Source organism: Chanodichthys erythropterus, chromosome 21, assembly GCF_024489055.1.
Source record: "Chanodichthys erythropterus isolate Z2021 chromosome 21, ASM2448905v1, whole genome shotgun sequence".
Classification (NCBI taxonomy): domain Eukaryota; kingdom Metazoa; phylum Chordata; class Actinopteri; order Cypriniformes; family Xenocyprididae; genus Chanodichthys; species Chanodichthys erythropterus.
The window spans coordinates 13875435-13991569 of NC_090241.1; the positions used below are offsets into that span (position 1 = coordinate 13875435).

At 37.5% G+C, this 116135-nt stretch overlaps 3 protein-coding genes, 5 long non-coding RNA genes and 1 pseudogene across 16 annotated transcripts; 5 read left to right on the plus strand and 4 right to left on the minus strand.

The window, feature by feature from the left end:
• The first annotated feature begins 31260 nt into the window (after positions 1-31260).
• On the plus strand, positions 31261-32527 carry LOC137011484 (putative nuclease HARBI1; annotated as a pseudogene).
• Positions 32528-35412: 2885 nt separating this feature from the next.
• On the minus strand, positions 35413-36275 carry LOC137011109 (uncharacterized). Its single transcript, XM_067373709.1, has 5 exons — positions 36150-36275; positions 35914-35972; positions 35758-35829; positions 35622-35684; positions 35413-35539 (listed from the first exon to the last, which is right to left on the minus strand). The coding sequence occupies exons 1-5, from the start codon at positions 36157-36159 to the stop codon at positions 35480-35482; spliced, it is 264 nt and encodes an 87-aa protein (XP_067229810.1). The 5' UTR covers positions 36160-36275; the 3' UTR covers positions 35413-35479.
• A 6824-nt stretch (positions 36276-43099) lies between these two features.
• Positions 43100-45787, minus strand: LOC137011195 (uncharacterized). 3 transcript variants are annotated; one of them, XR_010893452.1, is made up of 3 exons: positions 45314-45787; positions 44439-45058; positions 43100-43799 (listed from the first exon to the last, which is right to left on the minus strand). It is a non-coding gene; the product is annotated as an uncharacterized lncRNA (long non-coding RNA). The 3 variants fall into 3 exon arrangements; XR_010893451.1 differs by having other exon boundaries at positions 43100-44283; XR_010893450.1 differs by having other exon boundaries at positions 44189-45058.
• Positions 45788-46092: 305 nt separating this feature from the next.
• Positions 46093-47326, plus strand: LOC137010802 (uncharacterized). Its single transcript, XR_010893404.1, has 3 exons — positions 46093-46249; positions 46581-46696; positions 47196-47326. It is a non-coding gene; the product is annotated as an uncharacterized lncRNA (long non-coding RNA).
• Positions 47327-47509: 183 nt separating this feature from the next.
• LOC137010803 (uncharacterized) lies at positions 47510-48969 on the plus strand. The gene is made up of 3 exons (XR_010893405.1): positions 47510-47575; positions 47800-47872; positions 48895-48969. It is a non-coding gene; the product is annotated as an uncharacterized lncRNA (long non-coding RNA).
• anapc11 (APC11 anaphase promoting complex subunit 11 homolog (yeast)) lies at positions 47871-51081 on the minus strand. 5 transcript variants are annotated; one of them, XM_067373141.1, is made up of 5 exons: positions 50947-51081; positions 50513-50558; positions 50304-50417; positions 49957-50098; positions 47871-49832 (listed from the first exon to the last, which is right to left on the minus strand). In XM_067373141.1, the coding sequence occupies exons 3-5, from the start codon at positions 50410-50412 to the stop codon at positions 49817-49819; spliced, it is 267 nt and encodes an 88-aa protein (XP_067229242.1). In that variant the 5' UTR covers positions 50413-50417; positions 50513-50558; positions 50947-51081; the 3' UTR covers positions 47871-49816. The 5 variants fall into 5 exon arrangements, with proteins under 5 accessions (XP_067229242.1, XP_067229244.1, XP_067229240.1 ...); XM_067373143.1 differs by having other exon boundaries at positions 50962-51054; XM_067373139.1 differs by lacking the exon at positions 50513-50558 and having other exon boundaries at positions 50947-51073.
• Positions 51082-51369: 288 nt separating this feature from the next.
• On the plus strand, positions 51370-75244 carry ccdc40 (coiled-coil domain 40 molecular ruler complex subunit). Its single transcript, XM_067372746.1, has 19 exons — positions 51370-51504; positions 52300-52384; positions 54591-54715; positions 54813-54896; positions 55080-55299; positions 55802-55959; positions 56173-56295; positions 57783-57904; positions 57985-58228; positions 58340-58522; positions 59050-59295; positions 59681-59894; positions 62074-62243; positions 63020-63111; positions 64112-64232; positions 64335-64523; positions 68199-68357; positions 68791-68928; positions 72584-75244. Exons 2-19 carry the CDS (start codon positions 52309-52311, stop codon positions 72698-72700), a joined length of 2781 nt encoding a protein of 926 aa, XP_067228847.1. The 5' UTR covers positions 51370-51504; positions 52300-52308; the 3' UTR covers positions 72701-75244.
• Positions 68461-100902, minus strand: LOC137010615 (uncharacterized). 2 transcript variants are annotated; one of them, XR_010893387.1, is made up of 3 exons: positions 100815-100902; positions 75525-75663; positions 68461-68896 (listed from the first exon to the last, which is right to left on the minus strand). It is a non-coding gene; the product is annotated as an uncharacterized lncRNA (long non-coding RNA). The 2 variants fall into 2 exon arrangements; XR_010893388.1 differs by lacking the exon at positions 100815-100902 and adding an exon at positions 75803-76453.
• A 4677-nt stretch (positions 100903-105579) lies between these two features.
• LOC137011294 (uncharacterized) lies at positions 105580-108371 on the plus strand. Of its 2 annotated transcripts, none has more exons than XR_010893468.1 (3): positions 105580-105673; positions 106338-107223; positions 107339-108371. It is a non-coding gene; the product is annotated as an uncharacterized lncRNA (long non-coding RNA). The 2 variants fall into 2 exon arrangements; XR_010893469.1 differs by having other exon boundaries at positions 105584-105673; positions 106352-107223.
• The last annotated feature ends 7764 nt before the right edge of the window (positions 108372-116135 follow it).

Here is a 116135-nt window from a genome sequence, read left to right on the forward strand (position 1 = left end):
TTTGAGATCACCCTCTTATTTTTACCTGATTTGCTTCAAACTTCATCAGTGTAATGTCAATACACAGCAGATGTAGACCTATGACAGGATTTTTGATATTTGAAATATTGTTGCCATGGCAACAGGTCAAACTGTAATAATATTCTTGAGTGTTTTAGAGGCTCTTAACATGCTTCAAATTGCATGAAACTCGACACACACATCAATATTGTCAACCAGTAGACATGGACAAAGCCATAGAAATGGGCGTGGTGAAGGGGCTCAGTAGCGCAACCTTTTTTTCAAAAGTGGGGGGGTTAGTTTTTCCTAAAGTCACCAAACTCGGTACACATATTGTTCTCATCAAACCGGACAATTTTCTAATTTACATTCATTAGCTCCGACCAACAGGAAGTCGGCTATTTTTGTTTGAATGTTAATTTTTTGAAAAAACAGGCTATGAATTTTATACTACTACTCCTACAGGGTTTATCCAATTTACACCAAGCTTTTTTTTAACTTGTTACTTACACATTGAAGTTGTTTAATTGCAAACGGACTTTGGATATCTCAAACGGTTTGGCCGTGGCGAGGCAACGAATTTATGGCAAGAAAAGGAAACAAAGTGTTATAACTTCTATATACATTAATTGATTTTGATGAAACTTCGGCTTAGTCTTCGTTGTATAAGGCTGATCACATGGATGTGACTATTGTGATTCAAAGTCATAGCACCACCAACTGGAAGCAGAAAATGTCACTTTCAGCATACATTGAGATCACCCTCTTATTTTTACCTGATTTGCTTCAAAATTCATCAGAATAATGTTAACTTGGCACATTTAATCATTTAAAAATGGGCAGGGAGGAGGGGCTCTATAGTGGCACCTTGTAGTGCAGTAAATGTGGAGTGAATTTGACATAGCCCTTTGATGTTTAAACATTTTAAATGCCTATTGCCCGCTGTGCGCAGTTGCCCTGAAGCCACCGGGGTGGCGGTGCCACCGGGCTTGGGCCCGCCATCGCTGCTCGCAGCTATATTTATTATTATTATTATTTTTTTTTTTTTTTTCGTCTTCCGGGGCTTTTTGGGGGCCTTAACATGCTCAAAAACTCTTGAAAATTGGCACACACATTGGAATCCGCGGCCATTAGGACGCCGGAGAGGCTGGTACCTGGGCGTGGCAGGGGGGCTCGACAGCGCCCCCTTGAAAAAAGTCTGAAAATTTGGTCCATATATTAAACATGCTTGCACGTATTAGTATGAAACTCGGTACACATATAGACCTCATCGGGCCGAACAACTTTCGCGCTCTAAGTTAATCGCCACGCCAACAGGAAGTCAGCTATTAAGGGTTGTTTGAAAAACGCATGCTCTGGAATTTGATATACTCCTCCTAGACGATTAATCCGATCGCCACCAAACTCGGTCAGCATGAAGTCAAGACACTGATGATTAAAAATTGCCAGGGGATTTTTGATATCTCGAACGGTTTGGCCGTGGCGAGGCAACGAATTTATGGCGAGAAAAAGGAAACAGGAAATGTGTTATAACGTCTTAATACATATATTGATCTTTATGAAACTTCACGAGTGTGTTCGTTATAGGAGTCTGATCACATGGATGTGACTATTGTGAGTCAAAGTTATAGCGCCACCAACTGGCAGCAGGAAGTGTATCACTTTTTGAAATGTTTTGAGATCACCCTCTTATTTTTACCTGATTTGCTTCAAACTTCATCAGTGTAATGTCAATACACAGCAGATGTAGACCTATGACAGGATTTTTGATATTTGAAATATTGTTGCCATGGCAACAGGTCAAACTGTAATAATATTCTTGAGTGTTTTTGAGGCTCTTAACATGCTTCAAATTGCATGAAACTCGACACACACATCAATATTGTCAACCAGTAGACATGGACAAAGCCATAGAAATGGGCGTGGTGGAGGGGCTCAGTCGGGCCACCTGTTGACCCAAGTGGGGGTTAGTTTTTCCTACAGTCACCAAACTCGGTACACATATTATTCTCATCAAGCCGGACAATTTTCTAATTTACATTCATTAGCTCCGACCAACAGGAAGTCAGCTATTTTGGTTTGAATGTTAATTTTTTGAAAAAACAGGCTATGAATTTTATACTACTACTCCTACAGGGTTTATCCAATTTACACCAAGCTTTTTTTAACTTGTTGCGAACACATTGAAGTTGTTTAATTGCAAACGGATTTTGGATATCTCAAACGGTTTGGCCGTGGCGAGGCAACGAATTTATGGCGAGAAAAGGGAAACAGGAAATGTGTTATAACTTCTGCATACATTGATTGATGTTTATGAAACTGCAGGAGTGTGTTGGTTGTAGTAGTCTGATCACATGGATGTAACTATTGTGAGTCAAAGTTATAGCGCCACCGAATGGCAGCAAGAAGTGTATCACTTTTAAAATGCTTTGAGATCACCCTCTTATTTTTACCTGATTTGCTTCAAACTTCATCAGTGTAATGTCAATACACAGCAGATGTAGACCTATGACAGGATTTTTGATATTTGAAATATTGTTGCCATGGCAACAGGTCAAACTGTAATAATATTCTTGAGTGTTTTTGAGGCTCTTAACATGCTTCAAATTGCATGAAACTCGACACACACATCAATATTGTCAACCAGTAGACATGGACAAAGCCATAGAAATGGGCGTGGTGGAGGGGCTTAGTAGCGCCACCTTTTGACAAAAGTGGGGGGGTTCGTTTTTCCTACAGTCACCAAACTCGGTACACATATTATTCTCATCAAGCCGGACAATTTTCTAATTTACATTCATTAGCTCCGACCAACAGGAAGTCAGCTATTTTGGTTTGAATGTTAATTTTTTGAAAAAACAGGCTATGAATTTTATACTACTACTCCTACAGGGTTTATCCAATTTACACCAAGCTTTTTTTAACTTGTTGCTAACACATTGAAGTTGTTTAATTGCAAACGGATTTTGGATATCTCAAACGGTTTGGCCGTGGCGAGGCAACGAATTTATGGCAAGAAAAGGGAAACAAAGTGTTATAACTTCTGCATACATTAATTGATTTTGATTAAACTTTGGCTTAGTCTTCGTTGTACAAGGCTGATCACATGGATTTGACTATTGTGATTCAAAGTCATAGCGCCACCAACTGGAAGCAGAAAATGTGTCACTTTCAGCATACATTGAGATCACCCTCTTATTTTTACCTGCTTTGCTTCAAAATTCATCAGAATAATGTTAAAACTTGGCACATGTAATCCTTTGAAAATGGGCAGGGAGGAGGGGCTCTATAGCGGCACCTTGTAGTGCAGTAAATGTGGAGTGAATTTGACATAGTCCTTTGATGTTTAACCGTTTTAAGTGCCTATTGCCCGCTGTGCACAGTTGCCCTGAAGCCACCGGGGTGGCGGTGCCACCGGGCTTGGGCCCGCCATCGCTGCTCGCAGCTATATTTATTATTATTATTTTATTTATTTATTTTTTTTCCGTCTTCCGGGGCTTTTTGGGGGCCTTAACATGCTCAAAAACTCTTGAAAATTGGCACACACATTGGAATCCGCGGCCATTAGGACGCCCCAGAGGCTGGTATCCGGGCGTGGCAGGGGGGCTCGACAGCGCCCCCTTGAAAAAAGTCTGAAAATTTGGTCCATATATTAAACACGCTTGCACGTATTAGTATGAAACTCGGTACACATATAGAGCTCATCGGGCCGAACAACTTTCGTACTCTACGTTAAACGCCACGCCAACAGGAAGTCAGCTATTAAGGGTTGTTTGAAAAACGCATGCTCTGGAATTTGATATACTCCTCCTAGACGATTAATCCGATCGCCACCAAACTCGGTCAGCATGAAGTCAAGACACTGATGATTAAAAATTGCCAGGGGATTTTTGATATCTCGAACGGTTTGGCCGTGGCGAGGCAACGAATTTATGGCGAGAAAAAGGAAACAGGAAATGTGTTATAACGTCTGCATACATATATTGATCTTTATGAAACTTCACGAGTGTGTTCGTTATAGGAGTCTGATCACATGGATGTGACTATTGTGAGTCAAAGTTATAGCGCCACCAACTGGCAGCAGGAAGTGTATCACTTTTTGAAATGCTTTGAGATCACCCTCTTATTTTTACCTGATTTGCTTCAAACTTCATCAATGTAATGGCAATACACAGCAGATGTAGACCTATGACAGGATTTTTGATATTTGAAATATTGTTGCCATGGCAACAGGTCAAACTGTAATAATATTCTTGAGTGTTTTTGAGGCTCTTAACATGCTTCAAATTGCATGAAACTCGACAAACACATCAATATTGTCAACCAGTAGACATGGACAAAGCCATAGAAATGGGCGTGGTGGAGGGGCTCAGTAGCGCCACCTTTTGACAAAAGTGGGGGGGTTAGTTTTTCCTACAGTCACCAAACTCGGTACACATATTGTTCTCATCAAGCCGGACAATTTTCTAATTTACATTCATTAGCTCCGACCAACAGGAAGTCGGCTATTTTTGTTTGAATGTTAATTTTTTGAAAAAACAGGCTATGAATTTTATACCACTACTCCTACAGGGTTTATCCAATTTACACCAAGCTTTTTTTAACTTGTTGCTAACACATGGAAATTGTTTAATTGCAAACGGATTTTGGATACCTCAAACGGTTTGGCCGTGGCGAGGCAACAAATTTATGGCGAGAAAAAGGAAACAGGAAATGTGTTATAACGTCTGCATACATATATTGATCTTTATGAAACTTCACGAGTGTGTTGGTTGTAGTAGTCTGATCACATGGATGTGACTATTGTGAGTCAAAGTTATAGCACCACCAACTGGCAGCAGGAAGTGTATCACTTTTTGAAATGCTTTGAGATCACCCTCTTATTTTTACCTGATTTGCTTCAAACTTCATCAGTGTAATGTCAATACACAGCAGATGTAGACCTATGACAGGATTTTTGATATTTGAAATATTGTTGCCATGGCAACAGGTCAAACTGTAATAATATTCTTGAGTGTTTTTGAGGCTCTTAACATGCTTCAAATTGCATGAAACTCGACACACACATCAATATTGTCAACCAGTAGACATGGACAAAGCCATAGAAATGGGCGTGGTGAAGGGGCTCAGTAGCGCCACCTTTTGTCAAAAGTGGGGGGGTTAGTTTTTCCTACAGTCACCAAACTCGGTACACATATTGTTCTCATCAAGCTGGACAATTTTCTAATTTACATTCATTAGCTCCGACCAACAGGAAGTCGGCTATTTTTGTTTGAATGTAAATTTTTTGAAAAAACAGGCTATGAATTTTATACTACTACTCCTACAGGGTTTATCCAATTTACACCAAGCTTTTTTTAACTTGTTGCTAACACATTGAAGTTGTTTAATTGCAAACGGATTTTGGATATCTCAAGCGGTTTGGCCGTGGCGAGGCAACAAATTTATGGCAAGAAAAGGGAAACAAAGTGTTATAACTTCTGCATACATTAATTGATTTTGATGAAACTTTGGCTTAGTCTTCGTTGTACAAGGCTGATCACATGGATTTGACTATTGTGATTCAAAGTCATAGCGCCACCAACTGGAAGCAGAAAATGTGTCACTTTCAGCATACATTGAGATCACCCTCTTATTTTTACCTGATTTGCTTCAAAATTCATCAGAATAATGTTAAAACTTGGCACATGTAATCCTTTGAAAATGGGCAGGGAAGAGGGGCTCTATAGCGGCACCTTGTAGTGCAGTAAATGTGGAGTGAATTTGACATAGTCCTTTGATGTTTAACCGTTTTAAGTGCCTATTGCCCGCTGTGCACAGTTGCCCTGAAGCCACCGGGGTGGCGGTGCCACCGGGCTTGGGCCCGCCATCGCTGCTCGCAGCTATATTTATTATTTATTTATTTTTTTTTTTTTTATTTTTTTTTTTCCGTCTTCCGGGGCTTTTTGGGGGCCTTAACATGCTCAAAAACTCTTGAAAATTGGCACACACATTGGAATCCGCGGCCATTAGGACGCCGGAGAGGCTGGTACCCGGGCGTGGCAGGGGGGCTCGACAGCGCCCCCTTGAAAAAAGTCTGAAAATTTGGTCCATATATTAAACATGCTTGCACGTATTAGTATGAAACTCGGTACACATATAGACCTCATCGGGCCGAACAACTTTCGCGCTCTAAGTTAATCGCCACGCCAACAGGAAGTCAGCTATTAAGGGTTGTTTGAAAAACGCATGCTCTGGAATTTGATATACTCCTCCTAGACGATTAATCCGATCGCCACCAAACTCGGTCAGCATGAAGTCAAGACACTGATGATTAAAAATTGCCAGGGGATTTTTGATATCTCGAACGGTTTGGCCGTGGCGAGGCAACGAATTTATGGCGAGAAAAAGGAAACAGGAAATGTGTTATAACGTCTTAATACATATATTGATCTTTATGAAACTTCACGAGTGTGTTCGTTATAGGAGTCTGATCACATGGATGTGACTATTGTGAGTCAAAGTTATAGCGCCACCAACTGGCAGCAGGAAGTGTATCACTTTTTGAAATGTTTTGAGATCACCCTCTTATTTTTACCTGATTTGCTTCAAACTTCATCAGTGTAATGTCAATACACAGCAGATGTAGACCTATGACAGGATTTTTGATATTTGAAATATTGTTGCCATGGCAACAGGTCAAACTGTAATAATATTCTTGAGTGTTTTTGAGGCTCTTAACATGCTTCAAATTGCATGAAACTCGACACACACATCAATATTGTCAACCAGTAGACATGGACAAAGCCATAGAAATGGGCGTGGTGGAGGGGCTCAGTAGCGCCACCTTTTGACAAAAGTGGGGGTTAGTTTTTCCTACAGTCACCAAACTCGGTACACATATTATTCTCATCAAGCCGGACAATTTTCTAATTTACATTCATTAGCTCCGACCAACAGGAAGTCAGCTATTTTGGTTTGAATGTTAATTTTTTGAAAAAACAGGCTATGAATTTTATACTACTACTCCTACAGGGTTTATCCAATTTACACCAAGCTTTTTTTAACTTGTTGCGAACACATTGAAGTTGTTTAATTGCAAACGGATTTTGGATATCTCAAACGGTTTGGCCGTGGCGAGGCAACGAATTTATGGCGAGAAAAGGGAAACAGGAAATGTGTTATAACTTCTGCATACATTGATTGATGTTTATGAAACTTCAGGAGTGTGTTGGTTGTAGTAGTCTGATCACATGGATGTAACTATTGTGAGTCAAAGTTATAGCGCCACCAAATGGCAGCAAGAAGTGTATCACTTTTAAAATGCTTTGAGATCACCCTCTTATTTTTACCTGATTTGCTTCAAACTTCATCAGTGTAATGTCAATACACAGCAGATGTAGACCTATGACAGGATTTTTGATATTTGAAATATTGTTGCCATGGCAACAGGTCAAACTGTAATAATATTCTTGAGTGTTTTTGAGGCTCTTAACATGCTTCAAATTGCATGAAACTCGACACACACATCAATATTGTCAACCAGTAGACATGGACAAAGCCATAGAAATGGGCGTGGTGGAGGGGCTCAGTAGCGCCACCTTTTGACAAAAGTGGGGGTTAGTTTTTCCTACAGTCACCAAACTCGGTACACATATTATTCTCATCAAGCCGGACAATTTTCTAATTTACATTCATTAGCTCCGACCAACAGGAAGTCAGCTATTTTGGTTTGAATGTTAATTTTTTGAAAAAACAGGCTATGAATTTTATACTACTACTCCTACAGGGTTTATCCAATTTACACCAAGCTTTTTTTAACTTGTTGCTAACACATTGAAGTTGTTTAATTGCAAACGGATTTTGGATATCTCAAACGGTTTGGCCGTGGCGAGGCAACGAATTTATGGCAAGAAAAGGGAAACAAAGTGTTATAACTTCTGCATACATTAATTGATTTTGATGAAACTTTGGCTTAGTCTTCGTTGTACAAGGCTGATCACATGGATTTGACTATTGTGATTCAAAGTCATAGCGCCACCAACTGGAAGCAGAAAATGTGTCACTTTCAGCATACATTGAGATCACCCTCTTATTTTTACCTGATTTGCTTCAAAATTCATCAGAATAATGTTAAAACTTGGCACATGTAATCCTTTGAAAATGGGCAGGGAGGAGGGGCTCTATAGCGGCACCTTGTAGTGCAGTAAATGTGGAGTGAATTTGACATAGTCCTTTGATGTTTAACCGTTTTAAGTGCCTATTGCCCGCTGTGCACAGTTGCCCTGAAGCCACCGGGGTGGCGGTGCCACCGGGCTTGGGCCCGCCATCGCTGCTCGCAGCTATATTTATTATTATTTTTTTTTTTTTTTTTTTTTTTTTTTTCGTCTTCCGGGGCTTTTTGGGGGCCTTAACATGCTCAAAAACTCTTGAAAATTGGCACACACATTGGAATCCGCGGCCATTAGGACGCCGGAGAGGCTGGTACCCGGGCGTGGCAGGGGGGCTCGACAGCGCCCCCTTGAAAAAAGTCTGAAAATTTGGTCCATATATTAAACATGCTTGCACGTATTAGTATGAAACTCGGTACACATATAGACCTCATCGGGCCGAACAACTTTCGCGCTCTAAGTTAATCGCCACGCCAACAGGAAGTCAGCTATTAAGGGTTGTTTGAAAAACGCATGCTCTGGAATTTGATATACTCCTCCTAGACGATTAATCCGATCGCCACCAAACTCGGTCAGCATGAAGTCAAGACACTGATGATTAAAAATTGCCAGGGGATTTTTGATATCTCGAACGGTTTGGCCGTGGCGAGGCAACGAATTTATGGCGAGAAAAAGGAAACAGGAAATGTGTTACAACGTCTTAATACATATATTGATCTTTATGTAACTTCACGAGTGTGTTCGTTATAGGAGTCTGATCACATGGATGTGACTATTGTGAGTCAAAGTTATAGCGACACCAACTGGCAGCAGGAAGTGTATCACTTTTTGAAATGTTTTGAGATCACCCTCTTATTTTTTCCTGATTTGCTTCAAACTTCATCAGTGTAATGTCAATACACAGCAGATGTAGACCTATGACAGGATTTTTGATATTTGAAATATTGTTGCCATGGCAACAGGTCAAACTGTAATAATATTCTTGAGTGTTTTTGAGGCTCTTAACATGCTTCAAATTGCATGAAACTCGACACACACATCAATATTGTCAACCAGTAGACATGGACAAAGCCATAGAAATGGGCGTGGTGGAGGGGCTCAGTAGCGCCACCTTTTGACAAAAGTGGGGGGGTTAGTTTTTCCTACAGTCACCAAACTCGGTACACATATTATTCTCATCAAGCCGGACAATTTTCTAATTTACATTCATTAGCTCCGACCAACAGGAAGTCAGCTATTTTGGTTTGAATGTTAATTTTTTGAAAAAACAGGCTATGAATTTTATACTACTACTCCTACAGGGTTTATCCAATTTACACCAAGCTTTTTTAACTTGTTGCGAACACATTGAAGTTGTTTAATTGCAAACGGATTTTGGATATCTCAAACGGTTTGGCCGTGGCGAGGCAACGAATTTATGGCGAGAAAAGGGAAACAGGAAATGTGTTATAACTTCTGCATACATTGATTGATGTTTATGAAACTTCAGGAGTGTGTTGGTTGTAGTAGTCTGATCACATGGATGTAACTATTGTGAGTCAAAGTTATAGCGCCACCAAATGGCAGCAAGAAGTGTATCACTTTTAAAATGCTTTGAGATCACCCTCTTATTTTTACCTGATTTGCTTCAAACTTCATCAGTGTAATGTCAATACACAGCAGATGTAGACCTATGACAGGATTTTTGATATTTGAAATATTGTTGCCATGGCAACAGGTCAAACTGTAATAATATTCTTGAGTGTTTTTGAGGCTCTTAACATGCTTCAAATTGCATGAAACTCGACACACACATCAATATTGTCAACCAGTAGACATGGACAAAGCCATAGAAATGGGCGTGGTGGAGGGGCTCAGTAGCGCCACCTTTTGACAAAAGTGGGGGGGTTAGTTTTTCCTACAGTCACCAAACTCGGTACACATATTATTCTCATCAAGCCGGACAATTTTCTAATTTACATTCATTAGCTCCGACCAACAGGAAGTCAGCTATTTTGGTTTGAATGTTAATTTTTTGAAAAAACAGGCTATGAATTTTATACTACTATACTCCTACAGGGTTTATCCAATTTACACCAAGCTTTTTTTAACTTGTTGCTAACACATTGAAGTTGTTTAATTGCAAACGGATTTTGGATATCTCAAACGGTTTGGCCGTGGCGAGGCAACGAATTTATGGCAAGAAAAGGGAAACAAAGTGTTATAACTTCTGCATACATTAACTGATTTTGATGAACTTTGGCTTAGTCTTCGTTGTACAAGGCTGATCACATGGATTTGACTATTGTGATTCAAAGTCATAGCGCCACCAACTGGAAGCAGAAAATGTGTCACTTTCAGCATACATTGAGATCACCCTCTTATTTTTACCTGATTTGCTTCAAAATTCATCAGAATAATGTTAAAACTTGGCACATGTAATCCTTTGAAAATGGGCAGGGAGGAGGGGCTCTATAACGGCACCTTGTAGTGCAGTAAATGTGGAGTGAATTTGACATAGTCCTTTGATGTTTAACCATTTTAAGTGCCTATTGCCCGCTGTGCACAGTTGCCCTGAAGCCACCGGGGTGGCGGTGCCACCGGGCTTGGGCCCTCCATCGCTGCTCGCAGCTATATTTAGGGCCCAAGCGAAAATTCGCGCAGGGCCCTCTTGTTCTTCTAAGGATTATTAGGGCCCAAGCGAAAATTCGCGCAGGGCCCTCTTGTTCTTCTAAGGATTATTAGGGCCCAAGCGAAAATTCGCGCAGGGCCCTCTTGTTCTTCTAAGGATTATTAGGGCCCAAGCGAAAATTCGCGCAGGGCCCTCTTGTTCTTCTAAGGATTATTATTATTATTATTTTTTTTTTTTTTTTTTTTTTTTTCCGTCTTCCGGGGCTTTTTGGGGGCCTTAACATGCTCAAAAACTCTTGAAAATTGGCACACACATTGGAATCCGCGGCCATTAGGACGCCCCAGAGGCTGGTATCCGGGCGTGGCAGGGGGGCTCGACAGCGCCCCCTTGAAAAAAGTCTGAAAATTTGGTCCATATATTAAACACGCTTGCACGTATTAGTATGAAACTCGGTACACATATAGAGCTCATCGGGCCGAACAACTTTCGTACTCTAAGTTAAACGCCACGCCAACAGGAAGTCAGCTATTAAGGGTTGTTTGAAAAACGCATGCTCTGGAATTTGATATACTCCTCCTAGACGATTAATCCGATCGCCACCAAACTCGGTCAGCATGAAGTCAAGACACTGATGATTAAAAATTGCCAGGGGATTTTTGATATCTCGAACGGTTTGGCCGTGGCGAGGCAACGAATTTATGGCGAGAAAAAGGAAACAGGAAATGTGTTATAACGTCTGCATACATATATTGATCTTTATGAAACTTCACGAGTGTGTTCGTTATAGGAGTCTGATCACATGGATGTGACTATTGTGAGTCAAAGTTATAGCGCCACCAACTGGCAGCAGGAAGTGTATCACTTTTTGAAATGCTTTGAGATCACCCTCTTATTTTTACCTGATTTGCTTCAAACTTCATCAATGTAATGGCAATACACAGCAGATGTAGACCTATGACAGGATTTTTGATATTTGAAATATTGTTGCCATGGCAACAGGTCAAACTGTAATAATATTCTTGAGTGTTTTTGAGGCTCTTAACATGCTTCAAATTGCATGAAACTCGACAAACACATCAATATTGTCAACCAGTAGACATGGACAAAGCCATAGAAATGGGCGTGGTGGAGGGGCTCAGTAGCGCCACCTTTTGACAAAAGTGGGGGGGTTAGTTTTTCCTACAGTCACCAAACTCGGTACACATATTGTTCTCATCAAGCCGGACAATTTTCTAATTTACATTCATTAGCTCCGACCAACAGGAAGTCGGCTATTTTTGTTTGAATGTAAATTTTTTGAAAAAACAGGCTATGAATTTTATACTACTACTCCTACAGGGTTTATCCAATTTACACCAAGCTTTTTTTAACTTGTTGCTAACACATTGAAGTTGTTTAATTGCAAACGGATTTTGGATATCTCAAGCGGTTTGGCCGTGGCGAGGCAACGAATTTATGGCGAGAAAAGGGAAACAGGAAATGTGTTATAACTTCTGCATACATTGATTGATGTTTATGAAACTTCAGGAGTGTGTTGGTTGTAGTAGTCTGATCACATGGATGTAACTATTGTGAGTCAAAGTTATAGCGCCACCAAATGGCAGCAAGAAGTGTATCACTTTTAAAATGCTTTGAGATCACCCTCTTATTTTTACCTGATTTGCTTCAAACTTCATCAGTGTAATGTCAATACACAGCAGATGTAGACCTATGACAGGATTTTTGATATTTGAAATATTGTTGCCATGGCAACAGGTCAAACTCTAATAATATTCTTGAGTGTTTTTGAGGCTCTTAACATGCTTCAAATAGCATGAAACTCGACACACACATCAATATTGTCAACCAGTAGACATGGACAAAGCCATAGAAATGGGCGTGGTGGAGGGGCTCAGTAGCGCCACCTTTTGACAAAAGTGTGGGTTTAGTTTTTCCTACAGTCACCAAACTCGGTACACATATTATTCTCATCAAGCCGGACAATTTTCTAATTTACATTCATTAGCTCCGACCAACAGGAAGTCAGCTATTTTGGTTTGAATGTTAATTTTTTGAAAAAACAGGCTATGAATTTTATACTACTACTCCTACAGGGTTTATCCAATTTACACCAAGCTTTTTTTAACTTGTTGCTAACACATTGAAGTTGTTTAATTGCAAACGGATTTTGGATATCTCAAACGGTTTGGCCGTGGCGAGGCAACGAATTTATGGCAAGAAAAGGGAAACAAAGTGTTATAACTTCTGCATACATTAATTGATTTTGATGAAACTTTGGCTTAGTCTTCGTTGTACAAGGCTGATCACATGGATTTGACTATTGTGATTCAAAGTCATAGCGCCACCAACTGGAAGCAGAAAATGTGTCACTTTCAGCATACATTGAGATCACCCTCTTATTTTTACCTGATTTGCTTCAAAATTCATCAGAATAATGTTAAAACTTGGCACATGTAATCCTTTGAAAATGGGCAGGGAGGAGGGGCTCTATAGCGGCACCTTGTAGTGCAGTAAATGTGGAGTGAATTTGACATAGTCCTTTGATGTTTAACCGTTTTAAGTGCCTATTGCCCGCTGTGCACAGTTGCCCTGAAGCCACCGGGGTGGCGGTGCCACCGGGCTTGGGCCCGCCATCGCTGCTCGCAGCTATATTTATTATTATTTTTTTTTTTTTATTTTTTTTTTTTCGTCTTCCGGGGCTTTTTGGGGGCCTTAACATGCTCAAAAACTCTTGAAAATTGGCACACACATTGGAATCCGCGGCCATTAGGACGCCGGAGAGGCTGGTACCCGGGCGTGGCAGGGGGGCTCGACAGCGCCCCCTTGAAAAAAGTCTGAAAATTTGGTCCATATATTAAACATGCTTGCACGTATTAGTATGAAACTCGGTACACATATAGACCTCATCGGGCCGAACAACTTTCGCGCTCTAAGTTAATCGCCACGCCAACAGGAAGTCAGCTATTAAGGGTTGTTTGAAAAACGCATGCTCTGGAATTTGATATACTCCTCCTAGACGATTAATCCGATCGCCACCAAACTCGGTCAGCATGAAGTCAAGACACTGATGATTAAAAATTGCCAGGGGATTTTTGATATCTCGAACGGTTTGGCCGTGGCGAGGCAACGAATTTATGGCGAGAAAAAGGAAACAGGAAATGTGTTACAACGTCTTAATACATATATTGATCTTTATGTAACTTCACGAGTGTGTTCGTTATAGGAGTCTGATCACATGGATGTGACTATTGTGAGTCAAAGTTATAGCGACACCAACTGGCAGCAGGAAGTGTATCACTTTTTGAAATGTTTTGAGATCACCCTCTTATTTTTTCCTGATTTGCTTCAAACTTCATCAGTGTAATGTCAATACACAGCAGATGTAGACCTATGACAGGATTTTTGATATTTGAAATATTGTTGCCATGGCAACAGGTCAAACTGTAATAATATTCTTGAGTGTTTTTGAGGCTCTTAACATGCTTCAAATTGCATGAAACTCGACACACACATCAATATTGTCAACCAGTAGACATGGACAAAGCCATAGAAATGGGCGTGGTGGAGGGGCTCAGTAGCGCCACCTTTTGACAAAAGTGGGGGTTAGTTTTTCCTACAGTCACCAAACTCGGTACACATATTATTCTCATCAAGCCGGACAATTTTCTAATTTACATTCATTAGCTCCGACCAACAGGAAGTCAGCTATTTTGGTTTGAATGTTAATTTTTTGAAAAAACAGGCTATGAATTTTATACTACTACTCCTACAGGGTTTATCCAATTTACACCAAGCTTTTTTAACTTGTTGCGAACACATTGAAGTTGTTTAATTGCAAACGGATTTTGGATATCTCAAACGGTTTGGCCGTGGCGAGGCAACGAATTTATGGCGAGAAAAGGGAAACAGGAAATGTGTTATAACTTCTGCATACATTGATTGATGTTTATGAAACTTCAGGAGTGTGTTGGTTGTAGTAGTCTGATCACATGGATGTAACTATTGTGAGTCAAAGTTATAGCGCCACCAAATGGCAGCAAGAAGTGTATCACTTTTAAAATGCTTTGAGATCACCCTCTTATTTTTACCTGATTTGCTTCAAACTTCATCAGTGTAATGTCAATACACAGCAGATGTAGACCTATGACAGGATTTTTGATATTTGAAATATTGTTGCCATGGCAACAGGTCAAACTGTAATAATATTCTTGAGTGTTTTTGAGGCTCTTAACATGCTTCAAATTGCATGAAACTCGACACACACATCAATATTGTCAACCAGTAGACATGGACAAAGCCATAGAAATGGGCGTGGTGGAGGGGCTCAGTAGCGCCACCTTTTGACAAAAGTGGGGGGGTTAGTTTTTCCTACAGTCACCAAACTCGGTACACATATTATTCTCATCAAGCCGGACAATTTTCTAATTTACATTCATTAGCTCCGACCAACAGGAAGTCAGCTATTTTGGTTCGAATGTTAATTTTTTGAAAAAACAGGCTATGAATTTTATACTACTACTCCTACAGGGTTTATCCAATTTACACCAAGCTTTTTTTAACTTGTTGCTAACACATTGAAGTTGTTTAATTGCAAACGGATTTTGGATATCTCAAACGGTTTGGCCGTGGCGAGGCAACGAATTTATGGCAAGAAAAGGGAAACAAAGTGTTATAACTTCTGCATACATTAATTGATTTTGATGAAACTTTGGCTTAGTCTTCGTTGTACAAGGCTGATCACATGGATTTGACTATTGTGATTCAAAGTCATAGCGCCACCAACTGGAAGCAGAAAATGTGTCACTTTCAGCATACATTGAGATCACCCTCTTATTTTTACCTGATTTGCTTCAAAATTCATCAGAATAATGTTAAAACTTGGCACATGTAATCCTTTGAAAATGGGCAGGGAGGAGGGGCTCTATAGCGGCACCTTGTAGTGCAGTAAATGTGGAGTGAATTTGACATAGTCCTTTGATGTTTAACCGTTTTAAGTGCCTATTGCCCGCTGTGCACAGTTGCCCTGAAGCCACCGGGGTGGCGGTGCCACCGGGCTTGGGCCCGCCATCGCTGCTCGCAGCTATATTTAGGGCCCAAGCGAAAATTCGCGCAGGGCCCTCTTGTTCTTCTAAGGATTATTATTATTTTTTTTTTTTTTTTTTTTTTTTTTTTTTTCCGTCTTCCGGGGCTTTTTGGGGGCCTTAACATGCTCAAAAACTCTTGAAAAATTGCACACACATTGGAATCCGCGGCCATTAGGACGCCGGAGAGGCTGGTACCCGGGCGTGGCAGGGGGGCTCGACAGCGCCCCCTTGAAAAAAGTCTGAAAATTTGGTCCATATATTAAACATGCTTGCACGCATTAGTATGAAACTCGGTACACATATAGACCTCATCGGGCCGAACAACTTTCGCGCTCTAAGTTAATCGCCACGCCAACAGGAAGTCAGCTATTAAGGGTTGTTTGAAAAACGCATGCTCTGGAATTTGATATACTCCTCCTAGACGATTAATCCGATCGCCACCAAACTCGGTCAGCATGAAGTCAAGACACTGATGATTAAAAATTGCCAGGGGATTTTTGATATCTCGAACGGTTTGGCCGTGGCGAGGCAACGAATTTATGGCGAGAAAAAGGAAACAGGAAATGTGTTATAACGTCTTAATACATATATTGATCTTTATGAAACTTCACGAGTGTGTTCGTTATAGGAGTCTGATCACATGGATGTGACTATTGTGAGTCAAAGTTATAGCGCCACCAACTGGCAGCAGGAAGTGTATCACTTTTTGAAATGTTTTGAGATCACCCTCTTATTTTTACCTGATTTGCTTCAAACTTCATCAGTGTAATGTCAATACACAGCAGATGTAGACCTATGACAGGATTTTTGATATTTGAAATATTGTTGCCATGGCAACAGGTCAAACTGTAATAATATTCTTGAGTGTTTTTGAGGCTCTTAACATGCTTCAAATTGCATGAAACTCGACACACACATCAATATTGTCAACCAGTAGACATGGACAAAGCCATAGAAATGGGCGTGGTGGAGGGGCTCAGTAGCGCCACCTTTTGACAAAAGTGGGGGTTAGTTTTTCCTACAGTCACCAAACTCGGTACACATATTATTCTCATCAAGCCGGACAATTTTCTAATTTACATTCATTAGCTCCGACCAACAGGAAGTCAGCTATTTTGGTTTGAATGTTAATTTTTTGAAAAAACAGGCTATGAATTTTATACTACTACTCCTACAGGGTTTATCCAATTTACACCAAGCTTTTTTAACTTGTTGCGAACACATTGAAGTTGTTTAATTGCAAACGGATTTTGGATATCTCAAACGGTTTGGCCGTGGCGAGGCAACGAATTTATGGCGAGAAAAGGGAAACAGGAAATGTGTTATAACTTCTGCATACATTGATTGATGTTTATGAAACTTCAGGAGTGTGTTGGTTGTAGTAGTCTGATCACATGGATGTAACTATTGTGAGTCAAAGTTATAGCGCCACCAAATGGCAGCAAGAAGTGTATCACTTTTAAAATGCTTTGAGATCACCCTCTTATTTTTACCTGATTTGCTTCAAACTTCATCAGTGTAATGTCAATACACAGCAGATGTAGACCTATGACAGGATTTTTGATATTTGAAATATTGTTGCCATGGCAACAGGTCAAACTGTAATAATATTCTTGAGTGTTTTTGAGGCTCTTAACATGCTTCAAATTGCATGAAACTCGACACACACATCAATATTGTCAACCAGTAGACATGGACAAAGCCATAGAAATGGGCGTGGTGGAGGGGCTCAGTAGCGCCACCTTTTGACAAAAGTGGGGGGGTTAGTTTTTCCTACAGTCACCAAACTCGGTACACATATTATTCTCATCAAGCCGGACAATTTTCTAATTTACATTCATTAGCTCCGACCAACAGGAAGTTTGGTTTGAATGTTAATTTTTTGAAAAAACAGGCTATGAATTTTATACTACTACTCCTACAGGGTTTATCCAATTTACACCAAGCTTTTTTAAACTTGTTGGTAACACATTGAAGTTGTTTAATTGCAAACGGATTTTGGATATCTCAAACGGTTTGGCCGTGGCGAGGCAACGAATTTATGGCAAGAAAAGGGAAACAAAGTGTTATAACTTCTGCATACTTTAATTGATTTTGATGAAACTTTGGCTTAGTCTTCGTTGTACAAGGCTGATCACATGGATTTGACTATTGTGATTCAAAGTCATAGCGCCACCAACTGGAAGCAGAAAATGTGTCACTTTCAGCATACATTGAGATCACCCTCTTATTTTTACCTGATTTGCTTCAAAATTCATCAGAATAATGTTAAAACTTGGCACATGTAATCCTTTGAAAATGGGCAGGGAGGAGGGGCTCTATAGCGGCACCTTGTAGTGCAGTAAATGTGGAGTGAATTTGACATAGTCCTTTGATGTTTAACCATTTAAGTGCCTATTGCTCGCTGTGCACAGTTGCCCTGAAGCCACCGGGGTGGCGGTGCCACCGGGCTTGGGCCCGCCATCGCTGCTCGCAGCTATATTTATTATTATTTTTTTTTATTTATTTTTTTTTTCCGTCTTCCGGGGCTTTTTGGGGGCCTTAACATGCTCAAAAACTCTTGAAAATTGGCACACACATTGGAATCCGCGGCCATTAGGACGCCGGAGAGGCTGGTACCTGGGCGTGGCAGGGGGGCTCGACAGCGCCCCCTTGAAAAAAGTCTGAAAATTTGGTCCATATATTAAACATGCTTGCACGTATTAGTATGAAACTCGGTACACATATAGACCTCATCGGGCCGAACAACTTTCGCGCTCTAAGTTAATCGCCACGCCAACAGGAAGTCAGCTATTAAGGGTTGTTTGAAAAACGCATGCTCTGGAATTTGATATACTCCTCCTAGACGATTAATCCGATCGCCACCAAACTCGGTCAGCATGAAGTCAAGACAGTGATGATTAAAAATTGCTAGGGGATTTTTGATATCTCGAACGGTTTGGCCGTGGCGAGGCAACGAATTTATGGCGAGAAAAAGGAAACAGGAAATGTGTTATAACGTCTGCATACATATATTGATCTTTATGAAACTTCACGAGTGTGTTCGTTATAGGAGTCTGATCACATGGATGTGACTATTGTGAGTCAAAGTTATAGCGCCACCAACTGGCAGCAGGAAGTGTTTCACTTTTTGAAATGTTTTGAGATCACCCTCTTATTTTTACCTGATTTGCTTCAAACTTCATCAGTGTAATGTCAATACACAGCAGATGTAGACCTATGACAGGATTTTTGATATTTGAAATATTGTTGCCATGGCAACAGGTCAAACTGTAATAATATTCTTGAGTGTTTTTGAGGCTCTTAACATGCTTCAAATTGCATGAAACTCGACACACACATCAATATTGTCAACCAGTAGACATGGACAAAGCCATAGAAATGGGCGTGGTGGAGGGGCTCAGTAGCGCCACCTTTTGACAAAAGTGGGGGTTAGTTTTTCCTACAGTCACCAAACTCAGTACACATATTATTCTCATCAAGCCGGACAATTTTCTAATTTACATTCATTAGCTCCGACCAACAGGAAGTCAGCTATTTTGGTTTGAATGTTAATTTTTTGAAAAAACAGGCTATGAATTTTATACTACTACTCCTACAGGGTTTATCCAATTTACACCAAGCTTTTTTAACTTGTTGCTAACACATTGAAGTTGTTTAATTGCAAACGGATTTTGGATATCTCAAACGGTTTGGCCGTGGCGAGGCAACGAATTTATGGCAAGAAAAGGGAAACAAAGTGTTATAACTTCTGCATACATTAACTGATTTTGATGAAACTTTGGCTTAGTCTTCGTTGTACAAGGCTGATCACATGGATTTGACTATTGTGATTCAAAGTCATAGCGCCACCAACTGGAAGCAGAAAATGTGTCACTTTCAGCATACATTGAGATCACCCTCTTATTTTTACCTGATTTGCTTCAAAATTCATCAGAATAATGTTAAAACTTGGCACATGTAATCCTTTGAAAATGGGCAGGGAGGAGGGGCTCTATAACGGCACCTTGTAGTGCAGTAAATGTGGAGTGAATTTGACATAGTCCTTTGATGTTTAACCATTTTAAGTGCCTATTGCCCGCTGTGCACAGTTGCCCTGAAGCCACCGGGGTGGCGGTGCCACCGGGCTTGGGCCCTCCATCGCTGCTCGCAGCTATATTTAGGGCCCAAGCGAAAATTCGCGCAGGGCCCTCTTGTTCTTCTAAGGATTATTATTATTATTATTTTTTTTTTTCCGTCTTCCGGGGCTTTTTGGGGGCCTTAACATGCTCAAAAACTCTTGAAAATTGGCACACACATTGGAATCCGCGGCCATTAGGACGCCGGAGAGGCTGGTACCCGGGCGTGGCAGGGGGGCTCGACAGCGCCCCCTTGAAAAAAGTCTGAAAATTTGGTCCATATATTAAACATGCTTGCACGTATTAGTATGAAACTCGGTACACATATAGACCTCATCGGGCCGAACAACTTTCGCGCTCTAAGTTAATCGCCACGCCAACAGGAAGTCAGCTATTAAGGGTTGTTTGAAAAACGCATGCTCTGGAATTTGATATACTCCTCCTAGACGATTAATCCGATCGCCACCAAACTCGGTCAGCATGAAGTCAAGACACTGATGATTAAAAATTGCCAGGGGATTTTTGATATCTCGAACGGTTTGGCCGTGGCGAGGCAACGAATTTATGGCGAGAAAAAGGAAACAGGAAATGTGTTATAACGTCTTAATACATATATTGATCTTTATGAAACTTCACGAGTGTGTTCGTTATAGGAGTCTGATCACATGGATGTGACTATTGTGAGTCAAAGTTATAGCGCCACCAACTGGCAGCAGGAAGTGTATCACTTTTTGAAATGTTTTGAGATCACCCTCTTATTTTTACCTGATTTGCTTCAAACTTCATCAGTGTAATGTCAATACACAGCAGATGTAGACCTATGACAGGATTTTTGATATTTGAAATATTGTTGCCATGGCAATAGGCTGTAGTACTTTAGTTTTTATTACAGTAAACTGCGTGTATTGTATAGTTTAAAGAAAACTTAGTAAAGTATTGGGTAACGTAATTTGTTAATATTACTATTGTTATATTACCACAGCAATAGCCTATAGAATTACCACAACGAATGAATTCAAGTATGGTTCAAAAACACTATAGTATTTACTATAAATTGGTATTTTTTCACCTTTTCACCTTTTTTCACGTCAAATAGTTTCTTAAGGCTAGATCGCCTTCTTGTGCTACAAGTCTTTCGGACAGTTCGATTCAATAAACCGGATGAAAAAAACGGTTCTTTTACGCTCCGACGTAATGACGTCATCCGCGATGACGTGGCCGGGTTGAAAAAACAAGTGATTCAAATATATAAGTAAGTAATCATAACATCAGTCAACTAAAACATTATAATCTGAAGCATTTCTTACAATTTAGTTTTGCATCTAAAGCATCCAAACACATATACAGGCAGTGATGTGCAAACAAAGTTTTACAGTTATAAAGTGAATAAAGTAGTCTTCATCAGCGCAGAAACCATCCTCTTACATTATGATTAAATAAACTTACGTTTCGCCAGATTGGCCCCTCATTCAAGTCCTCTCATAGCATCAGTTGTCCTAGTTAGCCGGTGCATACTGTTCGGTAGCTTCAGATCACACGCTGAATCACGCATGCGCAGTATCATCAGCTCATTGGTTCTCAAATCGGACACGTCCGAAAGAAGCGGTTCTTCGGTTGTGTACTGATGATCCGAAAACCGTTGCAACCGATTCTACTCGAGAACGAAAGGGAGGGCCAAGATGGCGACTGAGTAACATGCATGTGCTGAAGCTCTGCATTCAACTTTAGTTAACAGAAGATTTAATATCTAAAAGGACACAAAATAACTTCTTTATTGGTTTGAGCAAGTCGTTTTTCATTCTTTCGTTTTTCTATCTTTTCAACGAGCGAGATGGATGTAGATAAACTCGTGGTGCAATGCACTCGTACGCCAAGAAATCTTTGGATGCTGCGTTCAAAGTCAACGACGCTTCAAATGCCTCGGGGCTTAAAGTTCCCTTGCCTGAAACTCCTAAACCGCCTCCCAAAAAATCAAAAATGAGTGACAGAGCGGCATCGGATAATCAGACGGTTTCCAATTCGCATTTGATGGAAGTTTTGCAGAGAGTTGAAAATATGCAAACGGAAACTCTGAATCGTATGCAAACTCTGGAAGCAACGGTTAAAGACAATACAAGTTCGCTAAACAGCGTGACTGAGGCGCTTGAGTTTATGAGCAATCAAGTTGAAGAGGTATCAAGCAAGGTGAATGCATTACAGAACAGGGTGGAAACACTAGAAAAGGAGAATTGTGTGCTGCGTGACAAAAGCGAGGAACTACCCAGCTAACACAGTTACGTTGTGACGACGTAACTGGACCGGACCATATTCGTTGTAGCGACGTACCAAATAACGTTCTAGGGACGTAACTTTGTGATTCCCATATTCGCCGTGGGGACGTTATAGTGGTACGTCTCTGTAACGTGAGGAATAAGTCTCAACGACCAAACTGGCACGTTGTGAAAACGTAACTGGATCGGCTCATATTAGTTGCAATGACGTCCCGAATAACGTTCCAGCGACGTAAATTTGTGATTCCCATATTCGTCGTGGCGACGTTATAGTGGTACGTTGCTGGAACGTGACAGGTACGTCCTAAAGACCAAAATACCACCTCGACCTTTATCTTAAAATCTGCTTCTCACCTTTACTCCGGGAAATGGAGATGTGCACCGTCCATAACCTTGAAATCCATGCAGAACTGATAAACACTTCATTCTCTGCTATAAAACCTAATAAATTCTAATTGTTATAGGGAATTGTGTTGCTTTGGTTAATACATTTGCAGATCAAAATATGTAGTGGAAACCAATATAAACCCTCATTAAATTCTGATAGAAAATGGCTAGAAACACACTGCATCCATGAAATCATCAGCATTGTTACTTTGTACAATTACTAAGCCAATACATTTGAACATTACCATGTAACCATGTTTTAACCATGTAAAGTGTTAACACATGAATTCATAAATTGAACACATTCATAGATCAAACAATACAATCAATAAATAAATGTAACCAGTAATTAATGTTTTATTCTTTTAATTGACAAAGTGTTTTATCATTATATAGGTATAGTTAAAGGAACACTCCACTTTTTTTGAAAATAGGCTCATTGTCCAACTCCCCTAGAGTTAAACAGTTGAGTTTTACCGTTTTCGAATCCATTCAGCTGATCTCCGGTTCTGGCGGTACCACTTTTAGCATAGCTTAGCATAGTTCATTGAATCTGATTAGACCGTTAGCATCGCGCTTAAAAATGACCAAAGAGTTTTGATATTTTTCCTATTTAAAACTTGACTCTTCTGTAGTTAAATCGTGTACTAAGACCGACAGAAAATGAAAAGTTGCGATTTTCTAGGCTGATATGGCTAGGAACTATACTCTCATTCAGGCGTAATAATCAAGGAACTTTGCTGCTGTATCATGGCTGCAGCAGGCGCAATGATATTACGCAGCACCCGTGAGCCCCTGCTTGCACAGGGAACGTGCCTTGCAACCATGGAGACGTTTGTGAGTGACGCTGCGTAATATCATTGCACTGCTGCAGCCATGATACGGCAGCAAAGTTCCTTGATTATTACGCCTGAATGAGAGTATAGTTCCTAGCCATATCAGCCTAGAAAAATCACAACATTTTCCGTTGGTCTTAGCACACGATTTATACAGAAGAGTCAAGTTTTAAATAGGAAAAATATCAAAACTCTTTGGTCATTTTTAAGCGCGATGCTAACGGTCTAATCAGATTCAATGAACTATGCTAAGCTATGCTAAAAGTGGTACCGCCAGACCCGGAGATCGGCTGAATGGATTCGGAAACGGTAAAACTCAACTGTTTAACTCTAGGGGAGTTGGAAAATGAGCCTATTTTCAAAAAAAGTGGAGTGTTCCTTTAAATAATGATTTTATCAATTATATTTATAGATACTCTTATGATTACTACTATCCATAATTTGGCACAAAAATGACAAAGATATGAAAAAGATTCAGCAGATATTTTATTGCTTTATTTGCAAAAAATATATTTTAAACCATTTCCTAAGTGTCCTGTATGAGGCAGCTGCTACAAATATACTGAGGTAATTTGCTTTAATACTGCTTTACTGCCAGACAATATCACAATTACCAAAGATATCCACAAGTTTCCTACGCCCCATGAGGCCTTGCGTCAAACGTGGGAGCGTCTTCCGGTTCGAAGTAAACAAGCGGGACGTGACACTCATTCATTCAACAGTTGACAGTCATTCAAGATTTAACGATCCAAACTTGCGAACGTTTGTTTTTGTACTTAAAGATTTAAGACTCCGGTATCAATATTTGAACAATGTTTTACAATAAAAAAGTTACAGTAATAGTAATGTATTAATTTATGTCAGGAGTGCACATCAATCATGCTAAATCTAACTGATATTTATATTGACATAAAAAGAAAACACAGACCTATTCAGTTGCGCATGCTTCCATTTATTTGCGATCACAAGAATGCAAAAAACAACTCCACTAAGGCTTTTAAATCCAAAGGCTTACAAATTTAGAAATATATTGATAACATGCCCTATGTTTACGTCACTTTTCTGAGCATTTCTATTTATTTTCCTCTAAATTATGCGATGATTGCTATCCGAGGATGTTTGCGGGATCTCTCTATCTATCTATCCTGATCCTTTCAGCCAGAGCAACAGAGGGAGCTCATGAGAAGACACAGGAGTTATGAGTTATACGAGTTAACCGGAGTGTGTGAATCTGTGAAAGATATGCATTTGTCAGGAATCAACAGGCACAGAGACAGATAAAACATTAAACCCAATAAATACACGATTATAATCATAAGAATTGTCTTCATTCCTCTGATATTTTCCATAAACGTGCATATTTATTACCGCAGTGGTTAACATAAGTAGCCTTTAGCATCGCATATATGACAGTGGAAACGCGACTGGCTCTGGCACGCACGATACGGAGTAAAATATCACTTCACTTTGGTGCATCAGTGACAGGTGAAGTACAGACAGCGGGTTGTTCATGTATTGCAGCAGCACTTTTGTGGAAGGTCGGTAAAGTAAAGAGCAATTAAGGACACGAAAACTGTTTATTGTATTGTGATATTATGTAGTAAACTGAGATGTTGTCCCTGAACACCGTAACGACATCTCTCATAAAGATTTGCAACTTTACAAAGTAAACAATGATCCAAAAAACACTTAGCCTCTATGGCCTCTTCGCTAATTAGCACACAAAATACCATTGGTATGCTACTTCCGCCGCCTTACCGGAAGTTGTACCCACGTTCTCTTTTACAGTAGCGCCCCGCGGAAACAGGTGGATACAGTCCTTGAGCTTCTCAAAAGCTAAAAAAATCCAGAAGATGACATTCATAAAGAGTAAAAGATATGTATAAAGAACAATATAGAGATTTTTAGCATTCCTTCAAATAATAGTTTGGCCCACCCAAAAATACATGTACAGTTTTTGTTCAAGAAAATGAACATGTGGACTTTCTCAGGAAGAATTTGAGATCTCTCATTACCATGTCCTCAGCTGTGTAGAACACTCTTGCCAACAGTGTTGCAGAGGTAGATGGAGAGCTGTGAGAGAAGAGGAAGAGTGTCTTTCTCAGGTTCTTCTGAGGCAAGGATATGAGGATGGTCTCTATATATTCACTTTGGATTTTGGCAAACTGGAAGCTAAAAAAAAAAAAATTGTAGTAGTTATTGTAGTAAGGTTTATTGTTTGTTAGAAGGGTATGAGGAAAGCATGTTTAACTTACATGTTCCTCCTCTTCTTCATCCTGAGCTGCACTGTCACCTCGGTCACCACTGCCATCATCACCCTCCTCTGGCAGCTGAAAAGTTGAATTACATTGTTAGAAGTTGCATTTTTACTTTTGAAAGCAGTCTCTTCTACTTACCAAGGCAGTAAAATAATAATACTGTGAAGTAGTTTTACTTTAATATTCTAAAATAGTTTTACTATTAACTGTTTTCTATTTTAATCTATTTTTAAAAGTAAGTTATTCCTGTGATCAAAGCTGAATTTTCAGCATCATTAACTCAGTCTTCAGTCAGTGTCACATGATCCTTCAGAAATCATTCTAATATGCTGATTTGATGCTCAAGAACACAAAAAAAAATGAAGCAGCACATTTCAAAAGAAATGTCCAAGCATCAATTCAGCATATTAGAATGATGAAAGATCAAGTGGCACTGAAGACTAGAAAAAATATGCCGAAAATTTTCCGTCAATGGAATAAATTAAATTTTGCAACATCTTCCAAATCTCAATATCTTTGACTGGCAGTGTACTGGCAGTTATTACATTTAGATAATAAACAGTGCACAAATTCTCAGAGAACTTACATTTTAACGATTACTTCCCTCACTGCTGACTCCTTCAAGCTGGGGACACACTGAACGACTAGAAAAAAACATTCTAAGACTGAAATCAACACACTTAAAAACTGTTTCCTTCGACTGAAGTGGATTTAAATACTTACAGATTATAAACAGACTGAACACAACTGGCTCTGACTCCACGTGTTTGGGCAAGATCAGTTGAAAGTATCAAATTACATTTATAATCGGCCTTACAGTCATTAAGTGTGCCCTGGCTTTAATCGTTGTTGTAGCCTCCTCAAAAATACATCTTTCTGTACACGAAAGCAAGAAAAAAATATTTTAAGAAAAAATACAGTAAGGGCATATTTCATGTAGCCTAAATGAATTGTGATTATGATGTTTTTTTTTTTTTTGTTTTTTTTTTGATATTTCATATTTTGAAATCATTAAAATATCATGTATATATTGTAAGTTACAACATTATTTGTTTTTATCATGACATGAATTAATGTCGTTCCAAACCTGTTAAGACTTTCGTTCATCTTCAAAACACAAACAAAGATAATTTAATGAAATCTGAGAGCTTTCTGTTCCTCCATTGACAGTCTACACAACTGGCACTTTGATGTTTAAAACAAAAGTTCATACAGACCGTTAATCTAATCTAATGAATATTGAGGGGTTTAGTCCAAATTTTCTGAATAAACTTGATCACTTTATATAATGAACAAATTTAATACACAAGTGCATATACAAACAAGTACAGTTGAGCTTCCATTTATGTTCGCTAATTAATGTTTATATGTGAATAAAAGTCTAAACTCATACTGTATATTGCATTAAGCGAACAAGTCTCTTTGATGTTCAAGTTTGGACTAAACTGCTCCATTCATATGGATCACTTTTACAATGTCTTTATGAACTTTTTGAAGTGTCAAAGTGTTAGTTGCATGGTCAGTAAATTGAGGGAGATAACTCTCAGATTTCATAAAAAAATATCTTCTTATGTTTCGAAGATGAACAACACATTCTTGCATGTTCGGAATGACATGAGGGCGAGTCTTTTTTTTTTTTTTTTTCATTTTTGTGTGAACTAACCCTTTAGGCAGGCGTACACTTTGTAAGTTCGAACACTCAGTAGTTTGTGAGCCTTTGCATACAAGTTAGTTAACCCGATAAGTTGGTACATTGCACGACTGCACTACACAGCTTTTCTTTGTTTTAAAAACAGACTTAACATTTATCTATTATGGGTCCTAATTAGGAGACGATGAGCACATTAAGCTTTGTGCCATGCGGTTTATATTTATCAAGCAGTAAAAATGCTACTTTCAACGCCCAAAACAAGAAGCTTGTGGATGAGATGATGAGAGGAAGAAGATTTTGGATTGTATAAGATAGTTGAATTGATTCAAACAGTTTTAATCGAACAGATTTTAAAAAAGCTTTAATCATGCCCTTTGAATCCAAACGAAATGCCAATCGGCCAATTCATTTCAACTAATGTGGTTACATGTGACTTTTTATTCCATCTGTGCTACTAGTCTGATTAAAGTCTGATTATTAGAGCCCATGTAAAGACAGCTAATGTTGCTGCTATAGATTCAGATTTTAAAAAGTTATAGGGTTGCCAAGCAGCCTATGTAATGTGATTGTGTATAATTTGGGACTATACAATAGCTGCATTTACATGGACCCGAATAATTAATTTGTAATTGGACTAGTTGCACAGTCGAATTAAAGGGATAGTTCACCAAAAAAATGAAAATTCTATCATCATTTACTCAACCTCAGCTTGTTCCAAAGCTATATAAAATATTTTAAAGAAAGTTTGTTACCAGGCTGCTTTGGGCCAACATTGACTTCCATAGTAGAAAAAAACCCCAAAAAAACTAGGGAAGTCAATGGTGGTTTTTAACAGAAGAAATGTATACAGCTTTGGAACAAGCTGGAAAGTCTGTAATTCTGGACAGACAGTGCATTTTAAAATATCAAATCCGATTTCTAAATAAATGTACACATCAACTATATTCAGATTCATCAATCACAATGATTTCATTCTGAATTAAATGAAAAGTGTAAATGTATCAAATAGTAAAATTGCTGACCCCTCAAATTCAGAATTATGAACATCTCCTTGTCTCTGTGAGTAATTGACTTGTGAAATTCAACCCTGTGAATTACCTGTTTGTCCTCCTGAGCCTTTTAACAAGAAGGCTGCTTTTATGGCTGGATGCTGATTGGCACATATTTTGACCATATTCTCACATCCAGGACAACAAAAGGATCAAGCAGACCTGAAACAAATGACCCATGATTGAAATCACTTTAAATCCATTTAGTCTTACCTAAGTGATATTGGAAAAATGAGGCATAGTTGTTACCCAGTATACGCTGCTTCTCCTGGAACATGGTCTGCATGATGAATGATCTCTTGATCCTGGATCCATGCAGTCCACCTGGAGATTATCTGAATGATATGTGGTTGTATATAAAGGGTAATTAATGAGTGAACGTTACATACATACCGATAGCAGCAATATTAGTCCAGGACCTTATAGTACTGAATAAGTCAGAAATTAATTTAATACCCAGCATGTTCATTGTTGTGTTGTTGTTGCTGCAAAGGCTGTCTCTCCTCCAGCTGCTGAAAATAAAAAGTATGTTAGATTTATTAGAATGAATAGACCCACACATAACGTTATCGTTGAACCAGTAAGTGGCGACAAACGAGAATATTTTGTTATAAACAACTCTAAATCATTGATTTGTCTGGTTCATTGTCATTACAAAGAATTTAAGTAAACAAATCGTGAAGTATTTAACCGTGTCTGATTAATCGTTTTATACAGATTTTATTGGATTTTCAATATGGTTCATATGAGCTTCAGGGAGGCCAGGCAGGGTCTAAAATTAACAAACACTCTACTACAGATGCCGTTTAACGAATATAAGTGATTACTCTTCCGTTTATAGCATTAAATAGTGAACTTTACACTTAAAATAACTAAATATATATATATATAAAACTGCGTCTCAGATTTTAACGTTACCTCAGACCGCCTCACGGGGACAGCGCTCGTGCGCACATTAACCAAACGTAATTTATTTATGAAATACATTTAGAAAACCAAAAACACTGCACTAACATTACTCATCACAAGTGATATTTAGTGTCACATGGGCAAAAACGATGAATAAAAGTACATTTGTAGGGCTTACCTTTTACTCCGTGTCCGTCTGCTGGAAGTCGACCGTTACAAAAGTCCGTTTGACTTGCTCGTTTAAAATTTCGAATTTGTCTCGCGCGTGCCCCATCCAATAAATCTCCTACATTCACAAACACAACGTATAATATAAACATGTCCATAACTTGTGGCGCTCTAACGGTTACACAGAACGGCATGCATCTTGAAGAACATAGTAGCCGGAGCTTCTCTCTCTGTTTATGTCGATGACGAGTCACGCAGGTATTTGTGCTACTCCGCAGCGGTTCATACCAGACTGGTCTAAAATAGTCCGAATATAAACACTATCTAGGTGTACCATAATGATTCAGGGTCCAACAAAAATACGGTTTAGAAAATGTATTCATGTTGTACATTCCCATTGTATAACTTTTGTAAATTTTGAACACAAAAATTTACATATCTGGAAAGTTATCAGGAGACCAATGGACCACGTCGCTACAACGTTCTCCGTGGGATTAACCAGCGACGTCTTTTGAGAACGTGCCCGCGACGTTTCTGGAACGTTAGCCAAGATTCTTAAAAAAAAAAAAAAAAAAAAAGGAACTTTACCACGACGTCCTCACAACGTTGTCATTCAGTAAACCTCTTGTTCACAAACATATGAATAATCACAATTTATTAAGTAAAATGTTAGGTAGTTTTGCTGGCAAATGAATATGTAGGTATATCTTAAATATAAATAAAACTATGTCGATTCATTTAAAAAGCTTGAATCAATTAAATTTACTCATAATATCCAAATGCCATATTAACAAACATAATGTTGGCTTAATGCAATATCTGGAAAGTTATCAGGAGACCTATGGACCACGTCGCTACAACGTTCTCCGTGGTATTAACCAGCGACGTCTTTTGAGGACGTGCCCGCGACGTTTCTGGAACGTTAGCCAAGATTCTAAAAAATGGAACACTACCACGACGTCCTCACAACGTTGTCATAAAGTAATGTCACGCTGACCAAATGACGACTAACTGACGACGTCGTCACAACGTAGGCTACTGTGTTTGCTGGGTAGACGCTTACAAAAGGAGGTGGAATCTGCGAGTTGCCGGTATTGCGGAGCAGAGAGGAGAAGATGTCCGGAAAATCCTACTCGACTTATTCGGCAAAGTGTCTCCAGAGATTACAGACCAGCTTGTTTACACTCTTGATGTCATCCACAGACTGGGCCCACGTTCTGAAGGAGCGCACTCGAGCCGTCGCATCATCGTTCAGTTTCTGTCACGCAACGTCCGAGATAAAATCTGGAGGGATGCCAGAACCGCGGCCATTCTCAAAGAAAGGAAGATACGAGTTTTTGAAGACTTAACCCAAAGCACCAAAGACGCCAGGAACAAACTTTGGACACTTGTCGAACGCGCACGAAAGGAAGGGAAGAGAGCAGGCTTCAGGGGCCCCTTCGCATATATCGACGGTAAAAGGATCTCTGCAAGTGATCAGAAAGGCTGATTAAAGCTGTGGCATCTTCATTGAGATATCGTCGCACCAGTTGACTTTTGGCACTCACGGGTAGGCACGAACTGCTCCAGGGGGGTATTCCAAAAAGCAGGTTATGTGACATACCTGGGTATGTTTAAGGGTAAGTTCGTGGATAACCTCAACGTTCGGTTCCAAAAACAGAGGTAACTTTCTGGGTATGTATGTAACCATAGCAACTGACTCTCTGAAGATAACCTGCTCGAGAGCAGGTTATGTTTCAGTGCAACTTCGTTTCAGAAGGTTGGTGAGCATGGCGTGCCCTTTTGACGAGGATCCTGTGGACGTAGAAGCACAAATTATACGAGGTTTTTTTTCGTCGGGAGAGGGTTATAAGACCGCGTATTGATGTGTTTGCATACCCTAATGAATATTTAAAAGAGCGTTATCGTTTTTCAAAAGATTCATTAACACGTCTTTTAAAACCGCATATCGCAAATGTGACAAACCGCGGCTCTGCGCTTAGCACAGAAAACATTCTGTGCATAGCACTTAGGTTTTTTTTGTCTGGCCATTTTTTGTACAGTGTGGGCGATTCAGAGCATGTGGGAAAGGCAACCGTGTGTAGAGCCGTTCGTACAGTGTGTCTGGCACTTAAACAGTTGTTACCCACGTTTGTACAGTTCCCTGGCCATAAACCTCTGCTTGTTATTAAAGACGAATTCCACAGAGTGGCAGGTTTGTCCTTTGTAGTAAAATATATGACGCATATTTAATATTTAGTCATATTATTAATATCTATACATGTATTCATTATGCACACACTTCATACTTCCATAACTTTCTGTTTCAGGGTTTCCAAATGTAATTGGGTGCATTGATGGCACTCACATTCCTATTAAAGCTCCATCAATAAATGAGGGAGACTATGTTAATAGGAAATCTATTCATAGTATCAGTGTGCAGGTAACAACTTAATTTTTTCCCCTTCTTAAAATCATCAAAGTCATTACTTTTTCCACTAACTATAGGTAATATGTGAGGCAACCCAAATCATCACCAATGTCGAGGCAAAATAGCCAGGATCTGTGCATGATGCCAGAATTTTCCGCGAGTCATCATTCAGCAGGGTATGATTTGCTTTATACAATTTTTGTTTTTTCGTTTTTACTATATTTGTGTTGTACACTTCAATCATTACAGGACAATACAATGGTTACTTGCTGGGGGACAGAGGATACCCTTGTCTGCCCTATTTAATGACACCCTACCCTGAACCTGAGCCTGGACCACAGACACGGTTTAACCTGGCTCACAGCAGAACACGGGCCAAGGTGGAGATGACTATAGGGATCCTCAAATCTCGGTTTCAGTGTCTGCGTGGGCTCTGGGTTAGTCCAGAGAGGGCATGCGACATTATTGTGGCTTGTGTTGTGCTTCACAATATTGCCACTATAAGAGGAGAGAGCCACCCTCCTTGTATTGAGGAAGATGGCCCAGAGGAACACCGACAGATTTTAGAGGCCAACAGAGACGGAAGAGTTTGGAGAGACAGGATTTGTCAAAATTACTTTTATTAGTTTTTTTTTGCACTGGTCTGCCAGGCAGTTTATTTCTTCATTTCCTGAAAAACAATAAAAGTAAAATTCATTAAAATGTTTTTTTTTTTTTTTTATATTGCTTTACACATACATACATACATACATACAGATAGATAGATAGATAGATAGATAGATAGAGATAGACACAGACAGACAGACAGACAGACCACTTTTAACATGCAACAGATTAATATTCAGACAAGTTCTCACCTTAAGGCGATTCTCAAGTAATTCTATTTCAAGTGCTGCTTTTTTAATGAGGAGCCTTTTCTCTTCCATTTGAAGCTGTATAAGGTCCATCTCCATGACACTTTTTCTTATTTGTTTTTGAAGATGGACCTGTCACGACCACCAGTTGGAGTGCCCTGTCTAGCCACCAGAGGGCACTCCACCCCGGACCTTGTTTCACTGTTTCAGACTACATTTCCCATAACTCACTCCTGGACTCGTTATCCCTGTCATTACACTCAGCTGTTTTGAGTTCTGTAATCAGTGTCTGTCTATTTAGTCTGTGTTTGTTCTGTTCTTGTCATGGTGGTTTAATTTACGGTCATAGGTTTCTGTTTGTGTTTTCCTGTTTTTGTTATGGACTGTTGGATGGAGTTTGATCTTTGCTTGGACGACTATGTTTTGGATTAGCCTCATTAAAAAGCTGCACTTGGATCTACTTGCCTGTTTCTGTGATTTCCCGTGACATAAACCACCATCATGAACAGATCCAGCAGCAGGAGGGATCGGCCAGTCTCTAGTGGCTGGGGAGGTCGAGGCAGTCTCCAGGATCTAGCGGAGCTTCGGCAGAGGGGTATGGAGGTGCGGAAATTCACCCAACGGTTTTGGTCGCGGGCGGAGAGATTTAATCTCCCTGATTTGGTCCTTAGGGACATGTTTAATCAGTGTCTTGATGAACCCCTGCCGCAATGGGAGATGGAGTTTGTGGGAAATTTAAGTTTCTGGAATTTCTCCAACTACCTGTATCTGCGTGGGAATGGGCAGATACGGATACCTCCAGCACCCGCTCCAGTCCATCAATCCGCTCAAGTATGGGAATCCTCTCCAGCCCGTGAGCTCGCTCCAGCCAGCAAGTCCGCTCCAAAGCCAGCTCCAGTCCGTGAGTCCGCTCCAGAGGCCTCAGAGGAGGTGGGCACTGAGTCTCCACTTCCCACATCTAAAAGGAGGAAGAGGAGGAGGAAGGCTTCCATCCCTCAAGACCCGGAGGCCTCCCCAGAGCCCGCTCCAGCCAGTGAGTCCACTCCAGAGCCCGCTCCAGCCAGTGAGTCCACTCCAGAGCCCGCTCCAGCCAGTGAGTCCACTCCAGAGCCCGCTCCAGCCAGTGAGTCCACTCCAGAGCCCGCTCCAGCCAGTGAGTCCACTCCAGAGCCCGCTCCAGCCAGTGAGTCCACTCCAGAGCCCGCTCCAGCCAGTGAGTCCACTCCAGAGCCCGCTCCAGCCAGTGAGTCCACTCCAGAGCCCGCTCCAGCCAGTGAGTCCACTCCAGAGCCCGCTCCAGCCAGTGAGTCCACTCCAGAGCCCGCTCCAGCCAGTGAGTCCACTCCAGAGCCCGCTCCAGCCAGTGAGTCCACTCCAGAGCCCGCTCCAGCCAGTGAGTCCACTCCAGAGCCCGCTCCAGCCAGTGAGTCCACTCCAGAGCCCGCTCCAGCCAGTGAGTCCACTCCAGAGCCCGCTCCAGCCAGTGAGTCCACTCCAGAGCCCGCTCCAGCCAGTGAGTCCACTCCAGAGCCCGCTCCAGCCAGTGAGTCCACTCCAGAGCCCGCTCCAGCCAGTGAGTCCACTCCAGAGCCCGCTCCAGCCAGTGAGTCCACTCCAGAGCCCGCTCCAGCCAGTGAGTCCACTCCAGAGCAGCCTGTTGTCCTGGTTAGTCCTGTCTTGGCCCAGAGGGCTGTGTTCACCTTTTATGTTTTGGCTGTTCTGCGCGCGTGGAGGATGAATTCAAGCTCTATGGACTTTGGAGCTGTCTGCCAGCCCAAGGCCGCTGTCGTCCCAGAGCAGCCCGAACTCGCTGTCGTCCCAGAGCAGCCCGAACTCGCTGTCGTCCCAGAGCAGCCCGAACTCGCTGTCGTCCCAGAGCAGCCTGAGCAGCCTGAGTCTGCTGCCATCACCAAGCTGCCCGCTCTTCCTGATACGACCACAGAGCACCCTTGGCCAGCCCTGCCGCCAGCCCCGCCGCCGCCCAGGCCGCCAGCCCTGCCGCCGCCGCCCAGGTCGTCTGCCCTGCCAACATCAACCAAGCCTTCTGTCCTGCCACCGTCGTCCAGGCTTCCTGCCCTGCTGCCACTGCCCCGGCCGTTGGAACCGCTGGAACCTGCCTGGTCAGTTCCTCCAGCGCCGCCCTGGCAACCAGCCAGGACTCTAGACCTGCGGGAACCTGCCTGGTCAATTCCCCCAGCGCCGCCCTGGCATTTAGCCTGGACCCCGAATTTCATGGAACCCCGATGGTCTGTTCCTCCGGCTCCCCCCTGGCCCTCAGCCGGGGACTCTGGTCTGGGCCCACCATCCCGCCCCCTGGTCCTCCTCCGGTCCACCTCCCTCCTGAGTTTTTGTTTTTTATTGGGTCTTGTTGGAGCGTCTGGGATCCGCTCCGTAGGGAGGGGGTACTGTCACGACCACCAGTTGGAGTGCCCTGTCTAGCCACCAGAGGGCACTCCACCCCGGACCTTGTTTCACTGTTTCAGACTACATTTCCCATAACTCACTCCTGGACTCGTTATCCCTGTCATTACACTCAGCTGTTTTGAGTTCTGTAATCAGTGTCTGTCTATTTAGTCTGTGTTTGTTCTGTTCTTGTCATGGTGGTTTAATTTACGGTCACAGGTTTCTGTTTTCCTGTTTTTGTTATGGACTGTTGGATGGAGTTTGATCTTTGCTTGGACGACTATGTTTTGGATTAGCCTCATTAAAAAGCTGCACTTGGATCTACTTGCCTGTTTCTGTGATTTCCCGTGACAGGACCTTATACAGCTCCTTTGCTGGCAACTAAGGTGGAAAAATGTAATAAATGAGATTGTTTGGTCAGACAATAAAATTAAAATATGGACACATGGACACAAATTCTTACCCTGCTTAGATTGTGTGCTGAGGCTGAAGGACCCTCATCTGTGGGCAAATCCCTAGGTATGTACTATGAAAGGACAATGACAGTTTGTTACTCTAATGCAAAAAGGGGCCATACATCATAATGGTATGCATCATACCTCAGTGGATCTACCAGCATTGTCCACTTCTGTCACAGATGTGGTCTCTTCATCGTCATCATCATCTTCATCCTACAAGACAAATATTCAAGTATACATTATTTGGCAAAAAAAAAAAAAAAAAACCCTAAAAGTACCTGACAACAAATCACTTACAACTGTGACAGATTGTGTTCTTTCTGGAGAGTCCAATAATACAATCCGTCCATCAGTATCTATAAGAACACACAACCCGTTAAATTCTCAATATTATCAAAGAAAATAATACATCATATGCAGTTAAATAAAATAAGCCTACATAAAAAATTAATCTTGTTCAAAAAGCCTTTAAGTGACAGAGATAGTAATTTATCAGGACAAAAAATGAAAACAAATCATAGAGGTAAACTTACATTTCACCATCACTTGTGGTGCATAGTATGTGTGATGAACTGCCCCCTGGAATGCCAGCAACCACTGGTCGCCCTTTATTAAGGGACAGAGCCAGCTCCTCAGATGGGGTGAGGGGAGGTGGTGGTGGCCCCCCGCCAGTTAGACGGGCTTCAGTCTTCTTTCTGTTAGCTGCATGACAGAATGAATATACTAAATCCTGTTATAATAATAGTTCAGTAATTGTGTAATCAAATATTACCTTTTTGCTGAATGTTTTTGTGTTTCATTTTGACTTGGCTTAAAGTTCTTGTGGCTCCAGAAAGATTACACCTTATTAAATAAGAAATATACATTATTATTTCAAGCTAAAGAAATAAATGGCAGGAAAAGTAAATGCTTTCATAGTGATTTAACAGATTCAAAAGTATATATAAGTCATACTTCATTATTTTGCATTTCAATAAAACGGGAGCCAATACCAAATTTGTAATTTAATACACTCACGCATTTACTCTGTCCGTTATTTTTTGCCAAGCCAACTCTCTTGCTTTAGCCGATGCAGCTGTATTGCTTCTTTTTAATATTATTGGCTTAAACTCCTCATAAGCATGCATTAAAACTTCCAACTCCGCCTCTGTGAAATATGCCGCTCTCTTTTTTTCGCTTTGAGTTTCCATGGTGACTCGTGAAATCGGCGATCCATTGAAAATGTCTTTATACATGCACCGTGCACGTGCATTAACTCTGGGTAACCAGTCAGAGGTTGATTAAACTAATGCTGCGTCCCAATTCGCCTACTTATACTACGTCCTAAAAGTATGTACTGTTTTTGTAAAGAAAAAGTACATACTTTTGAGTGTGTAGTAGAAGAGTATGCAAGTTTTGGGACATACTACCTCGTCATAACTGCGTCTTTAACGGACGTTCTGTTGCTTAGTTACTCAACCTGTAACTGTTTAAACTACCCTGTCAATCATCTTGTCACAGTTAAAATCCTCCACATTGAATTACATTTATTTTCCTACCGTTTCGGAGAGAAATGTAGTCGCACGTTGATCTGCCACTCATGGGTCTTTCATGCAGAGAACTCTCCTCATCTTTGCATAATGATGCATTTAAAAGTTAATGACCAAACACATCGTTATAAAAGTCACAATGCTGTTGCAGATGAAATATAATGTGGATAACATTTAATAAATATCTTTTTGTCAGGTTAGACACTGCTATCATGCAAGCCCCTTTATCTTAACCGTCGTACCTCGCACGTCCGTCATGTTTGTAGTTTTTAAACACTTTTTATTCGTATTTGTAGTTTTAATCGAATCCTCGTCTATGATCCTCGTCCACAGCGCAATGTTTTATGGGCAATATTAGCCGTTAGAAGTGTGCACGGATCTGCACTTCGAATTCTAACCGGAAAAAGTACACCATCCGGGTATCTTTGGAATACTCATTTCAACATACTACGATTTGGGACATACTAATTCTTTTTTCGAATACTATTTAGGACGCATAGTATGCGAATTGGGACGCAGCATAACTCTTCTCAGGTGTTTTGGAACCGACATACTCATGGTATGCCTGTTTGGGGTAAATCAACCCAGAGGTTATAGTTTATCAAATGGTAAGTTAACCAAGCTTTCTGGAATACCCCCCAGGTTTTTTTTGTTGTTGTTGTTGTTGTTGTTGTTGTTGTTGTTGTTGTTGTTGTTGTTTTGTTTTGTTTTGTTTTTCTCAGACATGATGGATAGACTTTGATCTAGCATCATTGTTCTTTTTTACATGATGGATCTTATAATTTTATTTTTATTTTGGGACCAATGCATTAATGACAACGATCATAATGGAATATTTCCATTTGAAGTTACGTTTTCAGCCGACCATATACTCGTTCTGAAGAAGAATCCACAAACTGAATGTCTGATAGAGGAACGAAAGTGTAAATAAACAAACAAAATATAAATGAGGGATAAGGGAGAAAGACTTGTGCATGACTTACTATTGTTTTTTGTATTGCAGAGTCAGGCGATCTGTTGCTTTTTTTTTTCGTATTATTCTAGAGAAGTTTCTTCTGTTCTAATTGATATCCTGTTCTGTACCTTGTTCGTTAGGTATCAGATACTGTTGTTTTCTTTTTTATGTCTTTGTCTCTATTTTCTTTAAATGCCAGGGGTTTGAAAAACAACGTCAAAAGGAAGGCTTTATTTCTGTTTTCTAAGAGGCACAAAGTAGACTTCTGTTTTTTTCAGGAAAGTCACTCTACATCTAAAGATACCAAATTTTGGAGGTCACAGTGGGGCAATGAAATTTGGCTATCACATGGGTCAGAACATTCTGCCGGAGTAGGGATAATGAGGTATAATTTTAATGGTAATATTCTGGAAACCAGTATTGATCCTTCATGACACTTCAATGATAATTGTCATCAATCAGTTTATTTTAATTATTGTCAACATCTATGGATACAATTCTGTTGCAGAAAACTGATTTCTTTAACACGCTCAAAAACTCTCATATGCATTAGGTAAATATCCTACTGCCTTTCTGATTTTAGGAGGTGATTTTAACATAACAATGAATAACATGCTAGATAGGTACCCTCCAAGGAAAGCAGTTTCTCCAAATTCAAATCTTGTAGCATTTATGGATAAATTTGACTTGGTTGACATCTGGAGAGAAATGTATCCGGATGTAATGCAGTATACCTGGAGTAACAAAGACCGTTCAAGGCGATCAAGAATTGATTATTGGTTGATTTCGAAAACATTAAGTATTAATAATATCTCTATTAATATTAGCAACAGCCCACTGACTGATCACAATGCTATTTATAATTTATCGCAAAAAACAATTCCTACCTCCAAACCGTTGCTCTGGAAATTAAATAACTCCCTTCTTAAATACGAAAAGGTCAAGCAACAGATTACTGAACTAATCCAAATTTACTGGGAAAGGGCTAAATCACAAAATAATTATGGACGTAATTGGGAGCTTTTAAAATATGAATTGGGTAAATTCTTAAGACTGACACTGACAGACGTTCAAAGTGTTGAATATTCCAATCTACAAAATAAATTAGACATAGATCCAAAGCTAAAGGAGCCTATGTTAGATCAAGGAAAAAATGGCTGGAAGAAGGAGAGCAGAATTCAGCCTATTTTTTTAGGTTGGAAAGATCCAATGCTGTGAACGCTTCTATTGATCGTCTCCGTACAAATGACAAAGTTCTCGATAATCCTAAGGACATAGCTTCTTTTTGCTCTAAATTCTATAGTAATTTATGTACATCAAGATATTGTGAAAATTCAGCCAAATCCTTTTTTGAATCTATTAATCAAAATAAAGTTATTTCTCTAGAGGACAAAGAAGCTTGTGATTACAATATATCCCTATCAGAAATTATGCAGGCTATTAAGAGTCTAAAAAATAATAAAAGTCCCGGCTGTGATGGTTTAACCTCTTAATTATATAAGATGTTTGCTGATAACTTATCTCCTTTTTTACTAAAAGTATTTGAAGAAAGTTTTGATTTAGAATTACTTCCACCTACAATGACTCAAGGAGTTATCACCTTAATACCCAAACCCAATAAAGATAAAGAATATCTAGAAAATTGGAGACCAATTACCCTCTTAAATAATGATTACAAAATTTTAGCCCTGATTTTAGCAAAAAGAATTAAAGACGTCCTTAACTGTATTATCGATGAATATAGGAATTTAGGTCAGGTTTTATGGAAAAACGTCACATTACAAATAATATTAGATTAGTCCTAGATATCTTGGATTATGAAGATCTTATCCTTAATGACAGTTACATGCTTTTCTTAGACTTCTACAAAGCCTTTGATTCACTCGAGCACAACTTCATATTTCAAGCTCTTACCAAATTTGGGTTTGGAGATTCATTTTGTAAAGCCATCAGGACATTGTATAGAAATAATAATAGTGTTATTAAATTAAAATTCGGAACCTCACCTAGATTCAATCTGTCACGCGGCGTAAGACAAGGCTGTCCTATATCTCCATATTTATTCTTGCTTGCCTCTCAATTCTTAGCTCTGCATATTTCTAGTAGTAATTTACAAGGTATTACAATTGACGATAGACAAATTATTATTAGCCAGCTGGCTGATGACACCACTTTGTTTTTGAATGATGCCTCTCAAATTCCTTTAGCTTTAAGATTGATTGATTTCTTTTCCAGAGCTTCAGGTCTCTATTTAAATATTAACAAATGTGAGTTGATGTCTGTTAAAGGCTGTAATGCTCCCTACATATGTAATATTCCTGTGAAAGACCAAGTTACATACTTAGGAATTGTAATTAATAAAGACCAAAAAATAAGATGTAAACTCAATTTCAATCCTCTAGTAATGAAAACCCAAAAGAAACTAAATTCTTGGTTGCAGAGAGACTTGTCGATAAGAGGAAGAATTTACTCTCTAAAGCCGAAGGATTGTCGAGACTAACGTATGCAGCTCTTTCCTTGGAGGTGAATAATAGAACATTAAAAAAGGTTGATAGCATGTTAAATAATTTTGTTTGGCAAAATAAAACCCATTTTATTAGAAAATCTGTACTGATGAATCCATTAAAACAAGGGGGGTTGGATGTTTTAGATTTTACTACTTTAAATAACACTTTTAAGATTAATTGGCTTAAAAAGTTCCTTAATAATTCGTCCTCTCTTTGGAGTATTATCCCTAACTATATTTTTTCTAAAGTTGGTGGCCTGAATTTTCTCCTACTCTGTAACTATAATATTACAAAGATCCCTGTCAAACTTTCTAATTTCCATAAGCAGATGCTCTTGGCTTGGTCCCTGATATACAAACACAACTTCTCTCCGCACAGATATTACTTATGGAACAATAAGGATATTCTCTACAAAAATAAGTCACTTTTCTTTGACAACTGGTTCAAAAATGACCTTCTGTTAGTTGGACAGCTTTTTAATTAACAGGGCAGACTTTATAATTATTCAGATTTTTTACAGAAATATAAAATTCCTGTAACTCCTAGTGAATACGCTATTGTTTTCAATGCTATTCCTTCTGGTGTGTCTTTTCTGTTGCAAGGTTCTACATTTCCATGGCCATGTACTCACTCTTTGAACCTAACTGACACAATGATTGGAAATGTGTGCTTTTCTGTAGAGCAACATAAAAATAATTCTAAAATCAGAGCCCTCTTCCAGAGAGAGTTGATGACTATTCCTTATATAACACCATATTGGAATAATATTGTAGAGAATTTACCGTGGGAGAAAGTGTGGTCCTTGCCGCATAAGTATCTGCTTACTAATAAAGTTAAAGAAATAACATTTAAATTAATTCACAAATGTTACCCGACCAAAGCCTTTCTTAAGAAATATAAGTCAGATATTGAAGTGAATTGTTCTTTCTGTCACTCTGCTGAGGAAGATTTCATTCACTTGTTTTGGCAATGTACCCACACAGAGAAATTTTGGTCAGATGTTTTATTGTTTATTCAGTCATATTTTATAAGTGACTTTTCCTTTTGCTTTAAATATGTTTTCTTTGGATTATTTGACTACTCTAAAAAGAACATGGGGAAATATTACATAATTAATTTGTGTTTCCTACTGGCTAAGTTTCACATACATAAACAAAAAGTTACTGGCTCTAAGCCTCTCTTTTCTCTATTCAGAGATGATCTTGACAGGTATATTGAAACTATCCAATGCTCTATTAATCCCAAAGCTATGAAAACTGTTTCTCTTTATTCATACTTTTTGTCCTCTTAAGGTTTACATAGCCTATATTGCATTGTTGTTGCTTTATTACCCTGGCAACTTATCTGTGTCTGTGTTTTTTTCTTTTTTGTGTTTTACATGTATTAGTATTGATTTTATGCTCTGATCTTGTATATTGTTTAATAAAAAAATAAAAATAAAAAAAAACTCGAGAACGAGATTGAGATTCGAGAACCGCGAGAGCGATTCAAAAGGAGTCGCCTTTGCTCTCGCTGTAGTTTGATTGCGTCATTTTTTTATCTTTATATCACCTTGTTTAGAAATTAAAGCTGTCCATGGATTATTTATGAAACAAATAAATGTTTAGTTTGATAAATCTAATTGTTTTCAATCTTAAAAAAAAAATAACTTGAAAGCACAACTGCACAACTTTTACTATATTGCTTTTTAAATAATATTAATATAGAAAAATGAATTTGTAGAACTATTTCTGAACATTAGTTTGATCTGTGTACAAAATATTATGTTCATGTTGGCATGTAGTTATGTACAGTATTTTATGCTATTAATCTGCTATGGTGTATTTGGAAAAGCACAATAAACTTTTTGTATTTTGAATTAAGTCACAAACATATTTTCAGTATGTTATATTATCACACTGTCCGATGTTCAACAAAACTTGACTAACGTACTTTTCGTTCACTTGAAAAGTTAAACGCATGCGCAATATCATCAGCTCACCAGTTTTCAAATCGGACATGTCCGAAAGAAGCGGTTCTCGGTTGTGTACTGATGATCTGAAAACCGCTGCAAACGGTTCTTGACTCGAGAACGAGAACCGTGACAGGCCGTGTTCGTTCGCATGCGCACTCATATCAGCTGCTCTGCAGCTCGTGCCCATCATCATCAGTTCTCTCTTTACAGCAGGTTAAGTCACTGTACTGTTGGAGTAACTGAATAACTCCGGGATGTTGGTTTATTTCGAGAGGTAGTGTCAGGTACGTCAAAAAGTGAGTAACTTTAGTAATTTGTGGATTCATGTTTGCTTACTGAAGATGCAAACTGTTTGGATCAATTCAGACCGATTTGGTGAACTGGTTCAACCGGTTCACTGAAAAGAACCGGTTAAAAAGAACGATTCGTTCGCGAACCGGACATCACTACCCAGAATGCAACGCGCAGTGACGTAATTTGCCAAGCTCTATCGGTCTTTGTCAGACACGTGATTTTGTTGTGTGTGACGTAACCGCGGCGCCATATTTGTGGTATCCCTGCTGACTGTGAGAATGAAAGAGATTACACGAGTTGAGATAACAAGCAAATAACTCGCAAATATGAAGAAGCACAAGAACAAAGTTAAAATTTCATATCGCGATAAACTCACCAAAGATGCCAGGGACCGTTATTTGGAGAAATTTTCATCCATTCATAACATAGATCTGTACGAACTGACTGCAGTAAGTTGGAGTGCTACTGACCCCGCATTGCTACCTAAATCATCATACTTAAATATTGTTAACTGTCTTGTTTATGGCATAAACGCATAGTGAACAATTTAAAAACTATAAATCCCTCGAAGCTCACAGATATTTCACTAATGGGTGCAGGATTTATTTATGTTCTGAAGGAAGGACTGCGATAACACAGTATAGTAACGATAATGATGTCGTGTTAACTATTTAACAAGTGCATGATTAAGGATGGTTTAGTATTATCAGGAAGAATTTTGAACTAATACTACCCTTTTTTTCATTATTGCATTAAGTACATAAACCAATGTATAACACAATAAACATTGTTCCAATAAACAAGGCATCATCAGAGATGTATGTAGAATTTAATAGTGTATTTTATTACAGTACATTCTGATATAGTATACCTTTTAGACCTACCTCTGTGTTGTCTGGGTCAATGACATTATGAGTCTTTTTTTGTCTTTTTTGTCCAAAGGCCTTAATAATAATAAAAACAAAGATATGTCATGCAAGTTAAATATCTGATTTACAGATTGTGTATATTATTAATTATCCTGTTAATACTATAAGTGCATATAACATAAATCTACAAATCACCCTGAAAAATTTAATTATACATGCTTTATTGTTCATGCAAGACTGGATAAAGCATCAGCACATTTTTACACTACAATTCTACAAAAGATTCAAACATGCGCTGATTGGATGGTTTCTCTGTGAAAATCTCAAAACAGTCAATAATCTCTGCTACTCTGTATTTAAACAAAGGAGACATATTTCTGTGCAAATCATCTCTGTCTGCCCATACAGCTGAAAGCTTCAGGTTTGCATAGATATGACACAGTTTCATTGAATGTTCTGTATACCGTCTCAGGGGAAACATTAGAAGTGTTGTGCAGGCAGATCAAATCTGAGGTATATTAAGGTTCACAGAAGCATTTGAAATTTGTATTTGTTGCGTCTGGAATCAGAGGCACAAAAAAAAAATAAATAAATAAATAAAAAAAAATTTGTAATAACGCCATAAAGGTTCCCAGGTTTGGCAGACCCATATAGTACATTAACATCATCTCCAAAACAAACATCAGACATCCTGTACATATCAAGTCGGTTTACTTCTGCACATGCAGATCACCATCTCCTCCAGCCTCCTGCATCTTCTCAGTGTGAAGATGATCACTCTCTCCAGCCTGATGGACCATAGTGTTAGCTGACTGACTTGGGTAAAGTTGGTTTTATATTCGCACATCCGTATTCAATAGCCTTGTTAATCACACTACATTGGACATTCAGTGGACATTCACAAGTAAATATGCCATTAAACAATACTTGCCTATTTTGATCGACTGTGAAAAATGTTATAAGTTGACAATCGTTGGTCGTCAATATCATGTCGCTGCTTAAAATTCGCAAACATTAATTTATTGCATATTTATTGGAAAGTCTGAATTTATCAGAAGTCTGAATGTGCAAATATAAAACCAACTTTACCTTAGTAGCTGACTGGATTGTTTTTCCTTACTTAGTGTCTGTGTGTGCATCTCAATCAGCTCTGAGCTCTTGAATCAGTATATTGTGTATACAAATTTTGTGACTGAGACCGTCCTGATCAGTGCCCTAACTAATGAACTAGGGAGCTGATTGAGACAGCCTGTGTTTAATGCTGATGTGGCCTTAATGTAGGGAGGGATGGTGTCCAGTTGGGGTCAGTCTCCATAATCTTTAAGCAGGCTGATCTGCAATGAAATGAAAAGGTCCACAGACCACAGCTGTAAAAAGTAGTCAGAAAATTAGAATCAGTATATGGATACAGAGCAAAAATGTCGCACCTTAAGTATAAAAATGCTGTAGCAAAATTAAGAAAAATAAAATGTAGACATATTCAAGTAAAGGGATTCAGTTTAAATTGACTTGTTTCATAGCACATACAATCCAAAACAATGCGTTGCTATAACGTTTTCTACTTTAGAAAACAGAAACCTCTAACTTACCTTTGTGAAATGTAGAAAGCAAACATACTTGAATGGAGATATCTTGACGAAAGTGATGTTTTGCGTCTCACCGCGGCAACCCGTGCGATCCGGCGCCTCTGTTATTGCCTCTAACGTTACATACTCTCCGTACAGCCTTTTTTCAAGTAGGAAACCGACTAAATCTAATCTCGTAGTAAAGTTTTTGACATTTTCTATCGTGGGAAATATTATTGCAGCTTTTCACACAACAAAAGTGTGCCATTTTTACAATGAAAAGTAGCCAAAGAAGAAACAACTCTGCACTGATACAGAGATTGTTTGGATACCTCAGAAATGGCGACGACACCCATAATGCACTTCGGTTTTCACGAGTGTGACGTCACCTGACAAAGACCGATTGGGATTTTGTCAAGGGAATCAGTGTGATGCTAACTGCCGGTTAGCCTATAAAGTGACGTCATACCTGCACCACTCTATGGCCCTCCAGGATCAACGTTCCCCCTGCCCTAAAGCATCAAAATCTGAAGTTGATCGTAGAAACATTGCCACCAATGGAACTACGAATTTAGGCTTATGATGCTTTTGGGAAACTAGCCTGGGTAGCATTTCCCAAAAGCATCCTAAGCCTAAATTGATCATAGCTCCATTGCTTTCAATGGAGCTACGATCAACTTAAGCTTACGATGCTTTTGGGAAACGCAGCCCTGGTCGTTGTTAACAGCCGCTTGCACCCCCTGCTGGTGAGGAAGACTATAAGCAGATGGAGATCATGCATTGGCAATCTACTGCTATGCGGTTCCCAGATGTGCAATGTTGAATTTTCTGTCGAATTTGAACCACTGAATTTGTAGAAGCGAATTTGTAAAGCAAAATAAAATGGACTGAAATTGCCTGTAGAATATTATAGGATGTATTTTTAAGCAGACCGCATATTTCAGAAGCGAAATCTAAAAGGTGAATATGAATCACTGAATTTTTAATAATGAAAATGTGTGAAATGTTTTGAACTGAAATATTCACATCTTAAATATACGACCATGCTGAATTTCAGCCCTTTGAAATGCAATCCTTAAAAATGCAATGCATTAATTTTTAATTAGTGCAATTCAACTAGCTTTTTTATTTCAAAAACATTTGTCATTATTTTACATCCATAGAATTTACTTTTCAACCCATTGGTAAAATCTCGGTTCTCGGCTCATTACAGACATGGCTGAAAGAGACGGTTCCTAATCCCGATTAAATGTAGTGCTGATGTCAGACCAATTTCTGTTTCATTCAAAAGGTCCGATTCAACAGACAGATTCGTCCTCCAATCTGACTGATTGTTGTGCTGTACTCCCCTCAACGCAGCAGTATACGTATCGTTTTGGCTGGGACAAAGGATTTAAACGCAACTTTGTAAGTTCCAAATGCTCGTAAGCTTTAATAGCATTAATTGTAATATTTTAGTTACGTTGAATCGATCTCTGATTTAAACGTCGAGTTCAGTTGTGGGTTTTATGGAGGGTTTCTGCTATTGATGTTAGCTGCTAAGCTAGCCGGATGTCATTTGCGAACATATTACATCCTGTTATAGCACAATAAACATGTTTGCAATTTCAATTACATGCAACGGCAAATAGTGTTTGTTTGTGAGACTAACCTCAAAATAACTGCACGTAATAAACTTTAAGAACAGACCACAGCTCGAAAAGCTATTGCTACATTTCCAGGTTTAACTGCCTGCTTTTGTGCTTTGACACTTCCTGGAGAGCAGTTCCCTGTAATAATAATAATAATAATCATCATCATATAATTAACTCTGTGAAATCGCGCCTTTCACAATGGGTCTGTCACTTAAGTGTCATAAGTTTGATTTAATAAGAGTTAAAATACTGTTGCATGGGGATTTTGGCAGTGTTGTGGGCAGCTCTCCATCCCCAAACATGGTTCAGAATTACAAGCAGATGTCCGGAGACTGTTCCCCAACCAACACCGAGGAACTACTCACACCAGCACACGAGGAAAATGTGCGATTCATTCATTACAGTAAGTTGCTTTATAAAAAATATAGGACATCTTTTAAAATGCAGAGGGGAAAAAAAAGTGGCCCATCAAAAATATGCTGTTTGTAAGTGATTTTATGTTGTTTGGGAATTAGTGTTTAGATAACATCAACACTTCCTCCAACAGCTTGGCAGCGAGTAATGAGAGAAATGCAGACTTGCCAGGGAAGTGAAAACAATAACCAGGGGCCTCAGAAGTATGTGGAAAGGATGCCAAACCCTGCACTAAGCTGTAGGTTCAACTGGGTGATTTTTGTCCTGGGGATTGTATTTTGTTGATAAATGAACATGTTAGAGGGCTAAATAATTAATATTGTTTGAAATATTTGGCAGATCTAACAGCTGTTCCCTTTCTTTGCTAGTTATGTTTCTTAAAAACTGCATTTTCTTAAGACTTGCCTGAAACATTGTTGAAAATGCATGTATGCTCTCTAACTATTTGTTTCTACTCTTCAGCTTTTACACCAGTCGACTTGAATGATGTGAAAAGGAAAAACACACAAGAGTCCAAGAAGTCTTTATGAAATTTGTATGTTAACTTCTTGCCTGATGCACTGATTATTATTATTCAGACCATTTATCTGCTGATCCCTGATCCATACCTTTATTCAAATGATAAGCGTTGTTCATTGATGCCTACTCCGTCCTATGTTTAAGGACAAATGATGCTCCTTGAAATAATGTTTTTATAATTTCCATTCCTTTTCATAGAGTGCTGCAGATATTTTCATGTAGCACTTTTTCTTCCAAGAATGAATATTTTTGTAGGCCAAACCAGAAGTTAGCATCACCCTGGTTTCCTCAACAAAAACCCATTAGGATTTTTTCATTGGCTTTTGGATTATTGCAGAAATAAACTGTGACCATCAAAAGGTTATGATTCTTATGTTTTGTTCTTTGTAATAATCAGAAATGAACACAACTTTAATGAATTTTTAAAATACAATTGGTAAAAGTAATAAGCTAATCGTAAACAAACTACACTACGATCTCATGTTCGCTGTCACCACCATTAAGCGTCCAACAACTTTTTTTTTTTTTCCCCTAAAAGTTTAAAATATTTTTTCAGGAGTGTGATTATAAACACATCAAGGCTGTAAAAGTGGAAGATATACAGTAGATGATCTTACCTGTTTGGTGTGATCACATTTAATGTCCCCAACAACCTCTGTAATCACATTTAGCCACTTGTTAGCACCTACCTTTTTTCAAGACAAGTATTACATTTTTAAAAAATCACAAGGGGTAATACTTATGTATTTTATATTTAAAATAAAACGTGAAAATATCCCGAGCTTGTGTTACCTTACTTCAGGCATTTAACCAAAAAACCCATTTAAAAAAAAGACTTTAGGATGATTGAATCGGAAGTGCTAAAATGCTTACTCGTTTCTGGGTTTTGACCTACAAAAATGTATCATCCCTGCAGCACTGTATTTATGCTCATGTAAACCAGCATATAGGGCAAAAAGTATGACTTTTTGATCTATGATGATCACCCATCAAACCAAAATGAACAAATTTATAATAAAAAAATATTGTATTTTTCAGTATAATTATTCCATAGCCACATTATTTTTCTTCAGATGTTGCAAGGAAACAGAAAAGATTGGATAATGTGCTCATAGGTAAGCTAATAAACCTGTTATCTAAAGAACTGTGCAATTATTAAAACATTCTAAATACCTTCTTGGTTTACAGATGTCTATAAGAAGAATACAGTACAAAGATTTGGAATAAATGAATGCATGTGTACTGTTACACTTAGAAGCAGTAACTTGTTCAAGTTAGCCAGGATGGCTCAACTTACCCTGGGCAAGCATGTGCCAGTGCCACTCTTTTGAAAGTCATATTTCTTATTTCAGTTCCTCACATCCCTCCTTGCTGTATAGTTTATTTCAATACCTTTGTCTCAGTTGTACAAGTTGTATGTTGTTGGCAGTTTCCATATTATTAGAGTCAGTTATTCGACATGTAAGAATATCCTTCTTTTTTTTTTTTTTATAATAAAAACAAATATTTAGTATACATTCAGTAATGACGTTCAGAGTGGGGCCTCTGTTATGAATTATTTTTAGGAAATGATTATAAATCAAGGCATATAAAATCTACATAAATCTGGACAAATATGCATGTTAAAATTAACTCCATTAAAAATATGCTAACTAAGAATGACAACTTTACTTTCTCAAAATAACTCATGAAGGTATGAGAATGTTATCAGTTTTAAATGGTGGGACTTTCATGTCAGTTATTTGGGATATGCACAAATGCATACCACTGTCAGTATCCTGTGACATTCTGTCCCCTGTGACTGTCCGTTGGACTGCCAATCGCAGTCAGCCGTTTTGTACAAAACCATACCATATTGATTTTAAATTTGAATGTCATTTTGTGGGATAATTAGCCATAAAAACATTTATTATAATAAACAAACAAAAGCAACAATTTGTGGTGCACTTATTTAATCTCCTCAGGAAGTGTCTCCCCTGAATAAAAAAAAAGAACATTCATTATTGTGATAGAAGTCAACCAAAGATAATTTTTAAGAATGAATACAGAATTCACAATGAAAATAGATGTGTCATGCTGTTGCCTGACAGGTAAACTCACTCTTTAAACTTCCATTCCTGACGGCACATTGGGCACTGCTGCTGTACTTGCTGAGAGTTCAGCCACTTCAGGATGCAGTGCATGTGGAAACAATGCGAGCACTGACCCCAAACCAATGGGCAGTCATCTCCTGGAACCTTACCTGATAAAACCATTGAGTACATTTAATTTTCTTACACTGAATATATATGGCTCAACTACACAAAAAAGTTTCACAAGTAGGTCTGTGTTTAAACTTAAAACAGTAGGATTTCATTGGGATTAAAACAGAAGATTTCCTGAGAAAACTGCAAAGGGACAGGTGGCAGTGTAGTCTGTCCATGATAAAGCGAAATCAGGTTACCCACAGTCTGGGCAGCAGCCGTTGAAAGGTGCTCGACAGATGCCACAGTTCTCATCATTAGCCACCCACAACCAGGAGGCCACACCATTCCACTGCTTTATTTTAACCTTCATCACTTCTGGAATTCACATAAACATAGGACAGATTTTTTTATTAATTATTTCCCATTCAAACAGATAATATTATAACGATAAGCCTGCAGAGTTACCACACCTTTTTACCAACGACTTTCCTGGACCTTTCCAATCCTTTTTAAATACTGGAAAAAGATTTGTAAAAATATTTTGTGGAGACTGCACTCACGAATAATAATTTTACGTCCTTGGATATAACCTTACCATGGTACTGAATACCATGAATACCACGTTCATGTACCCAGATATTTACATTATATAAATAATTCAAAAATACCACGGAATAGAAAACGCTTCTCACAATCAAAATACTACGACAAAGCATTGTACTGTTATGATATTATTCTTTTTAGCAGTTTTTCTTTTTGCTAATGTATAATGACATCCACCTATGTCAGCTCAGCTATGAGTGAACACAATGAACATGAATTACATGAACATAATACGAATCTAAAACATGTGGCGTTTTCGTTGATAGAGAGCAAATGATTAAAATGTTTTAATAATACTGACCCACAAATGTATTACCATTGATCAATCTCACTACGGCGATGATTTCACGTCAATAACATCTCATCTCATAAGATGCGAGCAATACAGTTTGCTTGAGCTCAACTTTCTTCGCGCTTTCTGAAGCCAGCTGAAAGCACAACACCTCCACCTACTGTATGGGAGGCATACCTAGCCTTAAAGCTTCTTTTATCTTTAATAAAGAAAGTAAACAAACAGGTTAATAATAAACAATGAAATAAAAAAATACTTTAAGAAATATGCTTTTTATGCTTTTTATATCTTGTTATTTGAGTTTTTTTTTACACAGATACATAGCCTATCTATGTTTTACAGCTCGATTTGTCATCCTTTAGAAAGAGGAGCGAATCCGGAAATGTGGCGTCTCCTAGCAACGGAGATGCAACATAAACACTGCAGGTCTAGCGCTGCTAAATGACCACAACACAGAAATAACATAATAAAATATTTACCCAGAATAAAGGGATTTGATTACTTAAGCTGGAGAATTGTGGATGTCACGGCTCTCTGCAACTTAGAAACAAGATACAACGGAAACAGGTGACAATTTAAAATGAAATTACTTTAAAATGAAATTAATTTAAAATGTCATATCCCCTATAAATAACACACACACACATGTGTATATATATATATATATATATATATATATATATATATATATATATATATATATATATATATATATATATATATATATATATATATATATATATATATGCGTTTTTGTGCGTTTTTGTGACTTATGAGAAATGGGTAACGTTATTACACTGATATGATATTACGACGTAAACAGTCCTCATTTTTAAAATAGCTTTAAAAACATACTAAAAGATGTTTTATTAAAAATGTAAAATTGCAGAATGTTTTATGTGATTGGTAGGTTTAGGAGTAACTTATGGGTAGTTAGGTAGGGGGCTAGTAGAATGTACTGTTTGTACAGTATAAAAACCATTACGCATATGGAAAAAACTGTGTGTGTGTGTGTGTGTGTGTGTGTGTATCTATATGTCTGTGTTGTATTACTTTATTTATGACTATGAAGAAATGGAAAGTGGTGGGTGTGATGGAGTTCTACCAGAGGATCATACGAATAGGCAGGAATAGGGTCCGAATGAATTCACTGAACCTAAAGAGGTCTGAAGTCTTACACGAACCTTTTATTTTTATTAGTTTAACACTATATACTAAAAACATTCATCATACAGGTGGTATCAGAGTAGATTAGTTTTTCAATTTTCCAATCAATCAGGGCAAATAATGTTTTTCAATTGTTTTTTGTTGTTGTTTTAGATTTTTATGTAGAGTGATGTTTGTTAATGATTTTAATTATAGGGGGAATCGATGGAGCTTTCAGACAATTATGACAGAGACATCGATCATGCTGGGACCAGTGGATCGATTAATTTGGACAATTCTGGTATGTTTCATGTGACAAGAAGTGTTAATTTTGACAGCATTTTGATTTAGTTTTAATCATTGTCTTTTGACTAAAATGCCTTTTAGTTTAGTCATATTTTAGTCATCTGAATTGTTTTAGTTTTAGTCTAGTGTTCCCCGGGGTGGAACACGAGGCGGGCCGGGCGGACGGGACCTAGGCAAAGGGACAGGTCGGGAGAGAGAGAGAGAAGGAAGAGAGGGAGAGAGAGAGACAGATGGCAGGGGTTCGCCGACCCCTGGGCACGCCACCAAGTGGTCTTCCGCCAATTGGATGGCCGAATCCAGCGACGTGGGCCGGTGGCACTGGACCCACTCGGCGGTCTTCTTCGGGAGCCGAGTGGTGAACTGTTCCAGCACCACGCGATCGATCATCTGCTCCACGTCGCCTCCGTCGGCCATCAGCCATTTGCGGCACGAGTCCCGGAGCTGTTGGGCCAACACGAAGGGCCGGCCCGCCTCCCCCAGCTCCAAAGACCGAAACCGTTGACGATGCTGCTCAGGGGAGCGGCCGACCCGCTGTAGGATGGCCCTCTTGAGGTCGTTGAAGACCAGGAGGTTCTGGATGGGCAGCTGCTGTGCTGCCACCTGCGACTCGCCCGAAAGCAGCGGGACGAGCCGCATGGGCCACTGGTCCCGGGGCCAACCTGACACCTCGGCAGACTTCTCAAACAGGTCCAGGAAGGCCTCCGGGTCGTCTTGCGGGCCCATCTTCTGTAGTGGCAGCTGGAAGGGGGCAGCAGCTGCCACGCTGGTCTCCGCGGGAACCTCCCGGTCTATCCAGCTCCGGAACCTCTCGCGGTCCTCCTGCTGGCCCTGGATAATCGCCTCGAAGCGGCGCTCCTGGTCGTTACGGAGATCCAGCAGGGCCCGATGTTGTTCTTGGTGAAGGACCGCGAGTGATGCGATGATGTCCGCAAACGGCTTTCCAGCGGCGGGGGATGCCTGCATGGCGGCGGCTTCCGTCTTCCCTCCCGGGTTTCGGCACCAGTGTGGTAAGGTTCTTGTGTAGAGGGAAGGAAGAGGACAGGGATCGGCTTTGGCTGCTGACAGTCTTTTTATTCTCACCAGAGAAAATATCAAACAAAACAAACAAAAGGACGGTGCAACGCACACTCAATAACTCCACATCCGAGGACGGGCTTCACTCCAGGCAACGAGCAGGGCTCACACACTGACTGTCAGCAGACTCTATCTCTCTCCTCCGCTCCTGCTTCTCCTGGCGTTTTATCCTGTCTCCACGGCAATTACTGGAACGAGAAACAGGTGTTCGTGATTTGCATTCAACCCGTTCAATCACCGCGCTTCCCCAGACGCTCCCTCCTGTTGCAGAACCCGCTAAACCACGCCCCCCTCGCCACAATGGTCTTCTTTTTAATTGATGATATAGGCCTATATATCCATTCTTTATAACAACTTGAATACAACATTCTTCATTCTTTCAAGCAGACATATTTATTTGTATAATTAAATATAGATTAATCATTAATAAAGCTATTAAAATGATTCAGTCAAGAATATTGAGGGATTTTCTCTTGTTGCTGTTGTTGTTGTTGTTTGATTAACATTAATGATGGACAGCAGCAGGTTTATTAGGCTGCTGTCACTTTAAGGCTGAATGCACGGATCCAATTCACTGATTCACATTCATTATCCTCCCAACTGTTTACGTTCACTTAACATAACTGACTGTTTACGTGATTACTCGCCAGAACTGACTTTCTGAAATAATTTTGTGTATTTTTCTGTTCAAGCGCAGAAAAACACGAAAGAGAGGTCAGTTCAGTACTCGTTCACTATACCGGACACTATACTGACTCTATTTTGCATCGTCAAGCTCTTTCAGATTTATCCTTTGGTCTGCTCTACTCTTTCTTTAAGATGTTTACATTTTTGTACATTTTATCAGACATGCAGCAAGTATATGCCAACTTATGTCGTTACAATTCAAATGTGCACATCTACCACGCAGGACATCAGTTCTTCTGACTGGATCTTTTTCCAAATCGTCTATCCCTAACATTTTTGTCTCGCTTTTATTTGTTGGTGAAAATATCAATAGATTTTCGTCATAGTTTTTGTCAAAACTGGTTTTTATATACGTAGTTAAAATCTCATTTTTGTCAGTTAAAAAATGTTGACGAACATTATTCGTCAATGAAATAACCTTTTGTTTTGTTTATGAGCAGAAATAAACAACAGGTGGACACCTGTTATACCACAACACACTCTCCAGCTGGAGTTCAGTGGCACTGAGGCAGAAGGTGGAGTCAGAGAGGAAGATGAGGAAGTTGTGGTGCTGGATCCTGAGCATGTGTGTAAACCTGATGTTTTTTTCCAAATCAATAAAATATTCTTTTTATCAGTTTTCTAATGCCCCATGTTCTTTTTTAACATTTTGTACCATTTAGCCTCTAATGAAGAGATTCCAGTCTGCATTGAAAAAAACCCTCAGCAATCAAGTGGAGAGATTAAACCTTGAGCTCCGTGAGAAAGTAAGAAATCTGTCAAAAAAATTCTTGGTAGTTTCTTCAACAATTGATTGATACAAGTATGTCTTTGTATAGCTACACATGCAAATTGGGTAGAAATTACTGATTCTGTTCTTCGGGAAATATAAGCAAACACTTGCATACAAACAGAGGCCAAGGAAACTGATAATTACTGCTCTGTTGCAGATAGTAGCGGAGAAGGCAGAGGCTCAGAGGCGCCATGAACTTGCTGAAGAGGTATACATGGTCCACAAGATGTTGGCCAGACTTCAGGCCTCTCTGGAGGCAAGTCATGAGGCCAGTGCCCAGGCTGTTGCTCAGCGTAGACAGGCCCAAGACCATCTGGATGGGGTAAAAAATCAGTACCAAGATATTGCCAGTCGGACCAAAAAACAACATATGCAAGGTGAGAAGGTTGATAAATCTGTGTTATTTTAGTATAATGTATATACTATTAAAGTTTGTATTAATTCATTTTTAGCTCAGTTTTAGTTTTAGTTCAGTTCAAGTTTTTATTTATTTCCAATTAGTAATTCTGATCTCTCATATAAATGAGTCTGTGAACAAATGAGATACACAAAACTTCTTAATAAAACTTCTTCAGAAGTTAGTTGATTTACCCCAAAAAGTGTAAAAACTGTGATTCCCAACCAGCCCAACATAGTAACAATAGCTCAACCAATCTCTTCGGTTTTTGGGGGGACTTCCTGTTCAACAAAGTTGAATAATGCCAGATGGGATGAAAATAATTAGAAAATCATTATTTTACAATTATGTTTGGTGCAGAATGGTGCAGTGGTGCAGACTTTAAATAATGCCTTAAATAAACACGTCTTTAAATAGTGAAAAATTGAAAGTGATGAGAAAATTTTGTCTTGTCTTGTCTTGATCATGTGCTCTCTTCATAGTCTCGGAATTACAGTCTAAAGTGGACAACCTGGCTCTGAAGTTGCTCTACATGCAGGAGGCCAATAGTGACCTGCGTTTGGACATCAAAGCAATAATAAATGCTTCACACAAAGTTCAGAAAGAGAGAACTCAGGCAGAGGAGCAAAAATATCAGCAGGTGGAGTTCTAAAGCACATGATTTTGGTCAAATGTGGCCATTTCCTGTGTTTTGCTATTTTCACACATATGAATCATATAAATAAATTAACCAGAAAGTTCTTTTGCTTTAATGTTATAAAAGTAAAAACAAATGATAAAATGCAATCCCCCCATTTCATTGAAGCTCTAGCAAATGTTTGTTTATACACCTCTATCTCTTTTTCTCTGTCAGGACCTTTATGTTGAGCGTTTGACCAAGCATGTGGAAAAGCTCTCAGAGCAGATCTCTCTGTATGAGGTTCAGATCATTGCTCAGACTGAACAGACAAAGGCTGCAAAGGATGCTCTTTCTGAGGTTAGAAACCTCTGCAACAAATCATGTGAAGCATACACTCCCAAATTTAATGAATTTCATTATGAATTTTAAGCGCTATGAATGCATTTCACTGGATACTGTAGGTAACTTTAAAATTAGAATATTACTGGGATCAACAACACTGACTTTTTGAGTGAATTTCCATACTGTTCCATTAGTACAATTTGTTCCATTTGTACCATTAATTCTGGATTTAAGGGGAGATAAGAGTTCATCATTGATGTAATGGTAACATTTTACAATAAGGTCTCATTTGTTTACATTATAGTTAATGTATTAACTAACATAAACTAACAATGAGCAATACATTTGTTACAGTATTTATTAATCTTTGTCAATGTTGGTTAATGAAATCCAGCTCTTCATTGTTTGTTCATGTTAGTTCACAGTGCATTAACTAATACAACTTTTGATTCGAAAAAAATTAGTAACATTGGTGTTAATTTAGAAAATATTGAAATTAACATTAACTAAGATTAATAAATGCTGTAGAAGTATTGTTAATTTTTAGTTCATGTTAACTGAAGTTGTTAACTAATGTTAACAAATTAAACCTTAATGTAAAGTGTTACCAATGTAATAACATTCATCAATAATGACATTTTTTCTTTTAAATAGATAGTATAATTCAATAAAGAAGTGTACATTGCCATTAAAAAAGTCTCTTATGCTCATGTGTTTATTTGATAGTAAAATACAGTAAAAATAGTAATATTGTGATATATTATTACAATTTAAAATAACTGTTTTCTATTTTAACACATTTTAAAATGCAATTTATTCCTGTGATGGCTGAATTTTCAGCATCATTCTAATATGCTGATTTAGTGCTCAAGAAACATTTCTTATTATTGTCAGTTGAAAAAAATTGTGCTGCTTAATATTTTTATGGAAACCTTGATATATTTATATTTAGGATTTTTCAAATAGAAATGAATAGAAAGTTCAAAAGAACTAAATAGAAATCTTTTGTAGCACTATACATTTCTTTACTGTCAATTTGAACCAATAATATATACTTGCTTAATAAAAGTATTAATTTCTTTCAAATAAAAAAACCTTACCGATTCAAACTTTTGAATGGTTGTGTACAATTTTCTATAGGAACCATTTCAAATAAATATATTCGCTGTATATAAGGCCTATAAAACACTTTCACCATTTCTTTAAAACTTCAAGTCATCATTCAGAATTTGTCTTGGCAAAAAATTATTTTAGTGTATTAAATTACACTTAGTTTCAGTTCCTTTTAATTTTACACCCTTAAATTCAGTTAAATTAGATTCAATTCTGCAATTCTGTTTGCTGCCTCCATTCAAAATTTATTTTTAGATTAAGAACTGAATTGTAATTTAAAAAAATCCTTCTCAATTTAGTTTTGAATTGCGCATAAACCCTGCCTCGCACATATTACATAAATTAACATTTGCATATGGCACCTATGGACCTGTGTGTGTGTGCTATAGGCGCAGCTGGAACTGGACTCAGTGACTGTCGAGCGTAGGCAGTTACTCCAGCAATGGAACAGCAGCCTGTTAATGATGAGGAGGAGGGATGAGGCTTACACTGCCATGAATGAAGAACTGAGGTGAACATAATGCTCATGATGTGTGTGTGTTTGTAAGACCCAGACAACAGTATTGATGTGTATTGACATCCTTCCTTCAGGCTGGCCAATGATCAGGTGCGCTCTCTGGACACAGAGATTGAGGGCTATAAAAAGTCCATCACACAGGAAGAAGAGCAGAATGAGCTTCTCACTCTGCGTCTGAACCGAGCCCGGAATGACTGCACCACCTCACGTAAACTCATCACACACTCCCAGAACAATCAGGAAGTCCTACAGGCCCAGTACATCACATATACACGAATGCTGCAGGAGACAGAGAAGACCCTCAGCACATTGCGTGGAGTACTTCATTCATATCAGTCTACAACACAAATATTTCATTAGCTTGATGTGTTCAGGTTAATGAGAACAAGTCTGAAGGTTATATATGGGACCTATTGCTTTCTTTTTCAGGACCACGAGGTGCGTCAGTCTGAGCTCAAGGCTCTCAGGAAGCAGATGGAGACAGAGTCTGCAGTGCGTTTGGACCTGGAGGACCAGATCATGAACAGACTGCAAGAGCAGCTTACTCACAGTAATGCAGCAAAGTACTCACGCCGACTGACTGATAAAACTGCAGCACACAGGAGAGAGAAGGTAGAATGCTGTTAGTAAAATGTAAAATGTTTGTTTTTGTGAATTGAGGGGACTTTCCATAGGCCGCAATGCATTTTATACTGTACAAACCGTACTTTCTATCCCCCTACCCCTAACCCTAAACCTAACCATCACAGGAAACTGTGCACACCTTTATTTTCTCACAAAAACATAATTTTGTATTTTTATTAATTAATTTACATTGTGGGGACCGGTGGCTGGTCCCCACGATGTAGGTGAACTCAGGTTTATATTACATCGTGGGGACATATAATATAAACAAAAGCACACACACACACACACACTCACAGGACAAAACGAGGAATTAAACTAAAAACTGAAGAACGTAATCAGTAACTATGAAAACCAAAAGAGTAACTATGGAGATAAATATCATGGTGACTTGTTTCAGGCAATATAATATAAGGGGGTTAATATGACCTTGATTTTGAGGTGTAATATGACCTGAATATGTTTTTGACAGGTTTCATAAAATTTAAACTTGTGCATTATATGTGATTTCTTAGGAAGCTCAGTTAAGCAAATTGGACAATGACATAAATGCAGTTACGCTGGAGGGGCAAGAGGTGGTGACACATCTGGATTCTCTGGTTGCATTTCAAGCTGAACTTGAGCAAGAAATGAGCCAGCGACACTTGCTGCTGTCTTCTCGCGAGGCAGAGATTGCTAAACAAGTCACAGATATTGAGCGAAAACAGGCCACGATCAGCATCTACAACAAGAAGATCAAGGATATTGTGTCCAGTACTGGGGTTAGACCTCACATTTTCATGCTCATTTCATGTTCTAATGTATAAATGTTTTGAAAAAGACATGGACCTCCCTCTTTCTCTGATGATGACAATAAGTCATAGCATCCATCTAGACCAGGGTTCCTCAAATCCAGTCCTGGAGGGCCACTGCCCTGTAGAGTTTAGCTCAAACCCTGATCAAACTCACCTACCTGTGCTTTTCTAGTGATCCTGAAGACATTGATTAGTTTGCTCAGGTGTGTTTGATCAGGGTTGGAGCTAACTCTGTAGGGCAGTGACCCTCCAGGGCAAGATTTGAGGAACCCTGATACAGATTATTGCATTTCATATTCTGGTTACTGTAGATACTGCATATTTAAACTGTCAAATGTTTGTGTGAGAGTAGCATGAAGACCTAGGTCCTCTGGAGATCCATGCAGCCACCCTGTCTAAGGAGCTGGAGGAAGTTGGTGCTGAGATTAAAGAGCAGCAGCAGTTGTGGCTTTGGCAGCAGGGGGAGCTAGTGAGATTCACTCAGGAAAAACAGGCCCACAGCTCCTCTGTACAGATCCTACAAACACATCTCACAATACTGCAACAGAGCAAGATCAGGAAAGAGAGTAGGTACCACTTTTCACTTACACACTATTCTCAAAGACTCTGTATGCTTTTTTTTGCATCACTAGTGATAATAATAATAATGACTATAAGTTTATGGTAGTAGACAGGTAGTAGATACATTTTGTATTGTATTCCAAAAAACAAACAAACAAACAAACAAAAAAACAGCATAAATCATAATTAAAGGGATAGTGTTGAAAAAATTCACATTCATATTATTCCAAACCTTTATTACTTTCTTCTGCATAACAGAAAATAATATATTTCAAGTAATTTTTTTTTCTATACAGTTAAAATTGTATATATATAGTTAATATTTTACAGTTAAAATATGTATACTGTATACCATATGATATTTGATATCATATATATAAAAAAAGTCTCTTATGCTCAACGAATGAATAGAAAGTTCAAAAGAACAGCATTTATTAGAAATATACTCTTTTGTAGCATTATAAATGTCTTCGCTGTCACTTTTGATCGATTTTATGGATCCTTGCTGAAAAAAGTATTAATTTCTTAACATTTAAAAAAAAAACTTACTGACCCCAAACTTTTGAACGGTAGTGTATAATGTTACAAAACATTTCTATTTTAAATGCTGTTCTTTTGATCTTTTTATTCATCAAAGAATCCTGAAAAAAATGGTTTTCAACATTGATAGTATTAATACATTTCTTGAGGAGCAAATCAGCATATTAGAATTATTTCCGAAGGATCATGTGACACTGAAGGCTGGAGTAATGGTGCTGAAAATTCAGCTTTGCATAACAGGAATAAATAACATAAAAAAATATTCAAATAAAAATTGTTATTTTAAATTGTAATAAAATTTCACAATATTACTGTTTTTTTAATCAAATAAATGCAGCCTTGGTGAGCAGAAGAGACTTCTTTTCTTCCTGATTATTTTCTATTCCACTGTAACAATAGGAAAAAAGACAACATATACTGCGCACTTGTGGTCTGCTCTCCGAATTGAATTTATCGCTAGAATAATTCACTGGAATTATTTTTAATGTGTTAGCAACCAAAAGGGGTATGTGTGCCATCACAAATTGACCAATACAATTTCATATAATTGTAAACTAGCATGAGAGAAAATGCCACAAACCATTATAAAGTAACAATTCTAAAATGCATTATGAATTTTTTTTTTATTTCTTATTACATAATTCCATAAAATTATTTATGAAATATTAAAGGTATAGATGAGAACCACTAACCACATATTATATTATTTAAATTATATATAAATTATATCTATATTTCTTTAGATCAATATCAGACTCTTGTTTTTGCTACCATCTAACTCACAATCAAATATCAAATACACCACCCGTGGATCTTCCTCAACTGTTGTAAGTTTTAGTTTATCTTAGCCAATGTTATACTTACTTATACTGACACCTACCGGCATGCATGCAGCATCATGCAAAAATAAAGGTTTACGGACTCGACTTCTAATGCAGTATTCGTAGTGACCCATGATAGATTTATTCTGTTTCTTAGAATGGGCAGTTTGCTTGTTAATATATTTGAAAATGTAAGTTTACGTACAGTACATACACATACATATTTAAAAAATATTACCAATTTGTAAATATGTTTAATTGATATTTATTTTTAAAATCACTAAATAAGGGTATTTATTTAGGATTTTGTGTCACAATTACATCAGTATAGCTGCTTAACTCATCTGTCAGTCACTACTGGAGATGTCACAACATACATGACAACATTGTCTGTGGCACCTGTCACAAGATTTATTTCCACATGCCAATATCCACTGGCACACGTCACAAGTTTTAGTGGCACATGCCACTATCTGCAAGCACATGCCAATGAAAACCAGTTTCAAGTTCAAGTTTCAAGTTTATTTATCATGTGTACAATGTCAGTGACAATTTGCACATTGAAATGCTTAGGTTGAGGCTCAGGCATTCTACATTAGCACAATACAGTATAAGTGCAATATAATACAAACCAATACAAATTTGGTTTGTATTATATTGAAAAATAAAATTCTGTAAATATATCCAAAACAAATATATGTTTGTATGTTTCTTTTACACTTTTAAGTTTCCTTTTAATGTTCAATGGTTGAAGGGTGAGTAGAATAATGTCACAAAGTAATAAAATGAGTCTGATAAATAATTAATATCATCCTCTGCATAGGTGAGATGGAGCAGGAACAGCGCGAGCAGGCAGATCTGGATAAACAGATCAAAGCTCTCATGGCAGACATGGTGAAACTGAACTCTCTGCTCAGTAAAAACAGCGATCTGAATCAAGCCCTGCAACAGAGCAACAGTCTGATGGAAACAGAGTTCAGACAGAAACTCAAGGTGCAACTCTACACACTGTGTAGCTGATTATGAAAAAATGGGCCTTTTCCTTATCCACTCATTTTTTATGTATTCTTCTGTTCTTATTCTTTTCATTTTGTCTTCTGTACTCATCTGTATGTCATTTTCCCAAGCACACAACCTACAGTAAGAACTGATGTTCCTTTTGGATCTTGTTCATTTACTGTATAACAATAAAGGGCAATTTTTTTCAGTGTATACTAGAAACTCAAAAGATCAGCAGCAATATAAATACTAATCAGTAGTAATGTAAACACAATACTACATGTTCTATTCCGTAACACAAATACAACTTGAAAGAATATTTATCAATGAACATTTTGAAGGTTAAACAATACATTATTTAGCTTCCCATTCTGTTATAGCAGACATTTCATCCATGTACACACTGCAGTTAAATTTGGTTGTCACCTTATTTCAAGTAATCCTGAAGACCGTGATTAACCTGTTAGTGTTCCACTTTACCACCCGCGGCACACATACCTTTCAAAAGAGACCAAAATCATGCATATACTCCAAATGGTTCATGAAAAAAAGAACAGCATGAAATTTACTTTGTGTATGCTTTTTTAGGTGTTGTAGGCACATTTTACAGGAATGTTGCCTGTAACTTAAGGGATTAAGTTATGTTTGAACAGGTTTGTGGACAAATTCTGCTACAACATGGACCTCAGAAGTCAGAGTTGAGAATCCCTGTTGTAAACAGACATGTAATTATCACTCATTTTGAACAGTTATCTATCTTGTGTTTGTAGGAGGCCGAGAGGGATTCAGTTGAGACTCAGTTGAAGCTGGAGAGGTTAAATGAAGAGAAAGAGAGACTCATCAACAGCCTAGTGGAGGCAGAGTGAGTCCAACACTCTTTACACACACACACAAACACACACACACACATGTTTGTTTTGCTATCAAAGTGAGGACATTCCATAGGCGTAATGGTTTTTATACTGTACAAACTGTACACATTTTTAATAAAACATTGTTTATTATGATTTGAAAGCTATTTTAAATATGAGGACTCATGAAATGTCCTCATATTTCATGTTTACTTCGTAATACCAGTGTAATACCCATGTCATTATGCAAATTTGTGTCCTCATAAATAACAAAAATGCGCACACACACACACACACACACACACACACACACACACACACACACACACACACACACACACACACACACACACACACACACACACACACACACACACACACACACACACACACACACACACACACACACACACACACAATGACTGAGTTTCAACTTCTGGTAACACTTTACAATAAAGTTCCATTTATTAACATTAGTTAACTACATTAGTTAACATGAACTAACAATAACAATACTTTAAAGAATATATTAATCTTAGTTAATGTCAATTTAACACTAGTAAATCAAATGTTGTATTTTTTAATATTATTTAATGGGCTCGAGTTAACATGAACAGTTGTTTTTTTATTAACTAACATTAACAGAGATTAATAAATAATGTAGCAAATGCATTGCTCATTTTTAGTTAATGTTAGATATGGCATCAACTAACATGGGAACTTATTATAAAGTAATACCCAAATTCTTATTAAATGCCTACCTAGAGAACATTTATGGGCATCATTGGAGCTGTGTGAGCAGCTCACTCTGAACATGTCTTTGGCCCAAAAATGCTGTTTCGGTAGGCAGCTTACTAGGTTTGAGATACAGCCATACACACAAATGGACATTCATTTGAATTCTCAATACATTTTCATAATGTATAGAATCAATATAACAGCAGAGCTGAAGAATCAACGTTGTGTGGAGTTAATGAATGGATTGTATAAGTTTTTTGTTTATATGTGAAGGCATCAGATCATGCTGTGGGAAAAGAGAACCCAGCTGATGCGAGAGACTCGCTCTGCCATAGATTCAGACATCGGACAGGGAGACATACGAACTATGAGAGCAGAGATTCACCGTATGGAGGTTTGTATAACTTAGAAAGTTTGTATGTATAGAAGTAAATTAATATGCATCAGTACTTATAAGTGTGGTTTCAGTCTGAATGGATCTTATGTATGTGTCTAGGTTCGTTATGCTCAATTGATGAAGCAGCAGGAGAGATTATTGAGAGACATGGAGTCAGTGGTGGCCAGACGTGAGACTATAGCTGTTCAGAGTGAGGCTCAGGCACGATCCGACCATAAGCAGCCCACACACAGCGACTACCACAACACTCTCCAGAGCCTCCGCCGAAAGATTCTCCAAACTAAGAAGGTGTGTTTGTGAATCAATTCAATTCAATTCAATTCACAACTTTGTATAGCGCTTTTCACGATACATATCATTTTAAAGCAGCTTCACAGAGAATGCATGTCAACATCACAATTTAAAGATGCAGTTATGAAATAATGTAATAATTTAGGCAATTAATTTACAATCACTGTTAGCAGTTTAACAGAACGTAGAAGCAATGAGCTCCTGAAAAATGAATTACATTAACAATGATTAGGATATATAGAAATTGTGTAATGTGCATGTTGATCCAGATGATTGCGTCTTTTGAAGTCCTCACAGGAGTTAGCGCCGTCTCTTCATAGGTGTTGTTCATCTGAGGTCTTCTTAAGAGGCTGGATCCAAACTGAAGCTGAAGTCATCTCTAGTCTAGGCAAAACAGAAAAGCAAATGGAGAATAATTAGCGTAGCTGCTGTTCATAACATTAAGCAAAGATAGTCATGTGCAATTGATCTGATATGAGATGCATTATGTGAATGCTTGGCTAAAGAGATGGGTCTTTAATCTAGATTTAAACTGGGTGAGCGAGTCTGAGCCCGAACATTATCAGGAAGGTTATTCCAGAGTTTTGGAGCCAAATGTGCAAACACTCTCCCTCTTTTAGTGGACTTAGCTATCCTAGGTACAACCAGAAGTCTAGAGTTTTGTGATCTTAAGGAGCGTGAAGGATTGTAGGGCGATAGAAAATCAGTTAAGTACACAGGAGCTTAACCATTTAGAGCCTTATAGGTCATTAGCAATACTTTATAATCGATATGGAACTTAATGGGTAACCAGTGTAGAGATGATAAAATTGTTGTTATATGATCATATTTTCTTGACCTGGTAAGAACTCTAGCAGCTGCATTTTGTACTAATTGTAGCTTATTTATTGCAGAAGCAGGACAACCAACTAATAATGCATTACAGTAATCTAGTCAAGACGTCATGAAAGCATGAACTAACTTTTCTGCGTCAGAAATAGATAACATATTCCGTATCTTAGCAATGTTTCTGAGGTGGAAGAAGGCTGTTTTTGTAACATATGAAATATGATTTTCAAAGGACAAGTTGCTGTCTAATATAACACCCAGGTCTTTAACTGTCGAGGATGGAGTAACAGTACATCCTTCTAAATGCAGATTGTAGTCTGAGAGATTCTGTGTACAGGTTTTTGGTCCAATAAGTAATACTTCAGTCTTATCTGAATTTAATAGAAGAAAATTACTAATCATCCAAAGTTTTACTTCTTTAATACATTCTGTCAGATTGGATAATTTAGAGATTTCATCTGGTTGTGTTGAAATATATAAGTGAGTATCATCGGCATAGCAGTGGAAACTAATTCCATGTTTTCTTATAATATTGCAGAGTGGCAGCATGTATATTGAAAATAGCAGAGGGCCTAACACTGATCCTTGCGGCACTTCATAGTTTACGTGATCTTAGATTTTTCCCCGTTTATATAAACAAAATTGTGACGGTCTGATAGGTACGACCTAAACCACCGTAATGTCTGGCCCTGAATACCAGTGTAATATTGTAGTCGATCTAGGAGTATTTTATGATCTATAGTGTCGAACGCAGCACTGAGATCAAGTAACACTAGTATTGAGACACAGCCTTGGTCAGAAGCTTGAAGTAAGTCGTTTGTAATTTTAACGAGCGCAGTTTCTGTGCTATGATGAGATCTGAATCCTGACTGAAATTTTTCATAGATAGTGTTTTTTTGCAAGAAGGAGCATAATTGGACCGACACCACTTTTTCTAGTATTTTAGACATAAATGGAAGATTTGAAATGGGTCTGTAATTTGCTAATACTTTTGGATCTAATTGTGGTTTCTTAAAGAGAGGCTTACTAACTGCTAGCTTGAACGGTCGTGGGACGTGACCTAGAGATAAAGACGAGTTGATAATATAGAGAAGAGGCTCTTCTGCTACAGGTAACAATTACTTCAGTAGTTTAGTGGGTACTGGATCTAATAAACATGTTGTTGGTTTAGACGCAGTGATAAGTTTATTTAGCTCTTCCTGTCCTATAGTTGTAAAGCACTGCAACTGTTCTTGAGGGGCAATAATTGAGGCTGAATCATAAAACTCTGTTAAAGGTTGTACATTTACAATTGTATTTCTGATGCTTTCGATTTTCTCAGTAAAGAAATTCATAAAGTCATCACTACTAAATTGTAATCAAGGTTATTATAGTTTAGACCTTTTTAGCTTTTATTTTTTTTTTGAGTAATTTCTTGTATTTATTTATTAATTTAGTTCAAATTTGTTAGTTTTACTTTATGCATAATTTAGTTTTAGTTTTTTTCTAGTTGCAGTTTACTTCTGCTTTTTTTTGTAGTAGAGCAATTAAAAGTTAAAACAGTTTCTCAAACTGATTTAATATTTCTGGGAACTTGACTGTATTTGGTCAGTGGTGTCATTCAGAATATTACAAAATAATTTTGCTTAATGACTGGTAAACTATATAATTGACCAATGTCCCAGCCAACTGATTTTCTTTAAAGCTATGTTTCTAGTTTTGATCACAAATCAATATTTACTGTCCGTTTATGTATTTATTGGTAAATAGCAATTTAATAAGTGTGATAATTTTATATCTAAAAGAAAAATAATTCATGGATAATTTTGAGTTAGCTTAGAGTGAAGAAAATTTAACCATGAAATGATAGTCATGAAAATGTATTTTTGTCAAGTTTCAGTTTTTCCAAATATTTTGGTTTATATATAGTTAGTTTTAATGAAATGCTTTTTTTTTTTTATTTAATTTTTAGTGTTCAGTTTCATTTTAGTTCAAGATGGGGTAAGTATTTTTTCAAAAACACTGTTTGGAAGTTAGATGGGCCAACACCAACAACAAACATGAGCAAGAGGGAGATTTGAAAAGAAAAAAAAAATGCAGAAAGAAAGATGAGACACTATACAAAAGAGATCAAGAGAATATCACTGGAATAAAGGTTTATGACTGGGCAAGTGCTTTAGGACCCGCGTTAATATTAGAAAAGCTTTCCAGCACTGAAGAGAGCTAAGCCGGAAGGCCTATAAACAGACACGGAGGCTGCTTTGATTCGGCACCACATGTAAGTTACACTGGGTCTGAGTGTCATTGATTGCCTGGAGCTGCTGTGCTGTTGGCACCTAACAACAAATTCTTGTTTGTTTGTACTCTGTTTATACATTTAATGTATGTTCATTTTTGTGCTTCCTTGTCGTTCATTCATCTTCTGTGCTTTATTTTTCGTGAAGCATTTTGTTGCACGTCAGCTGTGATAAACAGACATCCACTCTTGCATTGCGTGTGTAACAGTGTCCAGATAGTGAGAGTTGTGCAGGTAAACCACTGCGCACTGACGACCGTTAGAGAATGCAGTGTTTAACGTAATTGTTAGCGCACTCGCCTCGCCTGCCAGCAGCGAACGGGCCTGAGTTTGAGACCGACTCAAAGCAGAATGGTTAGGATTGGAGGGTAAGTTTTGGAGGCGGAGCAATGAAGAGAGGGGTGGGTTTGTCTGGGTTGATTTCAAATATCAACAATGTCCAACAGTGTTTTTGAAAAACTGCTTACCCCACCTTTAACAATAATAACCATGTATATGACCTTTTCCGTCTAGTTTTTATTTACAAAATATGTCACTGTTATTTACTGTATGTCTGTGTGTGTGTTCAGCAAGCAGAGGAGTATGATGGTCTTATAGCCCAGCTGGAGGAGAGGCAGGGCTCTATGACCTCCAGCCTCCGAGACAAACATATGCATCTCAGTGACCTGCAGAATACCATAGTGGTTCTCACCCAAGACCGCAGTGCACTACAAGAAGCCAAAGAGAGAGTCAGTGCATCCACCAACAGCATATGTCGTACACTTGCATACTGGACACACCTGTGGTGCCCAGCCTTTTGGGGGCTTATATTATGGTTAAATCAACCTATTTAGAACAATTTTATTCCACATAAACGTGGCATCAGAGCGAGTGTGTTTACATAGACTTTATATTTACACAAGAATCGCAATCACAGGAAACAACGTATCACACACTTGAATGTTTGAATTTTTAATAGACATAGCAGAATCATTGTCATTCAGAAATAAAATTGTGTGTGTGTTTGAATTGCAATCTTTTAATTATTATTCATGCATGCATATGGGACTATAGCCTATGTATTTTTGTATGTCATATTTGTACCAGATCTCAAAAAGCCATTTACGTTCCAATTATAATTTGTATGTGGTGTCACCAATGGTTTTCTTTTCTCTCCTGTAGAATTTGTCTCGTCTGCCCGTACTGCAAGGCCGGGTGAAACACCTGCAAGCTGTTAAAGAGGGACGGTACACTCCGGTGGCAAGCGGAGACACAGCATTGGAGCTGGCTACACAGAAACATGAAGAGCGATTGAAAATGGTCAGCGTATAATCCACTGAAGTTTTCTAGTAAATTAAGTTGACCACAAGAACACTGGAAATGTGAAAAAAAAAGAAAAAGAAAAAAAGGCAGAAATATTGTTCATCTCATGCTAGTATACAGTGAGGAAAATAAGTATTTGAACACCCTGCTATTTTGCAAGTTCTCCCACTTAGAAATCATGGAGGGGTCTGAAATTGTCATCGTAGGTGCATGTCCACTGTGAGAGACATAATCTAAAGAAAAAAATCCAGAAATCACAATGTATGATTTTTTAACTATTTATTTGTATGAGACAGCTGCAAATAAGTATTTGAACACCTGAGAAAATCAATGTTAATATTTGGTACAGTAGCCTTTGTTTGCAATTACAGAGGTCAAACGTTTCCTGTAGTTTTTCACCAGGTTTGCACACACTGCAGGAGGGATTTTGGCCCACTCCTCCACACAGATCTTCTCTAGATCAGTCAGATTTCTGGCTTGTCGCTGAGAAACACGGAGTTTGAGCTCCCTCCAAAGATTCTCTATTGGGTTTAGGTCTGGAGACTGGCTAGGCCATGCCAGAACCTTGATATGCTTCTTACAGAGCCACTCCTTGGTTATCCTGGCTGTGTGCTTCGGGTCATTGTCATGTTGGAAGACCCAGCCTCGACCCATCTTCAATGCTCTAACTGAGGGAAGGAGGTTGTTCCCCAAAACCTCGCAATACATGGCCCCGGTCATCCTCTCCTTAATACAGTGCAGTCGCCCTGTCCCATGTGCAGAAAAACACCCCCAAAGCATGATGCTACCACCCCCATGCTTCACAGTAGGGATGGTGTTCTTGGGATGGTACTCATCATTCTTCTTCCTCCAAACACGTTTAGTGGAATTATGACCAAAAAGTTCTATTTTGGTCTCATCTGACCACATGACTTTCTCCCATGACTCCTCTGGATCATCCAAATGGTCATTGGCAAACTTAAGACGGGCCTGGACATGTGCTGGTTTAAGCAGGGGAACCTTCCGTGCCATGCATGATTTCAAACCATGACGTCTTAGTGTATTACCAACAGTAACCTTGGAAACGGTGGTCCCAGCTCTTTTCAGGTCATTGACCAGCTCCTCCCGTGTAGTTCTGGGCTGATTTCTCACCTTTCTTAGGATCATTGAGACCCCACGAGGTGAGATCTTACGTGGAGCCCCAGTCCGAGGGAGATTGACAGTCATGTTTAGCTTCTTCCATTTTCTAATGATTGCTCCAACAGTGGACCTTTTTTCACCAAGCTGCTTGGCAATTTCCCCGTAGCCCTTTCCAGCCTTGTGGAGGTGTACAATTTTGTCTCTAGTGTCTTTGGACAGCTCTTTGGTCTTGGCCATGTTAGTAGTTGGATTCTTACTGATTGTATGGGGTGGACAGGTGTCTTTATGCAGCTAACGACCTCAAACAGGTGCATCTAATTTAGGATAATAAATGGAGTGGAGGTGGACATTTTAAAGGCAGACTAACAGGTCTTTGAGGGTCAGAATTCTAGCTGATAGACAGGTGTTCAAATACTTATTTGCAGCTGTATCATACAAATAAATAGTTAAAAAATCATACATTGTGATTTCTGGATTTTTTTTTTTAGATTATGTTTCTCACAGTGGACATGCACCTACGATGACAATTTCAGACCCCTCCATGATTTCTAAGTGGGAGAACTTGCAAAATAGCAGGGTGTTCAAATACTTATTTTCCTCACTGTATATACCAAGTTCTGTCATGAAACTCCAGATAGCGTAGGCTGATTGGTCCTTAAAGGGATAGTTCATCCAAAAATCTAAATTTGCTGTTAATTTACTCACCCTCAAGCCATCCAGTGTGTCTTTTTTTCTTCAGTAGAAATTTAAAGAAGATTTTAGCTGAAACTGTTGTCCTTGGTGATTCATATAATGAACTTTGTCACTTTCGGCACGTCCTGTGCACATTCATGGCAGTCTGGAGCGCAAGCTTCCTGTCGCATAATGACGTATACACAGGAGCTCAAACATTGGGAATCTGTGAAAAATCTTCCCGATTGAGACTGCGCAAGTGAACGTAATCTTAATTTTATATATAGGTTGCAGCATCCAGGATAAGTACAAGTAAATACCACTTTGATGAACAATACTTCTTCCATGCATCAGGAAGCTCACGCTCCAGAATACGCTCAGGACCGCTCTGGATTACACATAATAATGTTGTAAATAATGTTCAGTTTCTTGCACAGACCAATCGTTTCACTTCAGAAGCCCTCAGTGAATTGTCAGGAGCCACAGGTATTAATTTTGTTTTGCCTGTATATGTTTGTTTGTTTGTTTGCATTATATGAATCACCATTGACTATGGTTTCATTCAGCTAAAAATCTCATTTACTGTTCTACTGAAGAAAACAGTTTGCAGCACGTTTCCAGTTATATCCAGAGTTATTCTGACATTCAACATCTAGATAACTGAATGTCCTTTTACTTCTTATCTCAGTACATTATTGTGTTTGTTAGCCTTTTAATTTCTAAACTAGCAAACATATACAAGTTTTAAAATCAAGCATCATACTTTTTATTGTCTTGCATTCTGGGTAGGAGTAAATTACTAAGTATATAAGCAGCAGTTTTTATGTTAAGTTGATGTGAGAATACAGCATTGCAGCAATTCGAATTTAGGAACAGTTAAAGTAAATTAGGCATTCTTGCACGTATACACTTTCAAATGGGATCAACATATTTGCTCGAAACCTTCCATGGCACTTTTACTAAGGGCAATGTTTTTCATTTCTATGTTGAGTGTATGCAGGCTGATTCCAGATGCACACCAATGTCAGAATCAAGCTTCGTCATTTTTAGGTTGGATCACCATTAAAAAAGCATTAAAAAAGCATCAGTGATTAGTTAGTGTAAAGTGTAAAGTTAATTATTTATGAAATTAACAGCTGAAATGGAAAAAAACAGCTGCTGCTGCAGTAGCATGCATAACAATTCAGGTTGTAATTTTAGCAAATATTATTAATAGCAGCAGCATGCATAGCAAATTCAGTGTTAGGTGCTGGCTTGACGATCCAGAGTAATAAGGCTTGAAGACCATGAATGGTGAAGTAACATTTAATAGAATCTATGAATCAACACAGATACAAACCAGCACGTAATGTTAACACGACAATAACTGAAGAAACTGAATTGCTTAAATACACAGGAGCAATGAGGGACAGGTGAGACTCTAATCAGTTAAACAATGACACAATGATCTTGGCGGAACTATGGCAACTGAGGAAGCAGGAACTAAACACACTGGAACTGAACATAGGCAAAGTAAGACAAAAGAATATCAAATTAAAAGTCTATTTATACAGACACAGAGAATTTGTGACATTCAGATTGCAATGTTAGCAAATATTAACTGTAGCAGCATGCATAGCAAATCCAGATTGCTATTGTAGCAAATTCAAATTGTAATGTCTAGTTGTAGACCCAACATTAACTTTCAGTTAAAGCTAAATTACAATTACAAGCTCATGGCAACAACAACAAAGGTTTTGTGATATTATCAGTAGCTGAGGTGAAACCAGTGAGGCAAAGAGGAGAAAAGCAGAATCTTGTGATTTCAAAAGCCAGTAAATAAGACTAATGATGCTAATTATTTTCTGCACTCTTATCTCAGGTCAGCTCCATTATCCAGCATTTGGCTGAAGAGTACCCTCAGCACCACAGCGCTCTCCACAGGGTCAACCTCACATTGGCAGAACACCTACACAATGGACTTCAGGGCCGCCAATGACCACTGAAATATGTATTACATAAAATAAAAGACATGTATGTACATACATATATACAGTATGTTTGGTAGCTTTTGGCCTGGTTAGTATGAGGTCTGGTTTATTATAATGACAGCGATATAGAGACTGAATGTCTGTTATGGTAAGAAATTTTTTGTCAAGAGGTGGGTGAATTATGTCTTTAGATATAGCAAAACAGTCCATATTAAACTAACTTTTCTGTATCAGTGTACACATAGTTGCAACCATATTTACTCTAAAAAGCAATGTGATGAAGTATCCTAAATAAAAATCTTTTGAAAAATTTTCCCTAGCACTTAAAACTATGATTTAATGAAATAAATCTAAAATTCATAGTGTGTATATTATATATATATATATATATATATATATATACGGACACTGCCTACTAGCGGTCTGCATGCACATCGACGCAGACAATAACGCAGAAGTATAAATGAAAACAGACATATAGGAGGCTCCGGCGTAGGTCTGACGCAGAAGTATAAATCAAGGTCTCAGGCAGGGGCGGTTTCTTCATTAGGGCAATAGGGCAACGCACCACCAAAGTGAGAAAGGGACGGATTTTTCAATCACATTCAACCAGAGTTACTTAAGCTGTCACTGCTGTTTGTTCTGCCTCTGGATATAGTCCAATCAGCATCGAGTCACGCTCTGTGGAGTACCGCCTCTTTTTGGGCATTTCAGTCTGGCGAAGATTTGCCCCGACTGCTCCCATAGACTTCCATTCAAAAAACTTTTTTTTCGAACTACAGGCACTGCAATGCAATCTCTATGGGTTCCGGGAGGGCTCGCACTAACGTGCTTTCGTCATCATACGTAACCTTAACTTGTGCAGCGATTGGTGGAAACTAACATACCTCTTAATATTTTTTTTTTAAACTGAAGTGACATCCAATAATTTTCTCAGTGCATTATTTACATTTCACAGATATATTCTCCATCTGCAAATGTTAGAAAGTCGAGAAAATATTTCCATTTTGCAATCATGCAGGGCCGTCGGCAGAACATATAGAATGGGGGGGCATTCGGTTTCCATAGGGGGGCACACATTTTTATAATCTGATAAACAGACGTTCGCCAAAATAATAATGTCCTGTATTTATTATTAATGAAATAGACTTCTATAATGAAATAAAGTTCTATATTACCACAAAAACACAAGATACTCGATCCTAATTAAACTACACCAAAAACGAAACCCCTTTGCATTATGGCAATATTATTTGCAAACACGAGACACAAAAGCTTTTCAATTCCTCGAACAGCACAATAATAAAAATGATACATACCAAAACAGCAATAAATAGGCTAGCCTACATCTATAGCATATTTAAGTGTAACTAAGACTTTTGAGTGCACTCACCATTAAAATAGTTGAAGGCGGCAGGTCTCCGAGTGATAGTCATTAATAAATACGGCCTAATTATGTTTCGAGTTCCGTTTTGTGTAATAATGCGTTAAATATGAATTTTATGCTCAGGCGGAGGGTGAACCAACTCCAGGGTAAGGAGATGCGATTTCCATTTAAAAACATATTTAAACAGATTTCCTCGAAATAGCTTTAACTTACTTGTCACAGCACAACCTACATATCCCAACATAAACACTGCTGATAAATTATTATTTGTTAATAAAGTGTTTACGTTCACAAACCACTGTTAATTTTAACAGATTACGCACACGGAATTTGGCAGAGAGTGCGCAAAAGGCGCTCTCTTTATAATCAGTAAAAAATCTCGCTCATCTTAGTTCATTGCGATCTCAAGAAGTTCTGTAACAATGAATTAAACTGACTGCATAATTACATAACAATTTACATAATTTTTTGTTAACCAAAATCTGTTGATTTCTGGAACGCAATGACAAGTCAGAGGTGTTTAAGTTAGCACTGAACAAAAACTCGTTTTGAGCGGCGAGTGGATTTTGAGTTGTAGACGCTGGCAAATATTCCCTCATCATAATTCGTTCTAGAAATCAACAGATTTGTTCGTGATTAGCTACAGTGCTCAACACTCCAATGTTCTAAAGTATTGTCGTTCTTCAGAGCGCAAACACAGAGGCGCACTGGATCATTTGCCAAATATGTTTCGCCAATATGCTAATATTAACTGATCCTAGACCAGTAGTTATGTGCAGTTTTTCCCTCTACAAGCAATCAGAAGCAGCAGCAGGTAGGCAGTGGTTTGAGTGAGAAAATAGTCTCAAGTCCATCGCCGTACCGTTGTAGAGAGAGTTTTCCTATGAGCTAAATGCTGCTGAAGACATTTCGTTCTGGAATATGTAAATAGCCAGATCCACAAATAAGGTTTTTGCTCTCAATCGGAAGTTTGCTGGATGACTATTAGGGGGGCACGTTGTGTCATCTGGGGGGGCACTGCCCCCTAATGCCCCCCCTTGGCGACGGGCCTGCAGTCAGGTGTGGACGAGCCGGGAGGAGCCTTCAGCAAGCACAAACTTCCGTGAACGAGCTCCGGCATTCATGTTTGTTTTTATAGTCTTCAATATGAACATTGTTTCTAGGAAAATATTGGGCAGGATGTGGTATATATATATATATATATATATATATATATATATATATATATATATATATATATATATATATATATATATATTTTTTTTTTATTAAATACAGATTTTTTATTTTAGATCCCAGTCCTATGCATGCTTTAAATACTGAATTTTCCATGTTTTAGATTAGTAATGATACATTATTATATCACTTGTTAAATGATTATTTAACAATTAGCCTATTCATTCCTGCATTTCTAAAAAAAAAAATAAAAAAAATTTGTGCCCCACCAAAAAATTTTTGCACCAGCCGCCACTGGTCTCAGGTGTGAATGGGGAGCAGGTGTGTTTGGTGTTATCGCTCTCACTCTCTCATACTGGTCACTGGATGTTCAACATGGCACCTTATGGCAAATAACTCTCTGAGGGTCTGAAAAAAAGAATTGTTGCTTTACATAAAGATGGCATAGGCTATAAGAAGATTGCCAAGACCCTGAAACTGAGCTGCAGCACTGGCTAAGATCATACAGCGGTTTAACAGGACAGGTTGCACTCAGAACAGGCCTCACCATGTTTGACCAAAGATGTTGAGTGCACATGCTCAGCGTCATATCCAGAGGTTGTGTTTGGGAAATAGATGTATGAGTGCTGCCAGCATTGCTGCAGAGGTTGAAAGGGGTCAAGTTTGTGGGGGGTCAGCCTGTCAGTGCTTAGAGCATACGCCGCACACTGCATCAAATTGGTCTGCATGGCTGTCATCCCAGAAGGAAGCCTCTTCTAAAAATGATGTACAAGAAAGCCCGCAAACAGTTTGCTGAAGACAAACAGACTAAGGACATGGATTACTGGAACCATGTTCTGTGGTCTGATGAGAACTAGATAAACTTATTTGGTTCAGAGGGTGTCAAGCGTGCGTGGCAGCAACCAGGTGAGGAGTACAAAGACAAGTGTGTCTTGCCTACAGTCAAGCATGTAGTTCACTGACAAGCCACGCAATATCACGTTCAATATCGATATGAATCGCCGTCGATATTGAACGCGATATTGCGTGGTTTGTCAGTGAACTACGGCTCTGTCTTTTAAATACCGCTCCATTTGAAAGCAGGTGATGGCGATTTAGCGGTAATCAGGGAACCGGCTTTACTGACGAAATGCGCGTGACAAAAGCATTCGATATAACGCCCAGCCCTACAAGCATGATGGTGGGAGTGTCATGGTCTGGGGCTGCATGAGTGCGACAGGTGTCGTGCCGAAAACTGATCGTCTGCCGAAAACTGACTGCCGTCCGCGGGAGCGCGCACGGCATGTTTAAAGGGTATCGCCCCTGTTTCTACACGTCTACAGCTGCTTTTATCATGATCAAACGGCCATAACCTGCAAATGCATATAACTCTGTGTCCGTGGTAATATGTCCGTGCTAATAGCAAAGAAACTTTTCCTGTAACGCATAATCAAAATTATTCATTTAATTAATTTGCCGTACTGCTTAATCGCGATTACGTTTATTTAGTTTTGATTAAGTTGCTCGAGCATGATTTTTACGTGATTAACAGAAAGCCTATTTACTTGCTTTGTGCCAAACAATCCAGTCCTGTTTACGAGGTGAAATACCTTTAAATGGTAAATAAAATCCATAAAATGCAGTTTTACACTTGCCGAAAAGTGATTACAGCCTCTATTTATTGAGTGAACTGTTCTTTCTGCCTCAAAATGACTTGATTTCATTCATGGCTGTTATATTTGACAGATTATAGCTCATTCAGTCCTTTTTTACCTGTTGAAATGCCTCTTAAATGGTCAATAAAACCCATAAATTGCAGTTGCCAAAAAGTGATTATAGCCTCTGTTTATTGAGTGAACTGTTCTTTCTGCCTCAAAATGACTTGATTTCATTCATGGCTGTTATATTTGACAGATCATAGCTCATTCAGTCCTTTTTATGTGTTGAAATACCTTTTAAATGGTCAATACAACCCATAAAATGAAGTTTTACACTTGCTGAAAAGTGATTACAGCCTCTATTTATTGAGTGAACTGTTCTTTCTGCCTCAAAATGACTTGATTTCCTTCATGGCTGTTATATTTGACAGATCATAGCTCATTCAGTCCTTTTTACCTGTTGAAATACCTTTAAATGGTAAATAAAACCCATAAATTGCAGTTGCCGAAAAGTGATTACAGCCTTTATTTATTGAGTGAACTGTTCTTTCTGCCTCAAAATGTCTTGATTTCATTCATGGCTGTTATATTTAACAGATTATAGCTCATTCAGTCCTTTTTACCTGTTAAAATACCTTTAAATTATCAATGAAACCCATAAATTGCAGTTGCCAAAATGAGATTACAGTCTCTATTTATTGAGTGAACTGTTCTTTCTGCCTCAAAATGACTTGATTTCATTCATGGCTGTTATATTTGACAGATTATAGCTCATTCAGTTCTTTTTTACCTGTTGAAATGCCTCTTAAATGGTAAATAAAACCCATAAATTGCAGTTGCCGAAAAGTGATTACAGCCTTTATTTATTGAGTGAACTGTTCTTTCTGCCTCAAAATGACTTGATTTCCTTCGTGGCTGTTATATTTGACAGATTATATCTTATTCAATCCTTTTTATGTGTTATAATACCTTTAAATGGCCAATAAAACCCATAAATTGCACTTGCCGAAAAGTGATTATAGCCTCTGTTTATTGAGCGAACTGTTCTTTCTGCCTCAAAATGACTTGATTTCATTCATGGCTGTTATATTTGACAGATTATAGCTCATTCAGTCCTTTTTATGTGTTGAAATACCTTTAAATGGACAATACAACCCATAAAATGAAGTTTTACACTTGCCGAAAAGTGATTACAGCCTCTATTTATTGAGTGAACTGTTCTTTCTGCCTCAAAATGACTTGAATTCATTCATGGCTGTTATATTTGACAGATTATAGCTCATTAAGTCCTTTTTATGTGTTGTAATACCTTTAAATGGTAAATAAAACCCATAAATTGTAGTTGCCGAAAAGTGATTACAGCCTCTATTTATTGAGTGAACTGTTCTTTCTGCCTCAAAATGACTTGATTTCATTCATGGCTGTTATATTTGACAGACCATAGCTCATTCAGTCCTTTTTATGTGTTGTAATACCTTTAAATGGACAATACAACCCATAAAATGAAGTTTTACACTTGCCGAAAAGTGATTACAGCCTCTATTTATTGAGTGAACTGTTCTTTCTGCCTCAAAATGACTTGAATTCATTCATGGCTGTTATATTTGACAGATTATAGCTCATTAAGTCCTTTTTATGTGTTGTAATGCCTTTAAATGGTAAATAAAACCCATAAATTGTAGTTGCCGAAAAGTGATTACAGCCTCTATTTATTGAGTGAACTGTTCTTTCTGCCTCAAAATGACTTGATTTCATTCATGGCTGTTATATTTGACAGATTATAGCTCATTCAGTCCTTTTTACCTGTTGAAATACCTTTAAATGGTCAATACAACCCATAAAATCAAGTTTTACACTTGCCGAAAAGTGATTACAGCCTTTATATTTTTTGAGTAAACTGTTCTTTCTGCCTCAAAATGACTTGATTTCATTCATGGCTGTAATATTTGACAGATTATAGCTCATTCAGTTCTTTTTACTGGGTAGAAGTAATCATTTTTTCAGGCAAAAAGAACAGTTCAGTCCATAAGTAGAGGCTGTAATCACTTTTTGGCAACTGTAAAACTGCAATTTATGGGTTTTATTTGTAATGTAAAGGTATTTCAACACGTAAAAAGGACTGAATGAGCTAAATATAAAGCTTATATAAAATATACATTTATAATGGTTTATGTGTATGCCAGGTTAAAGAGATGTGTTTTTAGTCTAGATTTAAACTGACAGAGTGTGTCTGCATCCCGAACAATGCTAGGAAGATTGTTCCAGAATTTAGGTGCCAAATAGGAGATGGATCTACCGCCTGCAGTTGATTTTGATATTCTAGGTATTATCAGCTGGCCTGAATTCTGAGATCGCAATAAACGTGAAGAACTATAATGCATTAAGAGCTCGCTTAGGTACTGGGGAGCTAAACCATTTAGTGCTTTGTAAGTAATTATCAAGGTTTTAAAATCTATACGATGTTTAACAGGAAGCCAATGCAGTGATGACAGAACTGGGCTAATATGGTCGTACTTCCTAGTTCTAGTAAGAACTCTAGCTGCTGCATTTTGTACGAGCTGTAGTTTATCAGGCGAGCAGAACAACCACCCAGTAGAGCGTTACAGTAATCTAACCTTGAGGTCATGAACGCATGAACTAACTTTTCTGCATTTTTCATTGAGAGCATATGTCGTAGTTTAGATATATTTTTAAGATGGAAGAATGCGGTTTTACAGATGTTAAACATGGCCTTCAAATTAAAGATTGGTATCAAAAAGCATACCTAGGTTCCTAGCTGACGACGAAGACTTAGAGCAGCCATCAAGTGTTAGACAGTATTCTAGGTTATTACATGAAGAGGTTTTTGGTCCAAAAATTAGAATCACTGTTTTTTCTGAATTTAGTAGTAGGAAATTACTGGTCACCCAGTTTTTTATATCAGCTATACATTCCTTTAATTTTGTGAATTGGTAAGTTTTGTCAGGGTGCGAAGAAATATAGAGCTGAGTATCATCAAGCGTAACAGTGAAAACTAACACCATGCTTCCTAATGTTATCTCCCAAGGGTAGCATGTACAGAGTGAAAAGCAACGGTCCTAGTACTGAGCCTTGCGGTACTCCATATTTAACTTGTGATTGATATGACATCTCATCATTTACTACTACAAACTGATAACGGTCAGATAAGTATGATTTGAACCATGCCAATGCAATTCCACTAATGCCAACATAATTTTCGAGTCTATTTAAAAGAATATTGTGATCGATAGTGTCAAATGCAGCACTAAGATCCAGTAACACTAATAGAGAGATACAACCACGATCTGATGATAAGAGCAAATCATTAGTAACTCTAATGAGAGCAGTCTCAGTACTATGGTACAGTCTAAATCCTGACTGGAAATCCTCACAGATACCATTTCTTTCTAAAAAGGAACATAGTTGTGATGAAACTGCCTTTTCTAGTATTTTTGACAAAAAAGGAAGATTCAAGATCGGCCTGTAATTGACTAATTCTCTAGGATCAAGCTTAAAAATTTTTGGTACGTATCCTAGTGAAAAAGATGAATTAACGATATTAAGAAGAGGATCTATGACCTCTGGAAGCATATCTTTCAATAGCTTAGTTGGTATAGGGTCAAACATACATGTGGTTGATTTTGATGATTTAACAAGTTTAAACAATTCTTCCTCTCCTAAAGCAGTAAATGAATTGAATTTTTCTTTAGGGACACTACAATGCAATGTCTGACACAATACTGTAGTAGATGGTTACATGGTTATAATTTTCTCTCTAATATTATCAATCTTGCAAGTAAAGAAGTTCATAAAGTCATTACTGCTGTTCTCTTTGGAAACATCAGAAGTTGAAGCTTTATTTCTTGTTAATTTAGCCACTGTATCAAATAAATACCGGGTTGTGCTTATTTTCTTCTAAATGTTTTGAAAAATAGACAGATCTAGCAGTATTTAAGGCCTTTCTGTACGTATCATTCTCTCTCACCACGAAATGCGAAATACTTCTAGTTTTGTTTACTTCCAGCTGCGCTCCATTTATCTGTCTGCTATTTTTGGGGCCTGAGTGTGCTCACTGTACCATGGTGTTGGATTAATTTCCTTAATCTTTTTTAAACGCAAAGGAGCGACTGAATCTAATGTGCTGGAAAAGACAGAGGCAATAATTTCTGTTGCAACATCGAGGTCTTCTAAGCTGTCTGGTATGCTAAGGCGATGAAACTGATCAGGAAGGTTATTTATAAAGCGATCTTTAGTGGTAGAAGTGATGGTTCTACCATATTTATGGCAGGGAGGCAGCTTAGCCGCTTTGACTAAATGTAGTATACACAAGACTAGATAATGATCTGAGATGTCGTCACTCTGCTGCAGAATTTCAAAAGCATCAATATCGATTCCATGTGACAATATTAGATCTAAAGTATGATTACGACAATGAGTGGGTCCTGACACGTGTTGTCTAACAACAATAGAGTTTAGAATGCCTGTAAATGCCAATCCCAATGAGTCTTTTTTATTATCTACATGGATATTAAAATCACCAACAACAAGGACTTTATCTGCAGCTAGTACTAACTCCGATAGAAAATCAGCAAATTCTTTGATAAAGTCTGTATGGTGTTCAACAGGTAAAAAGAACTGAATGAGCTATAATCTGTCAAATATAACAGCCATGAATGAAATCAAGTCATTTTGAGGCAGAAAGAACAGTTCACTCAATAAATAAAGGCTGTAATCACTTTTCGGCAACTGCAATTTATGGGTTTTATTGGCCAACCTCTTCCACTCTGCCGGCCCGTGGGCGGGCCGAAACGACGTCATAATATTTTCACTTATTTTGTTTTAAGATTTCTGCAGATACTACCAACCCATATATGGTACCATTTGAAAACTTAGAATCTAATCTTTACAAAGAATATAATGACTTCTGTGTTTATGTTACACAAATTAGTAAGATAAAGCTTAAATATACAATCATGCCAAAAACGCCCCTCCCCTTGACTACGATGAGGAAATATAAATATGAATATGAATTTTTCGCATATTTCATAAAACAGACATGTCATATATCAGAAGAAAGCTCTCATTCTCAGGAATTCGGCTATATAGTTTATTTTATTGTTTTCACAACATCATTTGAACGATCTTCAAAAGAATCGCGCAATAAATTTGATAAATGTGGAAAAAACAAACACAAACGTCACATTTCTACCCCTTTCAATGCTTCTCTAAGATAAAATCAGCCACAAACTCTATATCATCTTTTACCTTATGAAGTTTTCTTTCAAATGAGCCTACTTTCACATTTCTGTGAGCTTATATTGGTAAATAATCCACTGTTATGTCGCGGTTGTCCGAAACACAAAATGGAGACGAATGAAGAAACACGCGATCTTCACACCATCATCCAAACGGTCTGGCTTCCTTCAGTGATGACGATTATATACATATCAGGCACGTGTATAAAGCTGAGGATCCTATTTGTCCAGGGACATGTCAATCAAGCTTCTAGTCCAATCAGATGGCGAGATATTCAACAAATCATTGAGGCAGACAGGCGGGATCACACAGCAGCTTTACACACACACACGCTTCAGTTTCACGTGGTGGGCGTGAGATCGCTTCGCGAGTGATGAGAGGAGCTGTTTGATGGAAGATTTGCATGTGTTTTCATAGTTTGTGTATTGTTTTGACTTCTAAAATGGCATATGGAGAGGGAAAAGCACCAATGGCACCGATAGAAACGTTTTTGAAGTACTTGAACGTGATGAGGCATTGACCAGTGACGCCGTGTTATGATTCGGCGAAAATGACAGCTCGCTTTTCTCGAGGGAGACGAGAGGACCCTGCGCTTGACTGGTAAGCTCATATATTCCTGCATTTACAATGCTAATGCTTATTTAATGATAAAATTATTATTTTGAAATGGGAAAGCACAGCAACTAAGCCAATAAACCGTTACATTTGACAAAACATTTGACGAAACTGCGTATAAGTATGCATACTCATACATATTAGTATACAGGTATGCAGACTTAAATAAAATCGTCATTTGAGTAAATATACATTTTGAAATCGTAAAATGCATATTATTATATTGTAAACAACTAACTAACAACTTTTATTTTTTGTTTCAGATGCTGCATGAGATCCTGGACCACCGGCAGGGATGGTCCTCAGCTTCACATCTTCAAGACAGGCCAGAGGAAGGTGATGCTCTCAACACAAGGGACAAAATATTATAGTGATGCACAGAATGATAAAAATGTGGAGGATGTAGATCATGTTTTACATTGTTAAAGACCACATACATTTTATTTTATATGTTATACTGTCTTGTGTCACCTGAAAGGAGAAAAAAAGTGTAAAACGCTAAACAAAATCTCATTCTTTTATGCTTTTTAGCATAGTACTTGTTTTGCATCTCAGAGACAAAGATGAAAATGAAGAAAATCAATAAATAATAAAATAAAGTGCTATACCATATAATAAAAATAGGATTTTTGGGGTAATGCAGTCTGAAAAACCTGTTTTTGCAAAGGACAATCCAAAGAACACTTGCATACGCTAAAATATCATTTTGCCTCCCTTCAGTTACATTTCAATAACTTCTGTTTAGAAGATGATAGATTCAAAATATTTTTTTCTAGTACAAGCTGTCACCTAGTGGAATCAAACAAAACAATCAGCAGGTCCCTAGAGCAAACAGAACCTGATTTACAGATTTTAAAAAATAGGATTTTAAACAAAAAAACCAAAAATCGCCTATTTTTTAAGTGCTTATTACAGTATTTTAAATGCATACAATGTAATTTCTGAAGTATTACAGTCTGATTTTGTTATTTTGAGGGGTTTTCTTTACAATGACACCAATATTTTACATTTCTCTCACTGTATGTGTGAAGGGTGAACATTTAAACTTTGGTATGTCAAATTCAGGCGGAAATCTAAAAAATGCCTCAGAGTGGAAGAGGTTAAAGGTATTATAACACATAAAAAGGATTGAATAAGATATAATCTGTCAAATATAACAGCCACGAAGGAAATCAAGTCATTTTGAGGCAGAAAGAACAGTTCACTCAATAAATAGAGGCTGTAATCACTTTTCGGCAACTGCAATTTATGGGTTTTATTTACTATTTAAAGGTATTATAACACATAAAAAGGATTGAATAAGATATAATCTGTCAAATATAACAGCCATTAATAAAGTCAAGTCATTTTGAGGCAGAAAGAACAGTTCACTCAATAAATAAAGGCTGTAATCACTTTTCTGCAAGTGTAAAACTTGATTTTATGGGTTGTATTGACCATTTAAAAGGTATTTCAACACATAAAAAGGACTGAATGAGCTATAATCTGTCAAATATAACAGCCATGAATGAAATCAAGACATTTTGAGGCAGAAAGAACAGTTCAATCAATAAATAGAGGCTGTAATCACTTTTTGGCAACTGCAATTTATGGGTTTTATTGATCATTTAAAGGTATTTTAACAGGTAAAAAGGACTGAATGAGCTATAATCTGTTAAATATAACAGCCATGAATGAAATCAAAACATTTTGAGGCAGAAAGAACAGTTCACTCAATAAATAGAGGCTGTAATCACTTTTCGACAAGTGTAAAACTTGATTTTATGGGTTGTATTGACCATTTAAAGGTATTTCAACACATAAAAAGAACTGAATGAGCTATAATCTGTCAAATATAACAGCCATGAATGAAATCAAGTCATTTTGAGGCAGAAAGAACAGTTCACTCTTCACTTTTCGGCAAGTGTAAATCTGCATTTTATGGATTTTATTTACCATTTAAAGGTATTTCACCTCGTAAACAGGACTGGATTGTTTGGCACAAAGCAAGTAAATAGGCTTTCTGTTAATCACGTAAAAATCATGCTCGAGCAACTTAATCAAAACTAAATAAACGTAATCGCGATTAAGCAGTACGGCAAATTAATGAATAATTTTGATTATGCGTTACAGGAAAAGTTTCTTTGCTATTAGCACGGACATATTACCACGGACACAGAGTTATATGCATTTGCAGGTTATGGCCGTTTGATCATGATAAAAGCAGCTGTAGACGTGTAGAAACAGGGGCGATACCCTTTAAACATGCTGTGCGCGCTCCCGCGGACGGCAGTCAGTTTTCGGCAGACGATCAGTTTTCGGCACGACACCGGCACTGGGGAGCTACAGTTCATTGAGGGAACCATGAATCAGCAGAGCATGATCCCGGAGACTGGGCCGCAGGGCAGTATTCCAACATGATAACGACCCCAAACGCACCTCCAAGACTGCCTTGCTAAAGAAGCTGAGGGTAAAGGTAATGGACTGGCCAAGCATGTCTCCAGACCTAAACTCATGTGTGGGGCATCCTCAAAAGGAAGGTGGAGGAACGCAAGTTCTCTAACATATTGACACTTTGGGTCCAATTTGGATATTTTCACTTTGGGGTGTACTCACTTTTGTGGCCAATGGTTTAGACATTAATGGCTGTGTCTGTGGCTTAGCACCCAGCAAGCTAAACACATCCACTCAATAAACAGTCTTGACACCGGAGACGTTGTTTTGATTTACTGAATAAATGTGTAAAATTGTAAAACATCATAACACAGAAGGAATACATAAATAAAATGTCACATGGTAAACGTCCAGTCCAACAATGTACTAGTGTTAATTTCGTCAGACGAGACGAGACGAAATATGTTCGTCAACGACCTTTTTTTTCATGACTAAGACGAGACGATGACTGCACCACTGTCCAAAAACGCTGACTAGACTAAATTAACATGCATTATTGTTGACGAAAAAAGACGAGACGAAAATGTTTTGTATAAAATAAAAACTAATATAAAATCTCTCTTCATTTTCATCTACAATCGTCTCTGCTTTTTCATCAGCTGTTACGCCTTTAAAATATTCAGAACGAGTTCGCGGCTTCGCGCTGTTGCTCAAGTTAAGCCTCGTTGAAGCCTTGTTTACACTGCATGCGTGTGCGGCTCGTTACGGCTCCGGCAAGGTGTTGTTCCGTCCTCTGCGCGATGTCAACTCAAAGAAATTTCAAGTTTTTCAACTTCGAATCTCTTCCCAGCAAACACAGTACGTTGTGACGACGTCGTCAGTTAGTCGTCATTTGGTCAGCGTGACATTACTTTATGACGTTGTGAGGACGTCGTGGTAATGTTCCATTTTTTAGAATCTTGGCTAACGTTCCAGAAACGTCGCGGGCACGTCCTCTAAAGACGTCGCTGGTTAATACCACGGAGAACGTTGTAGCGACGTGGTCCATAGGTCTCCTGATAACTTTCCAGATATTGCATTAAGCCAACATTATGTTTGTTAATATGGCATTTGGATATTATGAGTAAATTTAATTGATTCAAGCTTTTTAAATGAATCGACATAGTTTTCTTTATATTTAAGATGTACCTATACATATTCATAAAATATTTGCCAGCAAAACTACCTAACATTTTACTTAATAAATTGTGATTATTCATATGTTTGTGAACAAGAGGTTTACTGAATGACAACGTTTTGAGGACGTCGTGGTAAAGTTCCTTTTTTTTTTTTTTTTTTTAAGAATCTTGGCTAACGTTCCAGAAACGTCGCGGGCACGTTCTCAAAAGACGTCGCTGGTTAATCCCACGGAGAACGTTGTAGCGACGTGGTCCATTGGTCTCCTGATAACTTTCCAGATATGTAACTTTTTGTGTTCAAAATTTACAAAAGTTATACAATGGGAATGTACAACATGAATACATTTTCTAAACCGTGTTTTTGTTGGACCCTGAATCATATGGTACACCTAGATAGTGTTTATATTCGGACTATTTTAGACCAGTCTGGTATGAACCGCTGCGGAGTAGCACAAATACCTGCGTGACTCGTCATCGACATAAACAGAGAAGTAGCTCCGGCTACAATGTTCTTCCGCAAGATGCATGCCGTTCTGTGTAACCGTTAGAGCGCCACAAGTTATGGACATGTTTATATTATACGGTGTGTTTGTGAATGTAGGAGATTTATTGGATGGGGCACGCGCGAGACAAATTCGAAATTTTAAACGAGCAAGTCAAACGGACTTTTGTAACGGTCGACTTCCAGCAGACGGACACGGAGTAAAAGGTAAGCCCTACAAATGTACTTTTATTCATCGTTTTTGCCCATGTGACACTAAATATCACTTGTGATGAGTAATGTTAGTGCAGTGTTTTTGGTTTTCTAAATGTATTTCATAAATAAATTACGTTTGGTTAATGTGCGCACGAGCGCTGTCCCCGTGAGGCGGTCTGAGGTAACGTTAAAATCTGAGACGCAGTTTTATATATATATATTTTTAGTTATTTTAAGTGTAAAGTTCACTGTTTAATGCTATAAACGGCAGAGTAATCACTTATATTCGTTAAACGGCAACTGTAGTAGAGTGTTTGTTAATTTTAGACCCTGCCTGGCCTCCCTGAAGCTCATATGAACCATATTGAAAATCCAATAAAATCTGTATAAAACGATTAATCAGACACGGTTAATTACTTCACGATTTGTTCACTTAAATTCTTAGTAATGACAATGAACCAGACAAATCAATGATTTAGAGTTGTTTATAACAAAATATTCTCGTTTGTCGCCACTTACTGGTTTAACGATAACGTTATGTGTGGGTCTATTCATTCTAATAAATCTAACATACTTTTTATTTTCAGCAGCTGGAGGAGAGACAGCCTGTGCAGCAACAACAAGACAACAATGAACATGCTTGGTATTAAATTAATTTCTGACTTATTCAGTACCAATAGATATAAGGTCCTGGACTAATATTGCTGCTATCGGTATGTATGTAACGTTCACTCATTAATTACCCTTTATATACAACCACATATTCAGATAATCTCCAGGTGGACTGCATGGATCCAAGATCAAGAGATCATTCATCATGCAGACCATGTTCCAGGAGAAGCAGCGTATACTGGGTAACAACTATGCCTCATTTTTCCAATATCACTTAGGTAAGTCTAAATGGATTTAAAGTGATTTCAATCATGGGTCATTTGTTTCAGGTCTGCTTGATCATTTTGTTGTCCTGTATGTGAGAACATGGTCAAAAGGTGTGTCAATCAGCATCCAGCCATAAAAGCAGCCTTCTCGTTAAAAGGCTCAGGAGGACAAACAGGTAATTCACAGGGTTGAATTTCACAATTCAATTACTCACAGAGACAAGGAGATGTTAATAATTCTGAATTTGAGGGGTCAGCAATTTTACTACTTGATACATTTACACTTTTCATTTAATTCAGAATGAAATCATTGTGATTGATGAATCTGAATATAGTTGATGTGTACATTTATTTAGAAATCGGATTTGATATTTTAAAATGCACTGTCTGTCCAGAATTACAGACTTTCCAGCTTGTTCCAAAGCTGTATACATTTCTTCTGTTAAAAACCACCATTGACTTCCATAGTTTTTTTTTTTTTTTTTTCTACTATGGAAGTCAATGTTGGCCCAAAGCAGCCTGGTAACAAACTTTCTTTAAAATATTTTATATAGCTTTGGAACAAGCTGAGGTTGAGTAAATGATGATAGAATTTTCATTTTTTTGGTGAACTATCCCTTTAATTCGACTGTGCAACTAGTCCGATTACAAATTAATTATTAGGGTCCATGTAAATGCAGCTATTGTATAGTCCCAAATAGGGATGCTCACATTGACCGTTTAACCGTTAACCGAAAGTAAGAATTTTTAACCGATTAATACTATCAGTTAAATTTTTTTTTTTTTTTTTTTTTTTTTTGCTGTTTGCTGCATGGTTAAAGAAAAATATGCTATATATACATATATGCTTATTTGTTAACTCGCGGGGCGTTTCACACGTGCCAGACATTTTCCCTAAGCAACAAGCAAAAAGAAGCGAGCAAAAAGAAGTACTGACCATTTCGATAGAAAGAGTCAGGCGCGCCGTTGGCACGGGGGACAGGGGGGACCCCCGCAGTTTTGAAAAGACAGAATTCGACCCCCGCACTTTTGATAAGGGCTGCTTCAATCAGTCACAATATATCATCTTTTAGCTTAGGATATTTTCTTTCAAATGAGACCATTTTCACGTTTCTGTGAGCTTTCGTTCATAAATAATCAACTTTTTTGTCGCAGATGTGAAGAAGAGGAAATGCGCGCTCTCGAACAGAGAAACACGCGATCTCCAAGCAATCGATCACAGCGTGCTAACGTTTTAGGACAGGCTGATGGTATATAAATCGTGGCCGAACGTTAGCGTTTGTCAATCAAGCAAAACCGTCCATTCAGAAACCGAGAAATTTGACACTTTAAGGTAAGAAGCTGATCTCTCAGATTGACGCGCGAGCTGGCTTGACTGAAGTTTTCGTGAGGATTTGTAGTTTATGGACTGTTTTGAGTTCGGTAATTACATCTAGAAAGTTAAATGCATTGATGGCATCTATAAAAGAGATATCTAAAAGCGAAACGAAAATTATTGCCTCGACCGGCGACACAGTGGGGAGGACGCACGAGGAGACCTGCGCGTATAATTGGTATGTGTATAGCTACTGTAATACTGCATTTACAAAGCTTATCAGTGGCATGCACTTTGATTACGAAAGTGAAAGTGCCTTTTGCGGTCGCATCGCGGTGCCCCTGCGTTCCCATTTCTCACGATGTGAACCGTGAGCTCCAGTCCATTACAATTTAGGGCCATGGATGGTATACTTCATTTCCCGCATTCCGCTCAGTCTCGTGCGCGAGCCTTTCAAAGAAATTCCTTTGCCCATGAGCGCGGAAAGACGCGTTCGGTGTGCACACGTGCACCGTCTGTGGTCATAACAATAACAATCCTTGAGGTATGCCTGCTGTTTTTATTTGACGGAAAAGTCTAAAATACCGGTTGTTCAAAGCTTCAATGGATTCACCGTGTTTTTTTGTTTTTGTTTTCATAATTTGTTAAACATTTAAGTGAAAAATATTTAGTGTAGGCCTATTTATTTTATGCCTTTTATTTAAATTATTTTTTTCTGTTGTCAGAAACGCTGCAGGTGCGTGACAATTTGATAATGTGAATCCAGGTTCTGTTGTTTATCTGTTCTATGCTGCTGTTTGCATGTTAAAATAAACCCGTGGAAGACACAGACACTCGTCAATTGTATTTTTTATTTAATGTCATATATATGTCATATTATCATCATATAGGCTATACAATATTATAATCTTATCAATTAACGGTTAATAATCGGATAACGAGCGTCGGTTGTCGGTCGAGAAATTTAACCGAAATGAGCATCCCTAGTCCCAAATGATACACAATCACATCACATAGGCTGCTTGGCAACCCTATAACTTTTTTAAATCTGAAGCTATAGCAGCAACATTAGCTGTGTTTACATGGGCTCTAATAATCAGACTTTAATCAGACTAGTAGCACAGATGGAATAAAAAGTCACATGTAACCACATTAGTTGAAATGAATTGGCCGATTGGCATTTCATTCGGATTCAAAGGGCATGATTAAAGTTTTTTTAAAATCTGTTCGATTAAAACTGTTCGAATCAATTCAACTACCATATACAATCCAAAATCTTCTTCCTCTCATCATCTCATCCACAAGCTTCTTGTTTTGGGCGTTGAAAGGAGCATTTTTACTGCTTGATAAATATAAACCGCATGGCACAAAGCTTAATGTGCTCATCGTCTCCTAATTAGGACCCATAATAGATAAATGTTAAGTCTGTTTTTAAAACAAAGAAAAGCTGTGTAGTGCAGTCGTGCAATGTACCAACTGCTTTGACATGATTATCGGGTTAACTAACTTGTATGCAAAGGCTCACAAACGACTGAGTGTTCGAACTTACAAAGTGTACGCCTGCCTAAAAGGTTAGTTCACACAAAAATGAAAAAAAAAAAAAAAAGACTCGCCCTTATGTCATTCCGAACATGCAAGAATGTGTTGTTCATCTTCGAAAAATAAGTGAAGATATTTTTTTATGAAATCTGAGAGTTATCTCCCTCAATTTACTGACCATGCAACTAACACTTTGACACTTCAAAAAGTTCATAAAGACATTGTAAAAGTGATCCATATGAATGGAGCAGTTTAATCCAAACTTGAACTTCAAAGAGACTCGTTCGCTTAATGCAATATACAGTATGAGTTTAGACTTTTATTCACATATAAACATTAATTAGCGAACATAAATGGAAGATCAACTGTACTTGTTTGTATATGCACTTGTGTATTAAATTTGTTCATTATATAAAGTGATCAAGTTTATTCAGAAAATTTGGACTAAACCCCTCAATATTCATTAGATTAGATTTACGGTCTGTATGAACGTTTGTTTTAAACATCAAAGTGGCAGTTGTGTAGAATGTCAATGGAGGGACAGAAAGCTCTCAGATTTTATTAAATTATCTTTGTTTGTGTTTTGAAGATGAACGAAAGTCTTAACAGGTTTGGAATGACATTAATTCATGTCATGATAAAAACAAATAATGTTGTAACTTACAATATATACATGATATTTTAATGATTTCAAAATATCAAATATGAATGATTAGCGTCGCACACCTGTAGGTGATAGATAGGTGCGTAGGAAAGAAGACTAATAAAGTCATAATATGAAAAAACAAAAAAATGAATCCCGCACACTATCAACTTGCAAAACAATAAGAAAGACACTTTATTAGCAACGTTTCGATCGTAAGATCTTCATCAGGCATAAACATTGTATTCAAACTCCATTGTATTTATAACTTCATGAATCACAAAGAATCATCAATATCCAATCAAGATCAGTGATTAAATAATCATTAACACCACATCACATAATAAAATATATATATATAATAAAATGGAATCATGAGTCAGTTTTTTAGATTGAGGAGAATTTGCCATTCAGATACAGATTTTATTGAAAAATCGGAAATTATGAAAAAGAAATTTTTAGATAGAGGGTATCCTTCTGAATGGATTGACGAAGCATTCAGTACTACTTTTCAAAAGACTCGTTCTGATTTATTAAAAAAGAGGTCAAGAAAAGTGAAAAAGCATTCCTTTACTTTTATTACGACCTATTCTTCGAAGTCATTCTTGATACGTTCCATTTTTAAAAAATATTGGTATTTATTATCCTCTGATCCCGAACTGAGTACAATTTTCCGACACCCTCCATTGATTGTATTTAAACGAGCAAAAAATCTGAAAGATCATGTAGTACACGCTCGTTTTCAAAGTGGTATTGCTAGGTCCTCTCAGAAATTATTTAGTCCATTACAAAATGGAAATTATCGCTGTGGTAATTGTGCGCAGTGTAACAATACAACAAAAACCTCATTCTTTTGTCATCCTAGAACTGGTAAGAAATATGGTATTCATTCTGTTATCACTTGTACGTCTACACACGTTGTTTATCTGATTCGGTGTCCTTGTGGTTTGGGCTATGTGGGAAAAACTTCACGTCAATTGAAACAAAGAATCAGTGAACATAAAAGTTCTATCAGAAGAAAAGATGTTAACTATCCAGTCGCTGCCCATTTTTTATCTTTTAATCATGATGTTTCTTCCTTACGCTTCTGTGGGATTGAAAAAGTGAATGTGCCACCTAGAGGTGGCGATATTGAATTGCTCTTACAGAGACGTGAATTGTTCTGGATTTTTACTCTTCAGACTTTATCACCTATGGGAATGAATGATGAAGCATTGTTTAATGTGATGTTATGAAATATGATCATTAGATATATGATATCATTAATAATACTCCTTTATATTTATTATATATATATATATTCCATTTTATTAAATAATTGTTGAGTTAATTATGTGATGTGGTGTTAATGATTATTTAATCACTGATCTTGATTGGATATTGATGATTCTTTGTGATTCATGATGTTTTAAATACAATGGAGTTTGAATACAATGTTTATGCCTGATGAAGATCTTACGATCGAAACGTTGCTAATAAAGTGTCTTTCTTATTGTTTTGCAAGTTGATAGTGTGCGGGATTCATTTTTTTGTTTTTTCAAAATATCAAATATAAAAAAACAAAAAAAAAAAACAAAAAAAAAAAAACGTCATAATCACAATTCATTTAGGCTACATGAAATATGCCCTTACTGTATTTTTTCTTAAAATATTTTTTTCTTGCTTTCGTGTACAGAAAGATGTATTTTTGAGGAGGCTACAACAACGATTAAAGCCAGGGCCGATTATAAATGTAATTTGATACTTTCAACTGATCTTGCCCAAACACGTGGAGTCAGAGCCAGTTGTGTTCAGTCTGTTTATAATCTGTAAGTATTTAAATCCACTTCAGTCGAAGGAAAGTGTGTTGATTTCAGTCTTAGAATGTTTTTTCTAGTCGTTCAGTGTGTCCCCAGCTTGAAGGAGTCAGCAGTGAGGGAAGTAATCGTTAAAATGTAAGTTCTCTGAGAATTTGTGCACTGTTTATTATCTAAATGTAATAATGTACACTGCCAGTCAAAGATATTGAGATTTGGAAGATGTTGCAAAATTTAATTTATTCCTTTGACGGAAAATTTTCGGCATCATTTTTCTAGTCTTCAGTGCCACTTGATCTTTCATCATTCTAATTTGCTAAATTGATGCTTGGACATTTCTTTTGAAATGTGCTGCTTCATTTTTTTTTGTGTTCTTGAGCATCAAATCAGCATATTAGAATTACTACTTCACAGTATTATTTTACTGTGTTTTTTCCCATCAAATGCTGCCTTGGTAAGTAGAAGAGACTGCTTTCAAAAGTAAAAATGCAACTTCTAACAATGTAATTCAACCTTTCACCTGCCAGAGGAGGATGATGATGGCAGTGGTGACCGAGGTGACAGTGCAGCTCAGGATGAAGAAGAGGAGGAACATGTAAGTTAAACATGCTTTCCTCATACCCTTCTAACAAACAATAAACCTTACTACAATAACTACTACAATTTTATTTTTTAACTTCCAGTTTGCCAAAATCCAAAGTGAATATATAGAGACCATCCTCATATCCTTGCCTCAGAAGAACCTGAGAAAGACACTCTTCCTCTTCTCTCACAGCTCTCCATCATCTACCTCTGCAACACTGTTGGCAAGAGTGTTCTACACTGCTGAGGACATGGTAATGAGAGATCTCAAATTCTTCCTGAGAAAGTCCACATGTTCATTTTCTTGAACAAAAACTGTACATGTATTTTTGGGTGGGCCAAACTATTATTTGAAGGAATGCTAAAAATCTCTATATTGTTCTTTATACATATCTTTTACTCTTTATGAATGTCATCTTCTGGATTTTTTTAGCTTTTGAGAAGCTCAAGGACTGTATATCTTTGGTAATTGTGATATTGTCTGGCAGTAAAGCAGTATTAAAGCAAATTACCTCAGTATATTTGTAGCAGCTGCCTCATACAGGACACTTAGGAAATGGTGTAAAATATATTTTTTTGCAAATAAAGCAATATGATATCTGCTGAATCTTTTTCATATCTTTGTCATTTTTGTGCCAAATTATGGATAGTAGTAATCATAAGAGTATCTATAAATATAATTGATAAAATCATTATTTAAAGGAACACTCCACTTTTTTTGAAAATAGGCTCATTTTCCAACTCCCCTAGAGTTAAACAGTTGAGTTTTACCGTTTCCGAATCCATTCAGCCGATCTCAGGGTCTGGCGGTACCACTTTTAGCATAGCTTAGCATAGTTCATTGAATCTGATTAGACCGTTAGCATTGCGCTTAAAAATGACCAAAGAGTTTTGATATTTTTCCTATTTAAAACTTGACTCTTCTGTATAAATCGTGTACTAAGACCAACGGAAAATGTTGTGATTTTTCTAGGCTGATATGGCTAGGAACTATACTCTCATTCAGGCGTAATAATCAAGGAACTTTGCTGCCGTATCATGGCTGCAGCAGTGCAATGATATTACGCAGCGTCTCTCACAAACGTCTCCATGGTTGCAAGGTACGTTCCCTGTGCAAGCAGGGGCTCACGGGCGCTGCGTAATATCATTGCACTGCTGCAGCCATGGAACGGCAGCAAAGTTCCTTGATTATTACGCCTGAATGAGAGTATAGTTCCTAGCCATATCAGCCTAGAAAATCACAACTTTTTATTTTCCGTTGGTCTTAGTACACGATTTATACAGAAGAGTCAAGTTTTAAATAGGAAAAATATCAAAACTCTTTGGTCATTTTTAAGCGTGATGCTAACGGTCTAATCAGATTCAATGAACTATGCTAAGCTATGCTAAAAGTGGTACCGCCAGAACCGGAGATCGGCTGAATGGATTCGAAAACGGTAAAACTCTAGGGGAGTTGGAAAATGAGCCTATTTTCAAAAAAAGTGGAGTGTTCCTTTAACTATACCTATATAATGTTAAAACACTTTGTCAATTAAAAGAATAAAACATTAATTGCTGGTTACATTTATTTATTGATTGTATTGTTTGATCTATGAATGTGTTCAATTTATGAATTCATGTGTTAACACTTTACATGGTTAAAACATGGTTACATGGTAATGTTCAAATGTATTGGCTTAGTAATTGCACAAAGTAACAATGCTGATGATTTCATGGATGCAGTGTGTTTCTAGCCATTTTCTATCAGAATTTAATGAGGTTTTATATTGGTTTCCACTACATATTTTGATCTGCAAATGTATTAACCAAAGCAACACAAATCCCTATAACAATTAGAATTTATTAAGTTTTATAGCAGAGAATGAAGTGTTTATCAGTTCTGCATGGATTTCAAGGTTATGGACGGTGCACATCTCCATTTCCCGGAGTAAAGGTGAGAAGCAGATTTTAAGATAAAGGTCGAGGTGGTATTTTGGTCTTTATGACGTACCTGTCACGTTCCAGCAACGTACCACTATAACGTCGCCACGACGAAAATGGGAATCACAAAGTTACGTCGCTGGAACGTTATTCGGGACGTCGTTGCAACTAATATGAGCCGATCCAGTTACGTTTTTACAACGTGCCAGTTTGGTCGTTGAGACGTACTCCTCACGTTACAGAGACGTACCACTATAACGTCGCCACGACGAATATGGGAATCACAAAGTTACGTCCCTAGAACGTTATTTGGTACGTCGCTACAACGAATATGGTCCGGTCCAGTTACGTCGTCACAACGTAACTGTGTTAGCTGGGTTGTCGTCAGTTTCTAGTGATGTAAAATATGAACGGAAGTTTACACAGGGTGATTATTTTGACTTTGTTTTGTATTTGAGTTGCTCGCCTTGGAGGTGAGGCGCCTATCTTTAGCGAAGCGGCGCCTCGAGCCGCTTCTCAAACGCACCGCGGCGCGGCTGGTGTAAACACAAGCATTGACTAGAGTGGCCGTGTATCAGCTCCGGTAGCCGCGTCGCAGCCGCAACGAGCCGCACACGCGTGCAGTGTAAACGAGGCTTTACAGGTCTCATACGCCTGTGGCTGCAACACGAAACTGCTGAACACACAACACCCAAAGCGAACACGAGTGACGAGCGACGATGACATGCTAGCTTTTGAATTGTGATGGTTAAAATAAAATACTCTTCAGAACAGGTTAATCATTTGTGAATGTGTCTCCTAAATCAGAAATTGAAAACCAGACACGTTTAACATTTGCATTCAACAAAAATCTAACCAATGTTTGAGTTATGTGAAACACTTTTTTTTACTGAAATGTTTATCAGTAATAATCTCAGTAATAATGTGTTATTTTTTAAAAAAAGACTACAATTTTTTGACTAAAACTAGACTAAAATTAAAAGACTTTTATTCGACTAAAACTTGACTAAGATACCTTGAGTTTTCTTTTGACTAAAACTAGACTAAAATGATGAGATGTTTAGTCGACTAAAACTTGACTAACAAAAAAAGATATGTGAATGACTAAATATGACTAAAACTAACAAGGACATTTGGCACAAGACTAAGACTAAATTAAAAATAGGTGACGAAATTAACACTACAATGTACTGCGGTCACGCCATCTGCGCTTCGGAGAAACGTGGTCACGCCGTCTATGCTTTAAAATGTATGGCGCGTCTACATGAGGTTGCGTGGTAGGTGTTTCATGTCGGTAAAAATATTTTTAAAATTCATTAAAAAATAAATAAAATCAAACTGTTTACTGCAAACTTCACATGATATACATGTTCCCAAGAACCACTGTGGTGATTGTCATGTTCTTTTACTGTTTTATTATTTAATAATTACATGCCAAATTTATGACACATATGGTTTACGTTGCTATACAGACACATTTTAAAAATTCATAAAAATATGAAATCAATTTGTTTTCTGCAAATTCCACCTGATTCTTGTTCTACATCTCCCCAAGAACCACTGTTGTGATTTTCATGTTCTTTTACTGTTTTATTATTTAATAATTACATGCCAAAATTATGACAAATATGGTTTATGTTGCTATACAGACATTTTAAAAATTCATAAAAATATGAAATCAATTTATTTTCTGCAAACTCCACCTGATTCTTGTTCTACATCTCCCCAAGAACCACTCTGATGATTTTCATGTTCTTTTACTGTTTTATTATTTAATAATTACATGCCAAAGTTATGACAAATATGGTTTATGTTGCTATACAGACATTTTAAAAATTCATAAAAATATGAAATCAATTTGTTTTCTGCAAACTCCACCTTATTCTTGTTCTACATCTCCCCAAGAACCACTCTGATGATTTTCATGTTCTTTTACTGTTTTATTATTTAATAATTACATGCCAAATTTATGAAAAATATGGTTTATGTTGCTATACAGACACATTTTAAAAATTCAAAAAATATGAAATAAATTTGTTTTCTGCAAACTTCACATGATTCTTGTTCTACATCTCCCCAAGAACCACTGTGGTGATTTTCATGTTGTTTAACTTTTTCATTGTTCTCTGACATCTGTATGGAAAAGATATTTCATTATGACCCCTTTCAAGTCAACAAAACATATTGTACTGTCACCCCAAAAATGTATAGAGGAATTTATATATATATATATATATATATATATATATATATATATATATATATATATATATATATATATATATATATATGGTAACACTTTAGAATAACTCACACTATGAAGCATTAAGAGTTAGTAAATAGTTAATTTATAATTTATAAAGCATTAATGAACATTAGTAAGCAGTTTTTTCAAATACACCTATAAATGCTTTGTTCTTGATTTATAATCATATCTATAATGAGCTTAATAATTGTATTTTCATACTTTATGAATGATCAATTTATCACTTCTGAAGTATTACATTATACACAAACCAGTTATTTAGGAATTGTCAGTGATTCATAAGATCATTTATAAAGTGTAAGTAAATGATTAATAAACAATTTAAATGTACATTTATGCATCTTACATTTACATTTATGCATCTTACATTTATGCATATATAGTAATAGTTACTCAGTGTGTTAATAAATGCTTTATTAACACATATTTTCTAACTGTAATTCATGATTAATTCAGGTAGTTATTAAACATTTAGAAGTGTTCAGTTAACTATTTTTGTGAGCTCATCTAAAGTGAGAACTATTTATGCCCCGTAAAGCTTTACAAAGGAGATTTAAAGGATACATGAACATATTTATTTCAAGGGGGAAAAAAATGAAACTTTACGATGCGTAACTTGATATAAAATTAAAAGTAAACCTCTTCAATTTCACAGTAAATAAAAATCCCTGTACTCCTCCAGAAAACATAACTGTACAGTAAAATGAAACTAAGCCTATGCAATCTGATATAAAAATTACTTTCTGTAAAGTGTAAACGTTGCTGAATAAAGATTTACCAGTGCCAACACTGGATTACAGGAGTGCCAAAATACAACAAATAATGTTTTTATAAAACAATAATAATGTAATAAAATATTTCACAGTGTCAAAACTACCTCAGTAGTAACTTTAAAACATTAGAGAACAGCACAGAAGATCACTGAGCCTTTAAATCTCCTTTGTAAGAACATGAAAATGACAACAGTGGTTCTTGGGGAGATGTAGAACAAGAATCAGGTGGAGTTTGCAGAAAACAAATTGATTTCACATTTTTATTATTTTTTTTAAATGTGTCTGTATAGCAACGTAAACCATATTTGTCATAACTTTGGCATGTAATTATTAAATAATAAAACAGTAAAAGAACATGAAAATCACCACAGTGGTTCTTGGGGAGATGTAGAACAAGAATCAGGTGGAGTTTGCAGAAAACAAATTGATTTCACATTTTTATTATTTTTTTAAAATGTGTCTGTATAGCAACGTAAACCATATTTGTCATAACATTGGCATGTAATTATTAAATAATAAAACAGTAAAAGAACATGAAAATCACCACAGTGGTTCTTGGGGAGATGTAGAACAAGAATCAGGTGGAGTTTGCAGAAAACAAATTGATTTCATATTTTTATGAATTTTTAAAATGTGTCTGTATAGCAAAATAAACCATATTTGTCATAAATTTGGCATGTAATTATTAAATAATAAAACAGTAAAAGAACATGAAAATCACCACAGTGGTTCTTGGGGAGATGTAGAACAAGAATCAGGTGGAGTTTGCAGAAAACAAATTGATTTCATATTTTTATTAATTTTTAAATGTGTCTGTATAGCAAACCATATTTGTCATATCTTTGACATGTAATTATTAAATAATAAAACAGTAAAAGAACATGAAAATCATCAGAGTGGTTCTTGGGGAGATGTAGAACAAGAATCAGGTGAAGTTTGCAGAAAACAAATTGATTTCACATTTTTATTAATTTTTTAAATGTGTCTGTATAGCAAACCATATTTGTCATAACTTTGGCATGTAATTATTTAATAATAAAACAGTAAAAGAACATGAAAATCACAACAGTGGTTCTTGTGGAGATGTAGAACAAGAATCAGGTGGAGTTTGCAGAAAACAAATTGATTTCATATTTTTATTAATTTTTAAATGTGTCTGTATAGCAAACCATATTTGTCATATCTTTGACATGTAATTATTAAATAATAAAACAGTAAAAGAACATGAAAATCATCACAGTGGTTCTTGGGGAGATGTAGAACAAGAATCATGTGAAGTTTGTAGAAAACAAATTGATTTCATATTTTTATGAATATTTTAAATGTCTGTATAGCAACGTAAACCATATATGTCATAAATTTGGCATGTAATTATTAAATAATAAAACAGTAAAAGAACATGAAAATCACCACAGTGGTTCTTGGGAAGATGTAGAACAAGAATCATGTGACGTTTGCAGAAAACAAATTGATTTCATATTTTTATGAATTTTTAAAATGTGTCTGTATAGCAACGTAAACCATATTTGTCATAACTTTGGCATGTAATTATTAAATAATAAAACTAAAAGAACATGAAAATCACCACAGTGGTTCTTGGGGAGATGTAGAACAAGAATCAGGTGGAATTTGCAGAAAACAAATTGATTTCATATTTTTATGAATTTTTAAGATGTGTCTGTATAGCAACGTAAACCATATATGTCATAAATTTGGCATGTAATTATTAAATAATAAAACAGTAAAAGAACATGAAAATCACAACAGTGGTTCTTGGGGAGATGTAGAACAAGAATCATGTGAATCATTTTATTTATTTTTTTAATGAATTTTAAAAATATTTTTACCGACACGAAACACCTACCACGCAACCTCATGTAGACGCGCCATACATTTTAAAGCATAGATGGTGTGACCGCGTTTCTCCGAAGCGCAGATGGCGTGACCGCAGTAACAAACGTTTACCAGAAGACAGTCGTATAAAATGATTACACAATATAAATTTCCCAATGCTATAACATGAAAACATCTACATGTACTTCCTCGTAATCATAATATATTAACAATCAAAAATAATCTAACTCTACTTACAGGCAGTGCCTCGTTAAGAGTTGTTAATCCGATGGACTGACACAGCAAATTAAAGTGCGCTACCATGTGCTTTGCACGTTGTTCTTTTTGAACCCCAGAAACTGAATAAAACATATTAAATTTGCAGAATATAAAACTACCAGTAGAGGGAGCAAAAACACCAAAACAGGCAAAGCCAGAACACTGTTGAGTTATTTTGAGGGGACAGCAAATTTACACAGTTATACAAGCTGTACACTCACTACTTTACAGTACCACATTGTCATTTCTTCAGTGTTGATCGCTTGAAAAGATATAATAAAATATTTACAAAAAGGGTGTACTCACTTCTGTGAGATACTGTGTGTATATATATATATATATATATATATATATATATATATATATATATATATATATATATATATATATATATAGTGGGTACGGAAAGTATTCAGACCCCCATTACATTTTTCACTCTTTTTTATATTGCAGGGTCTCAGTACATAGGACCATGTGATATTTCAGTTTTTCTTTTTTAATAAATCTGCAAAAATGTCAACAAATCTGTGTATTTTTCTGTCAATATGGGGTGCTGTGTGTACATTAATAAGGAAAAAAATTTAACTTAAATGATTTTAGCAAATGGCTACAATATAACAAAGAGTAAAAAATGTAAGGGGGTCTGAACACTTTCCGTACCCACTGTATATAGGATGAGTGTCAGAGCATCTACATAAGTGCAATGGCTTCTAAAATAAACAAACAAAACTGAAAGCTAAATTAGAGCTCACTGCAAACAGTTTGTTATGTTATCAATAGCTGATGTGAAACCAGTGAGGTAAAGTGGAGAAAAGCAGAAGCTTGTGATTTCACAAACCAATAAAACAAGACTAATGATCAGCAGGGGTGGAGCTAAATTGTCAGCTTGCCCACCCTGTCAGATCCATGGAAATAAATGTTTTTTTTGTTGTTGTTGTTTTTTGTTTTTTTACAATTAAACAATTTTCTTAATGTTTTTCTATTCCTCAGTAATTATTTTAAATGTGATTTGTTTTGTCATGCATTAGTGGCGCGTTGCTGCCACATACATATTATTTTTCCACTCAATTATGTCGTTCAAACGACATCTTTTCTCGTTCAAACGACATATTATGTCGTTTAAACATCTTTTCTCGTTCAAACGACATATTATGTCGTTCAAACGACATCTTTTCTCGTTCAAACGACATATTATTTCGTTCAAACGACATCTTTTCTCGTTCAAACAACAGATTTATGTCGTTCAGACGACATCTTTTGTCGTTAAAACAACATATTTTGTACGTGACGTGTACGAGAAATACCTTTATCTGATCTATAATAGAGAATATAGACTAGATCAGTGCCTTTATCACACTTCCGCACTCGAAAAGCAGAAGCAAATATAGTGTAAAATACCTTTCGATGCCTGGATCGATGGCAGTGCAAAGTAATGAACACAATATTATTGTTTTATTGGCCTATATGCAGTTTCTAATAGCCTAATAAAGCACAATTTTATCATTTAGCATTCCTTATTTTCTGGAAAATATAGGTTTATTGGCCTCAATGAGTCTGAGACTCCCGGTCAGAGATTGTGTCTCAGACGACATTAAATATTTTGTGAATATTTGTAAATTAAACGAAATTAGAAAGAAGAAAAAAAGAAAAGAAAAAAAAAATCCCATAGTTTTAGGCTATAGCCTATAGATGAAACAACAAAATATGAGGATTCTTGCATGTAGCGCTTGTGTGAAAAGAATAAATAGCCTATTCCTAGGCATACACAAAATATATTAAACCTAAATAATGAACATATTAAGAAAATGAAAGAAAAAAAACTGCGACAAGTAGGCTAGACCATCGATGAGTTTCGATTCATTTTTGAGAAGCAAGTCCAAGGAAATGAATTGCTTGTCTTTATTTTTCAAGCAATATTATTGTGAGTGTACAAAAATAATAGTTATACCTGCAGATTTGAATGGTGTTTCTCTTATGACCATAAATGTCTGAGTATTTTAATTGTTTCCGCTTTTATAAGAAAATTCAAATGAACACACCGGCGCCACACGCGCACACGCAAGGCTCAGTTTTAGTAGCTACTTGACATTGCAGCCTGTTTATTGTCAAAATAAAATACAGTCAGCCAAATATAGAAAAAGTTACTCTGCTAATTTATAGTCTGTGTATAATCAGAACGTTTGGCTAAATAATAAATAGGCTATAGGCTTTTTAAAATCCAAAAACTGCACATTTGGATTTATGCCAAATGGGTTTCTATTTCAGTTTAGCTTTAAATTAATTCGTTTTGGCTTGACGTTTATATATTATATTTTTCATTCTTGTTCTGTTTTTCTGAATACCATTAAATTGAAAAGATTTGTAGCGCAAGGGGAACTAAAATAGCCTATGTAGTGATGCCCCCTATGGGATTAAAATGCCAACCTGGAAACGAGATTTTTACAAAAAATATGCAAAACATGCAAATTTAGGCTATTTCCACAACAAATCCTTTAAATTGTTCTATGCAAATAAAATTAATTATATTGGCATTCATTAACCTATATTTTAAGCGAAACAACAACAGCCTAAAATTGCTAAATTTTGTTATAATATTCATTCTAATTTAATTTCTAAGTTAATTTTACTGTACAAATGCAGAGTAAAAAAAAAATAGTGTTTAAAAGATTACATATATTGGAAAAAAATGGTAAGTAAATGTTAGCCACATAAAATATAGGTTAGCTAATGAATGCAAATATAATTTGTTTATTTTGACAATAGGCTGCGATGCCAAGTGCTACTAACTGATGTGCGCGTGAGGCGCCGGCGCGTTCATTTGCATTTTCTTATAAAAGCGGAAACAATTAAAATACTCAGACATTTATGGTCATAAGAGTAACACCATTCGAATCTGTAGGTATAACTATTATTTTTGTACACTCAACATACCATTGCTTGAAAAATAAAGACAAGCAATTCCTTTCCGTGAACTTGCTTCTCAAAAATGAATCGAAATGGTCTACTTGTCGCAGTTTTTTTTCTTTCATTTTCTTAATATGTTAATTATTTAGGTTTAATATATTTCGTGTATACCTAGCTATATAGGAATAGGCTATTTATTCCTTTTATAAGATTTCATCTTGTTTTTTTCTCCGTTCACAGAAGCGCTGCATGTGATGCAAAGAATCCTCATGTTTTGTTGTTTCATCTAGGCCTATATGTATTAGCCTGGTAATACCAGACTCTGCTACTTCACTTTGCTTCGTAGACAGAGTCTGGAATGGCATAATAGAGAAGTGTTTTCTCTCTCGCCAGGGGGCGCTTGTCTGAAGTTTAAAATCATTGGTTACCCGTAAGCCAATCAGATACGTTTAGTTATGACGTATGTTATGTGCATGTACAGCCGCATCGAAGCACAGACATCATGCATCGAACTCAAATCTATGATTGAACTTCCACTGTAAACCTGTTGTAAACACATGATAAAACAAATGTTTATCAAACACTCTTCTTGTTCTGGCTTCAGTTTGAAAAAGAGTTGAATGTTCTCCATAACAGAGCGAATTGCATCCCGTGTCTCGTTTCCCATTTCCGCGGTCGTTTCGGTTTTCGATTTCTCTAACCTACAATGTAAAACTCGGCGCTTAGCATCTACGTCACGGCTCTCAGCCCGCCCTCTGTTCGTTGATTGGCCCGGCTGTTTCCAGACCGGTGGTAAACAGAAAGCTCTGACGCTGGCTGCGTCCGAAACCGCCTACTTCTCTACTATTTAGTAGGGGAAAAGCAGTAGGCGAGCGAATAAGTATGTCAGAAGCAAAAAGAGTAGGCGAAAATTACCTAGGTGACGTAATAATTCTCGCGAGATTCGGCCGTGCGCCTACTTAAAGTGCGTCCGAAACCGCCTACTTACCTACTATACAATAGGGGAAAAGCAGTAGGCGAGCAAATAAGTATGCCAGAAACCAAAGTAATCATAAATAAGTAGTCGAGAAGTTCCCGGATGGCCTACTGCTTCCGCCCAGATTCTGAAGTGTTCCTCGATGGATACTTTTCTATCCCAGGAGGCCACGGGAGAGGATACGTCATATCAGAAAAGCGACGCGATGCTAGGCTTGTTTGAGATGCGCCTGGCCTCGCCTGAAGTTCAGCCGAGAGTAGGCGGCTGCAGTGAGGGGAGGAGTGAAAAAAGTGCAGGCAAGACGGACAATTCTCCTTTCTCGTAGTGCATCAGACACCTGCGAGATTAAGGTGGATATCGCGGGATTCACACTTGTGCACTGTGTTGCTGATAAACTGGATGTAATTTACATTCTGTTGCTTTTATATGAAAATAAACATAATGAACAAGACACCCAAAGTACTTGATATTTATTTCCATTCGAAGGATGTGTGTATCAATCATTTTTATTTTAATTACAGACATGTTTTTATATATTTTTATAAATATGATAACAATCACATAACCCCCAGAGAGATCGCACTGTCAGAGACTTTTGGAATATTCACACATAATGTATACGCATAAAATCATGGTATTAGTGTTTCAAAATCAAACATTTTAAAAGAGATCAATACATCACGGTTGTTTAAACCAATAAGCTTTAAGCTGTGTCGTCATCAAGTCGTTTCCCATCGTGCTTTTGGTCAGTGCAGTCGGTGGAGAGGAACTGCGCTCGACTGCAGAATCCGACACGTCCGCCTCGCCCTCGCGAGAGGTTTTTGACACACGTCAGCATGACATCAGAGCAAGGCGGACCACCCTCGGACACATTTCTAACCGGCATGCATCTCGCGGTGATCACCGGTGATCGGTTCTGCGCAGAATTTGCTCATCTCAAACAAGCCTGCTGTCAAATGTGAGTATTGAAAACCAAAAACACATTTGTTGAGCTACTGTAGAGTAAACTGCTGAATGTGTAAAGATGCTAGACAGTATAGTTGTGATTTTACTGTAAAAAACATGTTTTATTTTGTATAACGTTAGATAACAGGGAGCTCTAGTAAACACACATAACTTAATTCTCCGAAGAGGATACATCTTAAAGCTTCTTACTAAATGTTTATTTAACATCTGACAGGAAAATATTAAGAATATATAAAGTATTATGACTTATGCATGATGGATTATGTTCCATAAGTGGTGTGTGTGTGCTATTATGTAGAATTCACTGTTGTCAACACTGTTTACATTACATGAATGCAAGTAATGTAAATAAACAAATGTACACTTAACTAGACAGATATAAGTTATCTATTTTATTTGTCTGTTAGTACTTTTAATAAAACAAGGAACATCATTTGTGTTGGATAAAAAGTGAGTTAAAACAAATCTTCAACTACCTCAAAATTTAGGGATTTGTAGATTTGAGCACATAAATCTCAGAGGAAACTTGAATCTTGTCTGATGTTACAGGGACAGAAATGAATACAAAGTCTATTTAAATCTTAAGTTGTAGTTTATTTTAATTATTGTAATTTCAAACAGAGTTATTACAGTATTTTTCTTATTCTTGATGTCAGTGCATTTGTTGCAGAGCTTTGTGTTGGAGCAGGACCTACAAGGAAAGATGACAGTGGCATTTGTGAAAAAAAGGAAAACCTGAAACAAAAATATAAAGTTCATTTTGTTACTTCTAATACAGAAATAAGATAACATTGTACTGCTAAAATGACTGCTTTTGTATTATGATTGTGTATTTTTGTAGGATGTGAAATGTCCTCAGACGGGTGTGAGCACTGAGGATGGAGAGACACAGCAGATCCTGGGAATGGTTCAGTGTCATGGATGAGACTCTCCATCACTCCTCCTGCCCTTACTGCCTCATCTGACCTGATGTTGATGTGATTTCTTCATCCTCAGTGAGCCCAGAGCCAGCGAGAGCATCTAGACAAAGACCAAACAGTGAGGATGTGATTTTGGTCAAGTTTGTTCTGCTGGTTTCAGTTCATACACTGAAGCTTCAAAAGCATCATCAAATAATGTCATGAAGCTTCTGGACGTCAGGCTCCATTGACTGATATTGTAGAAACTAGCTGGACAAACTTGATCAAAATCAACGTTTGTGTTCAGAAAAAAAATAAAATAAATGAACACAGGGATTGAACAGCGTGAAGGCAAGTGAATAATGACTGAATTTATTTGTTTGGGTGAACTAACCCTTTATGCCTCCAAATAGCGTTTGTGCTCGAAACACTAACAAAAAAGGATTTAAAAAAAATCTAATTTACATTTGGCAGATGCTGTTATCTAAAGTGACTAACAGTGCTCTTATTACAGGGATGATCCCGTTGGAGCAACCTGGAGTAAAGTGTCTGGATCAAGCACACACTGGTGGAGACGCTGCAGAGTTCAAACCAGCAACCTTCTGCTGACCAGCTCAGTGGTTTAGGCCATCACACCACAAAAGTAATGAAGCTACAAAAGAAATCATCATGTAATTGTAAAAATATGAAATGAAGTATGGCAAGAAACTGAATGCTGACATGAATGAATTGTAAAATGTTTTAATCTGTTTATTCAGTCATGCTGATGGAGAGCACATGAATGTTTGCAGCAGACACAGCAGAGACAGATTGTCCCGCACATATTCTCCCACTCTTGCTTCAAGCTTGTGGGGTTCAGAGGATCATCATCATGGTCTTCCTCATCCTCTGGATCAACGATGTCCCCATTGAGAAGAGCAGCGGTGAGGGACATGATGGATGAAGGTGTTCATCAGCTGCTTCATCAGAATAAAGCTGCAGAATCGGCACAGCTGTGTGAGATGGCAGCAGGACTGTAAATACCTGATTGTTAGATCAATAAATTTGAATAAAGCTTTGTTTCATGTGTTGTTGACTTGTACATGCATTTATTTAATTATTGTCATTATTACTTTTATTAATTCTTTACTTATTAATTATGCTATTATCAGTAAATGTATATATTTTATTACTTCATGCCTTCATTGACTGTAAATGGAGATGTATTCACATCAGCTGTATTTGTCTAGTGTGTGTTCATGCACAGCTGTCATATAACAAAACATTACATTTTGCTTGTTTTACTAAAGAAGTAATATGAAAAGTAATATAATTAAGTTTTGGTTTATGGTTAATGTTGGGGTGTACTAGCAAAGCAATTCATTCTGAGGTAATCTTAATTTCAAGTAGATTTTACTTACATTTTTTGAGTATAAAATTCAACAGTCTTCTTCAAAGGCGAGATCTTCGAGCAGCTGCTGATGTCTTCTTTGTGCAGACATTGCTAACACTGAGGAAAACTGCACTAGGTGGGGTTGTGGAGTTACTGGTGCTGTGAGGTGTTAGTGCACCTGTCACTCATCTTTATTTTATTGCAGGACCTATAATAACATACAAGATCAGGGAAAATACCAGTTGTAACTTTAACAATGAACAATGATGAAAAAAAAAAAACATAATGTGTTTGTATACATCATCGTTTGAAATTATATACACATAAAGCATGATGACAAGGTTAAATATTTTGAATGCATAAAAGTATTTATTATTTGTAAGCCTGAGGGATGAAACTAGAGCTAATTCAACAAGAAAAAGGGGAAAAATTTTGATTTATGCTTGTGGATGGACATTTTTGCATATAAAATAAAGAAATTAATAACATATTCACACGAATTTGGGTATTTGTAACAAAAAATAAACTCACATTATAAAAATATAAGAACTTTATATTAACCCAAAATATATTAGTTGTAGCCTACTACAATTACAAAATTACTGGCAGTTGTTTCTTCAACAAGACCACAAAATAAGCAGTTTATCAATATCAAGATATTAGCAGGTAGAAGAATTAAACCTGTAATTCATATCTTTTAAGTTGTTGCACTTGTGATAACGTCGTAGGTCACATGATAACGTCAACATGGCGGATTATTTTCGGATCTCGCATACTCAACGAGATTTGGCTGTTAGGTACCTACTCTTTTGGCGCTCGTTAAGTAAGTACTTATTGAAATTAAGTACCTACTCATTGAGTAGGCGGTTTCGGACGCAGCCGCTAGGCTTAGGCTTGTTTGAGATGAGCAAATTCTGCGCAGAATCGATCAACGGTGATCACCGCGAGATGCATGCCGGTTAGAAATGTGTCCGAGGGTGGTCCACCTTGCTCTGATGTCATGCTGACGTGTGTCAAAAACCTCTCGCGAGGGCGAGGCGGACGTGTCGGATTCTGCAGTCGAGCGCAGTTGCTCTCCACCGACTGCGCTGACCAAAAGCACGATGGGAAACGACTTGATGACGACACAGCTTAAAGCTTATTGGTTTAAACAACCGTGATGTATTGATCTCTTTTAAAATGTTTGATTTTGAAAGACTAAAACCATGATTTTATGCGTATAAATTATGTGTGAATATTCCAAAAGTCTCTGACAGTGCGATCTCTCTATGGGTTATGCGATTGTTATCATATTTATAAAAATATATAAAAACATGTCTGTAATTACAATAAAAATGATTGATACACACATCCTTCGAATGGAAATAAATATCAAGTAGGCTACTTTGGGTGTTTTGTTCATTATGTTTATTTTAATTTAAAAGCAACAGAACGTAAATTACATCCAGTTTATCAGCAACACAGCGCACAAGTGTGAATCCCGCGATATCCGCCTTTGATCTCGCAGGTGTCTGATGCACTACGAGAACGGAGAATGGACTATATGCACGGGTTACTTCCTGGTTGTCGTTAAGCCAGCTCGAGCACTTCCGGTGAACTGTTGCTGTTCATTCTGTAGTCGTTGTACATCGACACAAAACCATCTATGGTTGACTTTTAAATGTTGTATTTATATTTTAATGCAGTTATTACATTTACCTAATTTGCCAATAAACCAGTTTTATTGATTGCAATAAAGACGAAGCTATTGGGACTGTTTAAAAATGCCGTGTCTGTAATTAGACACGCACACACATTTTTTCCCCAGCACTTCAAATGTTATTTTTAATGCGATGACCACAAACATTATTTGTTCATCCTTCTGAGATTGTCCCCATTGTAAAACCGAACGTTTAAAAATGTAGGAAATTTAACATTTGATAGAAAACACTTATTTAAAAATAAAAAAAGACAGTAATTAGCACTTTACTCAGCAGGTGGCGGCAAGTAGCATTTATTTGCGCACATATCAGCCATTTCCTCTAAACGTTTTTCACTTCGTTTTTGACTAAATATTAAACATTATAAAATAACTAGGTTTGAAAAAACATTTTGTCAATGTTAAGTATGAAATACTCACAAAATCTTATGAAAAACAATAACTTTTATTGTGAATTAATTACACAGAAAGCGAGCACCACGCTCTCCCTTTGTAATCACAGCAGCTGTCAGTCAGTGCAGCGCAAGATCAATGATTTCAGCACACTTGTGAAAACACATTTTATTCAATTAATCTAACTAAAGTGCACAATAAATATTTAATTTTTGAAGCTTTTTTTCACATAAAAGTGTGAAAACTAATGGTCGAATTGAATTTAGCCGAGGAGGAACATTGAGTTACGTCTTTATTCATTTATTTTCTATGCTGTCTTACGTTTGAATAACTAAATTAATGCTATGCCTGACTATTTAAGTGACTATATTCTGATTATAAACTAAGTATTACACTACTGATGCTCAACACACCAGCAAATGACATCTCACCGGAAGTTTTCGAGCTGGCTTATATTAATGCGGAAGTTCTAAAGAACGCTCCGTGCATATAGTCCATTGTCCATCTTGCCTGCACTTTTTTCACTCCTCCCCTCACTGCAGCCGCCTACTCTCGGCTGAACTTCAGGCGAGGCTAGGTGCATCTCAAACAAGCCTCAAACAAAGCCTCTTGTTTGAGATGCGCCTAGCCTCGCCTGAAGTTCAGCCGAGAGTAGGTGGCTGCAGTGAGGGGAGGAGTGAAAAAAGTGCAGGCAAGACGGACAATCTCCGTTCTCGTAGTGCATCAGACACCTGCGAGATCAAAGGCGGATATCGCGGGATTCACACTTGTGCGCTGTGTTGCTGATAAACTGGACGTAATTTACGTTCTGTTGCTTTTATATGCAAATAAACATAATGAACAATACACCCAAAGTACTTGTTATTTATTTCCATTCGAAGGATGTGTGTATCAATCATTTTTATTTTAATTACAGACATGTTTTTATATATTTTTATAAATATGATAACAATCACATAACCCATAGAGAGATTGCACTGTCAGAGACTTTTGGAATATTCACACATAATTTTTACGCGTAAAATCATGGTGTTAGTGTTTTAAAATCAAACATTTTTAAAAGAGATCAATACATCACGGTTGTTTAAACCAATAAGCTTTAAGCCATGTCGTCAGCAAGTCGTTTCCCATCATGCTTTTGGTCAGTGCAGTCGGTGGAGAGGAACTGCGCTCGACTGCAGAATCCGACACGTCCGCCTCGCCCTCGCGAGAGGTTTTTGACACACGTCAGCATGACATCAGAGCAAGGCGGACCACCCTCGGACACATTTCTAACCGGCATGCATCTCGCGGTGATCACCGGTGATCGGTTCTGCGCAGAATTTGCTCATCTCAAACAAGCCTGCTGTCGCAGACTGAGTAGTACAGAAGCGAAATGAAATTGAGCGGAAGTAGGAAGTCTGACGTAGTCAGGCTATGTATAGCCTAAAACTAAACCCATGGGATTTTTTTCTTCATTCTAATTTCATTTAATTCTAATTTAACAATCTTGTTGGGTAATGAAAGGATCGCATCGGTTGAAGGTCAGGGGAAAAAACGAAAATATATTAAAAATAGCATTTTCAACTAATATTTATATTTTCTCATATTGCAGCATAAACATTTTTAATAGTTTATTTATTTATTTTAGTTAACTAAAGGCTAATAACCTTAGGCAAAACATCCACAGAACTGCAGTACAGTAATTTTTCCACCTGTTATGCCACGAATATTTACAAATAGCTATTTACAAAATATTTAATGTCGTCTGAGACACAATCTCTGACCGGGAGTCTCAGACTCATTGAGGCCAATAAACCTATATTTTCCAGAAAATAAGGAATGCTAAATGATAAAATTGTGCTTTATTAGGCTATTAGAAACTGCATATAGGCCAATAAAACAATAATATTGTGTTCATTACTTTGCACTGACATCGATCCAGGCATCGAAAGGTATTTTACACTATATTTGCTTGAAGCTTCTGCTTTTCGAGTGCGGAAGTGTGATAAAGGCACTGATCTAGTCTATATTCTCTATTATAGATCAGATAAAGGTATTTCTCGTACACGTCACGTACAAAATATGTTGTTTTAACGAGAAAAGATGTCGTTTGAACGACATAATATGTCGTTTGAACGACATAATATGTCGTTTGAACGAGAAAAGATGTCGTTTGAACGACATAATATGTCGTTTGAACGGGAAAAGATGTCGTTTGAACGAAATAATATGTCGTTTGAACGAGAAAAGATGTCGTTTGAACTACATAATATGTCGTTTGAACTAGAAAAGATGTCGTTTGAACGACATAATTGAGTGGAAAAAATAATATGTATGTGGCAGCAATGCGCCACCGTACATTAGAACTCTATCCCAACATGAATACAAATATGCGTATTCGTCTCCAGTTATGTCACACAAGTTGTAAAGTTATCCAATATCTGGATTCCAGCTAGCAGCTCCCTTTTTATTACAAAAATGGCTAAACAGCTATCAATGACAAAAAAAAAAAAAAAAAAAAAAAAAAAACATGGCTAGACAAAGTTGACAGGATGCCTTAACAACTTGACATGTTTGTCTTTTGAAAGAGAACTGAGAGATAATTAGGATTATGAAAATATTATCAACATCTTCAATCCAAAACCTGCTGACAATAACATAAAACATAAAGAATCTTACTAATCCCAGACTTTTGAGTGGTATTATTTACACATATATCAAATATATAATATATCAGAATTAACAAGAATAAACACAGATACATTTATACAGGTTAATTTCAGTATAAACCTGTTAGAGGCAGAGTTCAAGGTGTTGCCCTGGCCTCCAAATTCCCAGATCTCAATCCAATTGAGCATCTGTGGAATGTGCTCGACCAACAAGTTCGATCCACCTCCACTTTGCAACCTACAGGACTTGAAGGATCTGCTGCTTGCTAACGTCATATTAGGCAGGCGGTCATAATGTTTCAGCTCATCAGTACATATATATATATATAGATATATATATATATATATATATATAGATATATATATATATATGACTTATAAGCTGTTTTCCTCACGGGGACCAAAAAATGTTCCCACAAGGACAAGATTTGAGTTATTGCATCATTGTGGGGACATTTTATATATATAAGTAATAGTAAGTGATGCTTTTTGTAAAGTTAGTGAAGTTTTCTGTGATGGGTTGGTATATAGAATAGAATATACAGTTTGTACAGTATAAAAGTCGTTATGTTTATGGAATGTCCCAATTAAACATGAAAACCCAACATCTGTGTGTGTGTAATGACACTTGTACTGTTGGGTCTTCAGGCTAATAATAGCAGCACAGGTTTTGTTTACTTTTCTAATACAGCAGGAGTCATGTTTCGGTCATAAACCCAACCCTTCATTCAGACCTGGGCAATGGCTGCCAAATATTCATACAGGCTTTGTTATGTGTGTTTTGATTTAGAGATGGCAGATATTACACTTAATACATCAAACTATTGTGTTAGTTCATTTTAGTCCAGATTATATATATATATATATATATATATATATATATATATATATATATATATATATATATATATATATATATATGTGTGTGTATGTGTGTGTGTGTGTAAAAATGCTTGGTTAATTAAAACAGTAGTCAACTATTGAACACATTCTCATCCATTCTTACATTTCCTGTTTTTGTTTTATTTTGTTTTTATGTTGAACAAAATTACACTAGTAGTACATCCAGGTTAGGTTTATGCTGGTTAGTGCATGGTCTACTAATTGACCAGAATAGTCAGCCTCTCGACAAGGCTTGATCTCAAAATGAATCATTTTTTAAATTCTAAATCAGGGGAATGGTATTCAGGGGAATCGACTCCAGTAAATGGCCTGTCCGTGTTGAACACGATTTAGGTTCCAAAAATAGCAGGTATTTTGTCTAAAGTTTAAATCGTCACACCTCTAATAGGTGGCGACCAGTGAGTGTCTTAGAGTATTATATGTTAGTCATTTAGTCATTCACTGATTTGTTCAAAGACACATTTGTTCACAGCTGTAACAACAAAAGGATTTGAACTAACTTCACTGAACATAAAAATCATGACTTGTATCTTTGAAATAAGAGAAAATGGAGGTGACGAAAAAGTTTACTCATTTCAAACTGTGGTTCACTGCAGAGGCCACTGAGGCTTTTCTGAGGCTGATTCTATTAATCATAATACTAATTACTTCATATTGCACTGTTTATTATAAGATTTCACTTGGAATCGACTTCATAGATTTGGAAGAACGTGCAATACAATTCAAAAATCCCAAAACAAGTGAACAGCTTTGACAGTTCTTTTGCAAGTGTAGATAATTATATATTTTATTTGTTTGTCTGGGTTTCTAAGGGGATCCTTTATGTTGAAGAACAACTCTTTGAATGCAGATGAGCGTATATTAGATCTGGACGTTTTTTGTTTTCTTGATGCTGGAATGTTGTGCATGTCACCATGACTGATGTAAATCTTGTCATAGTGCCGGCACTGGGGAGCTACAGCTACAGGTTTATTTAGTACTTTTTTTAGTTCCCTTTTTTTTGACAGACACTTCAACATGGAAACTTTTCCCCTGGCACAGTGAAACACTAAGGTATGTCCCTTGCAGACAGTTAAAGTGACATAAGCAGATTTTGCACTACAACAAGTGTTGGGGAAAGTTACCTTTACAAGTCATGCATTGCAATATTGTATTACTCCCTAAAAAAAGTAACTGTGAAGTAAATGTAGCGCCCCCTACCTGTTTTTTATGTTAAATAAGTAGGGCAGCGTACCAGATTCATTAACTATGTGCCTACAGATGATGAAATTAGGCCCCTCTGGTGTCACGCATAAATTACTTCTCCTTTAGAAAATTATATATAATGAAATCTATAGTAACTTATGAATAACTTGTACATGAATAAACGTTTTGAATGAATACAACTCTGGAGGGATAACAAAAGATACAGAATTTTATTAGAACAGAAATAGAAAATCAAAGATAGAATTTGAATGATGTGATGTATTCACACAATCACAAGACTTTAAATCTGACCAAATAAACCCCAAAAGGGCTATATCTCAGGTGACAGGAGTACAGGAATGGTCTCTGTAACAAACACTCGGAATGAAATGTACAAAATTATTCACTCTGGATGTCAGAAATCACTTTGAATACTCACAGTTGATAAGCGCGCTGAATAAACACAATGTAAAAGGAGATTAAACTTTGTGGGCCCACATACACATACACAAAACACACACACACACACACACACCCCGATGCAGGCCTGAGACGTTGCTGGAGTACGTGGTGGCCTTAGAAACAGTAAACTGGCCTCTTCGCTCTCCTGAGCGGAAAAAAACAAACTCACAACGGTAACGTTACCTAAATTCCGTTGGGGAATTACCAGTGACTCCGCTGCACGGTAGAAATAGACGGTCAATCTTCCTACTGTGCGCGGCTGAGCGCTCTCTGACAGTCCGGCTCCCGACTCCTATTCACGCACGGTAGTATGCCTCCTGGAAATCTTCGGCCGGTGCGCACTGCGCGCTTTCTGCAGGTGGGCCGCAGACTCTTCGCTTCGGCAGTCAAACTCACGACTCTCACGTTAACTAGGCACGATGATGTCTGTGCTCCGATCAACACGCAGCAAATAATGTGAGTGTCTCTAGTATTTGTGTTCGTACAAATGATATCTGAAGGATAACTTAAAACACCGTCTTTATCAATTCTTCCTGCTAAAGAATGTCGAAAGTCCTCAATGTAGAGCGAACATTCACGGAAAATTCAATTACAACACAATAACACAAACTGAAAACTCGTGTGACTTGAATCAAGTAAATATACACAATTTAAGATATAAATATGATGAATAATACATTAAAACTTCTAAAATCTTTATCATAAACTATCTGTTTATCTTTCCGATCGGCTGCATCCGTTAAAAAAAAAATCCTCTCTCGTCTCCATGGAAACCCCAAACAAATCACAAAACATAACAAAACATAAAGGCGAGGGCGGGACTTAACGTTCATAAACCAATAGACTAGAGAAAGACCTAACTTGTAGGTCTTTTCACACGTGTATAAAAA

What these genes read in the sequence shown, in the direction of transcription:
- LOC137011109 (XM_067373709.1), bottom strand. An exon ending in GAACACAATCTGTCACAGTT is followed by an intron (nt 35,830 to 35,913) that starts GTAAGTGATTTG and finishes TTTGTCTTGTAG; the next exon opens with GATGAAGATGATGATGACGA. An exon ending in ATGCTGGTAGATCCACTGAG is followed by an intron (nt 35,685 to 35,757) that starts GTATGATGCATA and finishes GTCCTTTCATAG; the next exon opens with TACATACCTAGGGATTTGCC.
- anapc11 (XM_067373141.1), bottom strand. Translation starts at nt 50,412, where the DNA reads ATGAAGGTTAAAATAAAGCAGTGGAATGGTGTGGCCTCCTGGTTGTGG. An exon ending in CAACGGCTGCTGCCCAGACT is followed by an intron (nt 50,099 to 50,303) that starts GTGGGTAACCTG and finishes TGGTTTTATCAG; the next exon opens with GTAAGGTTCCAGGAGATGAC.
- ccdc40 (XM_067372746.1), top strand. Translation starts at nt 52,309, where the DNA reads ATGGAGCTTTCAGACAATTATGACAGAGACATCGATCATGCTGGGACC. An exon ending in CAAAAAACAACATATGCAAG is followed by an intron (nt 55,300 to 55,801) that starts GTGAGAAGGTTG and finishes CTCTCTTCATAG; the next exon opens with TCTCGGAATTACAGTCTAAA. An exon ending in GCCATGAATGAAGAACTGAG is followed by an intron (nt 57,905 to 57,984) that starts GTGAACATAATG and finishes TCCTTCCTTCAG; the next exon opens with GCTGGCCAATGATCAGGTGC.